The following is a 129,118-nucleotide window of genomic DNA, read 5'->3' as shown; positions in this document are numbered from 1 at the left end:
GTTAAATGAATGAATGAGCAAATTAACTACTATAGGAAAAGGTGGTGCTTTCCAATAAATTTTAAGGCAGGGACAGTGGGAGAGGTAGTAAAAAGGGAGAGTGTTAAGGAAGGAGAGAAGATCTGTCCACACTAGCACCTGCCAGGGCCTAATTATCCTCACTCTTTGTATCATTCAGGAAAATGAGGTACAAAACCAATCCCTCTCCCAACTCTGCATAACTTTGATCTATTACCTGAGGATTTTAAGTGAAGAACTAAATAAGCCTCCCTCAGCATCCCAACTGCTCCTCAGCTCTGAGGACAGCAGATAAGACTGCACCCACATGGGTGGGAAGAGCCCCGTCTCCTGGGGTCGTACACAAGCAGCAGCAGCACCCGCCCTACAGACTGCTGGGTGGTCTTCCTCACAGGAAGAGGAAGGATTTTTTCCTTCTCCTTGTCTCTCCCCCATTCCTTCCTAGAATATTTAAGAATACACACTGACATACAGAAAAATTAGAGACCTGGCATAGTCTGATATGGAAATGGTTGGGTGAAAAATGTGTGTGCATATCCAAAGGGGTAGGAGTGGGAGGAGACTAATTTCTGATGTTTTTACAATATTATGTACTACAATTGCACGGCAGTAGAACAATATATACAGAGTTCTGAAGGAGTAAAGTGTGAACCACAAATTTTCTACTCAGCTAAATAGTGATTTACATATGAAGGCAAAATGAAGAGATTTAGTTCACATTTTATGAAAATTTGAATTATGCCTATTTAAAACAGTATGTCATGGAATATCAAGCCCTAGTTTATGCATAAAATTTTTAAAAAGATTACTAGCAAAATGTAAAACTATGTATTTCTTTCAAAACACACAAGAAAAATGGTAAAGAAAATATATTTAACATTAGGAAGAAACCAAAGGAAACATAAAGACAGAAAGGAAATAGCAAAAAAGCATTTTAAAATCTTTCAGATTACCAATTACACAGTAAATACATTTTACCCATTAAAAAATCCCTTGGGTATTATTTTTTAAGTGTCTATAAGTGACACACTTAAAACAAAGATTTAGAAAGCTTAAAAGAAAAAGATAAAGATAAAAACAAAACAGGGGTTACAACAAAATACAACCCAAGACACAAAACATTTTATCAGAAAAGGGGGTCGTTTTTTAAAAATTCACAACTCATACAACTTTATATGTTAAATAACAGTGCTACTATATATAAAATAAAAACTGTTAAATATGCAAAAAGAAATAGATATAAATTCAAAGTATACAGGATGATTTTTTTAGATATCAAAGTATAGTTGGCAAAAATATAAATAAGATTAAATAAATGTCATTTGATGTCAAATAACAAAGGACTTATATAAATGATAAAAATTTGGACTTAAAAGCAAAAGTAACATGATAGAAATTGGGTTTCTTAAAAATGTTCTTTTGTATAGTTATGTGATGGATAGAGGATGAAAGGACTGCAAATAGGCAGACAATCTTCCTGAATGAAAGAATGAATGGTAATCAGAATTCTACTGCCCAGAAATATATTTCTAGGAAATACTATCTTAAGAAAGGTCAGTTTCTACTTTGGTGTATGGCTGTTTACTTTTTACAGTACAAAGTGCTTTCACATCAGTATTACTTTTGACACTGTAATACAAACAAAGGGAAAAAGCCAAACTGTTGGAAGAAGACAGGAACATGACTCAAGGAGGGAAATTCCTGGTTCATTAGAGTGTTTCTGGTGTATAAAATGCCCTACTATATGCCACCTACGAATTTGCTACCATGCTCAGCATTTCTACTCCCTCCCAGAAGAGTATCAAAGCTGAAGCAGCAACAAACATGAATGTGAACGGTGTGGCTATAGTCTTGGCGGTGATATTCTGTGCTACAGCTGTGCAAGGTATATGGTACTTTTTACTTCTCAGCCTATAAATTGCTTTTCTAATTCTTCAAGTGTATTTTCTTCCACTACATTTTTACTTAACTTTACACATTAGAAGTTACTACAGCTTTGTAGAGAATGTAAGAAATGTCTGAGGCACTAGAGATAATTATTAAAACTAGAGATGACAAACATCATGGAGTTTTGTTTTTTTTAATTTTGCTACAAAATCTGGCAAGAGCCTTTAGCAATAGTTTTAAATGTCTGTTAAAGAGATTTTTGTGAGATTATGTTACTAGCTCCCTGGAAAAGTTCTTGAGCATAAAAGCAAGACAAATAAGCTTGATCTCCAATATGTTGGGGGAAAAAATGTGAATATCTGGCAATCATCTTTACTTTCTGTGATTTTTTTCTTAGTAAAATACATAATCTAATCTTTTAAAGTCATGCCTATAATACACAATTTAGGAATATCTAAGATAGTTTCTTTCATGCTGTCCTCTATTCCTTAATGGTTTGCTTACAAATTTAAGGAGAAAATCATTAACGTCTTAAGCTCCGCTCCCAGCGAGAGCAGTGTCAAGTGCTATTTGACAAATTACCACCTTGTCCTTAGTAAAAACTTGGCTTACATTCATCATCAGGATTATAAACCATAGTCACCTGCTGCAATCAGATTCTTCAGTAACTGATGCTATGATCTATTTTAGGTTTCCCAATGTTCAAAGGAGGACGTTGTCTTTGCACAGGCCCTGGAGTAAAAGCAGTAAAAGTGGCAAATATTGAGAAAGTCTCTATAATTTACCCAAGTAACAACTGTGACAAAACAGAAGTGATGTAAGTAATGGACTTGCTAATGATGACAATGGTGGAGGCATTTGGGGGTCTTTTTGTTTATGTTTTTCCATCCAGAATTTAAGGCTGTTTGGACCTTCCCTTAACAGTATCACCCTGAAAGCACATAAAGGACAGCGATGCCTAAATCCCAAAGAGAAGCAAGCAAGTATTATCATAAAGGTAGGTTACCAGATTACTTGCATTTTATAATTTTTAATGCAAGACAGATCTTTTGAAAAAATAGACAACTGCAGAAAGATTCTTAGATCTTGTGTGAACTGTTTTTACAAGGGGTCTTTGGTTATAATTAGTTTTTTCTTTCTTGCTTAATGTTTTTACATGTCAGCTCTTAATCACTGGGAAACAAGAACAGCACAGATTTATAAAACTCTCATTTTCTCATTACAGAAAGCTCGAGAGATGAAATTTTTAAGACATCAAAACATCTGATGTCCTGGAAAAAAAGGATATGAAAATTCAGAACAAATTTAACTGTTATGCTGAAATGATAAGGATTCTGTAATAGAGAAATGTCTTTCTGTTGTCTATTGCAATGTATGTTCATGCATTTATAGGTTAGGGAAACTTCTAGAAGATTTGATTTTATAACTATTCTGCTGTGACAATGAAAACATTTCTAAGTTATCCGTCTGTACTTGACTTATATTCCATATTAAAATCTGCAGTTATAATGGAGATTTTACCATTATTCTGAAGTTATTATCTTATGAGTCAAAAGCATCTATGTATATAATGAACATTCCCCCAAAAGTTTAATGCAAATCTTACAGCACATATATATCCAGGAAAAAAGTTCTTATATTTCATCTTGTTTTATAAAAAGGCTGTCATTCATGAAATGTACTATGAAAAAAATGATAAGCTAAGGGAAACTGGTAAGAATGCATATACTTCATAACTGAATTAGCAGTTCTGGTATCAATTTGATTTTAACAACTTTGTTTCTCATTGAGATGTTCTGAAGCAATTAGGATATGTGTGTTTACTGTGCATTTTGGTTTCATCTATTCTTGTAAATTGTAGCCATATTTTGGACAAATTTTAAATATAAAATGTTTCTGTCTACCAAACAATATGTTGAAAAAAAAATATTATGTGAATATCTGGCAATCATCTTTACTTTGTGATTTTTTCTTAGGAAAATACATAATCTTATCTTTTTAAGTCATGCCTATATGATACGATTTAGGAATATCTAAGATAGTTTTACTTTAAAAAGAATCAAACTCATTTTTCTCTAAAAAAAATACCACAACCTTTTTGTTGACGTTAGGAATGTCCAAACCTATAGAGAATTGTTATGAGTTTATTTAAGCAAAACTGATGATAACTGCGAGGAAGCCAAATCTCAATGACTGAGAAAATGCTCTAGAGAATGGCAGTTTCACCGCTTATTTTATGCAGTACAATCCGAAGAGGAGATGTAAGGAGGGTTACATGAAATCCACTGGTGGTAGGTTAGGGAGGCAGGAGAAAACAAAGAGGGGAAACCTCTGAGGTTGGATAAAGAGTAGAATGAAGAGACAAATACTTATTTTATATTGGTGTGTACAAGATAATTAACAATTAATATTTATGGCACACAGAGACGATATTGGACAACAAGCTAGCAAGACAAGCCCTATGGTCTTGGTGCTCTGGTAGGAGATTGTGCTCTGAGGGGTCCGAAAAAGGAAATTACTCTGAAATTCCAAAGGCATGTTGTCTTAGATGCAAAAAGACAACAGGCAGGTTAAATAAGTTAAAGTAAAATTGACTTTTGTCAAAGGAAGATACAGGCCTAGGACATGACTACCCACCATGACTCACTTTTCATTAGAAAGTTTTAATTTTGGACCATCCTATGGGGTTACTTCAGGTCTCTGAGTTTATAAGGCCCACTATGCAGACCTTCTCTGAGAGTTTGTCAGGTTTAGTATGTGGTCCCTTCTTTTGTCCACACTTTGAAAAACAGAAACAATCATATGTCTTCCAAAATTTTGATATGTCTTTAACAATTTCACCGTGTATTTCGAGAAGCATACAACTATCTGTGATCACAGAGAATTGCTTAGAAATATATTTTAATGAGTACTTGTGAAGGAAAAATTGCCTTTCTTTTTAAGGGGCCTTCCTAAGTCAAACCCCCTTCTTATTTGGGGCGAATCCCTTATAATGATAGTCTTGGTGAGAGACCAAAAAGGGGAAGCCAAAGGAAGATCTTTCCTGGCAGCCAGAACAAGGCCTCAGCCAGGCCACCCCTAGACTTTGAACTCCAGCTGGCCCCTCAGACATACGTAAGAAAATTATTTAAACTAGTAGCTGTGTAAATCCTAACACATGTTCGCGAAGCATGCCTGGCTAGATTTTCTCGTCACCTGGCTCCCTTAGATTTTTGTCCATTTTCCAAGCCTGATTCTTCAGTATTCTTTGGATTCTTTAACTACCAATTAAATTCCTTTTCTGCTGAAGTTGATTTCTCTGCTATAACCAAAAACCTTAGCTTATACAGCACTCTTTATATAGACACCTATATGTTTGAAAAACAAAAAATATTTGTTACAGAATTACCGAAAAAGGATACTTCTGTTTATTTGAAAAAAAAAGAACAATTTTTTATCCTTACTTGAAAACATTTTTTTCATTGCTTTTAGAGAAAGAGGAAGGGAGAAAGGAAGGGAGTGAGAGAAACACTGATGCGAGAGAGAAGCATAAGCATATGCTCCCAGACTGGGGATTGAACCCACAACCTAGGAATGTGCCCTGACTGGGAATCAAATCCACAATCTTTCAGTTACAGGACAACACTCCAACCAACTCAGCCACACTAGTCAGGGCTAAAAAAGAAAGACCAATTTTAATGTATCTTGTGTATATCTTTCCCACTGATATCAAAGAGCCAACATAATATGGATCAGAGAATTGACAGAGAAGTAAACAGCAGAGGAGGATGCCTGGAACCTAACAGGCCCTCTTACTGATGAGTGCCTGCACATAGTGATGAGAAGACAAAATGTTATCCAGGAGATTTGTATATAAATCTGTGTAACCTGTATCATGTACTTATACAATGACATAGAATATAGATATATAGTATAAACACATGATAGATAATAAACAGTATAAATTTGTAACATATAGCATAAATATACAAATATATATTAAATATAGGTATGGTGTAGAAACACATAATATATATTATATATCATAAATCTACATAAATTTTTATATAGAAACAGGACTTCTATATAAATTCCCAAGATAGTTTGAAGATGTAGATCTAATATTTGACTATTTACAGTGATTTTTTTCGAGAGTTTTAAAAATAAAAATTCATTGAGTTAGGGCTACATGATAAATTTTTTGGGGGGGAGACATGAATTTATTTTATTTTATTACCCACTAGAGTAGCACAAAGTTTATTTTTTATTGTATTTTTTCCATTACCATTTAGTCTCCTTACACCCCTCCACACCACAATCACCACACTGTTGCCCATGTCTATGAGTCCTTTTTCCTTTTTGCTCAATCCCTCCCCTGAAAGAACATAAGCACCCCTATGTTCATTGCAGCGTTTTTACAATCGCCAAGATATGGGAGCAGCCCAAGTGTCCATCAACAGATGAGTGGATAAAACAACTATGGGACACACTGACACAATGGAATACCACTCAGCCATAAAAAAGAAGAAAATTTTACCATTTGTGCTTTTAGAGAAACATTGTGCTTAGTGAATAAGCCAGTCAGAGAAAAACAAATACCATATGATTTCACTCATATGTGGAATGTAATGAATAAACTGAACTAACAAGCAAAAGAGAGACAGACTCATAGGAAGAGAGCAGCATAAATTTTTTAAAGTAATGTAGTATAGACCAGTACATTATTATTGAAAAGATACTGTATACTTAACTTTCTTCATGGCAAAATAAACATATGAAAGAACATAGTACTTGAGCCATGATCCTTCCCATCTCACGTACTACTCCCTCTGTCTACTCCTTCACTAAGCTAATGCCTATTAGTCACTTAGAATATGTACTGCTGAAGTGGCACTGCCTACAAGTTACTTAGATCTCAGCTTAAATGATGTTTTCAACAAGAGGTTGTCTTTGAAAGCACCCCTTAAATCTCAGCTACATTACTTGTCTTATCTGTTTCCATAACACTCTACTTTACCATCACCCTATTTATCACAACTGTCACTAAAGAATTATCCCTGTGATTAATATTTGCTCTTTCACAAGTATAAGTCAATAGGAAAGCCACGGTAGTCCTAGCCCAGGGTACAGTGCCTGTCACGTATCAGAACCTTAATAAATATTTGCAAATGAAATGACTAAATGACAACATAAACTAAGGGGAAAGGAACTTACAGCAATGACATGAAAATGTACAGTAGTAGGGAATATTAAGTGAGTTTAAAAATAATAATTCAGTTGGTTCTGTTGGAGTAAAGAATGAGAGATATCAAATGTCTAGCTAAACAACCTTGAATTTTACTCTGTAAAATGGGAATTAAATGTTTATGAATAAAAGAATGACACCATCCAAGTTATTCTACATTATTCTGGGAATGGCATAGAAGGGTGATTGGAAATGGGAAAGGCTGAGAAGGGATATGTTGTCCTGGCTCAGGTCTCTATTTCCCAAACTTCAAGTCATTCTCATATCATCTCTACAAATTTTTACCATATTTCTAATCAATCTTCATTATATTTTGCAAATTCTGCGTATCATTTTATTTTCACTATTGTTCATGTGAAATAAGTATCACTTGCTACAGAAAAAAATGTAACAATGAAAGGAAATACAATAAAAATACTAAATTTCAGCTAGATACTATTGCATGCCAAAAGATTTGAAGCATCAGGCCTGCTCTGTATTTGTTAAAAGGGAAATTAACACAGCTGTTGGGAAGCCATATTAATACAAAATTGAGATTCTCTGTGATTTAATCAGAGGTACTGGAAGGTAAGCAGAAAATAACTGGCATTCAATGTTGTTATCAGTGAGCCCCCAGCACCGCCCCACAGTTTGGGAAATACTGGGCTGAAAAGTAATAAGGACAGTATGTTAAAAGAATTACCATATGATCTAGCAATTCCACTCCTAAAAATAAATACTCCAAAGAATTGAAAAAGTTGTCCAAACAAAAATTTGTACACAAATGTTCATAAAGCACTATTCATAATAGCCAAAAGGCAGGAACACCCAAATGCCCAATAGACAAATGGATAAAGAAAATGTGGCATATACACGCCATGGAATATTAGTCAGCCTTAAAAAGGAATGAAATACCGAAACGTACTACAATATGGATGAATCCTGAAAACATTATGCAAATAAAAGAAGTCAGACACAAAAGGCAACATATTGTTATGATTCCATTTATATGAAATATCTAAAATAGGAAAACCCATAGAAACAGAAAGCAGATTAGTAGTTGTCAATGGCTTGGGAGAGGAGGTAAAGAAGAGTGACTGCTTAATGGTTACAAAGTTTCTGTTTAGGGTGATGAGCAAGTTCTGGAACTAGATAATGAAGACAATTATACAGTACTTGGTGCTACTGAATTGTACACTTTTACATGGTTAAAATAGTAACTTTTCTGTTATGTGTATTTTACCACAATTTAAAAGTAATAAGGGCTAAACAGAAATGGTGAAAACAGAAATCTAACAAGATTAAGCTGCAAAAAGAAAATCAGTAATACTTAGTGACAGCTTATATGTGAAGGTTGAAGCTGAGGAAAGGAATCAAGCAAAATGCTAAGGATTTAAATCTGAAGTGGAGGCCAAGAAGGGAATCAAAAAAAGAAAGCAATGTTTTGACAAGAACAGTACTGCCACTAACAGGAATAGGGATATGGGGAAGATGTGGTTTGACAGAAAAAAAAGAATGGGAGGCTGGGTTTTAAACATACGGAACCTCAGATGTCAAATATTCACAGTGACTTAGAAATCCTGAACTGTTTCCTTTAATTAACCAAGAGTAGCTTTCAAACAGATGAGTAGTTTTGGCTAATACTACTAGAAAAGAAAAGATTTAAATATTTAATTATGTGTGGCTATTGAGTATGGTACTTAATATACTCATATAGAATTAACATAGCTCTTACGTACATTTCTTGAAGATTTCCAAAGCCAACAAATATAAACCTTTTCATGCAGTCAACTCATTTTGTGGATTATAAATAGTACATTCTCAGACACAACTGTTTGGATTATTGGGAGGTGGAGTCAAGGAAGGGGTGTCTGAGCCAATGTTAGTGGCTCCTCCTGACCTTGTCTGCAAATTTGATCAGAGACTAAGATAATGATGTATACTGGAACTGTAGTTTCACTTAAGTGCTACGTAAGGGTAACTACACTTTCTGGAAATCCAGCAAACTGCTGTACATAGAAAATACCCTGCGGAGAACTACTATAGGCTTCACTTAATTTCCTATAAATTCTAATTTACATTCTTCCTTAAATTGTTCACAAAGACAAATTATCAATAAGAGTTTGAACAAAACTAAATAATGATCTAAAACATGGAATAACATGTACTATTGAACTACAGCATACTGAACTACATGCTTAAGATTCGTCCTCCCCCAAAAAAGGCAACTAACAATGAATCGATTAAAACTAGACTTTATCTAATGCTTTTGATTAAAAATGAAACAAAATAGTCATAACAGTCATATTTATTTTATTTAAGTCTGATTTATGGGAGGGAGGGGGGAATGTACCATACCAAAATGCACTCTTTTACACTGCTTTTTTCCCCAAATGATTAAGTCAGTCGTATTTGTAAAAGTCCTCCCTAATGCATGAGTTCAGAAACACAACATTCTATTTCAGGGTATGTTCATCTATTCATCTTTGTTACCTATAGCAATTACAAAATAAGACCAGGGCTGTCCCTACCTCTGCCTCTACTTGGACGCTGGGCCTCCCTTTCACAAAGCCCCGTATATGCTTATGCCTTACCTGCTCTGGTTCACCACACCCCAAGTTGTCACAAGATTCAGAAAATAAACCCATCTAAACTGCTTTTAATATGTATGTCAATACAACAACAAACATATTTATACATGCACATACATGCACACACACATATATTCCATTCAGCCCATTAAAAAGTAGGAAGCAAAGCAAGGACTAGAAACCGCTTGCCATTCACATTCAGCATACAATCCATATCACATTCAATTTTTTCAATTCATCCCTTTTTTTCCTATCTCTATGGTCAAAGTTTTAGTTCAGGTCCTAGGTGGCTCTTAGCCAGACTACTGTTAAGAGCCACCTTAGTCTCCTTGCCTCAGCCTCTCACCCTCCAACAGTGCTCCAAAGGAAACTCTGATGAAGCCTCTCCTCGATCAAGCTTTAGCTTGCTCTTCTGAACCCTATTCTCAAAAAGGCCTTTACCTTTGGGCTCCTGTGGTTTATGTTTGCAGAATCCAGTTTTAGCGAGAATTCTGCTGAGTCAGGTTAGTAAGAATTCCCCCACCCCTGATATCTGATCATTCTTTGTATCTAGTCAAATTCCTCATCTCCCACCATCCTCCAGTGAAATCTGATTACTTGGGCCTGCCTTGGCAAGAATCCTGTTACATCAGTTTAGCAAAAATTACCCTACCCCTTAATAAGTTTCTATCCACTAACACACACACACCCCTCTCCCCTCCCACCCCCCCCACTATAAATCTCTGCTGTATTCGGAATGAGCCCAGTTCTATACTGAGGTTTCTTTGCTGTTGTTGCAATGGTTCCTGAACAAAATCTGTTTTTACTGCTTTAACTATTTCAGAGCTATGGTTTTCCTCAACAGATTCGAAAATGCAAATCTGATATTACTCTCCTTTTAAAATCTTTAATACCTTCTCATTGCCTTCAGAATAAAGTCCATACTGCCTATCTCTCTGAATGCTGCCGTTAATTGTGATCTCCTTGAACTCTCCACTCCAGTCATATTCAATTATTTGCCATTTCCATGCTATTTTCTATCTAAATGCCCTTGTCCTTTACCCATTTGTCCAATACCTACTCATCTTTTAAGATTCTGTTTAAGAGTTACCTTTCATAATCCTTTCCTGAGGCATCGCACACATAGACACTTTAGAGTGGATCACCCCACCTTACTATCTCCACTAAAACACAGCCTTCTTATCTGCTTACAATGTCTTCTTCTCCTAGGAGATTCCAAGACTCTTTTCAGCAATCATGTGATCTCTCTGATGGTTTCTGAGCTTCTGTGGCTGGTAGTCAGCCAATGGTTATCTTGCAATACTAGCCCTTTCATCTTGAGACCATGTCCTACTTACTGGTACTCCTGTAGCACCCCTGGAAAAATACCCTGCAGGTGCTCAACACTTATTAGTAAACTTAGGATTCTTGGTGCCTAAAGCCCCAGAAACCAAAAGGTTTACACAAGATTCTGCACAAAGTGGTCTTCTAGTTATATAGTAAGTGATCTTCATATTTGTATAGTTGGCCTGTGTTGTGCTGAAAAATGCTCTTAGAACACTTGTACGTACTTCAAATACTTGCTGTTTTCTTTCTTTTTTCTTTAAAGAAGGTTTTATTTATTTATTTTTAGAGAGGGTATGAGAGGGAGAAGGAGAATGAGAGAAACATCAATGTGTGGTTGCCTCTCACACGTCCTCTACTGGGGACCTGGACTGGGAAGTGAACCAGAGACCCTTTGGTTTGCAGGCTGACACTCAATCCACTGAGCCACACCAGCTGGGGCTGGCTTTCTAATTTATAGTAGTGATAGCCTTGTGAATCATTTATGTATTTTCATTAATTTCTTTGGTTATTACTGTTTTTGAAGGTTCTAATAAAATATTCATTGAATATCACACATGTGCTTTGTGGTGGTAATCTTAAGTGTTCAGTGTGTAACAAGTATGAAAGCATTGAATGTGCACAGATTATTCTATACTATATTATATTATAGAGCAGCAGTTCTCAAAGTGTGACAGTCCTCCCCACTCAGGCCAAGTGTCCTGAGACACTTTCAAGAAGTCCATAAAGTCAAAACTATTTTCATAATATTAAGATGTTAGTGGTCTTTTTTATTTTCATTCTCTCACAAGTTTCATAGAGCCCACATGACACATAATAGCAAGAAATTACATGAAATAGTAGATACAAATGTAGCTGTTTTCTATTAAGCCTGCTACTACTCTTCACTAAATTTTTTGTAGAATACAATTATTTTACATAAAAAGTGTATTTAATATGTAATGGGCTTATCACTTGGTTCCAATAACACCATTTCCTCACCTTGCCTCTTTCTAAGAAATTACAATAGCTTCCCACTGGATATCCTCAACACCCCCTGTTAGTTCCTTTCATCTTGTCCACACTTTTGCACATAGAACTGTCATTAAATTCTTTTCAGTACTGGCCAGCGTGGATCAGTTGGTTGGAGCATCATCCCGTAAGCCAAAAGGTTACGGGTTTGATTCCTGGTCAGAGCACATGCCTGCATTGTGGGTTCAGTCCTCAGTACAGGGCGTGTACAAGAAGCAACCGATCGATGTCTCTTTCCTGCACTGATGTTTCTCTCACTCTCTCTCTTCCTCCCTTCCCCTCTCTCTCAAGTTAATAAACATGTCCTGAGGTTAGGACAAAAAAAGACTCTTCAAAATTCCAGCTGAATATACCTGCTGTTTCCTGCCAGGTCCCTATCTGATATACACTGCTCTTGATCCTGATCAGGAAGATTCAGCAAGAGAATCTGCTTCTTCCTGAGGGTCAACTGATGCTACAAATTTAAGATGACCAGGTGCCCTGATTTGTTGATTGGTGCCATACATTTTGTCAATTAAGGCTGATATGAAAAGCAACTTGGAGAGGTAGAGTGGTTAAGAGGCTCTGAATATGAATCTTGCTATGGAATCCCATTTTAGCTTATTAAAAAATAGGTACACATTATAGAGTGGTTGTAAAATTAAAAGTGATTTTTAAAAAAGCACAGCCGAGCACAAAAAGCATATAGTAACTTTAATATATTATTTTTAATAAAATAAATTCTAATACTAAGCAGTTTATGAAGTTAATATGGAAAGTACCTATCCTCCAGACTCTTTGTATCAAGAACCGTGCATAACTTGAGACTCCCTTTACTGGGATTTGTCAACATATCTTAATCCATGGTCACCCTGTCCTACTGGGGACTTGAAGAGAAGAGACACAGAGAAGGGAGAGGGAGGGAGGGAGAGAGAGAGAGAGAGGGAGGGAAGGGGGAGGAAAAGGAAAGGAAACCAATTCCCACCTCCTTTTCTCTGCCTATCCTCTGATTTTATCACTTACTACCCACCTAATCTATTCAATTTAATTTACTGACCATAATCTTTCCATCTCTCTCCTTTCAGTTCTTTGATCTCTGGATTAACAATTTAGTGACCCTCTCTGAATAGCAGACTGATTTAAACTCATTCATCATTCTGTTAAGCCAAAATATTGTTACAATTTAATAAAGATTCTTGGAAACATCCAATATTTCTTATTGAAATAAGAAGTGACTCAGAAAAGTAGTGGCATAATTATGCCACATCTCTTTGGCACCTCTCCAAATGAGGAATCAGGAAGCTAAAATTTACTTGTACTATTTCTATGAAATGAGGATTTTATATGAAATTAATTTTAATGAAACTCTGGTGTACAGATTTGGATTAATAATCATTTTAGTTGATGATACACATACACTGTCATCTCTGATCTATGCATGCGTATATTATTTGTAATACAATATAATGAAGACCTATGAACTCGCCACCCCAAAATCAAGAATTAAAACATTAACAATAACTTAAAATATAGCTGTGTTCCTTTTCTATCCCATTCCCTTGCTCCTCCAACCTCACAATAATTGTTACCCTAAATTCTGTGTTTATTATTTCCTTACTTATATAAAGTACACTAACCTAACATTTTACTATCTTAACCATCTTTTTAATTGATTGACTTCGGAGAGAGGGAGGAAGGAGGAGAGAGAAACACTGATTTGTTGCTCCACTTATTTGTGCATTCATTGACTGACTGTTGTATGTGCTCTGACCAGGGATTGAACCTGCAACCTTGGCATACTGGGAAAACACTCTGTCACCAAACAGCAAGTGGGTTTCTGCTGCCTGCCAGCACCCTCTATGCAAAATTCCAGTGACAAAGGTTTGGTGATAAAGGAAAGGAGTCTTTATTCAAAAGCTACACAACTTTGGAATAAGAGCTTTCCACGTGCATCAGTCACTTAAGCCTATCAATTAAGGCTGAACTCTAACGCCTGAGTTCCCCCATCATTCCCTGTTGGTTTTTAATTATCTTATTTCTATAGGCTTAATTTACAAGCTAAAACAACATAATATACAAAAGGTGCACAATTTTGGAAGGACGGCAGGGTTGTGCCTCAGAAGCCCATCCCCTCCAGAACACCTAAAGAAGAACAACCCTGCTGCCCTCTGCCAGGCCAGGCTGCTCCTAAGCTGCACCCAGAGTTCCTTCTCCCATCCTAAACACCGTCCTTTGGGAAATGCAGGCAGCTGCAGCGTGATCATCCAGGCAGCCTCTAGGAAGAGAGAGTGCAAGAGCGAGTCTTTGCCCTCCGTTTATTTAAATCTTCTGGCCTGTAATTCCCTGCACTTCAGAGGTGTTCAATTTCTGAACCAATCCCATCCTAGACTGTTTACCATCGCCTCAGGCAACCTCCCCGTACTCTTCCCCAGGGGTCTGATCGGATCCCTCTGTATCCTAACCAACTGTGCTACCTGACCAGGGCCTATCTTAACCATTTTTAAGTGTACAGTTCAGTGGCATTAAGTACATTCACATTGTTGTGCAAACATCACTACCTTGCTTTTTAAAAAGTCTTATTTACATACACATATCTAAACAAAATATTTAGCTTTGCTGAGCCAAATGGGTAATCATTCTGTATTTAATCTCAACATTATTTTACTTGATATTATTTTAGAAAAGTTCATCTACATTTTCTGTTTCTAAGTATTTATTGTTGCTATTGTAAAGATAATTTATATTTGTTACTGATGTAGAAAGTGCAGCACATTGACCTTCTATCCATCCACTTTAATAAATTCTGCTATTATTTCTAAAACTTGGTAAATTCTTTTGGGTTTTCTATGCAACCTTTTCTGCAAAATTTTATTTCTTCCCTTCCAATTCTTATGGCTTTGAATTTCTCTTTTTGCTTTATTTTTCAGGCTAGGACTTACAGTACAATGAAAAGAAGTAAAAAATGGGTATTCTTGTTTTGTAAATTCACAGTGTACTTCTATTTATCATAGATAAGCTAGGTTACCTAAATAAGTCCTTTCCTAAGAGTAAATGCTGCTTTCAATATTATTTTGTATTAGTTTCAGGTGTACAGCATAGCTTCACATAAAGTATGTGAATTAGACAATCACATACTTTACAAAGTGTTCCCCCAGATATTTCATCTACCCACCTGGCACCATCCATAGCTATTACAGTATTACTAACCACATTCCTTAGGCTGTACTTTATATCCCCGTGACTGTTTTGTAACTACCAATTTGTACTTCTTTATCCCTTCATCTTTTTCATCTAGCCTCTCAATCCCTTCCCCTCTGGCAACCACCATCAGTCTGTTTTCTGTATCTATGAGTATTCCTAAATATGAGTATTTGTTTGTTTACTTTGTTCTTTAGACTCCACTGCAACTGAAAATTAATTTTCAAAAAAATTAAAAAAATGTTTTTAAAGTAAATGCTGCATGATTCAACCCTCAGTTCCACTAGGGAAGTCCTGCTAGCTAGTGACTGCTCTAAACTAACAGGTATATCCTACTACATGAATACATGCATCATCTAGAGAGAAAATATTATTTGTTGCACCTAGGAGATAAGCTGAAACCTGACCAGAGAGCTGGCTCTATTTGTGAAATGTTAGCTAAGTGAAAACTTCACTTAGATTTGTTCAAATACATTTGTAACCTCCTGTCATCTTTACAGCAACCAGGAAGGTGGATGGGTTAGCTCTAAGGCTCACTTGAAGATAAGAAAACTGAAGCATAAACAGACCACAGAATTTACCTAAGATTACAGTGCAAGTGAGAAACACAACTACATACTGTATCTCTAGATTCCCAGCCCATCTCATCAAGTGTGAAGAAAACAAAGCACTGCATCATCTAAAATGCATCCAAACAGAAGCTACTCTCAGCTCTCCCAAGAATTATGACTGTTAAACGTCCACTACCCACTTTGGCCTTTGCTCAGACTGGCTATGAAGGGTTAATTCAAAGGTATGTAACCAGTATTATTACTAGGCACTGTAAGCTAAGTGAATCTTGTGGAAGCTCAATTTAAACTATGAGAGAGAAAACTCCGTCCTCTTCTCCCATTCATTCCAAAGAGCATTATTATACATCTGCTTAGGAAATTCCCAGTCTACAGAAATTACTGAACTCCTCCTATCACTTTTTAGGAAATTTCTTCTAAGCACATTAGCTTCTCAGAAAACACTTTTTTCCCCTGGGTCTGTAACAAGTCTCTCTGGGCACATTCTTTCTCATGGTCTGGCACCAAGTTTAGAGGCTTAAAGATTAACCAACAGCATTGGAAACTGAAACTAAAGATGGGATACTTCCTAGTCTCCTGTTAGCTTCCAAAACTAGACTCAAATCAGTGAATACTAAGAAACCAAGTATGTCAAAAGCCTTGCAAAAATTGAGAAAAATATCACTTTGAAAAGAGTTATAATTAGACTTTTATTTAAATGATTCATGTTAGGGTTGGCTGTGTATGTAACATGTAATAGTTGGCTTGCTACTGTCTCTAAAAATTTGATTTTTTTTCCTGAATTCTTCTCCACATTGATCACATTTATACAGTTTCTCCCTGAGCAGATCCCCATTCCAAACAAGAAGAGAAGACTCCTTTGTTTTAATTCTATGCTCACCAGGCAATATTCTAATTACTAATCCAACTTCCCAGGTACCCAGACTGGTTACCACCATGGTTCCCAACATTTTTGGCACCAGGGACCTCTTTCATGGAAGACAATTCGTTCATGCACAGAAGGGGGATGGAGACAGGAGGCGAAGCTCAGGCAGTAAAGCCAGTGAAGTTTCGCTTGCCTGCCTGCCAATTGCTTCCTGCTGTGCAGCAAGGTTCCTAACAGGCCATGGACCTGTACTGGTCCGTGGTCCAGCGGTTGGGGACCCCTGGAATAGATACGTGACCCAATCATCCCAGCCACTGAGATATGCTCATTATAAATGAATAAATTATCTTTTTAGTTTGCATCTTTGTCTCCTGTAGATTTGGTTAGCAGAATTAACTCTTTGAGAACATGTTTACTCTGTGTTAGGAAAAAGGGGAGTTTTTCTGGACCTGTAAAACTGAGGCCCAGATCCTATCCGTAAGAGACTCTACCAGTCTGCCTGACTGGTTTGCTGACATTCCTTTATACCACTTTTTTGTGATATTTCTCTAATTGCTTTCCCTTTCTGTCCACTTGTTTAAGTACAATTCACACTTTGAAGTGCACCCCTGGTTTTCATGAGTACACTCTCCTATGAAGCCAATATTATTGTCTATAAGTCATTCACACAGCACTGACCACACAGTTTATCTTATTGATATTTATTATTTCATATTTGTTGGTCTTTACAATTAGAATGAAAGCCCATCAAAGACAGACATGGTATCTTATGCCTCCTAGTATCCTGTGAAATTAGCTTGGTCCCATACACGAAGTACACAGACACTGATGAGAATAAGTACAACTCTCCTACTCTCCTTATTCCTCTCCGTACAACACCATCCACGGCCATATATGTAATATGCACTGAAGAGATCTGCATCCTTCATTCATTCAAAGCATAATTACAGAGACCCTCCAGTAAGTAATTAAGAAGCTTTGTATATTTATCCCTAGAGTTGGGGAGGCGGGGGGCAGGGAGTGTGGGGAATTGAATGTGGGAGGTGGGGTGCACAGGGTGGGGGACACTAAAGAGGGGGACAGGGGACAACTGTAATTGAACAATAAAAAAGAAACTCCCCCCCCAAAAAAATTAAGTAAATAAATGTGTATCTAAGTGATCATTGGCTGGCTAACATGTATATATCTCTATACATATGTGTATAACATATATATATACCACAGCATTTTTGTTTTAGTATGAAGTTCAGTGTAAGATCCATTTTAGACCTTTTCTAGGGGTTTATCAACAATGCACCAAAATAATCTCAAAGATGGCTTCAGCCAATTAAGACAGATAGAATGAAAATCAGAAATCCAAATCAAGAACAATGTTTTCTCTGGAGCGACAGTATAACAAAGTTGTTGAGAACATGGACTCTAGAGTTACTGGGATAAATGAATCATTATTTAAGATTTAAATAAGTCAATATTCATAAAGCCCTTCAAATACTTCCTCACCCACAGTTAATGCTCTGCACTATTTAGTAAAAATCAAATAAATGAGTAAAAAATTTCTCTCAATAATAGGTTAATATCTAAATAGTCCACTTAGCAGGTATCTGCCTCAACTCTCCTATTTACTTTGCTTATACAGACAACATCTTAGCTGAGAATTTAGATACTAACAAAAGCAAAATTATCACCTTGTATCTTTTTTATTGTTTAATGTTGAACTATTCAGAGCCTCTTCCATCCATGATGTCAGACATTTCTCTGAAAATTTTTGGCATTTTTACTAATAGTCCAATTTTTTTTAATGATATATTTTTAAAGATTTTATTGATTTATTTTTAGAGAGAGGGGAAAAGAGGGAGAAAGGGGGGAGAGAAACATCAGTTGGTTGCCTTTTGTATGTGCCCCAAGTGGGGACCAAAGCTGCAACCCAGGCATCTGCCCTGACCAGGAATCAAACAAGAGACTTTTCACTTTGTGGAACAAAACTCAATTATCATACTTGTCAGGGTTCATAGTCCAGTTTTGTTTTTGTTTTTCAATATTTTTTAAAATATATTTTTAGAGAGAGGGGAAGGGAAAGAGAAAGACAGGGGGAGAAACATTAATGTGTGGTTGCCTCTCATGCACCCTGTACTGGGGACCTGGCCTGCAACCCAGGCATGTGCCCTGACGGGGAACCAAACCGGCAACCCTTTGGTTCACAGGCCAACACTCAATCCACTGTGTCACACCAGCCAGGGCTCATAGTCCAGTGTTTATTCTGCACTAACAGTGACTGGGAGGGCTCCTCCATGTCACTTGCTCATAGCCTTTCCCTCATCAGAAGAAAGACTCTGTTGGTGCAAGTCTTCTGCGTTCTCTCAATCCCTGACTCATTTCCCTTCCTTTTGTGTTTCCAGTTTCCCACAGCTAAGTCCACTGACTCACCTATTTGAAAGCTTAGCTCTGTTCCAGTCCTTGGACCAAACTGATGGGAATGGAGCACTCCAGCAATTTCTGCCTGCCCCAAGCAATAACTCATTCACTGTTGTGATGACGGTCCTGCGTTTGAGGTTCCAAGTCTTATGTGTGCCCCATCTGTGGATATAGGCTTGGCCTCTTTGCTGAGTTTTGGGTCAGAATCTGACAGATACAGTGGCCTACTCCTACACTAGCCTAAAATCTTGCCTTTCCCTGGCCTATCTCTACATTGTTGTGGCCTACCTAATTATGAAAAGACCTCCCAGATATTTCCCTAGATTCCAAGTATCACCTGCATCAGATTTCCCATTGCAGGCAGATGCCTGCATTTAGAACAGTATTTCATTTTGGATCCCCTATTACCAATCCCTTGCAAAGAACACAATTAAACTTAGATACTGGTGAAAGTCACTATTAGGCCCAACACATTATATTATATGGGTACCGCCGCCTTCCTACTGAAATCGTCTGCTGTGAATCATCAGCCCAGTATCAATGCTAAGACAAGACACCAAGTTTTGTTACTGTCATCCAGTTGCGATTGTGCTAATTTCAGTTACCACTGTTACCAGTTCAATGACTAATACTTTTTTTCCTTCTCCTTTTGCACTTGGGAGCTGGATCCACATTAAATCCACCTCTCTTTCCATCCTGTTCTCCCAGGGTCTGTCTCTACTCATGCACCATTTTTAGATTTACTTCTTCAAAAAACATCCTTTGTTTTTGCAATAACCCTTTTATAGCTATGAATCCCTTTCTCACTCCATTCTCGATGTTAATGATGTTTTTGTTCAAGGGCTGACAGCAATACATAACCTTTTTGGTTAACACACCAGAAATTAAATATCCAAATGAGTACTGTGTTCCCTCCAAATGGTTATGTTGGAGACTATTCACTTATTCTAATGATACTAAGAGTGGCCAAAACATTTCTGGAATTCTTTGAATCTTGACAGTTCCATATCTTTGACCTTCCCCAAGAAGACCAAACCTATTAGTTTATAGTATTTCATTAAAGGACAACACCTGGCTAAACTACTATTTCCAAAAATTAGACTTACTTACAAAAGATTTTAAAAATTGAAATTACTGAGGAATTTTTAAAAACTGCTTAAAGAAATTTTTTAAAATTACCTGGTGATTGCCAGGGGGAGTATAAGAGGACTAAATGATAATGGAAAAAATACAATATGGATTAAATAAAAAATAAAGTTAGTAAAAAAATTATTTAGCCTCTGACAATAATTAGAGAAGTTTAAAATAAATGTTGAGAAAAAACATCAGGGGTAGAATAAATGTATGGCAATTTCTGTATGATATAACACACTTACCTAACCTCTAAGATTATTTTTCTATATATGAAATGAAATTAACTTCTTACAAGGCTTTGACAGGGATAAAATGAGAAAGTAAATGACAACCCTTAAACCCAAAAAGTTAATAAAAGATATTCCTAATAATGCCTTAGTACTGCAAATTAAGATGAACTCAAAACACAATATTAAGATATATTCATTTAAAAACTATATTTAGCGCTTTGACTTGAGGAGTAAGTTGATATTTTTATTTTGCAGGAGGTTAAATATGAGAATCAAAGATCTATTTTAAAATATAATTTCTATATGCAATGGAGTTCTGATTTTCAAGAAACAGTTCATGATTTGGAAAGTGAAACTTACTTTCTCCTATAAATAAAAAAGGGGGAGAGAGGGAAATTCCATAGCTCACCCACAATAAAAATAAATGATACTTTCACGTCTGCAGCATGGGACTTCCCCAAAGAACAGACAGCAGGTTTTGCTGAGTAAACTGTAATGTTATCCAATCGGAGTTAGGGAGGAAGTGCCCTTACAAATAAATACTGCATCCTAGCCCCATGTTTTCTCAGACATCCCTCAACTGCTTAGGCATTCCTAACCTACTGCAAAGGAACCTCCAGTCACAGCACCATGAACCAAAGTGCTCTTCTTATTTTCTGCCTTATCCTTCTGACTCTGGGTGGAGCTCAAGGTAAGGAGCATCAAGGGATATTTAATTTGTAAGTTCAGAAATAGAACTGGGTATAAATTCTACAAATACAGAAATAGGGTATTTGCAAAAGTTTTACAGCCTGCCTATGAATGAATGGTAAGTGAGCAGAGATTCCATCTCGTCAGAGTTTAGAGTAAGAGAAGCAAGTGGAATAAATGAGAGGAGGAGGTGGGAGCAGAAGAGGAAAGGGAAAAGGGAGGACAGACAGAAAATGTGAAGGAATGAGAAGAGAGAAGATGACACAGACACCCCCTTAATTAACTTATCTTAATTAGCCATATGAACTGTGACTTTAGGTATGACCATACAATCAATGAGGTGTAATTACGTTCTTTCAGATAATCAACTAAATAATCCCTAAGAACTGTTTTATAATGGCATCATCAGATGATGTGATGACAGGGGGATATAGGTTCCGCTAAGCACCACCTAATCCACATGAAACGCCGGAAAAGACCACTGAGCTCACCTGCCCTGCTGTGCCCACCTCTCTTCTGCAGGAATCTCTCTCTCTAGAACTACACGCTGTACCTGCATCAGTGTTAGTGATAAACGTGTTCCTCTAAGTTCCTTAGAAAAACTTGAAGTGTTTCCTGCAAGTCAATCTTGTCCACGTGTTGAGATTATGTGAGTATAATACCATCTGCTGATTATCTCCCTGGCTGTAATCATAAGAATACTTATTGATCATAAAAGATCAGTAAAGTGTTTGGGAGGATTCTAAGACTTCTATATAGCAAATATAGCAAGGGGAAACATGTAGAGTGAAACTTAAGTGTCTGACTTAGAAACTGTATATGCCATCAGTTTATTGGTCCAACATTATTTTAAATGTTTTCATTCCTTCTTACTTCTATAGTGTCACAATGAAAAATGGGGAAAAAAGATGTATGAATCCAGAGTCTAAGATCATGCAGAATATACTGAAAGTACTTCGCAATAAAAGGTAGGTTTGCTGTTGCCTGCAGAAAAATTGCTCTTGAAGAAATGTCATTCTTGGCAAGTTAGAAATAGTTGCATTGCGCTTTGCTATGGGATCCCTGCTTAGAAGTGTGTTAGCACCATGCCCTCTCCTCTAGCTTCAGTTATTTATACACTAGGGTGCCATCACTGTATTATCAAAAGTTACTCTGACTACATGTCTGAAAGTGTCAGTAAGTTATTTTATCCTTGAGGCAGAGATATAACTATTCAAGCAAAGCTGCCAAACTTGCCCCAAGCCTTTCCTGGCCTTAAAAAAGCAGCACCTGTAATCCACAGCGATTGTATAGCAGCAGGCAAGCTTACCACACACTTCCCCTGAGGGCTTGGGGTTATCAATGAATTCAGTAAATTTCAAGTAGAACCAAGACAGAAGCCCGAGTTGAGTGTTTCACATTTTTACACCTTCTTTCTCTTCTTACAGGTCTAATAGACCTTGAACCCAGAGAAAAGCATCACCACTGCACTACTGATAAGGATGGACCATCGTTTTCTTATGCAGAGTATATGTTAAGTCAAATTGTCTCTGGATTGTAGTTCTCCTAAAAGGTGACCAACCACAGTCACCAAATCAGCTGCTATAACTCCTGCAAGGAAGTGGGTGGTTCATCACCCTGAGGGGTTCAGTAGTAACTCTGCCCCGGTACTATACCATAAGCTATGCTCAGGTCCTTAGTGAAAGTGCCACGTCCTAGCCCTGCTTTACTCACCTTTCCTACCTTCTAAAGCTTACTGAGAGATCTTTTCACCTCTGGGTTTACCAGAGTTCTTAGAATCTCAAATAACTAAAAGGAATGCAATCAAAATGATAATACAATCTGCTTTTTAAAGACAGATCTTTCCTGCACACTCCTACCTGCCATCCTCCCCAGGGGCTCAGATTCTTCTAGTGGTTATATTATATAGTCAAAATACACAGAAGCTAGAAATGCCTGAAAATGTATGTGAAAATAGTACCATTTAATGAAAAACTATACAAAGCAGAATTCTTAAATGTATGTTTCTTACATTGTTTTCAGTGTTTATGAAATAACTTGTGTAATTAAGTACTACACATGAATGAGCATGGCAAAAAATTTTAAAATCTAGGTATTTTCTTTGCATGTCATATAAGACAAATATGCTGTATGTTTTTCAAAATAAAAATGGTGTGCTCTCCTGGAAATATTAAGAAAGGTTATTTAACTGTTGAGAAACCAAGAAAGTAATAAAGTAATTAAAACTATGATGAAGTTTCTGGTGGGTCATTTGACTGGGATATTTATTTCATAAGAAGCTTCAATTGGAGGATTCATAGCCTAGAGAGGCTGGGGTGGGTAAAGAACAAATGCGTTTGAAAATTACATTCCTTCTAACCATACTCCCCTGAAAGGCCCATCATACAAATTCCTTCAGGACTGATTTGGTGTAACTGATGTGTCCTGAGCTTCAGACTCTGACGGTCAACTTTCTATGAGATATCTCCACCTGGATATACCATAGGAACATCAAACTCCAAAATAAATTAATTCCCCTCTCTCCCAGATCTACTTCTCCTCCTCCATTGTATGTCCTAATTTAATGACACGATTATCTACTCTCGCCCAAACCAGACACCTGGGAATAATTTTCTATACTCCTTCCCCCTCACCTTGAATATACAATTAGTCATTAGGAAGATATTTAAAGTGCATTTAGTTGGCAAATTATTAGTATCAGGAATATATTTTTAAAACTCCTGTGAATAAAAAAGGAAAAGTTGACAACTACTTGAAAGCTGAAGATCAGAAGTAAACAGTAATTTCACAGAAGGAACAAAAGCATACAACCTTAACATATGAAAAGATCCAACCTCACTAGAAATTAGGGACATGTCCATTCAAATCTATAGGGAGTACCATTTCTCACCACCAGACTGGGCAAAATCGATTTTTTAAGTTGAATAATACCAAGTGTGAGGGAGGACTCAGAGCAGTGAGGAATGCCCCGCTCTGCCGGTGGGAGAAAATACAGCTATGATTACTTTGGAGAACAGTTGGTATTACCTTATAAAATTTAACATGAGCACATTCTATGTCCTAGCAATTCTACTACTATGTAGATACCACAGATAAATTCTTGCATAGGACATGTATGAGAAACGTTATAGCAGCACTGTTTATAATAGCAAAACTCTTGACACAAGCCAAATGTTCATAAATAGAATAAGTACATTAGAGTATGTTAATTCAATACGCTATTATAATAGCAGTGGAAATAAATGAAGTATTACTATATACATCAACATGGATGAATCTCAAAAATCATCTTGCACAAAAAAGATCATGACACAGAAAAGTACATGTGGTATGACTCCATTTACTATAAAGTTTTAAAACAGGCAAACTTAACATTGTATTTTGGAGTTAAGGTATATATGATGAAAACAAGAAAAAAGCAAAAAAATGATTTCTATAAAATTCAGGATGGTGATTATTTCAGATGAGAAGGAAATGTCATCAGGGAGGGGTACATAAGGGGCTTCTGGACTATGATAATGTTCTATTTTTGACCTAGGTAGTGGGTACGTGAGAATTTGATCTTTAATCTGTACCTACACATTTTAATTTTTAACACGTGCTCTATTTTACATTGAAAAGCAGAACAAACTAACAAAGAAACAAAAAAAACCTCTTGAATATTACCAACTCTGAGGTGTATTCATAATATCAAGCAATGTCGGATAGCAAAATGGAGGACTAAGAGAACTATCACTGGAGGTGTAATGTATAGCACGGTGACTACAGTTAATGATGCTGAATTGCATATTTAAAAGTTTCTAAGAAAGTAGATCTTTTTTTCACATGGAAAAAACTTGTAACTATACATGGTAATGGAAGTTAACTAGACTTACTGCGGTAATCATTACACACTATGTACAAATATCGAATCATTATATTGTATAACTAAAACTAATACAATGTTGTATATCAATTATATCTTGGGAGGGGCCAGAGAAAATCTAATGCAATATCTGGGGGAAAAAAAAAGAAAAAAGGGAAAGTGCAAACACATTCTGTTATATGACAAATGAACGCAGAATGTGACCATTACTATGGGAGCCTTGACTGGATCACAGCAAGACTTTAAGTGATGGAATTTCTTCTTCCTGCTCTCTCATTTTCTTTTTCTTCCTAATGCCCCAAATATATACAAAAGGTCACCTATCATATTCTCAGCTGACTGTCAACTAATTTTCAGGACAGTATTAACCCATAAAGATTTAAACTGCTCTCTGTTTAAAAGTAGGGCATTCATTTAACACGTATTTATTTATGTCCCCTTTATACGTTATAAGAAATGACTATATTGCAAGTTTATAATTTACTATTAATGACAGAGATGAAGGTAAATAAATTTGAAATGAAAAACTCCAAAAGTATAAAGACAATGGAGAAAATCAGGGAAGCCTTTCCTGGGAAAGTGACTGCGATCTGGAATATGAAAATGCATATATATCTGATAAGTAGGAGAAAAGTGAATTCTAGTAGAGAAAACAGTGTGTGCAAAGACATTGGTGTGAGGCAGTGTATTGTGGTTCATCTGGAAAAAATATGAGTATAAATTTAGATGTATGAATATTGTGAGAAATAATGTTGGAGATAGGAATTAGATCATGGAAGTTTTTCTATGCTATGCTAAGTATGCCATCATCACCACTATATAGTTATAAGCTATATACATGTTAACATACATTAAAAATAATATAGAAGATTGCTAGGCAATGCTGTAGTAACAAAGCTCCCAAAATATTAAAGACCTAACACAATAAAAGATCACTTCTTGCTCACACAAAGTTCCATGTAAGTTGGCAGGGCCTCTATGCTAACTCAGGATATAGTCTCCCTCTCTCTCAACTGATGGCTGCCATGACAGGGAAGAGAAGGACAGAAGGAGCATTCTGGCTCTTAAATGCTTCTGTCCACATTACCTTGTCCAGAACAAAATATTGTCTTATTTAATCGTAATGAGGGATATACACTGTAAAGGAAAGTATACTTGTCTCTGTCACAGATATAAAATTATAAAATGAGATCTTAAAAAATTAAAATAAAGCCAGAAAACAAAACTCATACAAAAATCTAGCTCAGAAAGAGAAGTGTAGACAGAGGCTTAAAACAACAAAAGATTATCTTATTAGGAAAGTTAGATTAGAGGTGAATTATTCTTTTTCTGGTAGAAAGTTCACAGTGTTCTATGCAAATAAAATTTGATACACACAGTGAACAAATGGACACTTCTACCTAGTAAGGTTTGTTATAAATCTCATGGGGGAAATTTCTTTTCCTAGGGAAATATATGGCCCACAGTGATCAAATGTTGCAATCTGATCTAAGAACACTGGCCTACAAAGAATAGAAAGGGGAAAATGATTGTAGTTTTGTCTATTAATTTTCCTTATCAGGCTATACTTACCTCACTGTTCCACATCTTGATAATTGGCTAACGCCGTTCTCCCTCTATTCAGGGGCTGCCTGAGAACCTCAACTGAGCAGTAAGAATCTGACAATAACTACTTTGGTGATTCTGAAAAAGTCATTAAAGCCCGTGTGGGCTTCTATGTTCTCATTTATAAAAGAGAAGTAGAAATAGCAATCTTCCAGAAATGTAAAGATAATTAACTATCAAGAGTTCATTTTAAAAGTATTTCTAGGTCATAAGATTACAAATGATTTGTTTTCCTTTTCTTTAATTTCTAAAATTTCTATACAGAACATTTTTACCAGTTTTAATCAGGAGGAAAATTTTTAAGCAAATGGAAACCAACTTTGAAAGACACTAAATTATGTTAATCCTAATGGGCTAGGATTTACGTTCTCAGTGACCTTCATTAAATTACTCATCTCTGAGAAAGACCGGAACTGAAAACAGAGTCATATACATACCAGAACCTCTCCATTCTTGGTTTAAAATTAGTGAGTGACTTGTGTTAAAAATTATTAAAGTATTACTGGATATATTTCAAGTAACCAGATGATAGTGTTTGTCATTATTCAGTCTTCCTGCTTACTCTCTTGCCTGAAAACTGTTTATTCTGTACAAAACAGCCAAAATAATACTTCTAAAACATAAATGAGATTATAGCTCCCCCCAGTCTCATCTTTCCAATAGTATATCATCACACTTTAAATGAAATCCAAAACCCTTCTTCATAGTCTGCATAACTCTCTCTTACCTCATTCCTTCTGCTCTCCCCCTTCACCTTTCTACTCTAGCCAGACTATACTTCCATTGCTTCTCAAGCACAGCAAAAAAATACTGCCATCAATTCTACATTTCGCTCCACTTTATTCATGTCTCTGCTCAATATTACCTTCTCAGAGAAGGCTGTTCTCACCCATCTATTGAAAATAGCACCATTTCTTTTACTCTCAATCTCTTTACCCTCCGTTAATTTTATTTATAGCCTTTATCACTATATGTAAATATATATTATGTTGTTCCTTCTTTATCCAAGTAAGTTCTACCTCCACAAAGTTCTATGAGAGCAGGGACCACTTGTTTTATTTACCACCGTACTCTTGGTACCTACAAGAATACTGGGTGTACAGTAATGCTCAATAAATACTTGTTGACTAAATCAAAAAATGAGTTACTGACATTTGCCATAATTGAAATCCTTCAGAAATTGGTTTTCCCCCCCAAGGACAGACCTTAGATAAGTTCTTAAACCTTAAAAGAATGTAAACTTGGAAATAAAGAAAAGCTTACTAATTTTGCTATTTTTTTTTGAATCACCAAATAGGTAACAGAAGGAACGGCAAACTTCTCCTATTACAATATCCAGTATGTGCATTGGCAAACAGTTTACTAGATAATGAGATCCCCTAGGTGGGAAGAGAATTAAGGTTTTAGGCAAGGGCTTATATGATTTGCAAAAATAAAACAATTTCAAAGTGAAGTTTAATGCTTTCATAGCAGCAGCTGTTAAGAGGAGGGGAAATTCATATCCCCCAGGGTTTTGTCCTAAGAGATACTTTATTAAATAAATAAATAAATAAATAAAAATCTGTCTTGCTTTCACTTGTGAGAGAGACAAGAACATTGTTTATACATTATGCAACATTTTCCCAGGACACACAAATTTAATTAAGGACAGAATTATTTGGCCATCTCATTTCCCAGGCTCAGATGTGAGAAAGAAACTCCCTAGTTAACTTTAAAATGGGAGAGGGAGGAAAAGGAAATTGAAAAAAGCTAAAAACAACCTAAAGACTGAGAGTTAAAGAGTCTCTGCAATACCATCATCACTAGAGCAGAGGATTTTTTATCTTGGCATCTGTGGTCTTTAGGGTTCAATAACTTCCCTAAGATTACCACAAGCAAAATAAATAAATGTCAGCTTTTACCAGATTCTCAGAGAGCTGCATAACCTCCAATGGTTAAAAATTATGAGTAACTCTGTCCTAATTCATTGACCTTGAAAAGACCATGTCAGTTTGCATAGCATTCATTTCAGGCTATAAGGACACCAACACGCATGCCTCATGTCTGGGTGATCTTTCTTGAAAATGAAACTGAAAATAAATACCTGGCTAGTTTGAGGATTTATTTAAGAAACCAAGGGTGACCTCAACAATCAGGGCCTTAAAGGAGACATTACTGGTTATTTTCAAGGTATTTCTATAATTTCAATGACTGCCTGTACTACTTTATTAACCATGATAACACAGGTTTTTTTTTTAACCTTTAGAATGACTGAGGTACGAACTTGCTCTGTTGTTAGAAATTAAAGAGCTCCTTCAAATTATTAAGTGAGATGAAAGAGAAAGATTCCTGAAATATTCTCAATTCAATCAAATTCAACTTAATAAATATTTACTGTACATCTACTATCTCTAAGATCCAATAGGGCAAACAAATACAATCAAGACACGATACCTGACCTCAAAATTATAGTAATCTAGCTGAGGAAACAAAACATATATATAAAGCAAATGTCACCAACAACAAAAGGAAGGGAATACTAATATTCAGATAACTTGTATTTGTAAGTAACCTGATTAAAAAAGAAATCTATTATTTTGAAAGTGATAGATGTCTTAGATACATTTAGTAGAAATATAATGTGTTAAATCAAGGAAATATGTAAATGTCACTAAAATGCTGTAGAAATACAAGGTAAAATTTTTAAGTATAAAATTAAAGAATGCTTATATTCTTGCAATTGCAAGAGTGAGAAGGACAAAGATCAAAGTTATAATTTGTCTAAATGGACTAAAGGGTAAATTGAAACTAAACCATGAATGTGTTACTTTAAATTGTGTGGTAATAGGTCTTTTCATCTTAATGATGCTTTATTAAGAAAAGCCCATGTAGCCTGGGTCAGTATGGCTCAGTTGGTTGGAGCATTGGTTAGAGCATCAGCCAGTAACAGAAAGGTGGCAAGTTGGATTCCCAGTCAAAGCATATACCTAGGAGGTGGGTTCAGTCCCCGTCGGGTGCGTACAATCCCCAGTCCGGGCACATGTGGGAAGCAACCAATTTATGCTTCTCTTTCGCCATCAACATTCAGGTCTCAAAGGTAACTTCCAGAAATTTACTTTTAATAAAATGTACCCTAACACACACAAATAGGCTTTGTGTGCCATTCTACTTCTAATGACCTTTATTTATGGAAATAGCGGTACCAGAAACTTCAGTGACCACATATAACAAGGAATACCCACTTTGCAATATATTTGGAAAAATAACAAAGAGATGGCTCCAGACATCAACAAGTAAAATCAACAATCCCTGAGGAGTGGGAGATTCAGATTTCCAGAGTGACATTATAATATTCAGAATGTCTAGTTTTCAACAATAACTAATAACAAAGAATACAAAATAAAAAAACAAGAATATATGGCCAATTCAAAGGGAAAGAATAAACTGATAGAGAACCATTCATGATGAAGCCAAGACACTCACTGGACTTACCAGACAAAAATATTAAATCAACTATCATAAACATATGCTCAATAATCTAAAGGAAACCATGTAGAAAGAATAAAAGGAAGAAGAAAGAAAAAATAAAGAGAGAGAGAAAGAGGAATATAGGTATAAAGAATAAAATGGCAATAAATAAGTACCTATCAATAATAACTTTTGCCTTGGCTGGTGTGGCTCAGTGGATTGAGTGCTGGCCTGAGAACCAAAGGATCGCCAGTTCGCTTCCCAGTCAGGGCACATGCCTGGGTTGCGGGCCAGGTCCCCAGTTGGGGGCACATGAGAGGCAACAACACATTGATGTTTCTCTCCCTTTCTTGCTCCCTCCTTCTTCTCTCTCAAAAAATAAATAAATAAAATTTAAAAAATGACAAGTTTAAATGTAGATGGATTAAATGCTTCAATCAAAAGACATAGAGTAGCTGAATGGATAAAACAAGACCCATATATATGGTGACTCCAAGACACCCGTCTTAGAACAAAACACACACAGGATAAAAGGGATGGAAAAAAGGTATTTCATGCAAATGGAAATGAAAAAAAGAAAAGCCAGGGTAGCAATACTTTTATCAGACAAAATACACTTCAAAACATAGATCATACAAGAGATAAAGAAGGACATTACATAATGCTAACGGGATCAATCCAACAAGAGGATATAATGCTTATAAATACATATGTACTCAACATAAAATCACCTAAATATATAAATAAAATATTGATAAACATAAAGGGAAAGACTGACAGTAATACAGTCATAATAGGGGATTTTAACACCCCACTGACATCAATAGATAGGTCTTCCAGACAAAAAAAAAAAAAATCAAGGAAGCAGCAGCTTTAAATGACGCATTAGACCAGATGGATTTAATCAATATTTACAGAGCATTCATCCCAAAACAGCAGAATACATATTCTTTTCAAGTGCACATAGATCATTCTTCAGGACAGACCACATTACAAAACAAATCTTAATAAATTCAAGAAGATTGGAATCATATGAAAAATCTTCTCCAACCACAGTGGTATGAAACTAGAAATTGATGACAATCAAAAAAAAAACTGCAAAACGAACACATGAGGCTAAACAACACCCTTACTAAACAATGAAAGGGTGAACAATGAGATAAAAGAAGAAATCAAAAGTTACCTTGAGACAAATAAAAATGAACACACAACAATGTAAAACCTCTGGGACACAGAGAAAGCAATCCAAAGAGGGAAATTCATAGCATTACAGGCCTAACTCAAGAAACAAGAAAAATCTCAAATAAAAAAAGTCTAAACTTCCACCTAAAAAGAACTAGAAAAGAAACGATGACCAAAGACCAGAGAAAGCAGAAGGAAACAATAAGATCAGAGAAGAAATAAATAAGCTAGAGTCTAAAAAGCAATAAAAAAGACCAATGGATCTAAGAGCTGGATCTTTGAAAAGATAAACCATATTGATAAACCTTGAACCAGACTCATCAGGAAAAAGAGACAGAGGACCCAAATAAATAAAATCAGAAATGAAAGAGAAGTAACAACTGACACTAAAAAAAATACAAAGGATAGTACAAAAATATAAAGAACAACTATATGCCAACAAATGGGACAACGTGAGTAAATCCAAGAAACATACAATCTATCAAAAGTTAATAAGGAAGAATCAGAGAATCTGAATAGACAGATTAAGCCAGTGAAATTGAAGCAATAATCAAAAAGCTACCAACAACCAAAGCCCTGAACTAGATGGCTTCACAGGTAAATTTTACCAAACATTCAAAGAAGAACTAACACCTCTCCTTCTCAAACTATTCCAAAAAATTCAAGAGGCGGGAAGACTCCCAAGCTCACTTTACAAGGCCAGGATTATCCTAACTCCAAAACCGGATAAAGACACTACAAAGAAAGAAAATTATAGGCCAGTACCACTGATGAAAATAGATGCTAAAATCCTCAACAAAATATTACCAAACCAATACAGCAATGAATCAAAAATATCATACACCAGGATCAAGTGGGATTTATTTTTCCCAGGGATGGAACTTTGGTATGATATTCACAAGTCAACAAACGTGACACACCACATAAACAAAATGAAGGATAAAAACCACATGATCATACCAATAGATGCAGAAAAAGCATTTGATAAAATCCAGCACTGATGTATGATTAAAAATGAAAAAACCTCTCAGTAAAGTGGGAAGAGCGGGAACATGTCTAAACATAATAAAGACAATATATAGCAAACCCACAGCCAGCATCACATTCAATGGGCAAAAACTACAAGTGTTCCCTTTAGATGGGGAACAGGACAGGGATATCTGCTTTCACCATTCTTATTCAACATAATAGTGGAAGTCCCAGCCACAACAATCAGATAGGAAGAAGAAATGAAAGGAATCCAAATTGGAAAGGAAGAAGTAAAACTGTCATTATTTGCAGATGATAGAATACTCTACATAAAGAACCCTAAAGATTCCATCAGGAAACTACCAGAACTGATAAATGAATTCAGTAAGGTAACAGGATGCAAATATCCAGAAATCAGTAGCATTTTTTATAACAAAATGAACTATAAGAAAGGAAAATTAAGAAAACAAGTCCATTCACAATTACTTCAAGAGAGGCAATAAAATATCTAGGAATAAATTTAACAAAGACTGTATAAGACCCATGCTTGAAAAATTAGAAAACACTGAAGAAAGAAACTGAAGAAGATACAAATAAGTGGAAGCATATGCCATGTTCATGGATAGCAAAAATTAAACATCTTTAAAATGCCCATACTACCTAGAGCAATCTATAGATTCAATGCAATGCCTATCAAGATTCCAATGATGTATTTCACAGAACTACAACCATTATTCCAAAACTTTAAATGGGACCAGAAAAGGCCCCACAAGCAACAGTGATATTAGAAAGGAGAATAAAGTTGGAGGAATCATACTACCTAATATCAAACTATACTATAAGGCCACAGTAATCAAAACAGCATGATACTGGCATAAAATCAGATGCATAGATCAGTGGAACAGAATAGAGAACTCAGAAATAAACCCACACCTTTATAGCCAATTAACATTTGACAGAGGAGGCAAAAACATAAAATGGGTTAACGATAGTTTATGCGATAAATGATGTGGAGAAAATTGGACAGATACATGCAGAAAAATGAAACCAGATCATCTTTTTACACCACACATAAGAATAAATTCAGAATGGATTAAAGACTTAAGTGTTAGACTCAAAAACAAGAAAATCCTAGAAGAAAATATAGGCAGTAAAATTTCAGACATTGATCATAGCAATATTTTTTCTGATATATCTCCTCAGGCAAAGGAAACAACACAAAAATAAGCAAATGGGACTACATCAAACTGACAAGTTTTTGCACAGCAAAGGAAACCATCAACAAAATGAAAAGAAAACCCACTGAATGGGAGAACATACTTGTCGATATATCTGATAAGGGGTTAATACCCAAAATTCATAAAGAACTTATAAACTCAACACCAAAAAAACCCAATCCTATTAAAAAATGGACAAAGGATCTGAACAGACACTTCTCCGAAGAGAACATACAGATGGTCAATAGACTAAAAAAAGATGCTCAATGTCACTAACCATCAGAGAAATGCAAATTAAAACCACAATAAGAGATCACCTTACACCTGACAGAATGGCTATCATCAATAAATCAACAAACAGCAAGTGTTGGCAAGGATGTGGAGAAAAGGAACCCCTTGTTCTCTATTGGTGGGAATGCAGATTCACGCAGCCATTGTGGAGAATAGTATGGAGTTTCCTCAAAAAATTAAAAATGGAACTGTCTTATGACTCAGCAATTCTACTTCTGGAAACTTATGTGAAGGCGGCCAAGACACTGATTTGAAAGAATATATGCATCCCTGTGTTCCTTACAGTGCTATTTACAATAACCAAGATTTAAAAGTAGCCCAGGTACCCTTTGGTGGACAAGTGGATAAAAAAGCTGGTACATTTACACAGTGGAATACTACTTGGTCATCAAAAAGAAGGAAATCTTATCATTTGTGACAGCGGGGATGAACCTGGAGAGTGTTGTGATAAATGAAATGAGCCAGTCAGAGAAAGACATACGCCATATAATTTTACTTATATGTGGATTCTAATAAACAAAATAAGCAAAAAAAAAAAAGAATAGGAACAGACTCGTAGATACAGAAAATAGACTGGGTGAAATTAGTGAATGTATTAAGCAAAACAAACAAACGAACAAAAAACTCATAGACCCAGACATCAGTATGGTGCTTACCAGAGGGAAAGCAAGTGGAAGCAGGTAGAAGAGGTTATAAAGGGGGGTAAATGGTGACAAAGACTAGACTTTGGGTGGTGAACACACAATACAATATACAGATGAGGTATCATAAAATTACACACTTGAAATCTATATAATTTTATTAATCAAGGTAACCTTAATAATTTCAATTTTTAAAAGGTAACTGGGAAAATGATATGCAAACAAAATAAAAATATCATAAAAATTATTAAAAGGAGCTAAACAGAAATTCTGGAGCTGAAGAGTAAAAAACTGAAATGAAAAATTCACTAGAGGGGTTTACTAGTAGTTTTGGGCCAAGAGAAGAAAAGAATCACCAAATTTGAAGATAAGATGATTGAAATTATTGGGTCTGAGGAGCAGAAAGAAATAAAGAATGAAGAAAAGTGAACAGAGCCTAAGGGACTTATCAGATAGCTCTAATTAATAGTGATCGTAATGTGAGCCCCAGAAAGAGAGTAAGAGAAAGGGGCAGAAAGAACATTCACAAAAATAATGGCCCCAGCCCTAGCTGGGAGGCTCACCTGGTTGGAGCATTGTCCCGTACACCAAAAATGTTGTGGGTTTGATTCCCTATAAGGGCACATACCTACCTTGAGGGTTCAATCCCCAGTCATAACACATATGGGAGGCTACCGATTAATGTTCTCTCTCACACTGATATTTCTCTCTTTCTCTCTCTCCCCCTCACTCTAAAAAATCGATAAATATATCCTGAGGTGATGATTAAAATAATAATAATAATAATAATAATGCCCCTAAACTTCCCAAATCTGATGGTATGTATGTATCTATACATCCAATAAGTTCAATAAACTCCAAGCAGGATAAACTCAAAAAGATCTACACAGAGATACATAATAGTCAAATCATCAGAACTCCAGGACAAAACAAAAATCTTGAAAGCATCAAGAGAAAAGTGTCTCATCACATACAAGGTATCAGTAAGATTAACAGTCTATTTCTCATCAGAAACCATGGAGACAATAAGGCAGTAGGATGACATGTTTAAGATGCTAAGTGAAAAAAAACTGTCAACCAAGAATTCTAATATCTGGCAAAACTATCCTTCAAGAATATGGAAAAAATTAAGACATTTCCAGATAAACAGAAGCAAAGGGCATTCATTACCATTATAAATGCCCTACAAGAATTGTTAAAGAGAGTCCTTCAGACTAAAATGAAAAAACACTGGACAGTAAGAACCAGACAACTTAAAATGAAAGACTAGAAGCTGTATGAAGAAACAGAGAGCACTGGTAAAGATAACTACACAGTAAAGGAGAGATGGGAGAAAAGGAGAAAGAATGACGGAGAGGAGGGAAGTGAAAGAAGTGGAGGAGGAGGAGGAGCAGGAATAGCAGTGGTGGCAGCAGCTATAGACTGTATTGGTAAAGAAAAAGGCCACATCGAGTAGTGTTTAGGTGCCATTTAATAACCTGGGCTACAATGCTGGCGAAAGAAACCACAGGAAGAGGCCTGTGATGACATTTTGGGCATCAGGTTGACTCAAGTCCCAGCCACTATCTGATGGTAACTGGAGAAAAATCACTATATAACAAACTTTGGTTGGGACAGTTAGATACTAATTTGGAGTTCAAATAACTAAAATCCACATGTTATACCATATCAGGCAACAGGTCATAGTTTAAAATAATCAACTAGCATTATCTACATCAAATAGAAGTAAACAGAAATGACTATTATGTATAGAAATAAATAGAAGTCAGTATATTTAAAAATGAGATACTTCTAAGCAATTAAAATCTAAATATTAAGATAAAAATAAGGCAATAAGCCTGATGCTATTAAATATAATTGAGTCTGTAGGGTTAATAAAACTCTTACTCACTCCTGGTGGGAGCATACAAGGCACATCTTCTTAAGCTGAGTATACACACACTCTATGAACCAGTAACTCCACTCCTAGTAATACACTGAACAGAAATGCACGTGTGTGTGTGTGTGTGTGTGTAGAAAATGACATGCACAAGAATACTCATAACAGCAATGTTCATTTTAGCCCAAACTGAGAAACAATCAAAATGTCCATCAATTGGATATATACCTTCTGGTATAGTCATTGAATGGAATACTTTAGAGCAATTAAAATAAACAAATCACTTCTCTAGGCACAACATGGATGACTCTCACAAATATAGTGAAAGGAATGAGACACTAAATTGGACAGACTGTAAAATGACATTTATATAGTTCAAAAATAGGTAAAACTCATCTATGACACGAGTTACGTTTGGGGAAGAAGGGAAGGGTGCTGTTGTGCCACCAACACTTGGTGAAAAGTCAATGAGCCATACTGGTGCACTTTTCTATGTGCAAACATTTTTTCTGTAGATTGTATTAATGAGTTAGGGCTGTCATAACAAAATACCACAGATTGGGTGGCTTAAGCAACAGAAATAATAATTTCTTAATAATTATGAGAAATAATCTCATAATTTGGGAGTTAAAGAAAGATCAACAAATTGGCAATTTTGGTTTCTTTGGAGACATCTCTTCTTGCCTACTGACGGCCACCTTTTCCCTGTGTCTTCACAAGGTCTTCCCTATAGAAGTCTGTGTCCTCATGCCTTCTTATAAGGACTCTCATCAGAATGGATTAGAGCCTGCCCTAATGACCTCATTTTAACTTAAACACCTCTTTAAAGACCCTATTTCTAAATATAATACCATTCTGAAAGTATTAGCAGCAGTTAGAACTTCACCATAAAAATTAGGTCTGGGTAGACACAGTTCAGTCTATAACATGTGTAAGAAATTAAGGCAACAAAATAGAAACAGTAGATCCTTAAACTGAGAAGAGATTTAAAAATTCCTATTCAAAATATGTAAAGAATTGACACACATTTATAACATCAATACTGACTCCATGTGACAAGTGATCTTGAAAAAGTAGAAGATGTAGATATAAAGAAACAGGAATAAAAACTATCAGTAAGAAATTGAAATAAACACTGATCTCAGGTGCCATGTTTCACATCATAAATAAACAAAAGTAAAATACAAATGACAAGAGAATTGGGAAACTGGTATATCTACTTAATGATGGGGCATTACAAAACCAGTCTAATCTTTCTAGTGAGTAATCTGTTAAAATATTACAAAAGTTATACAAAATGTTTTTAATGTTTGTCTTTTTATTCCCCAAAAGAGGAAAATATCCCAAGAAAGTAAAATCTTTGAAAAAAATAATAAGTGTTTCCTGTATTACTGAAATTATAAAAACAACTCAATGTCTAGCACTCAGAATAAACAAACTAAAAAAATAAAGAACTATATTTAAAATATATGAACTATGAGGATACAAAGAAATGTTTATATAAAATACGATTGATTAAAAGATACTATTCAGTGACAAGGGTCAGATATGGGGGGGTGTGTGTGTGTGTGTGTGTGTGTGTGTGTGTGTGTGTGTGTATCTCCTCATACCACTCCTTTTGATTAAAATCCTTCAGTGTCTCCTTACCATGTAGAGATTTACAACCATCCTCTGGTTCTTGCTCCATTTCTCTCTACCCTTCGTCTTCGCCAAAAATCTTGTCTGAAATTTGGCATACTTTCTCATGCCTCCTCATCAGAATGCCTCCCCGCAAACCTTCTTCTAGTAACAAATTCCAGCCAACTCTTCCTTCCAGAAATAGTTCAAACACCTGCATTTGAACTCATCAGCCGGAGTTCCGTGCCCCTCTCTGCACTTCCAATAACTGTGCACAATCCTTTATCGTATCACTTCAATTGCTAATGTACAGCTTTCCCCCACTAAACTATGGGAGCAGAGATTGTTCATGCATGTGTCCTCACAGTCTGGAATTACAATAGAAGCTTAATGAATGAAATAAAATGGTAAACAGTAACTGGTTTCAAGATGGATTTTTTCCCCATAAAGTTACTTAGATAAGTGATTTTAATGTAAATCACTTTAAATAAATATAGATATTTCAAACAAAAGTATTTCCCCCCTCTTCAGAATAATTTCCTTCAAATTAGGCAGCAGCTCCTTAATGACTATGGTTACATGTCATCAGACCATAAGCTGACTTGCCAAAAGTCACAGAGCAAAAAATGTTATTGCTAGCATTTAGCAACAGCTGTCCTCTAAATGATGTCCTGACATTCCCTTTCAGGATAGTTTATTCACAGATTTAATCCAGTCCTTCAACTTCAGATAAAAAGCATCAACCAGCCAGGCCAGATACTAAGATCAGTGAAGGAAGAACTTGTTCCCTTCTCTTTGTTACCTGAGATGCACACAGAATATGAAGCCGCACAGTTATGACTTGTTTGCCATCCTACAATATTTTGGAAGAAAGGAATAACTCCCTGAATGGGGAGAAAAGAGGAAGACAGAAAAATCATAATGCTAATAGGGCTCCTGAGACTTTCAAGAAATAACCCCTTTTCCAATCAGCATCCTACAGTGTGAGCCACAGCTGCTGACAGGAGGGGAAGTTCACTCTGTGAGAAATTCTAGCGGCCCTGGGATTTCAGTACGAAAAAGCTTCTCCTTTCACAAGTAAAAGGAAGACTCTTACTTTCACTATAACAGGGGTTCATACTAGGCACAGAACTAAACAGACACGTTGCCAGCAAACCGAAAAAGGAAGTGGAGGCCAAGGAGCTCACATGAAAGACAGCCTCCTACTCTGCCTGGCCTTTGAGGTTACATCAGCACCCCATCTTCCAGAGCAGGAACTGGAATGGTTCCAGAGTCAAGACTCTGTCCAAAGACAAATTGGTGATTAACTGATTTCAACATCGCTGACAATCGTTGGCTCCTTTCCCACGGCTGTGAGAAATGCCTGCAAAATCTCACTGGGTTTCTGTTTCTTCTAAAAGCCCTGTCTAGCCATAAAAGCCAGATTTGTGGGACTTCCTCTATCTTTCTGCACAAACACGTGTTTTCTCTGAGTTTTCAAGGACGACTTCCAAAAGGAGGCCTGGTAAACAAGGGTCAGAACCGGCCGTGGCGGAAGGCCGCGGCCTGGGCCTCCAGATGCTTCACGGAGAGCAGCGCCACCCTTCGGCTGCGCACCCGGAGGTGCCCTCCCAGCCGGCTTGTCACCACAGAAAACCAGCCCCTCCGGCTTACGCCTAACTGACCCCAACAGCTCTTTTCTCTTGTCCAAAAGGCCTCTGCCCCATTCGCCACAGCCTGTTGCCGCAGAACCCCACTAACCCTCGCCTGGCAGCCTCCACCCCAGGCCCTTCGAAGGTCATCCTGCCCTTCGGCCTCAACACAAGCTTGGCGGGGAACCTGCCCATTGGGCCCCACTCCCAACGCTCCCTAAGGAAGCGAGGCCTCCCTGCATCGGGGGACTGTGGGGCTGGCAGGAGACAGGGTGGAGGGACCCCAACAATACAACCACTACCAGTCTGACGATGCGCTTCTGCCGGAAGCAGGGACACCAGAGGTTTGCAAGCTGCGGCGGTAGCTTCCCCACTGAAGGTTCTGGAAGTTGGCTGTCAGGGCATTGGCAGTGCGTCTCTTAACCCCCCCAGGGAGTCAGGCAGCACTTCGCAGATGCCAGGCGAAGCCAGGCTGGGAGCCTTTATTCGTTGACTACTTCTTTCACCTCTGTGTGCATATCTACTGAGCACCTACTGTGTGCCAGGCTCAGTGCTGAGCCCCGGGCTCTGGTGCATATTTTCACACACCTTCCTTGATAATGCATTGTTGCCATTAATTTTAACAATCTCTGAGGTCAGTAATAGTTTTCCCAGCTGGGGGAACTAAGGCTTGCAGAAGTTACTTTGCACTGTCATTAAGTAGCAAAGCTAGGCCTGAACCCACCCCACAGTCACTACCAAAAATAAGCATAACCAAATGAATAAGCTGTATCACCATAAGTTTTCTTCAAAAAGATTTCTGTAATGTTGTATTTAAGCATTAATAATCAATCCATCTAGAAACCAATTCAAAAATATGCACCATGTAACAGAAAATGCTAATAATATCTGCTTCTCCCTTAATTTACAGCATGCATTCTCATTTGGGAAGATGGGGAGTGTTGTCCTCAAGGGGAAAAAATTGGTTCTTAGGGGGACTAAAAAAATTTTTAGATATTAACAATGATTAGTGGCACACCCAAGTTTGACCCGACTCAACAAAATCTTACTTATTTCCTAATACCGTCATATGTTCCTTAACAACTGGGATACATTCTGAGAAATGTGTTATTAGACGATTTCATCATTGTGCAAACATCATAGAGCAGTTACACAAACCTAGTTGGTACAGCCATATATACACATAGGCTACAGGAGTACTTGGGAGATATTGCATTATGATTGCAGACCACCACAATAAAGCAAGTAATGCAATTAAGCAGGTCATAATCTTTTTGCTAGCAAGGGGCTTGAATTTTTTTACAACAAATGTAAAAATTTACATTTGTTGTAAAAAAATGCAACACCTATGAAGCACAATAAAGCAAAGCACAATAAATTAAAGTATACCTGTCTATGGTATAGCCTTTTGCTCCTAGGTACAAACCTGTACAGTATGTTACTATACTGAGTACAGTGGCAGTTATAATGCAATAGTAAATATTTGTGTATCTGAACATATCTAAACATAGAAAGGGTACAGTAAAAATACCATATAAAAGATTTAAATAGTGGATTAGTATAGGACACCTATGAATGGAACTTGCAGGACTAGAAGTTCTTCTGGGAGAGTGGGTGAGTAAGTGGTTAGTGAATATGAAGGCCTGGGACATTACTATATACTACTGTAGATGTTACAAACACTGTACACTTAGACTGCACTAAATTAATTTTTAAAACTTTTTTAATAATGAATTAACCTTGACTTACTTTTAACTTTCTAACTTTATAAGCCTCTTAATTTTTTTAACTTTTGACTCTTTTATAACACATTAAAAGACAAATACATTGTATGGCTGTGCAAAGATATTTTCTTTCTTTATATCACCATTCTATAAGATTTTTCCTACTAAAAAGTTTTTTTTTAACTTCTTTGTGAGAAATGAAGATACAAACATACCCATTAGCGTAGGTCTACACAGGGTCAGGAGATAAGTATCAGTATCTTTCACTTTTACACCTTGTGCCACTGGAAGGGGAGGTCTTCAGGAGCAATTAACATGCATGGCGCTGCCATCTCCTATGATAACAACGCCTTTTTCTAGAATACCTCCCGAAGGGCCTACCTGTGGCTCTTGAGAAGGTGTCACTCTTTTCAGAAATATGTCCGTGGTGGTTTGGTTGGTTTGTTTCTTTTTTTTTTTTTTAAATCACAAATTTGCTTGCAAGAAGATACTGTACCATGAACATTCCTCTTATCCACAAAAAGAAGATTTGAACCTTTGTAGATTTTTAAAAAAGAGTTTATTTGTTTTAATTTGGGCCCATTTGAGGACATGCCCAAGAGTAGACTTCCAAGAAGCCATGAAACAATGCTCCAACGTTAGGCAAGTGAGGGGATGCTTATATATGTAGGAGAAAAAAGAGAAATACAGCTATGCATCAGCAGTTTCAGTTAAATACATTCAAGGATTAGAAGTTTTATATCAGGTGAAGAGAATATACAAATAAGCCAGGGTCATGGAACACCTGGAGTAGGGAGTTATGGGAAAAAGTATGGAAGCAATTATTTCTACATTTTTATCAGGATATAGAAAGAATAGCCACTGCCTTCTATAATCATTTATCTTCTTAATTGTAACTGTTGGGAGGTGTACATGGATGGTCTCTCAGGTGGCTTTGGTTAGGAATTTACTGTATCCCTTGGTTACTGATCAAGTTGGAGCAGCAGCTTAGACACCCTTTCCTTTCTCTCTCTATTAATGAAAACCTTTTGGTGTTGAGGTCCACGTTTTCAAACTTTTTAAGGGGTGTGCTAAGGTCTGCAAAAGCTTCTGCTATACCCTTCACTGTGAATTTTCTTGAGGTTTCTTCTTTTTCTTATTCAGCAGTTTCCTTTTCTTTTGTGTCTTTTTCAGCTATGGTTTCCTGCTCCAGTTCCAACAACTTGTAATTTGTCAGTTCCTCAGGAACAACTTCTACCAGCTCCTCAGTGTCATCCTCATCCACACTCAGGTTAAAGTTGTTTACCATCTCAGCCACAGCCTTGTTGATTTCTGCAACTTTTCCCTATGAGGTTACAACAGCTACATCACTAGGTTATAGGAATTTTTCAGCTGCATTATAATCTTATGGATCTGCTGTCATATATGCAGTTTATTGTTGACTGAAACATCATTATGCAGTGCATGACTATTTAATTATTTTCTTTAGGGGGAAATTAAATTTAAATTTAAGTTAATTTAAATTAATTCATCTCAGAAGAGGCACTAATGAAAAAAAGGTTGAGAAATATTGTTCTACAGTAATGGAATCTACAAATTTTAGTGGATCAGCCAGAATAAAGGTCACATTTCTTAAATTCCCTTGCAGCTAAGTGTGGCCATGTGGGTAAGTTCTGGTTCATGGGAGGTAATAGAAAGTGCTAAGTACAACTTCCTGGATGGGTCTAAAAATGAGGGACAGCTCTGGCCAGGTGGCTCAGTTGGCTGGAGCATCATCCCATACACTAAAATGTTGTGGGTTCGATTTCTGGTCAGGGCATATACCTAGCTTGTGGGTTCAATTCCCAGTCAGGGCACCTATGTGTGGCAACAGATCAATGTCTCTCTCTTGCTCTGTCTTACCCTCCCTTCCTTTCTCCCTCTTTGGCTCTTCCTCTCTCTCTAAAAATTGATAAACATATCCACAGTGAGGATTTTTAAAATTGTAAAAATAAATACATAAATAAAAATGAAGGACAAGCCCTTTTCTGTCTTCACACCATTCTGTACTTGGAAAGCAGACATGGCGGCAAAGCCCCCTTGGGCCACGTGTAGGAGGGCCACAACCTAGAGATGTCAGTGAATCCACCTGCCTCTGTCAAGGAGAAATGCACTTTTATCTTAATTAGCCACTATTAATTTGGGTCTCCATTACATGGAACTAATCCCTTACTCTTTATTATTATTATTACATTATTTATAATAATAATAATATTTATTATTATTGTAAAAAATAACTTCAAATCTACCATCTTAGCCATTTCCTTTTTTTAATTATATTTTATTGATTATGCTCTTACAGTTGTTTTCATTTTCCCCATTAAGCCCCCTCCACTCAGCACCCCCCTCTCCCTCAGGCAATCCCCACACCCTTGTTCATGTCCACGGGTCACATGTGTAGATTTTTTGGCTACTCCCTTTTCTATACTGTACTTTACATTCCCATGGCTATTCTGTAACTACCTATTTCTATTTCTTAATCCCCTTACCTCTCACCCATTCTCCCATACCCACCCTCCCATCTTCTTATCTTAAACCTTTGGCATTTTAATTATGATCTGTATTGGGTGGGCCTCTTTGTGTCCATCTTGTTTGGGACTGTGTGCTTCCTGGACTTGCATGTCTATTTCCTTCATTAAATTAGGGAAGATTTCTTTCATTATTTTTTTAAATAGATTTCCAATTTCTTGCTCTTTCTCTTCTTCTCTGGCACCCCTATGAAGCAAATGGTGGATTGCTTAAAGTTGTCCCATAGGGACAAAAAATGAGTATCCTCATTTTTTATGGATTCTCTTTTCTTCTTATTGTTCTGATTGGTTGTTCCTTTTCCTTCCTTATGTTTCAAATCATTGATTTGATTCTTGGCTTCATCCATTCTACTGTTGTTTCCCTTATACATTGTTCTTTATTTCAATTAATGTATCCTTCATTTCTGACTGGATATTTTTTATGCTGGTGAGGTCCTCACTAAGTTCCTTGAGCATCCTTTTAACCAGTGTTTTGAACTCTGCATCTGATAGATTGCTTATCTCCATTTCATTTAGTTCTTTTTCTGGAGTTTTGATCTGTTTTTTCATTTGGGCCATGCTTCTTTGTCTCCTTGTTTTGGCAGCCTCTCTGTGTGTGTTTCTATGTTTTAGGTAGAGCTCCTTTGATTCCATGTCTTAGTAGTGTGGCCTAATGTAGGAGGTGTCCTATAGGGTCCAGTGGCACAGCCTCCCCTATCACGCAAGCTGGGTATGCGAGGCACATCCTTTGTGGGGGCTCTGAGTACACCCTCCTCTTGTAGTTGAACCTTGGTTCCTGTTGGCAAATCAATGGGAGGGATTTATCCAGGCCAGTCAGCTGCAAGGGTTGGCTGTGGCCACTTACCACCAACCTCCACCATCCGTGGAGGGTCAGCTGTGCACAGGCCAGGTGGTGGTGCTCTGAAGTGATCTGTAGCTGTCCACTGGGTGTGCTGGCCCTGGGGTTTCCTAGGTGGTGCAGGCCAACGTCTGCCCAACCTGTGTTTTTCCCGGGGCCACCCTGCCTGAGTTATAAAGCAATCTGAGATGGCTGCTACTTGGGCTGGGCTTGGACATTTCCAGGTGAAGCCAAGCTGTGAACCTAGGCTGCTATTTCCAAGTGTGGGGCTCACTGAGGCCAGATGCTGCTTGTTTGAGAGGATTTAGGAAGTTGTGTAGTAGGAGCCAAGACCATTCATATGGAAAAGCAGCTTTGGTGGGCCTGTAAGTTGGGTGGGGCTGAGCCTCTGGGAATCTCCAAGGCTAGTTAAACAGTGCTAGCCAGGTGGATGGAATCTCAGATATAGCACCAGTTTGCTGGCTCTGTAGGGGGAGACCCTGAAAAGGGACAAAGGCTTCTGCTTGCCTTGATGCCAGACACCTCAGCCCTACCCTGTACACCACTAGTGCCCCTCAAGCCACCTCCCCGTTGCTAGAGTCCAGAGGTAGTGAGTCTGAGTTGGTGAGTCCAAGTGTGGGTTCTTTAAGAACTGCTTGGACCTCTAGCAGTTTTCTCTGACTCAATCCCCACTGCTTTTTGCAGCCAGCAGTTGTGGGGACTTACCTTCCTGCTACTGGAACCCTGGGCTTGGGGAGCCTGCTGTGGGGCTGGGGCTCCTTGCTCCAAAGACATCCCTCCCAAACTTTCATCTGCCACACATGGATGTGGGACCAGCCGGTTCCACATCTGCACCCCTCCTACCATTGTGGATGGATGTGGTTTCTCTAATTCCATAGTTGTAAGGCTTCCATCCAACTTGATATTTGTTGGTTCTGAGCGATAGCCTCTCTACATTGCAGCTGCAATTTAGTTGTGGTTGTGCAAAGAGGTGAGCCATGTATGCCTGCCCCACCATCTTGACCAGTAGTTAACCATTTCTAAGTGTACAGTTCAGTCATCTTAAGTATATTCATGTCGTTGTACCACAGATCTCTAGAACTTTTTCATTTTGCAGCACTAAAACTCTATGCCCACTAAAGACTAATTTTTCCTCACCCTTTCCCACAGCACTAGGCTACCACCTTTCTACTTTCTGTTCCAAAATTTGATTTTAGATATTTCAGATGAATATTTGCGCTTTTGTGACTGGCTTATTTCACTTAGCATAATCTCCTCAGAGTTCATCCATTTTGTAGAATGGAACAAGATTTCCTTCTTTTTAAAGGCTGCATAAAATTCCACTGCATGTATCTTCTTCATCCATTGGACAGTCAATGGACATTTGGGTCACTTCACCTTTGTAAATAAGACTGTTGTGAATAATGTGCTACCATGAACATGGGTGTGCAAATATATCTGAGATCCTTCTTTGAATTATTTTGTACCTATTCGCAGACGTGGAATTGCTGGGTCATATGGTTGTTTTATTTTTTAATGTTTTGAGGAGCCTCCATGTTCTTTTCCATAATGGTAGCACTATTTTACATTACTACTAATAGTGCACAAGGGTTCCAACTCCTCCACATCTTCACCGACAGTTGTTATTTTCTATTTTTGATAGTGGCATCCTAATGAGTATGAGGTGATGTATCACTGTTGATTTTATTTAAACTTCCTAGTCTTTTATGATTGTGATGTTGAGCATCTTTTCATGTGCTTATTGGCCATGTGTATATCTTCTGTAGAGAAATGTCTGTTCAAGCCTTTGCCCACTTTTTAATTATTTGTTTGGGTTTTTTTTTTTTTTTTTTGCTGTGTTCTAGAATTTCATTTTATATTCTGGATTTTAACTCCTTATTAAATATATGTTTTGCAATTATTTGCTCCCATTCCAGAGGCTGTTTTTCACTCTGTTGATTGTTTTCTTCGATCCAAAGTGGTCTTTAAGTTTGATGTAGTTCCACTTGTCAATTTTCAACTAATCCCTTGTTCTAACTGATCTAACCATTAAAAATAATAATAAAATATACTTCTAGCCAAGATGAAGGTATAGGTAGAGATGCTTTGCTTCCTCACATAACCAAAAGAAGGACAACAACCAATTTAAAGAAATAAAACAACCAGAAGTGCCAAAAAATTGAATTGTATGGAAGTCCGACAAACAAGGACTTAAAGAAGAATGATTCATCCAGATTGGTAGGAGGGAGGAGACGGGTAGCCAGGGTGTGGAGGCCATTGTCAAGGCAGCAGCTGGTGGACTGGGTTGTCCCATATTTGAGTACAGATAAGCCAGGAGGAACAACAGGGGAGCAAGACAGACCACGCAACCTAGGGTTCCAGTGTGGGAAAATAAAGCCTCAAAACCTCTGGCTGTAAAAATCTGTAGGGGGTTCGGTGGCAGGAGAAACTCTGAGTCTCACAGGACAGTCTGCTGGAGGGACCCATGGGGTCCTAGAATGTACACAAACCCACCCGCCCAAGAATCAACACCAGAAGAGCCCAATTTGCTTGTGGATAGTAGGAGAAGTGACTGAAAGAGGGCCAAGAGCTGAGCAAGCAGCATTGTTTCCTTTCTGACCCTTCCGCCACATACAGTACCGCAACGCTGTGAAGTGGGTTGCCCCGCCCTGGTGAGTATCTAAGGCCCCGCCCCTCATAACATAACAGGTGCTTAAAGACAAAGAAATATGACCCAAATGAAAGAATAGATTAAAACTCCAGAAAAAGAAGTGAGCGATGAGAACATAGTCAACATATCAGATGCAGAGTTCAAAAGACTGGTCATCAGAATGCTCACAGAAATAATTGAGTATGAACACAAAATTAAAGAAGAAGTAAAGGCTATGAAAAGTGAAACAAAGAAAAATATACAGGGAACCAAAAGTGAAGGGAAGGAAACTGGGATTCAAATCAAAGATTTGGTACAGAAGGAAGAAAGCACCATTCAACCAGAACAGAATGAAGAAACAGGAATTCAGAAAAATGAGGAGAGGCTTTAAACATTTCAACATTTGAATCATAGGGAAGCCAGAAGGAGAAGAGGATGGACAAGAAATGGAAAACTTATTTGAAAAAATAATGAAGGAAAACGTCCCCTATCTGGTGAAGGAAATAGACATGCAAGTCCAGCAAGCTCAGAGAGTCCCAAAGAAGTTGGACCCGAGGAAACACACACCAAGACACATCATAGTCACATTACCCAATATTAAAGATAAGGAGGGAATCTTAAAAGCAACAAGAGAAAAGGAGACAGTTACTTACAAAGGAGTTCCCATAAGACTGTCAACTGATTTCTCAGAAGAAACCTTGCAGGTAAGAAGGGACTGGAAAGAAGTATTCAAAGTCATGAAAGGCAAGGACCTACATCCAAGGTTTCTCTATCCAGCAAAGCTCTCATTGAGAATGTAAGGGCAGATAAAGTGCTTCCCAGATAAGGTCAAGTTCAAGGAGTTCATCATCACCAAGCCCTTATTATATGAAATGTTAAAGGGACTTATCTAAGAAAAAGAAGATCAAAACTATGAACAGTAAAATGACAACAAACTTACAACTATCAACAACTGAACCTAAAAAACAAAAAACAAAAATGAACTAAGCAAACAACTAGAACAAGAACAGAAATAGAATCACAGAAATGGAGATCACATGGAGAGTTATTAGCAGGGAGAGGAAGGGGAGAGAATGGGGAAAGAGGTACAGAGAATAAGAAACATAATTGGTAGGTACAAAATCAACAGGGGGAGGTTAAGGATAGTATAGGAAATGGAGAAGCGAAAGAAAGTATATGTACAACTCATGGACATGAACTAAGGGGCTGGAGGGTGGGGGCATGCAATGCAGAGGGGGATAAAGGGGAGAAAAAATGGGGTAACTGTAATGGCATAATCAATACAATGTACTACTACTAATAATAGTAAGAATAATAAAAGAGCATCAATGGCATAAATAACAAAATGAGCTTACCACAGTAAAAAATGATCAGTCCTGAAAGAAATTAAGATGACTTTTATTTTATCATAGTAGATTAAGAAAAGATGACTATAGTCTTACATAAATAGTAAGGAAATTTTAGAAGTGCATTACTTATCTGGACTTTAATATTTCTCATCTGGAAAACACATCTCCAACTCTTGTTGTATGATATTATTATAGTCATTATATAACCTATCCTTCATCCAGGTGAGCAGCTGTGAGTATGCTAAAGGCTGCCAGTGATGGTGGTTTCACATCCCTTACTATAAGCTATCCATTTATGTGAAATGGAAATAAAGCATGCAGAAATTCCCTTGGATCTGAAAGCAGGGTTTCCCCCAGCAGCATTGTTTGATGAGCTTAGATAAACTAACAATACCAGCCAATCAGAGTTTAGGAGGGAAAAGGAATTCCTAAATAAATATGTCTCCCAAAAGTGTGTTCTCTAAAGAATTTCTCAGGCTTGAAATACAATAGAGGTCTGACCCAGCAGAACTTCCTTCTAGCACTATGAAGAAAAGTGGTGCTCCTCTCCTTTTGGGTATAATCTTCCTGATTCTCATTGGAGTTCAAGGTAAGGTGTTCTGAGTTACATTAGGTTAGTAAAGTCAGAAATTTTAATTGCTGTAAAAGCCTCTTGATTTGCCCAGTAAAGGTAATTGCTTTTCATGCATCAGAAAGTAATTCAATGAGTCACTCATAAAAGCTTCTCGGTGATGTGGTTGATTATACAAAATTCATATCTTAGACTTTCCAAATTAAAAAAAGTCTCCTCAGTCTTAGTGTGTGAATTCCTGGCATGTTGTAAGTGTCTGTACTTAACCAATTAAAGATTCAATAATCAGAAAAAATTTTCTAATCTCTTTACTATCTCTTTGTTACCTTGAGCAAACTAGTGAATTTTTCTAGATTTAAACTTCCTCAGCTATAAAATGGAGATTTTATAGTTATGCTTTTTCTACCTATCTCATGATGTATGGCATATAATAAGCACTGAGTGAGAGAGAGAGAGAGAGAGAGAGAGAGAGAGAGAGAGTGTGTGTGTGTGTGTGTGTGTGTGTGTGTAATGAACGAAAGAATTAAGAGATGAAGCCCTTGCTGGTGTGGCTCAGTTGGTAAGAGCATCACCAAAAGGAAGGGGGATTTATTACTGGTGAGGGCACATACATAGACTGTGGGTTCAATCCCCAGTCATGGTGCCAGTCAGGGCTCTGGGTGGGGTGTGTATAAGAGACAACCAATCAATGTTTCTCTCTCATATCAGTGTTTCTTTCTTTAGTGCTCTCTCTCTCTGTCAAATCAATATACGTATTTTTTTTAATTGAAAAAAAGAATTAAGAAATGAAGATAGCCCATCTGGGTAGCTCACTTGGTTAGATCATTGTCCAAGTAAGCCAAGGTTGCAGGATTGATCCCTGGTCAGGGGACATACGAGAATCAACCAATGAATGCATAAATAAGTGGAACAAAAATCAATCTCTCTCTCTCTCTCTCTTTCTTTCTCTCTCTCTTACTCTCTCTAAAATCAATTTTTAAAAAAGGAATAAAAATAATGTATTTTAAAGAATTTCCAAAAGTTTAAAGCGTTATTGAAAAGTGAGGCAGTGAGGAGGATGAGGATGATGGTGATAACTGGTTATTATATTTATGTAGAGCTTTCTGTCCAAACCAACACCAACTGCATTCTACTAAGATCATATAGTAAATGGCTTTGGAATTTGCTTAGGAAACTGTGGTCCACATAGCACACATGAATTAGGTATCTGTGTGTCTGACCTGTAAGAAGCATTTCTTAAATATTGTGAACATCTTTTTCCTAAGGTTGTATAATATGGTAGTTAAGAGCAAGGCCTTTGGACTCAAAGTCTGTATCAGCCTCCTAAAAGCTGAGTGACTTGTTCTTTACTTAACTTCTCTAAACTTTAGCTTCTTTGTCTATCAAATGGAGGTAATATCTATCTGAAAAGTTTGTGGTATTGTTTATTAGACACTCAGTAAGTGATAATAATAACCATGGTCAAAGACAAATATATCATTTTTATGAATCGCCTAAATTGAGACATTGCCCTAAACCAGTGTGTCCTACCCATTCTCTTTCCCTTAGGATCTCCAATGATGAGGAGTGGACGCTGTTCCTGCATCGACACCAACCAAAGGATGATCCACTTAAGATCCTTAAAGGACCTTCAACAGTTTCCCCCCAGCCCTTCTTGCAAAAACACTGAAATCATGTAAGTAAAATCTCATCCAACATGCATTAGTCATATTGGCAGAAACATTAAATGTATTGTGATTATTACCCTCAGAATGCTCACCCATATAGACATTTAAAACTCAGATTGTTTCTTCTCTCTAAATCTGGCCTACTTTCTTTTCTTAAAAAACAAAAACAAAAAAACAAAAAAACAACAACCAAGTAAGTTCTGATAGAGATTAGGAACAAAGGATTACATACTACAAAAATAATACTTGTTCATTGTAGAAAATGTTTAAAGCAGATAACCCAAAAGAAGAAAATAAGTATTTATAATCCTTTCATCCAGAGACAAGTATTGTTAACTCCTTGATATGTAGTTTTCCAGATCTCCCTCATTTACTTTGTGTGTGCGTATATAAACACAAAATATATATACATATATTTATAAATATATATACACACAAATAAAATAATACACTACTGTTTTGTAATCTGCTTTTTCATTAACCCTATATCATGAAGATTTCTTCATGTCAGTAAATCTCCTGTAATAATATCATCTTTTTCTAATAATGTCATTTCAAATGACCAAATTATAGTCCAGCATATGGATGTACCATAATCTGTATGATCAATGCCCAAATGTAAGTTACTTCCAATTTTTGTTATTAAAATTAAACTCATTATGGCAATATTGTGTCTTAAATTCTTCCCTATTAATAATACATTTCTAGAGATTAGAATTTCTAGGTTAAAGTATGTGCATACTTTAAGTCTTTTGAAGCCCAAATCAAGGATAATATGTAGAATGGCTACCCTTATTCTCCGAGTGTACTGAAAAATTAGAGAAAAATCTTTAAATTATTTCTGGAGAGTCTGCTGTGTAATTTAAAAAGTTCAACCAGTCTGTTAATCTAGTTTTAGGATAACATTTTATTATCTTTTAAGTAGTTTCATTAGAAAATATGGCAAAATTCATGCTGATTTTTAATGTTTTTGCAAAAAAGTAGGTCTATTGGTAACTTTCTTATTTTGCTTCTTCAGTTAAGCATAAAGAGCTTTTCCACAACAAAAGAACCAATATCATCTTTAGATATAAGTTTCTCCTATTGCATATACCTGTTATATTTTTTAAATTTATGGTTATGTGCTATCCTAGAAACTTATCTACGTCTCCTCACTCATTGAGAAAATGAAAAGGCAGGTAAAGAGATTAGTCAAAGAATATATATGCATAGCTCACTGACAGAGACAATAGTGTGGTGAAATCCATGGGGAGGTAAGGGCAGGGGCTGGGTGGAGGTGGGGGAAACAGGGAACGTCTGTAATAATGTCAACAACAACAAGAAGAAAAGGCAGGAAAAAGGCTGGAATTCTCAGGTGCTCACAGTAAAGACATAAGTACACTCTGGGGAAGCACTTAAATTATTCAAAGTTTTAAAAAATGTCTTGTTGCTATTTCTTTGGCAGTGCTACAATGAAGAATGGGGATCAAACATGTCTAAACCCAAATTCAAGATACGTGAAAAAATTGATTAAAGAGTGGAAGAAACAGGTTGGTGAAAGGAAGGAACAAAATGTCCTTTCTCTTAAAAATTAACTGGAAGACAAAGAATCTATGTAGTCCTTTTAAAGATACATTTTTAAAATTTACATTATTATGCTCCTAATTTGTTCCTAGAATGATGTCCTCACTTGAGGTATAGTTATATTCCTGCAGCGTGTATCACTTGTCTATCAAACCAATAGACTGTAGGTTCTACAAGTGTAGGGAGCTTATCTTTCTTATTCAACACAATAAGTAAGTATTGAATTAAGAGTAGAGTACTGAGGATAGAAAGGAAATAAGATATACTACTTTCCTGCTGTAGCAAATATTCTAATGATAAATTAAAGTACAATGTGGCCCTGGCCAGGTATCTCGGTTGACTGAAGCATCATCCCTATATGCTGAGGTTGTGAGTTTGATCCCCAGTCAGGACACAACCAAGAATCAACCAATGAATGCATAACTAAGTGGAAGAGCAAATTTCTCTCTCTCTCTCTCAATAAAAAAAATTAAAATGAAAAATTAAAGTACAATATGAAATATAAAATAAAAATATACACAAGAATCTTGAAGATTATAGAAAAAAGAGTAATTAATTTTGCTGGAGAAAGGGACAGCTAGAAACTATTAAGGAAGAGCTTTCAGGTGACATTTGTTTTGGGTCTTGAAGGTTAAGTACTTCACCAGAAGGGTAAAGATATCATGAAAGAAAGAATAAAATCATGAGAGAGCTTTCCATGTTCAGGGAGCTTCATTTAATGTGTATGGAGTTTGTAGGGAAGAAATTAAGAGATTGAGGTTAAAAGGTAGAACAGGACAAAGTGGGAAGAATACTGTATGACACCCTGAGGTGTTATGTTTGAAGAGGGCCACAGAATATGTAGTTGGGAGTGTGGCTGTTGGAGTCTCACAGACTAGTGGTTCTTCCAAATACTAGCTATGCAACTTTGGTCGAGTCACCCTCTCCAAGCCTCAGTCTCCCCAGAAGAGAATAGTGGATGATAATAGTACCAACCTCAGAAGGTTGTACTTGGGACAATTAGGTTGTAAGCAAGGTTGGAGTGAGGGTAGTAATAAACTAGGAGAGTGGACAAAAGAAGACCAGTTAGAGAACTTCACCCCGTCCTCAAAGTGGGAGAAGAGGAGAGAATCAAAAGGAGCCCCTCCTAAAGTGAAGCAACTTTAAACAAGTTCTGAGGATAAAGAAGGACCACAGTCTGGAGAGTTCAAATATAATATAAGAAAGGAAAAATGATAAGATAAAGAAACATTGCTCTTTTTTCCCCCATCTCCTTGCAGGTCAGCCAAAAGAAAAACCAAAAGAAAGGAGGAAACATCAAAAAAAGCAGGAAATTTCAACCTCCTCAAAAGAAGGCTACATAAGCAACCACTTTACCAACAAGTATATTGTGTTAAAAGTGTTCTTTTTAATTTTGCTGAAATAATTTCAGAACAGGACGGCCCCTTAATCCATCAGCTTGTTTACCTGACTAGAAATTTTAAAGCATTGTTATAAAATTGTAATTAAATATAGAAAGTGGCTGTTAAAACCCAAATGTTAAGAATTGTTAGAGACGGTAGTTTGTCTTTAGTCTTCCACCGACAACCAGCTGAATTTCATCATGCTTAAGAGCATGATCTTAGTAACACCCACATGTGGACAATGCCCACACAAACACATCCAACACACAGCAGCCGCTTGGGAAAGCAACCAAGATCACAGCCTGCAGTCTCCAGAGAGTATTCTGAGGCACATCAGTAAGCCCCAGCTTGGCAGCATGCTGATGAGCCTAGCAGTTGGGAATGGAGCTGGATCTCGCCAAGCTGCCGTGGCCATCAGCACTGTATTTGCACCAGCCTACAGGCCTCTTGTGCAATGTACCTGAGAGATAAATGCTGTTTATTTCTGGGGACCGCCACTGGAGAACACTAGCACTCACCTTTCAGAATTTTTTCTCTTGCTCTTGAGGCCATGTGACTCTATCTTGCCTGCTCAGGTGACCGCTTTAGTTCTGTTGTGCCCTTTTTGCCTCAGTCAACCCAGTTCCTCACTGTTCTACACAATTCAGTGCCTCCCTCCTCTACTACGCAGGTCATAATCTTGCTGACCTGGATCTACTCTTTTCTCATTCTTTCCCCAGCACCTCTCCGGCATGCCGCCTTCTCCCCACTCATCTTCCCTTGACATAGGCGTCAAGATTCTGTTCAACCCTGACTCTTCAATAAAGCCTCCGGGACACCTGGATTATGTTAAAACTCTTATTTCACTTGTGCTCCACACCACTCAAATGAACACTTAATTATTTCTAATTATTTTTTGTGTTAATGTATCTCTCTAACCAGATTGTCAGCTTCTTAAGGATAGGGGCCATGCTTTATTTCCCTAAAACCACCACTGTGCCTCATATACTGTGGAACCAGGTTTTGGATGATTTCTTAGTTGCAGTTTTTATAGGTAGGAGGGCAACCAGACCATCTCCTCAGAGCAGGAGCTGGTTATCTATTGGCTACTCAATATTAAGTAATCCCTGGTAACTTCTTTTAGTCATTATCTTCAGGGCCATTGTCTCTGCAGCCACCAGGATGATGCAATATCCTTCTCTTATTATGACAAGGTGTTAACTTGGCCTATTCAGCAGATAAGAAGGAAATGTTTAAATATTTGTGGATATTCTTAACTGTTTTCATAAAATATACAGGGAAGCTAGAATGATAGAATCTTAGAATGGGACTCTTCCAATGGGCTTTAGAAATCAACCAGTGTCTGACCTTTCCCCACCCCCTACAAAAAATCCTTCAGTACCATTCCTGACAAGCCTCAGTTTTCTATGATCTGACAAAGCCACCAACATCCTTTTGAAAACTCATTTTAGGTAATTATGGATGTCATTGTCATTACATATCTTTAAATTTTTTTCAGAGCTTGTAAAATATAGTGATTATTGATTACCTCACCAGGTCTCATGAAGAAAGGAGGTATTAAGGTACCAAGAGCTAGAGGGAGCAGCAAATCCTGTTAGTGGAGACTGGCTGGTAGCCACTTCACCTCCATAGGCCTCCAAAACTCTCTTAAAGAAGATGTTCAGTGAATCGTATAGGGCAGGATGTCTTTAGCCAGAATTTGAACATATACCTACTTTCCCAAGTTTTATTACATACTACAGATGATTTTCAGTGCTGGCCAGTGGTGATCTCGCCCAAACAGTATCTTAGTTAACCCTGAAAATCTAGCACCTTTCATGTAACTTCCCTGAAAAATCTAAATGTTCCCAATTTGAGTCTGTGACCCAGTTACCATGCATCTCACAGGTAAAGTGGACAGCATAAAACTAATAATCAGAAATCACATGTTATGACATCTATGTACATGATAACCATTCACCACCTATATATACATCTATACTCTCTAAGCAAACAATTAAGTTCAAAGCAGGAGTACCATATATACTTTATACTCTGAAATAATTTCTTTAAGACAGTGGTATCAATAAATGAATCATTAAGCAGAAAACAAATCTTGATTTTTTTTTATTGCCTTGAACATACACCTCAACTATTGCATGCTTAACAGTAATTCTCACGTGTCTTTCTTCCTTTGTTTTCATCTCAAATAAGGTGTAATTAAGATAAGGACTTGGAAGCCCTTCATAGGGCTCTTTGGGGACAGAAAAAAAAGTCTATGGAAAATGTGACAACAATACCTTATAACATTGACTTATAAGAGTTTATATGGAATGAAATTTATTTTCTAATCCAGAAGGATAATTCTATTCCAATGAGATATACACCCAGGAAACAAAAAAAAGTCCTCTTTTCATATTCTAAAAGTATATATGTTCAAATATTATAAAACCTTAAATAGTTATGGTGGAGATCTAAGCATAGCAGTGCAGAAAATTTGGGATGGAGGTATTCAGCAAGGACTCTTTAAGGAGGCTGCAAGTGGACAAAGAATATAAGCCTGGTATGTTTGAAGCCAGACGTTTGGGCAGGCGACAGCTGCTAATTGTGGACGTGACTACACACAGGGTCTTAACCTGAAAAGCAGCAGAATGCTGTGGAAAGAGCTAAGACTCTGGATTCTGAGATATCTGGGTTAGGAGCAAAAGCCCACCACTTATTAGCTATGTGAACTTGGTTCACATATACTGTTTAACCTCCCTGTGCGTCAGTTTCCTTATCAGGGTTGTGAGAAACAGGCCCAGCATAGATCTTGATGCACAGAAAGTACTGAGTGTCAGTTCCACCCTTGACTATCTACCTCTGCTGCACCTTCCTCACTTCTTCCACATCAAATACACAGAACAATGTTTCCGGGACTGAAAAGAAAAATATTAAAAGCCTGACTGACCAGTTCTCCATATCTATATTTTTATACTCAAAGTCCAGGCCATCTTTTTCTCTTTCTGAGGCTATTTTTCCCTGCTGCCCCCTTTCTTCAACTTTAATCTCCCTGCCTTACCATTCACGTCAGAATGATTCTTTCAGAGAATAACTCGCAGAATACCACCACCCTGTTTAAAATCCAGTAATTTATCCCTGACTGGTGTGGCTAGGTTTGTTGGGCAGCATCCTGCAAAGCAAAAGGCAGCCAGTGTGATTCCTGGTCAGGGCACATGCCTTGGCTGTGGGTTTAGTCCCTGGTCAGGGCACAACTGATCGATATTTCTCACATTGATGTTTCTCATCCTTCCTTTCTCCCTCTTTTCCTCTCTCTCTCTATGAAAATAAATACATACATACATAAAATATTTTAAGTAATTCAGAATTAAATCAACCATTCCATGGCCTACCAAGCCATATGTGAGTTAAGCTATGCCTGCTTGTCTGACCATGCTCCCTTTCTTCTCCCCCTTACTTATTGAGCCCCAGCCTCACCTCCTTTCTGTCTCTGAAGCACACTGAATTTGTTTCCTTCTCAGGGCCTTTGCACATGCTGTTCCCTGATGTGCCGGGTTGTGCTCTATCAACTTGGTTAAGCTGGGATCTCTTTCCCAGAATCCCCTTTCCTGTGTGATTCTAGATTAGATTTAGCCAAAGAGATACTTGTGTGAAATTTATAAAAGAGAAGTGAAAGAGTGGTCATTACTCTTGATTAGACATAATGACAGGCACCTTGGTATCCACCGATCCCAGCTTTTTCTTGCTCTCCTCTGTGTTCCCCTTGTCTTCATGACTCGGCCTCATGACCAACAATGGTCCCAGGCCCTCCACTAGATCTTGGAAGTGTATCCACTGAGGCCATAGTTACAGAGAAGCAATGGCTTCCCACAGGCCCCTAGCTGTCCCAGCCTCTTGGTTTCTGTCATAAGTGCTTACTTATCCAGCTGCACCAGTGTCTCTGATAGCTTTGTCAGTGAACCTTTCTCCAACCCTTGACTGTCCTCCCAGATTTCCCCTTCTTGAGATCCCCCCTTACCTGTTGTAAGATCTGATTCCTGCAGTAAATCCTTTATTTCCATAATATTCACAGTGGCTCTGCTTCCCTGATACACATGTACCTGAAATATTCTTCTTTGCATGGCTGTTCCCACCTCATCCTTTTGTGTTTCAGCTCTAACGGCATTTCACAGTCTCCTTCCTCACCACCCTTAGTGAAAGAGCCATCCTCCCCCAGACTCTCCTTAGTGTAGCGCTTCCCAAAGCAGGGTGTGTGCACCCTGTGGGTGGATAAAATTAGGGTGTTTATAACATTTGATATATTAAAACATATATTTGAACATAATATACGTAACGTGTAACCTTTTAACAAATAAAAAAAGAACCGAAGATGTACTATAAATCTGAACCCAGCAATTGATACTGGCATCTTCAGTCAATGCATTTGTCTGGTGGTGCTCTGCCACACGCCGGTTTCCTACCGTGAAGCGAGAATTCCACAACTGGGAGGGATTGACAAGTGCCCACATCCAGTCACTCACTTTCTGCACATTGAAACAATGAGTTGCTACAAATGTGGGCACAGTCTTTTTTGGCTAATTCTAAACTAGAACCAGAATTATGACGATAATAACACAGATTGTTAACTAAACCAAACTTCACGAAACGGGCCAGTGGCTTTAAGATATTCCTACTCAGAAAGCCATATGGAAGGTAATACTATGTAAACTAATAAAAGAATAAATGTACTTGTAGGGGATGCCTGTTCTAATTTTACCTAAAACAACCTTATGTCTGTAGTCTGTTTCATTCTCTTTGATCACAATCAGATAAATCAATCAAACTTCATCACAATCTGAAATTATCTTTCACAGTATTTATATCGCTATTTTCTGTTCCCCCTCACATCATAAACATGAAGTTTCTTGACTGCAGAAAACTTTGTCCTCTTCGCCACTGCATCCATAGTGCCTAGAGCAGTGCCTGGCACTTAGGAAGCACTTAATATATGTTTTTTAGTTGATCGATACATGCTTCCCCCCCAATTTTTTCCCAGGCCTTTTCCAAATCAATCTCAACTGTTTTTACTATGATCACCCAAACTTACGTGCCCCCTCTGCCCTCAGCTTTGCTCATGCTCCTTTATTCATCGGCTCCCCTCAACAACCCCTGCTCCCTACCATCAGTCTGACTCACCTATGCATATTCAAGTCTTGCTTGTCTGTGACTCCATCCCGGAATGCTCCCGATCACACTGAAATCCTCCTCCTGTGACTTTAATTATTAAAAATGGTTCTCTGATATAAAATCTAAATTATTTTGCTATAGCAGAAAGCAGTGTGTATCTAAACAAAGTTTATGTATTAGAGCAATTGGTAAAGAAATCAGTAAAAATATTTCATCTGTAAACTGTACTTTTAAATTTAAATGCCAGTGTTATCTCAGTCAATTAAGAGAGAGGTATTTCTTTATCCCTCCTGGGAAAATGCCAATTTGCTTTTTTATTAAAAAGGAATATAAAGATAGAGATTGCAAACACATGTGCTTTAGGGTACTGTCACTTTCCTTTGTGGTGTGTCTAGAGACAGAATGAAATTAAGTGAGAAAGACAAACAGGTAAACTTCCTGTACTGGTAAGGAGTCAATTATCTCCTAGTTTAAGAGAACACCTAAGGCATTTTGACGCCAAGTTAGTTGGAAGTTCAAAGGAAGGTTTTTGACCCTACATTTTAAGAAAGTAAGTAAGTCTCAATGGAGCAATCAAACTGATATGAATAAGATTACGAACTGGGGTACATTGAAAAAAGATCAAAGGGAGAAGTGTCAAATTATACATAAATATGTGCGTTCTTTAACAGTCTGCTACACACATAAACCCCATTCCTTAAACATAGTACTTCATTACACAGTTGTAAATTGACTGTTTTAATAAAGAATTTGTTTTTTTACAAAGGAACTGCACTCTCCCTCTCAGGAGCACGCCCAAATCTTTCCTGTCCTCCTCCTTTTCCCCACCCCCAGGCAAGTAAAAAAAAGAAAGAAAGAAAGAAAGAAAGAAAGAAAGAAAGAAAGAAAGAAAGAAAGAAAGAAAGAAAGAAAGAAAGAAAAAAGAAAAAGGTAAAAGTTGCTGGTATCTCCTTTCCCAGGGAAGCAGGCCTTGGCCCCCGCCTCTGTGCAGAGGCGTCCTCCCTCTCAGGAAGCATATGCCAGGCCTCCCTCTTCCCCCTCTTGTTCCCCTGGGGCACAGTGCCTCTGCCTCTCTCACTCAGAAACTCCAAGGGCCCTTCTTCTGCCTCTGCAATTTATTTCCCGAGCCCACACAGCCCAGCTGGCTCACTACTACTACCTCTGTACATTTCTAAATCAACTTCCTCTTATAATTAAAAATAAATGAATGAATAAATAAATAAATAAATAATAAAAAGAATGAGAGGCTATGATCTCTAAGTTTTCTTCCAAAACATTATCTCTTCTCATGGTCTGTCCAGGACACCGTAGTTTTTGCTTTATAGATACCTCATGGCTTAATTTGGCAACCTTTTCTAATGATGCTCCCTGTACTCCTTTAAATAGGTTTATATTTTAAAATAACTAGTTTAGGACTGCCAGAATGTAAGGCCACTTCTCTGGGATTAAGTTATTTTGATAATGATGACAGGGAAATCAGAAGATTCCAAAAGGTCTTTATTCTCTGTTATATGCAATGCCAAATAATGTCCAGGTAGTTCCCACAATGCTCCGTTTCTCCGCTTGAAAGTGGGATTCTCTAATCGTCCAATTACCCCTTTGGGGTCTCACAGGTAGGGGACAGACAACAGAGGGGAGGCTGTTCCTTTTGTGGCTAAGTCCCTGAGAATAGTATAACCAGGGGACAGAGAGAGGTATTTGCACGACTTTCAATTATTTCTTGAAGTAAAAAGGATCTTTGAGGTTGTGGATCCTTGAAGACATCTCACCACAATTCTCATATCATTTGAGTTACAGAAGAACCAGTTTCTTCCTAATAATTTCTAGAAATAAAAAAGCAAGCAAGCATGATTTGTAAGCAAAGAAAGAAATTGGGAATTTATACACATTACATGTTCTCTGCTCGTGTTGTAACTTGTGTTCTGAAAAGGGGACAGGAAAGATGTGGGTGCCCTCCCGAGAGGGAGAGTGCAGTTACTTTGTAAAACAAACAAACAAACAAATTCTTTATTAAAATGTCTTAGAAATAAAATTTAAAAATACTAGCCATCAACTATTACACTTTCCGTGAGATGGAAACATTATAGAATGGTATTAGAAGATCTTGGGTCCCAAGATGGGAATTTTTCTAATAGGTTTCTGTAACAGTGAAAATCAGGAACACCCAAAGTCAATTGCATTTATAGTCTTTTAATAATCTAAATTAATTCTGTAGTAAGAGCAGAACAAAGCAGTGAATAGCCCCAGGTTCACCTGGCACACCCAAGAAACCTGGCAAAAGGATTAGGGCAAGCCTTTGTTTCTGTTACCCATTGATGAGATTAAATAATGACATACTGCACAGTATGTCACAAAATTATTAAAGATCTTTCAAAGCAAACTAAAATGTTATCATGCTTTGAGGTTTTAAGTGTAAAGATAGAAAATAACACCATAAAATGGTACTTGAGGAAAATTTTGACTTTAAGAATTTGTCTACAATCATTTAAGAGAAAAAAAATGAATGAAAGATGATGGAATTAGTCCCTGTTGAGCTTGGGTTGATAGGTTTGTCCAAAGGCAGACCCATAGTTCTCATAAAGAGGAAAGATGGATGAACTGTGGGCAAAACTCACAAGAAGCTGGAAAGAGAGGGGGTCAAAGGAAGAAAGAACAATAAAAAATTGAACCAGCCTTGAAAGTAACAAAAATTTCTTCTAATATCAGTTTTCTGTCAAGTTTGTATGTGGTGGGCATTTTGTAAAATTGTGTAAATTTTCTTGTTGAAAGGAAAAGTATGAGCTCCCTCTAGTGGGAGCACTAACAGTTTTTAAAAACATTTTTATTAGAAAAGTACTGACATGCCTGGTTTTTCTGAACATAGTTCTAGTGAGAGAGACAATAACAAGAATTCACGTTAGTTACTTACTGATTTTGAGGTAAACTTTGTGGATGCTTAAGATATTTTAATTTCTAACTTTAATAAGGCATACGATTGAATGATTAGAAGAAATTAGAGAATGTTAATTCCTTCATTGAGCAAATATTAACTGATTATCTACTATTTGCATTGCTCCAGATGCAAAGGATAGGGCAGTGAACAAAACAAAATCCTCTCTAAACTCACAAATTAAAGCAGAAAGACAGACGATAAACAATTAAGCCCTCTAGTCTAGGCTCTCTCAATAAAGATATTTTTAATCCACTTGAATTCAGATATTATGATTCATTCTACAATTATAATAGAGTCTCTTCTGCAAAGGTATAAAGGATATTTTCTGTTCTAGAATAATTTACTTCAGCTTAAAAATAGTTTTGGGATAAAAAAAGATGGAGATTTCCTTTTTCAATTCAAGACTAAATATAGAAATGAACATGGCATTGTTCTGGCTACTATACATTAAACATATGTACATCACATTACATATAATATAGCCATTATTATCATTTTAAAAATGCATATTCAGTTAGTCAACCAATATATAGATTTGTCCCTCAGGATCTGTAGGGGATTGGTTCCAGGACCTCTTGCAGATACCAAAATCCACAGGTGCTCAAATCCCTTATTTAAAATGGCATAATATTTGCAAATAACCTACATGCATCTTCCTGTATACTTTATATCATTTCTGTAGTACTTATAATACCTAATAAAATGTAAATGCTATGTAAATTGTTGTTATACTGTATTGCTTAAGGGATAGTGACAAGAAAAAAGCATGTACGTGTCAGTACAGATGAAACCACCATATGTAATTAGCTACATAGTACATGTCAGCAACAATGCAACTCTTTTTGCAAATATTTTCCATTTTCAGTTGATTGACTCCAAGGATAAGGAACCCATGGACATAGAGGGCTGATTGTATTGTTAGCCACCCTCAGCCTTAATTTTTTTTTTATCCTCACTGGAGGCCTTTTTTTTTCTTTGCTTTTAGAGAAAAACGAAGGAGGGGAGAAAGGGAGAGAGAAACATCTTTGGGAGAAAGAAGCTTTAATTGGTTGCCCCCTGTACACTCCCAGAGTGGAGATGAAACGCACGTCTGGGTGGGGGGGTGCAGGCACTCACACCGGGATGAAGTATGGAACCTACCACCTGGGAATGTGCTCTGACTGAGAACCGAACTGCAACCTTTTAGTCATGGCATGACTCTGTAACCAACCGAGCCACGCTGGCCAGGGTTGCCTTAATTTTTTTAACTATCAAAAACAAAAGAATACTGTCATCAGGGTGTTTTGGGGTAAAATGAGCTGACCTACATGCCTTCCCTGGATTAGTGTGCAAAGAGTTTTATTACCTGCTGCATCATCTCATCCAACTTATTTTTCTCATCTCCTTTTCTGATGCACACTTCCCTTCCAAACTTCAGTCACACCAAACCTCTGGCCATCCCTTAAATCCACGAGACTTTTTCAAGCCTTTTTCAAGCCATCGTACCTTTATATAGGCTATTTTCTCTTTTTTTGATGTGTTAATTTTTATTTATAAAATAACTTAAATAGAAAATTTTATTTATTCTCTGATTCCAAATACATTTTACAAAAATGGGAATCAATAAAGGTCTTTCTTTCTTTCTTTCTTTTATTGTTCAAATACATTTGTCTTCACCCTCCCGCCACCACTTTCCCCTGTCCCCCTCCTCCACCTCCCTCTCTCAATCCTTTCCCACTTAGGCTTTGTCCATGGGTCCTTTATACATGCCCCTTGCCTTGACTCTTCCCTTCCCTTACCCACCCCCATATCTTTATATGGGCTACTTTATTTAGAAAGCCTTTCTTCCCCTCCTGCAGAACAACTCCTAATCTTTCAGAATTTCAATTGAATGCTGCCAAAAACTGTGAAACATTCTGATTCCTCTAGGTTAGTTTGTCCTCTTTATTGGTTCCACTGATCTATTGTAAGAACATTTTTATTCACTTTAAACGTGTTTATCTCTTTGTCTCCCTTATTGATCTGTGAGTTTCTTGAGGGCAAATACCTGTGCCTTGCTTATTTTTGTATTTCTAGCACTCCCCCTAGTGCCTGACATATAGTTTGTGAATAAAAGTTTGTGACATACCCTGAGGGCTTTATTCATGTGTTGCAGCCTCCCTAGTCTGGGCAGGTCCACTGGAGACTCAGGTAGACATAGAAAGATGCGTGGAGCTGAGGGGATGCTTGACATGCCTTTATTCAGGAGAGTCACACAGGCCACAAGCCCATGCCTATGTTGGCACCCCGTGTGTGTCTCTCTCTCTCTCTCTCTCCCCCCCCACCTCCTTAAGTGCTTGCACAAACAAAGCTGGCTTCAGGCCAAAAAGTGAGGTAACCTAGCATGAGCTGCGCATGTGAGCCTCCTCAAGGCTAAAGGGTAGTTTATTGGACTCAGACTCAAGGCTGTGGGAACACTGCTTTATCAGACTCCTTCAAGGTTGTGAGAAGCTGCTCCCCCTACTTACCCAAGCACCTGGGCGAGGAAGCCAGACTGCCTCCACTTACCCTACAATTCACAAGTCACATTTTGGTGACTCAAGATGAATATTCATAGTACTTAAACTTATAATTTTGACAGGAATTATATTAAATAATGTTAACATATCTTGCTTTGGGAATGCCTTTTCCCTCCCTAATATAACCTAACCAAAATTTTTTTTTTAATTTAAGTCTATGAATGGGTTATTTTAAAAAAAGATTTATTGCTTACATTTCTTAATAACTACACAAGTAGTTGGTTCAATGATTAATAAAAAATGTCATTTTCCAAATGCGGCTAAAAACTAATGATGCTTTTGCACTGTGTTCTTGATTTTGTGTGTGCTCAGATGTAATTAGAGTTGTACTGTGTTTGGCTCGGTCACAGATGACCTTGACTGCAGTTGGTGTTCTGTGGAATTGTTTATTGAAAGCAGCAAAACACCACTGCCCAATGACTAATGCCAAATTAGTTGTCAGCTGACGGCCGTTAGGCTACGTTTTTCTTACCTAGAGGTAATCAAGACTGCCTGGATTGAAATCTCAGCTTCCTCACCAGCTAAGCGTTTAGGCAGTCAACTTGTCTGAGATTGTTTCCTCATCTCTAACGTGCAGATAATTACAGTACCTACGTTAGAGGGCTGTTCTAAGGATTAAATGAGTTGGTACACATGAAGTGCTTGGAACTGTGCCTGGCATAGGGTGAGTGATCAAATGTATTTTTGTATTAACACCCTATCTCATACATTCATTCACCACATATTTATTTTTGCACTGTAAGACTGTATAAATGTATTCTCTTCAGACTACCAGGATCTGAATTTAAAACTCTTGCTGAAGAGTACTTACAAAGGTTATAACAATAGTTGATATTTAAGTACGAATTAACTTGCATTTTTTATTTTTTTAAAAGATTTTATTTATTTACTTTTAGAAAGAGAGGCAGGGAAGGAGAAAGTGAGGGAAACATCAATGTGTGGTTGCCTCTGGTGCACCTCCTACTTGGGACCTGGGTGCAACCTAGGCACGTGCCCTGACTGGGAACCGAACAGATGGCCCTTTGGTTCTTAGGCCAGCGCTCAATCCACTGAACCACACCCACCAGGCCTAATTTGCATTTTATGCCAATCCATATACCACTTTCTATCCATTCCACTCTCTGGGTCATGTTGAGTTGAAACAACACAACACAAAACAAAAAAAGGCACTTAAAATTATACCAAAGGGGGGAAAAAAACTAATTCACGCCTCTTGTGCTTCCCGACCCCGCCTCCCCTTCATAAATGTTGGATAACACTATCTGCCCCCCAGGGATATTTTTAGCTTTTAACTTTAGTCTGTGGGATTAAAAAAAACAAACGAGTAATATTCATCTGTTTCACAGATTTATCGGGATGATAAAATAAACTAATTTGCGTGAAAAAACTTTCCGTTTCATTAGGTCTTGGGAGGACACCCTGTAGCAGCGGTGGACCGCGCCGTAAAAAGCAATACAGAGCATTTCTTCTGTGAAAGTAAGTTTGATATGCTGAGGCTCCCGTAGTCTAGTTCGTTGTAAGAACCAAGATGGCGCCGCCCGTTGAACGTCCCATGTGCTGTTTCCGGTCGTACTCGGAAGCACGATTCGCGGCCGTAGCTGGGACGGTTAGTCGTTCCCTGCGGTGTAGGTTTTCTTAAAACGGCTCGTCGCGGAGCCATTCAGCAGCCAATATGTCCAACAGAAATAACAACAAGCTGCCCAGCAACCTTCCGCAGTTACAGAATCTGATCAAGAGGGATCCGCCGGCCTACGTGGAGGAGGTGGGACTGCGGCGCGGCGACACCAGAGGCCGAGGCGCGACTGATTGAGACACCCTAGGGTTTGGGGAGGCGTGGAGTGGAGATCCTGGCTGGCCTTGTGTTCTACTTTTGGGAAGAGGGAAAGGACTGGGGAAGGGACGTGCTTTAGGGCTCGTTCCCCACCTCTTGGAAATACGCTGCCCTTTTGAGTTTTCCTACCTGCTCTGTAGACTCTGCTGCCACGGAACTTTAAAGGTCTCATTTTGCTTTAGGGTTTATCTCTCGACTTAACAAAGGTGGAGAGACGTAACCCGCTCCCCAATACAACTTCCACGTATATTTCTTTTCAGAAATTCCTAACTTGAATTAATTGGTAACACTTGATGAGTCGTCTCTTAGGAGGCTCTCGACCGACGTCTGTTTCCGAGAACCTGCGCTTTCCGGTGGGCTGTGTTGGGAAGGAGGTGATACTCTCAAGTATAAGGAACGGACCCAGAGCTTAGTATATTTCGTTAAGCGAGGATTCAGTCTCCATTGGATTCTTGCATGAGCTGGATGTGAGAATTTGCTTCGGGACAAGATGAGATTGAAAATTAGATTAGGTCCAGCTTGTGAGGGACTTTGTATACTGACCTCATACAAATAGTGAACATTAAGGGTGTTTGAGCCGAGAAGTGACAAAATGAAAGTGGTGATTTTGATACACTAATTTGGCAGGTGTGTACTTCAGACACCCATTTGTCTGACAGGCATCAAGGAGGTGTTTGCCAGGCTTTTGCTGCAACGGTTTGTACCTCCTCCTCACTAGACTGTGATTTGTTCAGTGGCTAACACAGTTACTCATCTTTTGATTGCCCTTCTCATTTCCCTCTTTCCCCAGCTTTTCACTTAGAAATATTTAATTGAATGCTTTTTAACAAATAGCAGTTTCATTGGTTTAGGTCACCACTACATAGAGAAATTTTTCAAGGAAAATAAAGAGTAAGGAACAAATACAAGAAACTAGTAATATAGGTAAGACTCTAAGATATGTAAAGCACTATATACAACCATTGACAAAGTAATAGTTGAGAGTCTGTGTAGTGCTGTATTTAAGAGCATTGATTTTAAAAATAACTCTAAATCCTAACCCTGCTGTTAACTAGTTGTGTTACTAGGGAACATTAACCCCTGAGGCTGTTTTAATATGTAAGAGATAATTCTTATCACAGAGAATTGATCTTTTATTCACTTAAATACATATGCAAATCCACACGTTTTATATGCTATTTGTCAGTATAATTCTAGGCATAGAGGATACAGTGATAGAGAGATATGACAGACTTCCTCTATTGGACTTATGTTGTAGTGAAGGTAAACATAGCAGTAAGGACTATAAAGAAAGTAAAACTGGATGCAAATATGCCCTCATCATTTCAAAGCAGATAGTGGCTGGGTGGCGTGGGATTGGGAAGGAAATGGAGTAAGGATATTGCCAGAAGCACACTGAGTTCTGAGGTGTTCTTCTCACTCCTGTCAACGCGAGTAGGGAGTTAAGAGAGGTAGGGTCTTACCTGAAGCATGTAGGGGCTGCACGCAGGTCTCTGTCTTAAGCTCTTCTCTTGGAGAAAGCTGAAGACCTACCAATTTTGTTGGAGAGATCGAGTTACATTTTAAAATACCTGGTAAACACCCAAACAGAGATATCGGACAAGTAATTGGATATATTAATTTGGAACTTACTAGACTATTTAGGACTTAAAATATTAAGAAATATTCATTCTTATAGTGTCAATATGTCTCTTGCTCTCCCTTACTCTCTCATACACATACACACTCCCTAAAGCTGGAGAGCGGATACGTGGAACCGGTTGATGGCTGGTGTTTCAACATTAGATTGTTGAGTTATTGTTAGGATTAAACATAATTAAATGAGATAATGTACACAATGAGCTTGGCAGATAGTAAGTGCTGAATAAAAGGAAGTTATTATCATTATTTCTGTGTGTCTGGTACTTTTGGCTGTTAACTCCGAACACTCACAAGGTTTTATCCTATAACTCCTGAATAAAACCTTAATCAGTATTTGAAAGAAGGGAATTTTGACTGGAACACTTTATGTACTTGAGAAATAATTTGCATTTTCTGACACTGTATTTTTCGGAGCACAGATAGGAGTGCTCTGTGTACAGTGACAATATAGTAGAGGTCATTTGGATAGTGAATGCCAGCATAGGGCCAGATTCTGAGTGTTTGACTTTTGGCTTCACTATTCATTACACTACATAACCTAAATTTCTAACAATAAAAGAAAGGATCTTTAGATTTTCTATGATGTGCATAAAGTTTTGAGAACCTCAGCATGGATGGAACTGGAGAGCATTATGCTAAGTGAAATAAGCCAGGCAGTGAAAGACCAATACCATGTGATTGCACCTGTAAGTGGAACCTAAACCACAAAACAAACAAGCAAGCAGAATTTAAACAGAGACAGGGAAATAAAGAACAGACTGACAGTAACCAGAGGGAAGCGGGGGTAATGGGGAAAAGAAGGGGAAAGGTCATCAAGGAGGATGTATAAAGGACCCATGGACAAAGACAAGCGGGGGGGATGGGGGCAACTGTAATTGAACAACAATTTAAAAAATGTTTTCAGAACTTATTTTGAAGAATGAAGGCAAGGAAAGGGTAGTGTTTCTGCATACATTTGCCATTTCTTTTTCTCCATGCCACTATCAAAGACTTTTACTAAGTAATTTTTCATTCTGTATTGAGCAAGTTATATAAGAAAAGGTGACCAACTTAAATTTTATTCTTCTACAGTTTCTGCAGCAATATAATCACTACAAGTCCAATGTGGAGATTTTCAAGTTACAACCAAATAAACCCAGCAAAGAACTGGCAGCACTGGTGATGTTTATGGCACAGGTAAGAAGATAATTTTTGTATAAAACAAAGACCAGTTGTTATACCATTTACAAGATTACTTTTCCATTATACTCCACCTCATTCCACTCAAGAATGGAAGCTTTATTTTAAAAAAGAAAATTTAACTTTCCCTTTTTGCAAATTTTATTTTCTCTATATGGTGAATTAGAAGATTTTGCTAGAGTTTTTCGCAGAACCACCCAGAGCAAAACTTTCAAACTATTTGTTTTCTTCAAATTCATTATAAAATAGATTCTAAATCATGTAACACATATTTTAATACTAGAAGAAATATGAAGGGGGTCACAGAAATTGGCATGTTGTAGAAAAACACATGATTTGGATGATTTGGAACCATCTACCTCTATGAAATAGCCTTTACTCTCCTTTTGCAGAATGTCCAGAATATGTGCATATGAATTATAGGAGAGAAAGAGAGACTTCAGAAGAGTCTTTGCTTTGTTACAGATTGGTCACTGCTACCCAGAACATTTAAGTAACTTTCCTCAAGAGTTGAAAGATCTTCTCTCCTACAACCACACTGTCTTGGACCCAGATCTTCGAATGGTAGGGCCACTATTTATATTGATAACTTGTGCTGTGTTTGTATGTATGTATGTAATATATGTTTAAATGAAAATAGCCTCTCACCTAAACATCGTTTTAAAATTTAAAACAAAATGTGTCACCCCTTCCTTAAGTCCCTTCATGATCTGCGTCCAGCCTGCTTTTTATCTTACCGTCTTCTCTGCTACATTCCTCTGATCTTCCGTTCTTCCAGCCTGCTAACCCTCCCAGGATGGTTTTTCATTCAGATCTCATGTGCGTGAAGAACCTTAATTGTAACTCGTGGTTTGTATAATGCTTATTTGAATAAATCTATCCATTAAATAGCCAGTTTGAACATTTAAACAGTGTCACTTTAGTGGTTGACATTGGGTCATAGCCAAGATCCCCTTACCAAGCCAGGGCACCCATTTTCCCTACCCAGCGGCCTCCAGCTGCCCTTTCCCTGGAGGATTGTCCTCAGCTAAATGAGAGACCTACCACCTGGGAGGTTACCCCTGCAACTCATAGCTAGTACCTGACCCACGTGGAGGTATGAAAGCCCAGCCCCTTCCCTCACGCTGGGTCCCACTTTGTGTTACAGTTTATGCTCCAGGACTTTGTGTTCAGACTAAAGCGTGCCTCCAGCCAGGGACACATCCTTGCTCAGCTTTTCTCTGCTCTCTCCTGCTCCCCTACTTTCTGCGTAGAAAAGAAAACACCCCAGACAAACCACTGTAATGAATTGGGCTGTGCTTCTAGAAACCCACTCTCTGGCATTTTAAAATTTTATACACCAGCTTTTCAAATACCTTTAAAGCAAGTAGAACTTAGGTAAATATTATGATCACAAAACTTATTGATATCCTATGCAAAAACTTATGAAAATGCTAAGTCCATGTAATTCAGCTTTGTTTATACTTGTCTAAGATTTTATTAACTTGATTAGGCTGAAAAGGAAAAGAATGCCATCTTAGAAAAATGAAGGTTGCAGGCTTAGAATTGTCAACTGGTTAACTCTCTGGGTCATAGCACCTGGCAGCCCAGCCCAGGAGGCTTCAGACTCAAACCGTTAGTCAGGGGATTTACTTGTGTCATGGAAGTTTTCAAGTTCCTCTAGGTTGTACAGATTTGAGATTTTGAGTATGGAGACTTAGTGCCTTTCAAAGCAGTAGGTTTTGTTTAAGTTGTGTGTGGCAGGCATTATTAAATAAATAAATATGTGTGCATGTTTCTTTTATTTTTTTATGATAATTAGTAGGTTTTTAAAACGATGATTAGTAGAAATTTTCTTTGCTAGGAAACAAAGAATTGACTCTAATTAGTATTCCTCTTTAGAGGAATCATTTAGAACACAATGGTGGATCCTTTTTTTAATTGGCTATTGTGATTGGCTATCAATCCTATCAGCTGTTGGACTTTCTACCTGGTGTATATACTGTTTTTCCAGGACTTTTTGAATCATTCTCAAGTTTTTTCTTCATTGATTACACAGATAGAAACAGACTGTATTGCTCAGTGGAAGAAACAAAATATCCATGTATATTAACAAATTACTTAATAAAATCAGTAAAATGAACTTTTTATATTACTCTTTCTTTGACAATGTAACTACCTTTTAATATACTTTTTATTAGTTTCTTTTTAAAGCGTTACTGTTTTTACTCTTTTACAGTCAAGCTGTCATCACCTAACCAGTGGGAGCTTCTTTTTTCAGCAGTGCCCCTGATGTTTTTGAAAGCATCCTTGCATTCTGGCAGAAATAGTTCCAAACTCTTTTTTTTTTTTTTGTACTTGCCGCAAGACTTGGAATGAACTATTCTCCAAGAATTATTTGTTCCATCTAATGGAGAAGAGAAGTAGAGGAAAAATTTGGGTTATAAGAGTGCTACAACTGTTGTTGGGCCATTCTTAGTACTCACAGTACTTCAGAAGAATGCCTTGTAAGGTCACAAGCTCAGATTGATCATTTCATTTTAGTGTATTATTGTTACCAAACCTTTCTTTGATTCCTGGGGTTTTGTTATATGCTGACCTCTTTGTGTAAAGTAGCCACAATGTATCAATTATAGGACCTTGTTTCACTGCCTTTGTGACACTTACTATCTGAGATAACTGCTGTTTATGTGCTTGCTTGTCTGCCCTCTCTTCTGCTGCATCCCCAGTGTGTAAGGTCCATGAGGACAGAGGTTATCTGTTCTCTTTTGATGCCTAGAATAATGTCTGATTAGTAGGAGACATTATGTTTCATTTTCTTACCTTAACCTTATAATATGTTTTCTTTTCCTTCCCAAGACATTTTGTAAAGCTTTGATCTTGCTGAGAAATAAGAATCTCATCAATCCAACAAGTTTGCTAGAACTTTTCTTTGAACTTCTGCGCTGCCATGATAAGCTGCTGCGAAAGGTAAAGAGCAAAATCACTTTTTTTCCCATATACCTCCTTTTTCCTTGCAGTAACATAAAACTTATAGAGTGAACTCTTGATGCTTCAAATTATTGAATCCAGGTAAGAATAATTTTAATGGGAAAAAAATAGACCATTGTGTGCATGCAATATGGTGGTAATAGCTAAACGTTTATTGAATGCTTACTTTTTGAATTCTCAGAGCTTTGTAAGTGTTTATTTGTTTACTCACAAAATTATGTAGAGTTTATTGGTAGTGGTGGTGGCGGTGGTAGTGGCAGTAGTAGTACCCTGCAGATGAAAAGGCCGAGGTAGAGGGACATGCCCAGACTCACATGGATTCTGAGTGGTGGGACAGGAAAATACTCGTAAAGCCAGGCAGTCTGGCTCCAGAATGCAGGCGCTTTTCCACTGCACTTCACTGACTAGCTAATCAGAGCATGGACCAGACACTCATAGCTATAACCGCCCCAACCGTAGCCCCCAACAAACTAACTTTTTTTGTTATTACTGTTTCCCTGTGAGTTTGTGTTTGCTTATGTAATTAAGATCAGAAGCTGAAGGTTTATGAAAGAAATTTAAGGAAATTTAAGGAAATTCCTTAAGGAATTGAGTTCACACTTTATTAACTTAATAAAACTTTTTCAAAGTGTTTAGAGACTGCCACTGCTTGGTTTTAGTAGTTGTACTCCTTGGTCTAACTTGTGGGATAAAAGTTGTCCGTGGGAGCCTATTTTGGACACCAAAAATAAATGAAGCAACTTTCCTTTTTATCCTCACCTGAGGACATTTTTTCATTGCTTTTAGAGGGAGAGGAAGAAAGAGAGAAACACCAGTTGGTTGCTTCCCTTGTGTGCCTGGATAGGGGAGTGAATGCACAACCTAGGAATGTACCCTGATTGGGAATCGAACCTGAAACCTTTCAGTTACGGGCTGATATTCCAACTGAGCCACAACAACCAGGGCACAACTTTCCTCTTTTTTTTTTTTTTTTTTTTAATTTTAAATATTTTATTTATTTATTTTTAGAGAGGCAAGAAGGGAGGGAGAGAGGGAGAGAAACACTGATGTGAGAGAGGAACATCGATTGGTTGCCCCTCACATGTCCCCCACTGGGGACCTGACCCGCAGCCCAGGCATGTGCTCTGACTGGGAATTAAACCAGTGACCTTTTGGTTCTCAGCCCAGTGTTCAATCTGCTGAGCCACACCAGCCAAGGCTCCTTTTTTAAAAAGAACAATTTAATTGAGATATAATCCACATGCAATTCATCCATTTAAAGTGTGCAGTTCAGTGGTTTTTAGTATATTCAGAGTTTGCAATTATGCAGATTTTTGTGTCTGGCTTCTGAGCATAATGTTTTCAAGGTTTATCCATGTTGTAGCATCTATCAGTATTTCATTCCTTTTTGTTCCCAAATACTATTCCATACTATGTATGGTTATTCTGCATTTTGTTTATTCATTCATCAGCTAATAGACATTTTGGTTGTTTTCACTTTTTGGCTATTATGAGTAATGCCGCTATGAATATTTATATGAATATTGGTATAGAAATATATTTTTATTTCTCTTGGGTATATGAGGTCTGTCCGGAAGGTATCCAACCGTGTAATAAGAAAAATAGAGACATTTATTGGAGAAGACACAAGATACAAGAAACATTGCGTGTAGGACAATGACACCTCAGTCCCCTTCAAAGTAGGCACCTTGGCGCCTCACACAGTTCTTCCAGTTGCCGTCAGCTGCCTTGTCATATTTTCCTGAATCTCATTGACAGTCTGAAATCTCTTCCCTTTCAAAGGTGATCTTAGTTTGGGGAAAAGCCAGAAGTTGCAGGGTGACAATCTGGGCTGTAGTGGGGCAGAGTCACCTGGGTGATTTGATGTTTTGCCAAAAAACTGCACGAGATGTGATATGTGAGCGGGCATGTTGTTGTGATGAAGCCACCAATCACCATTTGCCCATAGCTGTAGTCTTCTGGATCATCTTATTCGTTTTCATGGAGGAATATTCAAGCTTAACACAAAATTTGTTGCATATTCATTGCTCTACTCAGTCATTTCGAATGAGATGGCCACACAGTGCACATGCTCACTGAGCAGCATCTACCGCCCCCACTGACCAGTACAGTGAACGCGTCATTTTTCATGCATGCACATTCTAGTACACTATGGCTGCCAGGTTACATGGATGTCACAGAAACCATTCTCGTTATATTAACAATGGCTGGACTTTTTCCAGACAGATTTCATATAACTAAGCGTAGAATCATTGAGTTACATGGTAACTCCATGTTTAACCTTTTGTGGGCGGTTTTCCTCTTGCATTTTAGCTGCTGCTTTTTGTTTTGCTTTTGGTCTCTTTTGTGATAAAATGAAAAGTAGATAATATTAAATCCTCCTGGACATTTTGTACTTTTCTCCAAATTAAGCAAAGTTTGAAATGTTGGTTAATATGTATATGTTTTTATTTCTTTTTCTTAGACTTTATACACACATATCGTGACTGATATCAAAAATATAAATGCAAAACACAAGAACAATAAAGTGAATGTAGTAAGTACCCTTTTCTTTTCCATGTTTGCTGCATGGCACCAACAGTGAGTGTATTAAGGCTTCTTTCTCCTTTCCTTTAGGTGTTGCAAAATTTCATGTACACCATGTTAAGAGACAGCAATGCAACTGCGGCCAAGATGTCCTTGGATGTGATGATTGAACTTTACCGAAGAAACATCTGGTAATATATATATATATATTTGTCTCTTGAGAAATAGAATCCTTTGTTCATTTGGAATTACTACAGAGCATATACACAAATATTCTTCTTGATCTTGAGCTGTTTAATATACTTCTGTCATAGATTAAGTCCGAAGTAAAAATAGAGACAATCCAAATAACTAACAATAACATGGGCCACCATTTGCAGAGCACATACACTTTATATTACCTTGTTCACCCTTCAGGACAAAGTAATGCAGCTTATCTGGAATTCTTCTCATTTGATAGGTGATGAAACTGAAGTTCAGAGAGTTTAAGTTGAGATAATGAGGGCAGAGCTGAAATTCAAACCCAGACCTGCTTGACTATGAAATCTGTTCTCTTTCTACTTTGTCACTCTGAAGATTTTCAAGTCAGTTTATCCTACTTTTGTAAAATATCATGTTTTATGAACTTTGGTTTGTTGGTACAGTGTCTCCATCTCATATCTTTTGCTTTTCTAATTTTTTTTAAATTACAAAAGTAGTCGTATTCATTGCAACAGAAAATTTGGAGAAGCTGGAAACATTTTTTAAAAATAGTATTGATGGTCCTACCACCAGAGACAATCATTTTTAATAGTTTATGATAATTCCTTCTATCTTTAGGATGAATTTTTACTGTTAGAATATTGCCATCTTAGTAGTTTTTTATTCTGTGCTTTTTGTTTCACTTCTCTTCAGTAGGTTCCTATGTCATTAAAACACTCATTTGTCTTCCCCAGGAACGATGCCAAAACTGTCAATGTGATCACAACTGCGTGCTTCTCTAAGGTCACCAAGGTGAGTGCCTGTAGGGCTGCGGGAAGGCACTGCCTGCCCGTGGTCTGCTCTCCAGATAAAGGCTGAAGGAGGCTGTAGGTGAGGAACGGGGGTGTGCAAATAAGCAGTTAATGTTACCAGTGCTCTCTGTTTTTTAGGCCACTTCCCTGGTTCATCAGTATGTGCTTTAGAGGAGTCAAACCAAATTATCACGGGTTTTTTAAATTCTGTGTGTCAAACAGTAGCTTCAGCATTTATATTTGTCCTGTAATTCTTGATTATTTTATTGGGCTCAGACACAGCTGAAAGAAGTTCAAGGATATGTTTACTTTCTATTAAAAGGGCTGTAATATCACTTTTTTGTGTTTAGAGGATGTGGAAATTCTTGACAGCTTGTAGGAAGAATAACTGTAGAGCCTAGAAGTTTTTATCTAAAGATGTTTTTACTTATATATTTTTTAGGACAAGTAATGTTATAAAATCATTATGTTCTAATCAACAAAAATGAGCCCAAATCCCATCAGTTTTTGATTTTTTTTTCTTCAGATTCTAGTGTGTATTCATGTATAAAGTGCAGACAGAAGTATTTTATTCTTCACTGCAAGGTGGAATGAGTAATTAACTTTGTTCTGATTGGCCTTTAGATCTTAGTTGCTGCTTTGACATTCTTCCTTGGGAAAGATGATGAGGAGAAACAGGAGAGTGACTCGGAATCTGAGGTTAGTTTAACCACAGATGCTTCTGAATTTTACATTTAATCAGATTTCATTGTTGCTCTCATTGTAAAATCTGTGACTGTTTAAGTTAGAAACTTACATGTTACCTTTATCCTTTATTGAGTTCTGCAGTGCCAAGATTTTATTGTTTAGAATCTGTCACTTACATTCAGTAAGATTGGTTAAGTCACTAATAAAACTTAGATTCACTCAGCCTTGTTCTGAGTTCTAAAATAATACCTATATCTCACTATATAAACTTCGAATGAGAATTGCTGCTAACATATTTTTGAGGTAAGTGTCGACATCATAGAAATTCATAGGGGTAACGGAGAGGAATAATATCATGGCATCTTTAAAGGGAAAATCAAGATATAAAATGTTATTAAATTTCCTTTATTATAAATATTTTTAATTAACATTTAAAAGGATAAAAACAATTTTTCTTCCCATGCATTTTGATAACAAGAATACTGGAATATGTAATAATATCTTGTAATTTATTTTGTTATTATCTTACTACATTTTTATTGTAAAAAATTTCAGGTAAATAGAAGTTTCCTTGACTGTCTTACCTCCATTTTCCAGGTCCTGCTTCACAGAGAGCCATTTTGTTTCCCCTTGCATTTGATATGTACATATATATATTGTCTCATAGGTGTAGTAGATTTTTTAAATATATGTAAATATGTGATTATTCTGCAGCTTGCTTTCTTTGTGTTGATATATATAGATGTACCAATGCATTTAGATCTTAGTCTATTAGTGCATATAAATCTCTTATGCTTTTAACCTTTACAGATTTCTGAAATTAATGTATTATAGTTTAAGCATTTTCCTGTGATATTTGTTTCCAGTTTTTTAAAATAAAAAACATTTGCATTTTGTCAACATACTTCAGTAAAAATTAAAAGGAAAGTACAAAAATAATAATCGGTGCTGCAGTGAAAAATCTTCGTATGTGCTTGTTTGTGTCCACGAGGAAATATTTTTATTGAATTTTAGAAGTTATGTTTATTTTTAGTGGCTGTGTGCACAGAGTATAAGTACAATGAAGTGGTTGAAAGGATTACCCTTTATTTCTATGCATATTTTGTTTATTTACAGTTTTACAAAGTAGTTTTTCTTTAGGATGAAGGACCAACAGCAAGAGACCTGCTAGTGCAGTATGCCACCGGGAAGAAAAGCTCCAAACACAAGAAAAGGTTGGAAAAGGCTATGAAAGTGCTCAAGGTGAGGCTTGTACCAGGGAAGTGAGGGTAGGAATCACTAGAATGTAGAAAAGGTTTTTAACAGAAGCTTTTAAGAATTTGAAATAAATCACATTTTTGAAAGTCTTATAAATGTTTAATGAATTTTTAAGCACTAATTTTTAGATAAATATTTTTAGCTCTAGCAAATCTGTGACTTGAATAAATTAATTTGATTAAATTTACTTGTCACTTGTTCTGATTGAGATGACCTGTATTAGGGTATCAGTGGTAGGCATGTCTTCTCAGAAGAGTACACGAAAAAAGTACATTTTATATTTTGTAATGATTATTCTGAAAATCATTAATTTGGTTTTTAATGTTTATATTTCCAAATTTGTTTAAGTCTTACAGGTGCTAATAGGTGAATCTTAAAAGACAAAAACCATCTATACTTTTCTAGTTAAAAGAAAGGTTTTGGGAACAAAGATTTTATTTTTAAATTCATGTGGACTTGATAACAACTTTTAGTACATTAGCACGTTTAACCCCAAAGGCCTCATTACCGTAAGTCAGAAGGTAAATATTTTTCCTCTCCCTTTCTTTCAGAAACAAAAGAAGAAGAAAAAGCCAGAGGTGTTTAACTTTTCAGCTATTCACTTGATCCATGATCCCCAAGGTACTATAAGTATGACTTCCCAGGTTCCTTGTTGGTCTGATCCCTGCCTATTTAGTTTCCTACCTTCATAGCTACCTGGGAATACAAGATCCCTGATGCGTAATAGACAGTCAGTCAATAATCAGTTGTAGCCTGGAGAATTAATGTTCTGAAGCAGCGATTCTCAGTCCACAGCAATATAAGAAAAATGTGGAAGAAATTTTTATCTTTAACATACACAGTAGTGGTAGGACATTGTCCTTGACCAAATGAAAAACTGACAATTTTTTGTTGGTCCTTTTTTTTTGTTTTGTTTTAATCTGATCTGTGGAAACCAAATTTGGGAAACCATGTTCTAGAATACTAGTTCGCAAACTGGAATGCAAATTGGAATCACTTAGAGAACATATAAACTAACTGGTGCTTGAGTCCTGGTATCCTCAGAGACGGATTAGTTGGTACTGGGTGCAGCTGGGCATTGGGGCTTTTAAGTGCTCTGTGTACCCTAATATACAGTAGTGTTTGCTATCCCTTCCTTCATCAGGGTGTCCAACCTTTCGGCATCTCTGGGCCACACTGGAAAAAGAAGAGTTGTTGTAGGTCACACATCAAATGCACAAACACTAATGAAAACTGATAAGCAAAAAAAAAGTTTTTAAGTAAATTTACAGTTTTGTGTTGGGCCACATTCATGGCCATCCTGGGCCACATGCGGCCAGTGGGCCAAGGGCTGGACACCCCTAGGCCATTGTTTCTCAAACTTTAAGGTACATATGAATCAGCTTGGGACCCTGTTAAAGTACAGATTGATTCAGTAGGTCTGGAGTGGAGCCTGAGGTTCTTAATTTCTAATAATCTGCTGTGTGGACCAGCTGCTGGTGGCTTGTGGACCACACGTTGAAAAGCTGAATTTGTAAAAGAACTGTTAAATGGAGCACCTGTTAAACAGTTCCTCATCATGTTGATGCTAAAAGTCTTGGGCATCCTTAAAACTTAACTTTGGGCATTGTTGAAGGTATATTGATCTGTGTGTCAATCTTTTCACCTTTTGTCATACTGCTGTTCTTATCATCCTGATTCAGCAGTGATTTCAGCCATGTCAGGAGTCGCTTATCGTAACTACTGCCTTTCTCTACGTATGTTAAATAATGTTGCACAGACTGTGGACCCACAGTGTACTTCTCTGATACTCTCTTTCTAGATTTTGCAGAAAAACTACTAAAGCAGCTAGAGAGCTCTAAGGAGAGGTTTGAAGTGAAGATGATGCTCATGAACCTCATTTCTAGATTGGTGGGAATTCACGAGGTTTGAATTACATTATATTTCTCTTGGTGGATATTAGAAATAGAATTCATTTTTAAAAAACAAGATTTTATTTATTTTTAGACAGAGGGGAAGGGAGGGGGAGGGGGAGAGAGGGAGAGAAACAGTGATGTGTATGAAAGAAATATTGATTGGTTGCTTCTTGCCCCCAACGGGGGACCACCCGCAACCCGGGCATGTACCCTGACCAGGGATCTAACTGGTAACCTTTCAGTTTGCGGGATGATGCCCAAACCACTGAGCCACACCAGTCAGGAGAGAAGTAGAATTATTCTTGATAAAAAGAAAGCTGCTCAGGTAGAGGAGTGACTTAATTTTATCTATCCACAACATATAAATCCAATTTAGAGGAAGAATAAAATCTTCTACTCTGAAAATACCTGTTTTTATCATTTTGTTATTAATAAGTACGGATGTTAAATTGTATATATATTTAGTTTATGGACAGACTATTTTGTGTTCTGTTTTTCTGCTTTCTCTGTTCAACTTGGTTCCACATACTCATTTTTCAGAGCCAACATAAAGCCTACATATTTTTATTGGCTGTTACTACATTTTGTAGTTGGTTTATTCCTTCCCAGCTTTCCTGACTTTCAGACCACTGGAGTGGGGGATTGTCATGTGTGCAAAGCTGAATTCTGGGCTCATTTATTTTATATTAGATTGCAAGAGCTCTTTGGTGGTACAGTGTGTGTGTGTGTTTGTGTGTGAGATGTATACATATGGAAACCTCACACATACTTTTGGACTAAATGCCATTGTGGGAGAGATTGTCAAATACTTAGGCCATAAAGGAATGACCGTTGAGGTTGTGCTCTATCATTTTGCTCTTTTGACTAGTGCTGTTCTGAAAATCATTGAGTATGTTGCTTTTTTTGAAAAAAATTTTTAATGAAAAAAGTAAAACGGGCTTGGCTTGTTTATTGAAAATCAGAACAGTATAGACATCAACTTAAAAATGAAAGTACATATGAGTGCAAGTATTCATTCCCTTTCTCTAAGGAAAAAACAACATTTTGGTGAATAAAATGCTTTTTTTCCATGGTCTACAGACCTAAAGCAAGATTACTAAGTCAATTTTTGATATATTTGTAAGGCGATTTTATGTTTGACTAGAATTTGAGTTTTATAAGAAAGCAAAAGTGAGTTGCAAGCTAAGCATAGTTTGATGGAAATTATACCAGTCTTTTATAGCTGCAGTTGAACGGCCATCCTTATATTGAACCCAAGCCTTCCTTATTACTTCTTTGGCCATGGTTTTACTCTGTGGCTAAAATAAAAAAATTTATTCTCACATGATGAACTTTGCAAAAAGACCAGTCCATCTCCAAAGTTTCTCTTCTTGAAGTTAGAAATTGCAGTTGCTTTAATAATTGGACCCATGTCACCTTTAATAGGTAGACTCGAGTGGCAGTGCTTTTTTCTCTGAAGTAGAGCTCAGAGTAATTCTGCCGAAGTGGTTGGTCTGGTATCTAATAACAGAACCAGAATTGTGGGTGGTTTGTGTGATCAGAACACAGTCATACCTCAGTACTCGTCAGCTTCAGAACTCATCAAACCCTGTACTTGTTGCATTTTGATGAGGAAAAAATGTTTCAGAACTCAGCTCTTGCTTGGGATTGGCTGCGCTTGCTAGAACTTGTATGAGTCACAACGCTGCCCTGCAAGAGAACGTGCTTTATCATTTGGTACTTGTCAGTTTCAGCACTTGTCCTGCGTTCTGGAATGAATTAACGACGAGTACCACTGTATACTAGATGCTATCAGATTTGAAGTGCTATTTTGTCCCTTGCTTTGGAGACTTAAAGTGAATGCAATTCCTTCCTATAATCCTCTTTATCTTTGAAGACTTAAAAAATTACTTATGCAGCTATACCAATTTTAAAAGTAGAATGTTAAGTTTTGGTTGCCTTTTTTCTTCCTGGCTTATTTTGCATACAGTATAAAGTTCTTTCGTCTTCCTTGACACAATAAGGATAGCAGCATAGCCTTCTTTTCCTTGGTTAATGTAGCACTTTGAATTATCCTGGGGTATGAATGCTTGTTGAGAAAAAAAGTAAACAGTGATTCCCAGTTAGTTGAACTTGGTGATAAAATTGTTTTAGCTACATAAATATTAAAGTTGGTGCATTTTTTCCCCTGCAGCTTTTTCTCTTCAACTTTTATCCCTTCGTGCAAAGGTTTCTGCAGCCCCACCAAAGAGGTAAGCCTTCCACTTGCCATGTTCTTTGGGGCCTTGGGGTTAAAGTAACCATCCAGAATTTTTTGTTCTGGAATTAGTAAAGACAAAGAGGGGTGAAGTGTGTTCTGTTTCAGAGAAGGGGAGAGGAACCCTATGTTTTCTTTCCAAAATCTTTCCAGAACCATGTGTTAATTGTTCTGCTAATCAACTTTAAAAAATAATTATTAGGGGTGGGAGGGGATGGACCAATAAATTGCTTTTTCAAAGCAAGTCTTTTTTTTAATACAGTAGCCCTCCACTATCTGCAGTTTTGCTTTTCATTGCTTTAGTTACCCAAGGTCCAAAAATATTAAATGGAAAATTCCCGAAATAAATGATTCATAAGTTGAAATTGCACACCATTCTGAGTCGCATCTTGTGTTGTCCTGCTCTGTCCTGTCTGCGATGTGACTTATCTCTTTGTCCAGCACAGCCACACTCTATATGCTACCTGCTTATTAGTCACTTGGTAGCTCTCAGTTATCAGATTGATTGTGAGGGTATCACAATGCTTGTGTTCAGGTAACCCTTATTTTAACTACTGATGGTCCATAGCACAAGAGTAGTGATGCTGAGAAGTGCTGTAAAGTACTTCCTTTAAGTGAAAAGGTGAGCACAGTGCAATAAGATATTTTGAGAGAAAAGAAATTGCCTTCACATAACTTTATTGTGGTATAATGTAATTGTCCTATTTTATCATTAGTTACTGTTGTTAATCTTTTACTGTGCCTGATTTATAAGTTAAACTTTATCATAGGTATGTATACAGTTGACCTTTGAATAATGTTGGGATTAGAGGCACCAACCCCTTCACACAGTTGAAAACCTCTGTATAATTTTGACTCCACAATTACCCTGTTAACCAGAAGCCTTACCAATAACATAAACAGCCAATTAACGCATTTTATGTGTTATATCTATTACATACTGTATTCTTACATAGAGTAGGCTAGAGAAAAGACAGTGTTGGTAAGAAAAGTATAAGAGCTCTGACTGGTGTGGCTCAGTGGATTGGGCATCATCCAAAAAATTGAAAGGTCACCAGTTTGATTCCCAGTCAGGGAACGTGCTTAGTTGTGGGCTCTGCAAGAGGCAACCTATTGACGTTTCTCTCACACAGTGATGTGTCTCTCCCTCTTTCTCCCTTCCCCTCTCTAAAAATACATAAATTTTTTTTAAAAAGAAAAGTATAAGGAAGGTGGAGGAGGTGGCTTTCCCTTGTCCTTCACCTGTGTGGGTGGGGCTTTGGCCGAGGTCCCTTACAGAGTGGAGAGATTCTTCTCTTTTTATTCACATTATCTCCAGTCTCCCTCTACCTGGCATGTAAGAAAATCCACAATATCTACTAAACATAGGATGTCCCTGAAGCTGCCAACTTAAACCCCATGGCAATGGAACATGGCCAGGTGATACTTGAGGACACAGATGGAAATGTTAAAAAAAGGAGCGAGGAGGAAAGGAAAGGGCAGGAAAGACAGAAAAGTCACATATGTTCTCCTAGGTCCTGAAGAAAAGGGTTTAAAGACATCAAATAGAAATGTTATATTTGTTGTACTTGCATGTCTTTATCTTTTTGACTTACAAATAAGATAAAAAATACATTGAAAAACGGAAAAAAGCCTTTGCTGGTGTGGCTCAGTGGATTGAGTGCTGGCCTGTGAACCAAAGGGTCGCTGGTTTGATTCCCAGTCAGGGCACATGCCTGGGTTGCGGGCCAGGCCCCCAGTAAGGGCACGAAAGAGGAGCTACACATGATAAGTCTGTCCCTCTTCCCTCCCTTCCCCTCTCTCTAAAAATAAATAAAATCTTAAAATAAAAAAAGAGAGAAAAATCAAAGTTCCTATGCCAATAAAGAGTCTGAGAAAAACTGAAAAAAGAAAAAAAAATCATAAGGAAAATACATTTACTGTATTTATTGAAAAAAATCCACATGTAAGTGTACCCATAAAGTTCAAAACCATGTTTTTCAAGGGTCAGATACTGTATGCGGTTTAAGACATCCACTAGGGGCTCTTGAAATGTATCTCCTGCAGATAAGACAGGACTGCTATAATACCATAAATAATCATGTGGAAAATTCTTAAAAAGAAGCTTGAACTTTGCTGTAGTTTTGTAATAGATATTAGGATTTTTATCCTACTGTTCTATTGTCTTCTTTTGTAGTCTCAATTAAAAACAATGTGGAAGCAGGAAAAAATGAGATATTTGCTTTTGCCTTTGAACTTGAACCAAGGTAGAAAGGAACTGAACATTTCTTGACTATCTTATGTGAGCCAAGCACTGTGCTAAGTGCTTTACATACATAATTTCATCTAATTCTCTTTCCAGTCTTGCGAAGTATGGGGGGGAAAAGGCCAAGGTCGCTCAGCAAATAAATGGCAAATTAGGATTCACCTCACTTTCTTTTGCCAAAGGCCATGTTCTTATATATACTGCTCCTTTGTAGGGACTGTGTGTGTATGTATGTATGTTTATATTTATTCAGTTATTTAGTGATTTCTAGGCTAGGCATTGCATTAGACACTAAGAATCTCCCAGTGAACATCCCTACCTTCCTATAGCTTACATTCTAGAGGGAGATCCAGAGAGTGCTGTGTATATATCCAGGTGAAGATAAGTGTTTTGAGGAAAGCGGAAGCAGAATACAGGCAATAGGAAGTGCTGGGGCAGGTTCTATTTAGATTATGTTCTTAAGAAAGACTTTTCATAAGGCAGTAATTTAGGAGGGACTTGAAGGAAGCCAGGGAGCCACGCAGGCATCAGAGGGTTGAGTGTTCCTTGTGGAGTAAGCAGCACTAGCATTAAGGCCAGAATGTCCATGCCATGTTTGCTATAGTCCGGAGAGCAGAGCAATAAACTGACTATGACCTTTCTGACCTTTTACATTTTTAGAAGTAACAAAGATCCTTCTGTTTGCTGCACAGGCGTCTCATCACTTAGTACCCCCAGAGGTGAGAACTTCTAAGCCTTACTTCTGTCTGGATGTAGAGGATGATGCATAGCAGTATTGCTATGAAGTGTATCATGGTGGCTTTTCCCACAGGGATTACTGTCTTCCCCCAACCCCTCTTATTTTTAAGTGAGTAGAAGAAGTAATGACTCTTAAGGAGATATGCACAGTTTATAGAAGTTGAAAAAAAATACTGTAGAAGGTAAATTGTGTTTTGAACAGATTGTTGTGAATTCTGATATTAATTTCCAAATTTTATGATAGGAGGTCAAAAATATCAGTAAATTTATAGTGATTATTTTTCAAAGCTGGATTAATTCCTTTTTTTGATTAAAATAGTACTTAGATTGGATTGACCAGGATCAAAGCAATTTCTTTAATCTATACTGAAAACTAACATTAAAGGAGAGCAAAATTTCATCTGAAGTTAGCCAAGAAAACTAAAACCCAAAGTAGAGTATTTTTATCCGTCTTCCTCAGTGTTAAGTCTTTCCAATTCCCAAACAAGGTGAAATGCTGTTTTCCTTCTCTGAATAATATATTGTTCTGTATCCTCAAATATTTGAGTAGGTACAGATATTTTACCATCACTCTTCTTTTATTCCCAATTCAGATCATTCATTCATTGCTCATGACCGTGGCCAACAACTTTGTCACCAACAAGAACTCTGGGGAAGTCATGACAGTAGGGTATGTAGAATGTGGCTAGAGACACCGGGTATGTTTTTAAAGTGCTAGGTTTGCTTTATATGTCCAAGATTTCAGCTGTCAGTGTGGCCTCTAGGAAAGCAGTTTAAAACACACTTCAGTTTTCTCAGGAAGCTTCACATTTTTATTAGTCAGAATTTGAGGAGGGAGCCCTGTCTGGCATGGCTCAGTTGGTTGAGCACCATACAACAGACTGAAAGGTTGCTGGTTTGATTCCCATTCAGGGCACATGCCTGGGTTGCAGGCTGGGTCCCCCAGTTGGGGTGTGTGCGAGAGGCAACCCATCAGTGTTTCTCCCACATGTCAATATTTCTCTCCTCTTTCTCCCTCCCTTACCCTGTGTCTAAAAATGAACAAAACCTTTAAAAAAAAATTATTTTTTTTTGAGGAGGGAGTCGGAGAAAAGATATTTGTCTTTTTATTCAACATTTTGTTTTTCACTAGCTTTACTTTTTCAAATGAGTGATTGTTTGGCAATCTAAGTGTTTTTCTCCTGTCTCTATTCTGAATTCGTATCTTCTCCTGGGACAAATGATATGTTATTGAATCACTACTAATACATTTTTTTTCTTTCTTTATTAAGTCTTTTTTAAAAATTATTATTCTTGCCCTGGCTGGTGTGGCTCAGTGGATTGAGTGCCAGGCTGTGAACCAAAGGGTTGCTGGTTCAATTCCCAGTCAGGGCACATGCCTGGGTTGCGGGCCAGGTCCCTGGTTGGGGGTGTGTGTGAAGCAACCTGTCAGTGTATCTCTCACGCATTGATGTTTCTCTCCCTCTCTTTCTCCCTTCCTTCCCATCTCTCTAAAAATAAATAAATCATTTTTTAAAAAGTTATTCTTTTTTATTCTATTAGAGTTGGCCCAGCACAAGAGACGGGCAGGGAGGAGGGGAATAGTGGAAAGAAGGGGAAGGGATTAGTCAAAGAACATGTATGAATCACTCTTTAATTCCTAGACAGTTCAGTAGCCCTTTTGATTCATTCAGAAACGCTTAATGAGTGTGAGTACTGGTTTAACAGTTATCTAATCTGTCCTGGTAACTAAGCAATATGTTAGCTGCTTTTTATGGGATTCTTGCTGGGGTAACAGTCCTAAAGACCTTTAGCTTTTCTTATTTGATCTAGCCCCATATCCCCTTAGAGTTGGTGAATAAGTGCTGCCATTATTTACTTTACAAGGAGGAAATGGCAGTAAACTGGAACAAAAGCCCTCCACGGTTGCCCCCACCCTCACATTCTTTACCATGCTGCAGTTTTAGAGACCTAATCTCTATAAAACCCAGCTTCTTTACCATGCTGCAGTTTTAGAGACCTAATCTCTATAAAACCCAGCTTCTGTACCTTTTTAGTCTTTCTTAGGAAACCTTCTGAAGTTGGACCATATAAAATTGCTGTTCATGTTTTTTAATTCATTTTTCCTTGTCTAGAATCAATGCTATAAAAGAGATAACAGCCCGATGTCCTCTAGCTATGACTGAAGAACTTCTCCAAGACCTGGCTCAGTATAAAACTCACAAAGATAAGAGTAAGTTGCATGTTAGTTTCTGTAGACCAAAGAATATAGAGTGATTCATTTATCTCAGGAGACTCTGCTCTGGAGTTTCTAAATTAAAGGTATTACTTTACAGATGTAACGATGTCTGCTAGAACTTTGATTCAGCTCTTCCGAACACTGAATCCTCAGATGTTACAGAAGAAATTCCGGGTAGGTGAAGCATGCATATGTTGATCTAAAGATTATAGTCTCAGAAAGTGAGAGTAACATCCTACAGCCTGAATTTTAGTATTTGTGATGCTTATGTTATGTGTATTGGTCATATACGTAGATTTATTTAAGCTCAGGATACAGTTAATTGAGTACCATTGCCTTGAACATTCTGTAGTTGACATGTACTGTTTGATGATGACTGAGTCTTATAGGCCAGTCAGGCTATTTTATCTTGAAAGCTTTTGACATCATTAACAGATTGGAGTCTCAAAGATCAGTCAGTAGCTGATGCCAGTATTGAAAGGGCTGTCTCCAGCCAGATACCACCTCTTGGGAGTTGGGAAGGAAGAGAGATGCGTATGTTACAGAAAGAGAGATGGTGATCTCAAGACTTAAGACTTAAGACTTAAGAATGGGAACAGTTTTTCTCCAATAACTTCGTTTCCTGAGCTTGATCAGAAGAAAGCAGGAAAATAGTAAACAGAGTTCTGGCTGGGGGATTTACTTGGACCCAAAGCATAAGTAGACTGCTTCTTGTCATTAAATTACTTCATTTTTTTGTGATTCTCTCTTCTAAATTCATAATCCTAGAGAATCCTTTTCATGAGTAGTGTTTTACAATCTCAGGACCATAATAAAAACAATTCCTTTCCTTTAGGGTAAGCCTACAGAGGCCTCCACAGAAGCAAGAATACAAGAATATGGAGAATTAGATGCTAAAGATTATATCCCGGGAGCAGAAATTCTGGAAGTTGAAAAGGAAGAAGAGAATGCTGAAAACGATGAAGGTTCATCTTTATTTCACTATTATTCAGGATATAATCTCTCCAGTATCTGTACTGACCTTGAAATCTTTATTCTGTTGGAACATTCATTCAGCAGATGTTTATTGAGCAGTGAATACATGCCAGGCACTGTTGCAAGCCTAGGGGATAAAAGGGGCATGGTTCCTGCCCTCACGGAACTTACATTCTAGTGTAGGAGGTGTCTCTTCCTGCCCTTCATGGTGGCTGCCCCTTATCAAGGGTATGCTGGTCAGTTGGGAAAGATAACAGTGTTTTGTTTGTTGCCTGGAAAAAAAAATGGTGAGGATTAGTCCTTAGCAATCCTTCAACGTTCTCTTCTTGAAAGAAAATTCTTGTTGAATTTGTTGAAGAGTGCTTGAGGAACTCCATTCTGATTTCTAGGGTTAGTCTTTATTACATTGGTTGCTCAGGGCTTGTTTTCTTCCTGTTCATTCATTCATGATTTCATCAAAGCTTTCTTAAGCATTAGCTGTGGGCCGGCCACTGTCAGCACAAAGAAGAATGATCGGTTCCTGCCTGGAGGGCCTTTCATAAACAGCTGAGAATTAAGTGTTAATAGGATTTATGGCTGGAGTGGGGCATAAGGACAGGAGAGAGGTCAGGTCCACTGCAAAGGTTCAAAAACGGCCCCAGCGAGATGCTGACTCATGAACTGTATTTTGAATTGTAAGTGAGGAAATGGTAGAACAATGGAGACTTCCCAGGGCAACTGTGAGCAGAGTCCTGAAGGATTTAGGAAACTAATGTAGTATAGAATACAAGGTAGAACAGAGCCAAATAGCTGACTGGAGACTGAGTTGGAGCCTTATCATGAGTGGTTGTATATCTCATACCAAAGGACTGGGACACTGTTATGGAACATGGGAAACCACTGATATTGCAAGTATCTGTGATTTTGAAAACTTCCTGTGGTGGCTCCATTAATAACTCTAATACCCCTTCATTGTGGTATCTACAAGACATCCAAAGTATCCTACCTCAGTTTCTGAATGACTGTTTCTAACTAGTTTCTAAAACTAGTTCTATTGTTTCTAACTAGTGGGTGCTTTCTAGGTAGCCAAAATAACTGTACAAGTGCAGTTTTGATGTACATGGTTTGGTGGGAAGAACTTGGCCTCTAGAGTCACATGATTTTCATGAGTTCAGTGTAGGCTGCATTTTATAACTGTCTTAGCACCGGTTACTTAACTCAAGAAGCTGTTCCTCTTCTGTGGAGTTGTAAGGTTTTGGCTCAGGGTAGATATTTGGTCAGTGCAGTCCTTACTCCCTATTTCTTAAATTAAGTAAATTGATGTGGCGTATTTAACAGTAAATGTTCAGTTTTTGGTTTGTAGAGCCAAGTAAGTTTATGAGGTTAATAACCTTACTCTCCTTTCACTTGATACCTCTCCATTTGCCAGGAGTACTCCTGTGGTAGCCTAACAGTGTGCTCTTTCCCACACAGACGGGTGGGAGAGTGCCAGTCTCAGTGAGGAGGCAGATGACGATGGTGAGTGGGTTGACGTGCACCACTCTTCCGATGAAGAGCAGCAAGAAATTGTGAGTTTCAAAATTTCCTTCTATAAGTGCATCACTCTGATGTTTGTTAAGACTTAATTTACGCTGGGCCTTGTTGGGGAACTAAGCCCTTGCTTGAGTTAGCAGCCATGTAATCGTTTGCTGTGTGCTCTCAAGTCCAAGAAGCTGAACAGCATGCCCACGGAGGAGCGGAAAGCCAAAGCTGCCGCTGTCAGCACCAGCCGAGTTTTAACACAGGAAGACTTCCAAAAAATCCGCCTGGCCCAAATGAGGAAAGAACTCGACTCTGCCCCTGGGAAAGCCCAAAAGAGGAAATACATCGAAATAGACAGTGATGAAGAGCCCAGGTACAACAGCACATATCCCGGGTCTTCAGTCAGCTCACGTGGTAATGAAGGTGTCAGGGAAAGGAATTCTACCTTTGTTTCATGTTTTATTTTTTCCTTCATCCCAGGGGCGAGTTACTTTCTCTTCGGGACATTGAACACCTTCATAAAAAGCCAAAGTCTGACAAGGAGACAAGACTAGCAACTGCGATGGTGAGTGAGGCATAGTGTTCCCTAGTTCTTTAAACAAAAAACAAGGAAATGAAATGTGACTCAGAACTAGTATAGGCACAGAATATTAGGTGGTATTTTATTTTAATGTTCTAAATAAAGATATGCTGAACATAGAATAAAATGCACAAGTATGAGTTGTTCAGTTAGATGAGTTTAACAACTAGAAAGCGACCATCCAAACATGTTGTAAAGCACAGAAAGTGCTATTAGCTGTGTGGTATTAGGGAGTCTCAGTGCATTTATAGAAGCTGTTAGAAAGCAGGGGGATGTTTACAGTCGTTAATGAAAGGCCAGACAGTGGGGTCCCGCCCCTGGCAGTTGCACACTGCCTGCCTTTCCATCTTCATCTCTGTGCCTTTCCTCTTTTTAGGCATCAGGCCGTACTGGCTCCACATAACCTGTTTAAAAACCCATGTTCTTTCCCCTGACTGGTGTCGCTCAGTAGGTTGGGCGTCATCCCACATACTGAAAGGTCACCTGCTTGATTCCTGGTCAGGGCACGTGCCTGGGTTGCCGGCCAGGTTGCCTGCTGGGGGCATGTGAGAGGCAACCAACTGATGTTTCTCTTCCTCTCTTTTCTCCCTCCCTTCCCTTCTCTTTAAAAATAAATAAATAAAAATCTTTTTAAAAGATGTTCCTTCTCTTCCATACCTTTGCATATACTATTACCACTACTTTCTGAAATGCTCCACCCCTTCCTCTCCTTCTCCCCACCATGAATGCCTTCAATCTGCAAGAAACAGCTCACAGGTTTCCCCTCCTAGGAAGTCCCTCAGACCCCACCAGGCTGAATATGATCTTTTCTTCCACTGAGCTCCCCTTGCCCCATCCCAGTACATCATGGTCCATTTCCCCTGGATCGAGTCCCTGGACAGCAAGACTGTGTTCGCTCATCTCTGTGTCCTTGGCATCAGGTCGAGCCCCCGGCACAGAGGAGATGTGTATATTGATTAGAGAGTTCCTGAAGTGTTTTTTATGTGTGTGTGCTGGTAGGCTGGAAGGACAGACCGAAAAGAGTTTGTGAAGAAGAAAACCAAAATGAATCCATTTTCCAGTTCTACAAACAAAGAGAAGAAAAAAAATAAAAACTTTATGATGATGCGGTATAGCCATAATGTCCGCTCAAAAAATAAGCGTTCCTTCCGAGAAAAGCAGGTGAGTTCAACTTCAAGCTTGACTGGCTAGAATAGTATTGTCATTCTCAGATACCTTTACATTTGGGGTGGACTTAGGCCTCCTGAAGACCTTGCATCATGTGTGTCTTAGGATTAATGGGGAGTGTTTTTGGAGAGGTGAAGGTAGTGCATGTAAATCCTAGACTTGACTTGCTTGAGATTCATCCATGTGACCAAAGGGGAGTCTATTTTTCTTCATAAGTAAAGAGGTACAGATCATTTGTTGTTAAAATTCTCTGATATTTATGTGAAATATCAAAATTAACTGAATAGGAATTTTTGAGTGCTTATAAGTCTGATAAATTTCTTAAAAGCAACAATTAATGTGTGGACTATGTCAGAAACAGTAAAGCAGTGCAAACTAAATAGTTCTGTTGTTAGTATATGCCCTTTTGCAAAGCCTTTATGTTTACAGGTTTTTGGGATTTAATTTCATCCATTTTCCGTCTTTCATGGTTAGTCTTGGGCTGGCTTATTTCAGTAATTCACTATATTAAAACAAATTTATATTTTAAAGTCTTTTGTTACGGGGTTGTACCAGAGTGTTTCTAACTGTATTCTGAAGAATCTCCAGGGAACCTGGTCATGGGTAAACTAGTCCCACATTCTGCACCAGTCTTCCGGAGTGCTGGCCCAGGACAAGGCTTCCGGTCCCGACTGTCATAACCAGCTCTCCGGGCAGTGCTCTGTCTGTGTGGGAACCAAGTCAGTATTAACTGACTTAAGGTGCCATTTTAAAGTCTGCTGTCTATTTAATATTTCTAGTTGTAAACTGTTTAACAATATTATATAAACAAAGTGACAGCATTTGGATAGAAGTTGTTGAAATTGAGTTAAAATGAAAGGTGCCATTTAAGATTGAAAATTTCTCAATTCAATTTAAATTCATAGTTGAGTTTATTAATTCCATTATTTTATCCTTCATCAGCCCTTTGTAAGAGTTTATGGTTGAGGGAATAGTAATAGTTGTTAGGCCTTGCTTCTTTATGAGGCTCTTGCGACCTTGCTACATTTTAGCCAAGGGTGTTCCTGCATTCCCTACTTCCTTGGTTTCTTAGCATGCCCTTTTTGGCATGATGGAGATGCCTGGCTTTGTTCCTTGTCAGCATGTTAACTTAATCAGCATACATCAGTGAGTAGGTACTGTGAGTTTTTGCTTCTTTTTTTAATGAATTTATTGGGTGACACTAGTTAGCAAATTTATACAGGTGTCAGGTGCACGATTCTACAACATATTATCTCTACTCTGTGTTTACTACCCCAAGCGAAGTCCCCGTCCATCACCATTTATTCCCCTATACCCTTTTCCAGCTCCTCCCAACCCCTCCCCACCAGCAGTCACCACATTGTTGTCTGTGTCCATGAGTTTTTTTTCTCTCTCCCTCTTTTTTTTTTTTTTTTTCCCCCTATTTTGCTCAATTCCTCTACCCACCCACCCCAGCCAGGTACTGTGACTAAACCAATTTTACAGATGAGAAGGACAGACACACATAAATGAGTCTAAGAACTACCTCCTTAGCCATGCAAATTAGGTTAAAATGAGCTTGTTAATTTTTTCTACCTTAAGTGTGCTAGAAAGTCTATATACAAAGAAACACCAAGACCCAGATATGAGCCAAAGGCAAAGAGTCAATAACCTAAAATCATAAAATATTAAAACTTTGAACATTTACATGGCAACCTTGAACTCTGGCCCCTGGACCCCCCCCCCCGCAAAAAAAAACGAACACCTTCATCTTGTTAAAATTCAAAAGCTAGCCCTGGCTGGTGTGGCTCAGTGGACTGAGCACCAGCCTGCGAACCAAAGGGTTGCTGGTTCAATTCCCAGTCAGGGCACATGCCTAGGCTGCGGGCCAAGCCCCGTACTTGGGGACATGTGATAGGCAGCCAACTGACATGATCTCTCGTACATCAATGTTTCTCTCCCTCTCTTTCTCCCTTCCCCCTCTCTAAAAATAAATTAAAACTTTTTTAAAAAATTCAAAAGCTGGAGATCTTTAAGAGTTTCTAGGAATCAAGGAGTGGGTGCTTGGGAATTAATGGGATAGTGTTCATTACATACTTAAGATGTGTACATTGACTTTGGTTATCTTTTTTTAACTTTGAGTTTATTCTTAATAATGTTTTACTTCATATTCTGTTTACTTTCTTCTGGGAAATGTAAAACCTTGTAAGGGCTTTCATAGGTTCACTTCGAACATTGGTCCTGCAGTCTTTTTCTTCAGATCTTAACACTCTTCATTTTTAAGTTTAAGAACCCAGCTTTTGTGGTTATAATTACTACTTTCATTTCATCTTACTTGTATCTGTCAGCTGATGGTTGTTGGTGCCAAGCCAACACCTGCAGGAATCTCCAGTTTGGGATGCAGTGAAGAAGGAAACTTTATTCAGTGCAAAACAGCTCAATTGTGATGCAGCTCTGGGGCTGGGTGTCCCTAGGGCCAGGCCCCTGTCTAGCTCAACAGCTCTGCTATGATCCTGAGCGGTCTACTCAGCTACAGCTGGTCTGCTCTAGCGAAATACCTTCAGTGATTCAGTTCAGCCAGGGAGACTCAGTCTCCAAACTCCAGTCTTCAGTGGAAAGGGAAAGAGCAGTCCCAGAGCCAGAGGGGAGCTGGCTTATCTGGACCGAAATTTCCCTCTCCCTCACCTTGTCCCTGATTGGTCTGTTCTTATGCGAATGAGGCCTCCAAGGCCTGGAGGTTTGGTTCAACAGGCCTTGGTTAGAATAGAGCTGTTCTGGTTGGTCAGAGTTGCACAGTTCCAGTTGAGTGGGGAAAGCCTCAGTCCTTTTGGTTGAAATAGGATTCCAGGATCTCCTTCATAAAGACTCGCTCAGATGGCAGAAACGCAGGGCAGGCGGGCGGTCTCAGCAGAGGCAAGCAGTTCACTGCAGGCCTCTTCCCGAAGCGCAATTTGTGTGAGAGACCCCTGTGCAGAAACGGCTGCTAGGCTCTGTTTTTGTTGTTGATTAATTTGAGCTCAGTTAGACACAAGGAGCCCTTCTTAGTAGGTACCTTCCCTCTCAGGGTTCATGCATCCAACACAAAATAATTAAACAACTTAAAAATTAGCCCATAGTAACTAAATACTTTTGTCTTAAAAGACAATTTGCAGAGTTTTGAGTCTTGAGTTAATTTCTTCATATTTGAATCATTATAAAGATTGTTAGTAATTAGTTACTATAAAATTTTATTTACTGCATTAAATAAACCCATTTGAAAATCTGCAAATAAGGGAATGTTTTTCTGTGTTCTAAGCTATATATTACAGAATTATGTACATGGTCTTTATATGGCATATTTAGTGAAATGTATGTGCTCTTGGAAAAGGTGATTGTGAAAAAAAAAATCTCTTTTACTGTTGGCTTTAATTCAGATAATCTATTGCATCCACAACTCTAGAATATAAGAGCTCTGCAGATCAGGGAAGTGCTGTGTGTTGTTCCTGGAGACAGGTAATGCTCCATCTCTGTATTCTGTAGCTGCTTCTGTTCTGAGCTTTTGTCACATGAGGTGGGAACAGCATTCAACAGCTTTGCCAGTTTCCTAGCAATAAGGAGGCACCGGCCTGGTTACAGACCTGATCTTTTGTGGAATATTTCACTATTTGTAGTTTCTGAGGATGGTTTATTGACTTAAGTGATTCAGTTTTGGTGTACACTTTCATATAACCATATTAGTATAATTGGGTACTCATGAGGTGTCATGTTTAGATGTTTCTTTTTTTTTTTTTTTTTCCAGCTGGCACTACGAGATGCACTTTTGAAAAAGAAAAAAAGAATGAAGTAACCTGGACAAGCAAGTTTCCATTCCAAGGAAAATGCTAAATTTGTGTCATTACTCTGAGAATTAATAAATCAAGAATGTTTACATTAAAAAGTCCAGAAACGCTATATGGTGAAGATGAAAATAAATTTGGTAGCAGTTTGGTGTTTTATTTTGGAGATGGATAATGGCGGTAATGTTTGAAATGTAAATAGCAGTAATGTTGTAAAAGCATTTTCATTTAACATTGATGCGAAGAATAAATTATTAAGTGCCTATAAATTATCACCATAGATGTAAAAATGACCATAATCCCTCATTCAAGGCATTTACAGCCCATTTGGAGGATGTAGGGGGCAGGTGTATATGTGTATTTTCAGTGCAATGTAAATAGTTCTCTAGTAGAGATAGGTCTATATTTCTGTGGGGTCACAAAGGCCTTATAGACTAACCCTGCAAGGGACTGGAGTTACATATTCTCTAAAAATAAAACAGGACAATGTTACAAGAGTAAGAGGTTCTTACTTGTAAATAGGCTTACCTGCTGAAAACAGGTCCCTGCTGTACAGATTTTGGGTAGACAATTTAGCTTTTTTAGTCCATCCAAAAATTTAATATTTTTTTTTAATGCCAGGTAAAAACCTCGCTTTTTATATTGCCTTAAGTATAAATAGTAATCTTGGAGTGCTGTTATCATTTGGACTACTCGCTCTGCCATAGAGGAAAAAGAAATGAAATTGGTTTCCTTCTTTTTTCATCCTGTAATATTTTCAGTCTTGTGTTCATAAAAAGGTTTCTAATATTGAATAGTACTCGTGTGTGTTGAGCAGCCATGCCGGTATCCCCGCCACAGGCGTGCTTGAGTGGACTTAGGGGACATGAAAGCGTGGTCAATCTCTGTTTGCAGGTTGTTGCATTTGGAAAGTTTAGATTAAAGTAAAAAGCAGTTTTCTGCCTACTCTGAATTAGAAAGCAGCTTCTAAAACTATTTTTTTCCCTTTCTAGTATCTGTTACTCACTTTGTAAGTTCAACTTTAGATTTATCTGAATGAAACTGTGTGACTGGGGATTAGTTTTGAAGACCTTGAGGTTTAATGATTAAATTACACTGGCCTAGTGCAGAGAGCTGTCAGAGTTAACCTCAGCAACTGCAGTGTTTCACAGAATGTGTCTGATGCAAATTTGAATGATCCAGACTGGAAACTTCCCTCTTTTTTTTTTTTTTGCACTTTTGAACTGAGTGTCTCATGTGTCTAGCTTCAGAGTAGGGTAAATAAAATCAAAATGGCATAGCAGTGAGGTCCACAGCTTTGCTGCATGAATTGTGATGGTGCCTGAAATCTCATCCTTCACTAGACTTTCCCACCACACTTAGATGCCAAGAGACAAAGTCCAGTCTGTGTTCTAATTTGCGTTCTACTGTGGCTTCACCCTGCTCTTCACTGAACTTTATACGCGTATAAAGCAAGAGAGAAAAGTATCTGGCTTACAAAGGTGCAGTCTTAACTGTGTTTTATTTCTTTAATCCCATGGTACCTTATTTCTGTATGGTCCCTTTTACTATTTTATAAATCTCTTGGGAATATTTTCTGTTTACTATAAATTTGAAGATCACATTCTCACAAGGTCGGATGCTGCCAGCAAAGGCAGAGGGAGTGACCTTTCAGGGTGACTTACCTTGTGGAAGTCACCAGAGTCTCAGCTTCAGCTTTTCAGTCTCAAATTTCTGTCAGCACTGAGAATGGTTCCATTTCTGGGATGAACTCTCATTGTCCAAGTTCATAATATAAATTAAGTGATGTATAATCTGGAATGCTGACGTATTATGTATGTGATTTTAGCATGTTCCATTTGAAAATAAGCACAAAAGGCAGAGTGTTACCTACCATATCTCCAATGCTTTGAAACATGACCTACCTCATTGATTGTTTTTGAAAGTTTTGAGAACTAGTATTTATAGGAACCTACCATAGTATTTGCCTCAAAGTAAGCATCAAGTAAATTTCTCACCAAAGGTTAGATATCAATTAAGTTTTTATTTTATCTTTTGCTTAATTTACTTGAAATGACAATTGCAGTTGCTACAAATATTTTTTTTACTCCACATCCATTGTGGGCGACCTAATTTGAAATACAAAAATGTGTATTGAATGCTTACTAGATGCAAAGCGCCCTGCTAGATGCTGTGTGGGTTGCAAACACAATGTTTGTGCCATTTAGAAACGTTGACTCCAGTGAAAGGAATAGACTTACAAAATGACTGTCTAATACAAAGCCACTTGTAGAGAGCTATCAGAAAGGCACAGAGTCTAGGACGTGGGCATCCTGAAGAAGGGAGAGTTCAGCTGGCAGGATGGTGGAATGCCTGTTCGCTAACAGACTGATGCTTAGGATGAACAGGGCAGCATAGGAAATACATTCCTGAATCATAAAAGAAAAAGTTATGGTTTAAAAACTGGTACAACTTTTTAAAGGTTATGGTTAATACAAATTTTGTTTTCATTCATATTGTAATTCTTTGAAAATGTATGATCTGTAGAATGTTGTATGGCAACTATTAATCAATACAGTTTAATCAGTTGGAATATTTTGTTTTTCAAACTATTTTATGTAAGCATTTTTTTAAAAACTGTTCTGCTAAGTGACATCCTTCCATTGTATATAAATAAAACTAAAAATTAACTTGTTTACATATTTTTTTAAAATATTGAATATGAATAGAAAGGTAAGTTACTGACATGGATCCTTTTCTCTTTTAAAAGGAAATAACTTTCAGTACAGTTTTTGGTCTGTACTTGTTTAAAATGAAAAAAAAAATAGCACAGTTAACCCTGTGCTATTTAAATACCATATATTTGTATAGGGCACACCTTATGTGGTAATTTTATTTCCTTCTGCAAATTCTGCTTTCATTGTTTTGTCAATTTGATCTCAATATGGAAGTGGTTTATGGTTTATCCATCTGGTGGAATATTATGTAGCCATTAAAATGTTTATAATAGACAGTGCTTGTAAGTGAACAAAACAGTATTTATAGTATAATTTAATTTACACATGGGAGAACAGGGAACAATAAAAGTCCCAGAAATATGCCAGATATTAAACATGGTTTTCTTAGGTGTTGGAATCATGTGAGCGGTTTTTTTTCTTTCTACTTTTTGAATCTTTTACAGTGTACATATTTTTTACTTATGTCATTGTATAAGAAACAACTTTATTTGAGGCTGAAGAATAAAGGTGCCTTGAGACTCACTCTTGTGAATTATTTTTTTTTTAATCAGAGAGGAGTGCACTTAAACCAGGACAGAGATTGATGTGCAAATGTGCAGAGGAGTTGCGGTCTCACCCTCCTAACCACCCTCTCCCACTCATGTACTGACGGGGTGCTAGACGCAACCCTTTGCCCTCTGCCCAGCAATACCCAATGGGAGCGGAAGTGCTACATCAGTGTAATTAGGGAAAGTAATTTGTAGTATGTGCCAAGAGCCTAAAAAATATCAGTCTTTGATTCAAACCCACTTCTGAGAGACTCATCAAAGAAGATGGTCGAAATAGGGTGAGAGGCGTTTGGGGCTGCTGTGCTGCAAGTAACAGAACACACATCTAAAAATAGCCTCCTGAGTCAGGAGTCTCAGGAGAAACCCGGAGGTAGACAGCTGCTGAAGTCTGAGCTCAGTGGCGCCCTCAGGGCTTTGGGCTCCTTTCCTGTTTCGTCATTCTCGGTGTGCTGAAGCCAGATTCTGGATGCCGATGCTGACTCTGTCGTGGCTGCGCGGCCACGAGCAACATTTCTGTGGCGCAGTCTCATCTGTAAAAATGGAGATGATGATAATACCCTTACCTTCCTAAATACTTCTGTGTTTAAGGCAACAGAGAGGAGCATTGTCACATCTATTCCCTTTACTAGGAAAGCAAAAGCTTTCACAGTATCCCTGCAGCAGCCTTTCCTTCAGTCTCATTAGGCAGAACTGGGTTACATGGCTACCCTGCCAACGAGGGAAGCCAAGAAAGCAAGAAATAGGACTGTTGGCCTCTCAGCTTAGATACACCATAACCATCCCAACAAAGCTGAGCTTCTGTTGACAAGGAAGCGAAGAAAGTGGATTTTGGATAGACAACTAGTGTCTATAACAAGCTATCTGTAGGAACATAATTTATAGTGGGAGAAATGGGTGCAAGATAACAAATATGGGGATAGTTAAGCAACTTGGGGTATTGCTACTAAATGGAATATTCAACCATTAATCACTGACAAAAAGTTACTTTAAGGTAAACACTAGTGTGAAAAATACGCTATTTTTGAAAGTATAGAGTAATTTTAAGATATTTTTCACATTTTTAGTGGATGGAATGTATCGAAATTTTTGCAACTAAATGATAGTCTCTCTTTTTTGTACACCATAGTATGTTTTTTGCCTCCTTTGTCAAATATTAATTGATTATAAAGGTGTGGGTTTGTTTCTAGGCTCTCTATTGTGTTCCATTAATCTGCATGTCTGTCTTTATACCATTACCAGTCTGTTTTGATTGCTATGGCTTTGTATAGTTTGATATTAGGAAGCATGATTCCTCCTACTTTTGTCTTCTCAGAATTGCTGTGGCTATTCAGGATCTTTTGTGGCTGCATATACATTTTTGAAATATTTGTTCTAGTTCTGTGAAATACACCACTGGTATCAATAAGAATTGCATTGAATCTGTAGATTGCTTCGGATAGCATGGACGTTTTAATGATGTTAATCCTTCCTATCCATGGACAGTGTATGTGCTTCCACTTGTATCTTCTTCAATTTCTTTCTTCAGTATCTTACAATTTTTTGAGTACAGGTCTTTTACCTCCTTGGTTAGGTTTATTCCTAGGGTTTTGTTTGATTTTTTTTTTATTAATTGTAAATGGGATTGTTTTCTTAATTTCCCTTTCTGATAGTTCATTATTGGTGTATAAATAGCAACTGATTTCTGGATATTTATTTTCTAGTAGAAGTATGTATTCTACTTTACTAAATTTATCAGTTCTAGTAGTTTTTGGTGCATCTTTAGGGTTCTCTATATACACTATCATGCCATCTGCAAATGTTTATAAGGGTTATATCCTCTTGTTGGATTGCTCCCTTAATCATTATGTAGTGTCTTCTTTTTCTCTTACTATAGCCTTTGTTTCACAGTCTACTTGAAAAAATGAAAAAAGCAGCCCCAGCTTTTTTTTTCATTTCCATTTGCATGAAATATCTTTTTCCATTCCTTTATTTTTAGTCTATGTGTATCTTTTTGTTCTGAGATGGGTCTCTTGTAGGCAGCATATATATGAGTCTTGTTTTTTTATCCATTCAGTTACCCTGTATCTTTTGATTGGAGCATTTAAGTCATTTACATTTCAAGTGCTTATTAATGCCCTGGCTGATGTAGCTCAGGGCATTGAGCCCAGGCCTGTGAACTAAAGGGTTGCTGGTTCGATTCCTGGTCGGGGCACATGCTTGGGTTGCAGGCTGGGTCCCCAGTAGGGGGTGCTCAAGAGGCACCCACACATTGATGTTGCCCTCTCTCCTCCTCCCCTCTCTCAAAAAATAAATAAAAATTTTTTTAAAAACTTACTAGTTCTAACAATTATTTTTAAAAAATAAAGTGCTTATTGATACGTGTGGATTTATTGCCATTTTATTCTTTTAACTATGTTCCCCTTTTTATTCTTTAAGAAGGGCTTTTAACATTTCTTGTAATACTTGTTTGGTGGTAACAAACTCCTCCAGCTTTTTCTAGCTGGGAAGCTCTTCGTTTCTCCTTCAGTTTTAAATGGTAGCCTTGCTGGGTAAAGTAGCAAATGATAGTCTTGACAAAATTTCATGGCCTGCACATTAATGAACTGGGTCTAAAACACCTAAGATAAAACAAGAACCAGCATCAAAATTTGCAGATGGAGGAGTCAGTAGCTTGTAAGAAAATTCTAGGAAAAAAATAGTGAAATTTTTTAAATTTTTAAATTGTATATGGATGTATAATATATGCATTTAAAAGAGTACAAGTGCCATCAAATTTACTTAAGCTCAATGCATTCTCACTAGATAAATACATCCCTGTTATCAGCACCCAGATCAAGAGACAGAACATTACCAACACCTTGGAAGCTCCCCTTTTGAGTGGAGGACTCAAGAAATGCTGCAACACACAGATTCTTAATAGCATAGAGAGCGATGTGGGGAGAAACTTGGGCATCTGTGATGCCAAATCAAGCAGGATGATTCAGAAGAGTCTAATTTTGAATGCAAAGACACTTACGTGATAGCTTAACCAATTTGTTTCACTTTTTAAAACACATACAAGAATAAATATGTGACTTACATATCTGTGATAATAGAATTAAAGTTTTTAATACAGATTTTAAATTCTAGTAAGAATGGATTGTTGTAGTTTAAATGGCAGCAAGTTTTTCTTTGAGATACATAACATAATGGTTCTAATGGCTCTTCTTACAACTTAACAAGTTTATGGTATCCATCCACATGAGAATAGCTGCTCTTTGTGTGCTGAGACTATAGCTGATTTGAGTTTTCTTTTTCTGTACATATTAAACATGTACAATATTACAGTTCTCCAGAGAAACAGAACCAGTAGGATAGAGATAGTTGGGTGGACGGATGGATAGAAAGAAAGAAAGCAAGGAAGGAAGAAGGAAGGAAGGAAGGAAGGAAGGAAGGAAAGAAGGAAGGAAGGAAGGAAGGAAGGAAGGAAGGGAGAGAAAGAAAAAAAGGAAGAAAGGAAGGAAGGAAGAAAAGAAAGAAAAGAGAGAGAAAGAAAAGAAAGAAAGAAAGGAAAGAAAGAGAAAATGGGAACTGACTGATGAGATCATGGAGGCTGAGAAGTCCCATGATATGCTGTCACAAGCTGGGGAAGCGGAAGTGTAATTCAGCCTGCACCTGAATGTCTGGGAACCAGAACTGCCAGTGTCCCAGGGCAGGAGAAGATGGATGTTCCATCTCAAGTAAAAAGAGCAAATTTGCCCTTCCACTGCCTTTTTGTTCTATTAAGGCCCTCAAAGGATTGGATGATGCCCATCCCTATTAGTGAGAGTGATCCTTACTCAGTCTATGGATTCAAATGCTGTCTCTTCTGGAAAGACCCTCACAGACACACAGAAATAATGTCTATTTATTTAGCTGGACATTTCTTAGCCCAGTCACTTTGACACACAAAATTAACCATCACAAAATAATTTGTAATGTTGCTATAAAATGTTTATGCTAAACATTTTTAAAAAATAATCTCAAACATTACTTCCAGTTCCAATCTTAGTAAGATCCAATTTTGTAATACCTGTCTTTCCTAATATCTAAGTAACATTAGATTTTGGAATGCTTGAAAAGGGGGTTTGACCAAGTGGCAAGATAAATTATGGACAAAATGGGAACCTAATTCTAGAAAATGTTAACCAAAAGGAGAAGTTGAAAATAATTACATGGAAACTAAACTAAGAAGTATATTTCATGACTTCTTATTTTAAGGATACTTGGATCTTTCCCTGTTGAAAAATTTTATATTTTACCATTTTAATTGTGATATTTTTGAATACACAGAAACACAGAAAATAATGAAACATATCAATCTCCCAGATGTATTTCTTTTTAATTTTTACCTTTTTTTTTTTTTTTTTACTTTAAAGAACAAGAGTACTAAGAGCACAGCTAAAGCCCCACTCAGCCATGTTCCTCCTTTCTCAGGGATAATCACTGACTTACCCTTGCCCATCTTTCCTTTTGTTATTTTTACTACATTTGTGCTTGTGTACGCATATAGTAGACAGTATCATTTAGTATTTTTTTAAATTTAACATAAACGGTACCATTGTATATATCCGTTTGCCGACTAAGTGACTCAACATTAGATTCTTGATAAATGAAGATTCTTTCATTTTAACTGTTGTAGAGTTTTCCGTTGTTTATTCAAAAATCCACAATTTACCCTCCTGCAGAACAATTAGATTGTGTCCACATATTCACTTTTTAAAAATCTTGCCCCAATACATGTCCTTGCACGTCCCCTTGGGCATATGTCTTAGAGCCTTCTCTATCCAGAGTGTTCATGGAAACCTCGATATGGAATTCCGGGCCGTAGGACCCATCAGTCTTCAGCTCTGCTAGGCAACGCTGCATTTCCCATTCCTACCAGCAACTCAGTGTCAGTCCACGTCACATCCATGTCAATGCTGGTGTCATTAGACTCTAAAACTCTAGACAATCTGTTGATCAAATAGTATTATTTACATGGATTTTTATCATTTGATTTTTTCCTGGGGGGTTTTTTGTATTGTCTTGTTTTGAGAGTATGTTTATTAAAGATAAGGGACAGTGAAACAAGGAAGGACTTAGGAAGAAGCAGCATCGGGGGGAGACTATGAGGGGCTGCTGTTGCCTCACTGGGAAGTAAAAGTCACAGTGACAGAAGTGAGCCAAGGCAGGGCTGCTGTTGGCTCACTGAAAAGTCAAAGTGGGCCCTGGGGACAGATTCAGGGCGTTAGCCTGGGACAAGCTCCTGTTGCCCATTGCTCCCCTGGTTGAAAGTATCCATGGGACCCTTCGAGTTCAGGAGTGAAAGAAAAGATGCACTCTGAGAGGGAAGAAAGGTGTGGACTTGTTCCCGAGAAGGGAAGCTTCAATCTCCCTGTTTTTATATCCATTTGTTTTTCTTTTATTGATTTATAGGGTCTTTATATCGGGATACCAGTTCTTTGTCAACTACTTGTGTTGCAAGTATCTCCGCAGATAGGCAACACCATCTCTGGGATAAACTAAGTTCCCAAGTATACTTTGGACCTGGGAACTTTCAAAACCAGTTCTAGATCCTTTTGAAACTACAGGCTTTTTTAGAGCAGTTTCAGATTCACAGCAGAATGCAGGGAGAGTTCCGATATATAGTATCCCTTGCTCTACCCACGTTTGTGTAGCCTCCTCTATTATCAGTATCTCCTACCAGAGTATTAAATTTGTTACAATTGATGAGCCTACACTGACACATCATTATCACCACCAGTTCATAGTTTACACTGGAGTTTACTCTTGGTTCTGCATATTCTGTGGGTCTGGACACATGTATAGTGGCATGTATCTACCATTGTAGTATCATACAGGGAGTTTCACTGCCCTAAAGATCATCTTTGCTCTGCCTATTCTTCCTTCTCTTACCCCTGACAACCACTGATATGTTTACTTTTTAAAAAACTTTACCTTTTCAGAATATCATAGACTTGGAATCATAACAGTATGTAGCCTTTTCAGATTAGCTTTTTTCACTTCTATGCACTTAAGTTTCCTCCATGTCTTTTCATGGTGGGACCACTCATTTCTTCTTAGTGCTGAATAGTATTCCATTGTCTGCACAAAATCATCTAACTCATTTCTCAAAATGTGTCCCCAGTGTTAAACCATGCATGATTATATTAGTAAGAAGACTCAATTCCTCTCTGGCTATTGGTAAAGGTCTCAGTTCCTCAAGTTAGGGGCTTTTTCATAAGATTTCTTCAGTGTGCTCAGAATATGACAGGTATTCAGTTTAAGCAATCCAAGAGAACGAAAGGAGGAAGCTGCGATGTCCTGTGTCTCCTAGTCTTGGAAGTTAGGTACCACTTCAGCTTTATTCATAAGAAGCAAGCTGCTAAATTAAGCCCATGGGTGGGGGGGAGGGGTGATTTTTTAAACTACCACACTACTTTTACACTGAACAAAATGAGATGCCAACTATTAAAAAAAAAAGTGTTTCTGATACTTCTTTCGTTCCCCCACAAAAGTATTTTTTAAATTGGAGGCTCTGGCCCACAGTAAGCCTGAACTCAGAGGTGCACAGCATCTCTGCAGTCTGCACAGCGTGGCAACAGCAGGAAGGGGAAGGCAGAGAGTTCTGCAATTTCAGATCTCCCTTTTCACCTTTGTTTTAAATTGTCCTATAACATGTCTATAACTTTGCAATAGTAGAGGAATAGATTATGTAAAATCATATTTAGCTCAGCCTAATTGTGAATAATGCCTATTTTACCACAGTATAGATTTGTTCACACAATACATTTTATCATGGTTGTTTTAAAACACTTGTATTTGTTTTTAGTTTTTCTCTTTTTAGTATCAATCTCTAAGTGACTAGAGTCACTTTATTATTATTTTTTTTAATGTAAGCTCACCTCTTTAATCTGTTTGTTCCCTTGGTGATTCTCTCAATACACCTATGGCTTAAGCAGGCAACTGCTGTTACCCAGGCTTTGCAAATAAACAAATTAAGACCTGGAACTTGACTTAGATTTTAAGCAATGACCAGGAAGAATCAGGAACAAAGATGTGAAACTTTAACCCAGTGACATGCGGGCCATAAAGACAGGAAAAAGAAAAATCAGAGATAGTGATGGTGCCTTCCATTTGACAAAGGGAGAAAAACCCTGGGGAAAAAAAAAAAAAGAACTTTCCAAGTTTTCTCTACACATTTACTCTATTTTACCCACAGACGACCCTGCTAACCATTAAAAATTCTCCTGCTTACTTAAGTCAATGGATTTTCCCAAGACACGTGTTCTGTCTCCCGGATATTGGAGACTCAAAAAGTTGGCCAGGACCCTTCAGGTGAAAGTCTGTGTAGGGAGATTCTGAACGCCTAGCAAAGACTCGCCAGCTGTGTGACCTTCGGCAACCTAACTTTTACAAGCTTCACATTCCGCACCAGAAAAACAGGGATGAATTAGTTGAGCCTGCCTTTGGACTTTCTTTGATGGTTAAAAAACAATTGGCAAAAAAACCCGGCACGTGAATGTAACTTTTTAGCTTTTTTTTTTTTTAACATAAAGGAGGTGGGCCTGGTGAACAAAATAAAGCTCTCCTTCCTCTTATAAAATCCACATAAACCTTTTCAGAATTTAAATATAAGCAAATGAGGAGGAGAGGTAGGGACTGGTTCCCCTCTACTAGTTTAGGACTCTCTTGCTGCCTCTTCGCTACTGAAAATCATTTCCTTAACCCCCTCGAGGCCAGAGTTTACACTCTCCTGGCCCACGTCCGTGAGATGGGGTAGGGAGTAGGGGTGAGTAGCCTCGGCCCGCAAAATGTAGCGCCCCCGCAGGAGGGAGAGCGCGGCGGGACTCCGGCTGCGGCCCAGGCGGGAGCGATGGACGCACCGGGGAAGCGCGGCGGGAACAGCTAATCTGGCCGTTCCGGGTCGCGGGTGACCAGGCAGGTCAGGCCGCGAGCGGGCTCCGCCTCCAGCCCTCCCACCACCGCCCCGGCTCCTCCTCCTCCTCCTTCTGCGCTTCGCCGGGCGCCGGCCGGGGCCGAAGCGGTTTTAAGTGTGGCCGCTTAACCCGAGCTATGCAAACTGCGGGCTCGGGGGCGCGCCTGCCGCTGGCAATGCTGCTGCTGCTTTCGGCCGGGGCCCGGGTGGCTGCCGCCGCCGTGCCCCCAGCCCCGCCGCTCTTCAACGTGAGCCTGGACACGGCCCCCGAGCTGCGCTGGCTGCCGGCGTTGCAGCACTTCGACCTGGACTTCGTGCGTGCCACGATGGCCCACATCCTCGGGTGAGCGCGGGACGGGGTCTATTGGGACAGTCTGCCCCGGCTCGAGCACGGGAAAGCGCAGACGCGCGCGCACGCGGCACAGTGTGCTTGAACCGAGACTGGTCCCCCTTTCCCTCCCTCCGCGACAGCCTTGCCCTCCACCCCACCCCCCTCCTCCCGGCCTCTGGGGCGTGGAGGGGTTGGCGGGGACCAGAACTGGTATTTGCTGCTGCTCTAAGGCAGCGTCAAGGTTGGAGATGATCCGGGGCGACGGGTTTGGCCTTCAAGTTCGGTGGCACTAGTGGCACGCCCTCCCTCGAGACATTCCAGGTCAGGGTGGCGCGCGAGATGTTGCCCCGGCCGCCCAGCTGCTGAGCAGGGGACCCAGCCCACTCCCTCCTTGTGGGCCTCGCGGGCCCTCCAAGCCCGCCCCTTTGGGGGCACTCCCTCTCTCTGCTTTGAAAGTTTTCTTTTTCTCTCCTGGAGACTGCGGATCGGGTAATGCGGGACCTGAGCTGTCAGGCCTCTGGGGAAGGAAGGCACAGAGCACTCACCCCTAAAGATGAGAGCCTTAGATACCCCCAGTCCCCCAGACACACGCACTCGCGCCCCTCCAACATCGGAGCTCAAACACCCTCGTGGCTTTTTGTTTCTAGGGATTCGGTCCCCAAGTGGGTCCACGCAGTAATGCGAAAGGCGGTCAGGGAGCTGGAAGGCTCCCTGCCCCAGCCCTTCACCGACGAGATCCGCGGCATGTGCGACGTCCTCAACTTCAGCCTGGCCGACTGCCTCCTCATTAACCTGGCCTACGAGTTCACCGCGTGAGTGAGTGCCCCACGCAGCGTGATTAACGTGGGCTTGCCAGGATCACCTGCCACATCTGAGTGGCAGCAGACGCGTTTTCAGTGTGAGAAAGCAGAGTGGCAGCTGGACTGCCCAGAAACCCCCAACACTTCCTCTTTGCCTCCCTGGCTAAATCATGGGCTTCGGGCAGCTTCTCTGACCTCAACACTGAACTTTTCCTCTACCTGAAGCCCCCTTTTCTCCCTCCACTAACCCAGGTGGCATCCCACTTTCGAAACTCTGCTCAATGGATACTTTCCAGGAAGTTTTTGAAGACCGTTCTGGCGAGTAAGACCCCCCGATATTTGGTTCACTGAGTGGGCATTGTAAAAAGTGGCGCACCAACGTGAAAGCAGTACCAAATGCCTGGCTGATTCCGGGCGGAGTGCAGGGGGAGCCTGAAGTCTCCATGGACTCATTAACAGGTCCCAGAATTAAGAGATTGGACTTGGTTTCTGCCTTCAGGATTTAACTGTTTTGCAAACAGACCAGCCTCATCTAGTAACATCTTGCAGATAATAGCTTCTGGCTGCCAAAGGATCATGACAAAAGTTCTTGGGATAATGAAACTTTACTACCCCCCTCCTCTGGCACCTTCCCAAAACTAGGCAGGGTAGGTTCAGATCTACTGTGACCGGCATTCTTTCTAGGAAAATGTTTTCAAGACACAGGACGCAAACTTGTTAAAGTGCTTTTCAATGGGACTAAGTTAATGTTGCCATTCTTCATCCCCCACCCCCATCTTTTCCCTGCTCTGACATGTGGCTTTCTCAGTGGGGGGGAAAAAAATCAATTTTCATGTTCCCTTTCACCTTCTTTTGTTGGAGTCACTGACTGAAGCAGAAGTTCTAGGAAGAACATTCCAACTTTGGAATGTGATATTAAGGTATATATTGAATTGCCTGACAATATAAAACATAGTCAGACTCCGCTAGCATTAATGAAGGAAATGTTTCGTTCTCATTTCTGATGTAAGGCTTTTTGAATCAGGATAAGACTGGACAGCATGTGTGTCTCCAGTGCGCTGCAGAGCCTCTCCCGAAGCGGAGCCCAGCCCCCATTGTCGCCGGTGCCTGTGGGCTGCCTCCTGCGAAACATTTGGGCAGGACCTGGAAGTACTATTGTCTTTCCAGTTTTGAAAAATCATCTTTGGGAAAGATTCCACAAACTTTGCTTTATTTTAGCCACTTCCAGTGTTTTATCAGTCCCCACCTTGACATGAACTCTTTGAAATTAAGATCAGAAACCTTGAAAAAAATTTAAACCTGACCAAGCTTCCTTCTTTAAACCAACAAATTAAATAACATTTGTTTTCTCCTAATTATGTAGGTGATATGTAATCGTTCTAGAAGATTAGTATATACAGAAAAGTGAAATTAACCACATGCTATTACTCAGAAATGACCATCAGTTCTTCAAGGTGTTTCCTCTAGGTTTTGTGAGGATATACATCTCCCCCCAAACCCCCATGGCTGGGTGTGCTGTATGTAAATATTTTTTCACATATATCTTCAGAGAATACAAACATTTAGATATCTTACCACATTTCCTTTTTTCCTCAAACTACTTCTCTCTGGCTGAGACTTTTAAAAGGATCCTTTCCTCTAAAGGGGACAGGAAAAGTACCAAGTCCCTAAGAGGTGACCGGTCTACTTGCTTTTAGAAATTCGTAGAATAGAGTGATGATCTTGAGCAAGCTTTGACCGATGTGTTAAACAGGCTGCACTCCGCCTTGCAGAGGTGTAAGCAAAGCTCAGTCCTAGCTGAGCCCAGAATAGGTCAATTTCAGATTTAGATTTAGAACGAAATCCTCCTTCAGTATGTTTTCAATGCTGTGTGTGCCAAGGACAAAGGTCTAGTAGCACTAAACACTGATGAGCTGTGTCTAGTTGGATTTTCATTATGAATTGTGAATACATAGTCTTGTACAAGAATTATATAGTTTATGTGTCCATTGTAAGGAGTAACAATTGTGTTTGACTCTAAGGACTTATCTTGAAACCGAAAAACTCATTTTCCTTTTTCTTATTTTTCGCACTCATTCCTGTTGGGCTTCCCCCTTTTCTCAGATTCTGCACAAGTATTGTGGCTCAAGACTCCAAAGGCCACATTTACCATGGCCGGAATCTGGATTATCCGTTTGGAGATTTCTTACGCAAGATGACCATGAATGTGCAGTTCGTAAAGAATGGGCAGGTACAGTCTGCGCAGCCTAAGATTCTGAAACCGGAGACTTGCTAACCCAAGTTAGCAATCATTAGGGTGGCCTACTACTTAAATATGTGACCTGTTTAAGATACAAAAAACATCAAACTCCTGGAAAAACATACCAGAAGAGAGGTTTACATCCATTATGCTTATGGAAAGAAGTGTCATCTATTATTATTAAGCATCTAGTTAGAGAGGTCAGTCCATATTCCTTAGGGAAATCTCTATGAAGGGATGGTCTGTTGTCCACTTACGATGCCTAGTCATCTCTTTCTTCTGCTCTCCCATGTTCGGGCTGCTCCTGGCATAGGGACGGGGGTGGCTGTGTGGTGCAATGGCTAGACATACCCAACTCTGGGGTCTCAGCCCTGACTTTGAATCCTGCTTCTGTTGCTTACTTCTTTTGTGAACATGGGAAATCACTTAAACCCATTTTGCAGACTACAGCTCAGAGAGGTTGATAATTACTTTATGGAGATAGTTCTCAAGTTTGAGTGAAGTAAAAATCTATGCAAAACATGTGGTAGATGCTTGATAAATGTGGCCAAATAACAAAGGGCCCTTTTTATTATTATGATTGACCCACACCACTCTTTTATTTATGATCTTTAAGAAATTATACTGAAATCATTTTATTTTCATCATAATAAGGACTAGTGACACCCAACAAACACTGGTGAGTTGTATCCAAGTTCTGTTACTTATTTAAATGTATAATCTAATACACATTTCCGTGTAAACTTTTCGGGAGACAGCATTCATCAACGGTCATTGAGCACATGTAGCATGCTATTGCTATGAAACAGAATGGAGCATTCCAGAGCCAGATTTTGGCTTTGGGGGACATTCTTTAAGGACAAGAACTGTATTCTATTTATCCTTTTAAAAACATTTTTTAATTTAAGATTTTATTTATTTATTTAGAGAGATGGGAAGGGAGAGAGAAAGAGGGAGAGAAACAGAAGAACATCTATCGGTTGCCTCTCATGTGCCCCCCGCAACCAGGGGCCTGGCCTGTAACCCAGCCGTATGCCCTGACTGGGAATTGAACCAGGGGCCTGGCCTGTAACCCAGACATATGCCCTGACTGGGAATCGAACTGGCAACGTTTTCATTTGCCAGAGGACACCCAGCCCACTGAACCATACTAGTCAGGGCTTGTTTATTCTTTGCATTTAGAGGCTGAGTCACAACTATGAAAAACTCATTTTCTAACTACTCATTTGGTCATCTGCTTTTACAAACAAAAAACTTTTTCTCATTAAAAGTTCAAACAGCGCTGGCTGGTGTGGCTCAGTGGATTGAGTGCTGGTCTATAAAACAGAGGGTTGCTGCTTTGATTCCCAGTCAGGGCACATGCCTGGGTTGCAGGCCAGGTCTCCAGTAGGAGAGGTACGTGTAGCAACCACACCATGCTTCTCTCTCCCTCCCTTCCCCTCTCTAAAAGTAAATAAATAAAATGTAAAAAAAAAAAAAAAGTTCAAACAACGCAGGGTTTCCCACGTATTCCTACTTCTAGGATGGAGGTTTTTAACCTTCTCCATGTGGGAACCCCTTTGGTGAAGCCTGCTGATCCCTTCTCAGAATTCTGGTTTATAATACAATATAAAATGCATGGGATTACAAAAAAAACCATTATGTTGAAATACAGCCACTTCAATATTATATTTTTTTAACACATTAAATAGTAAAATTTGGCAGTGGCTCTAATAACTACCATAATTTCAGGGTGGTGATAAGTGTGAATGATATTTCAAGACAATGTATGCGTAGTGCAGCAAAATAGATATGATACCATTATATGTGTGAAAATATTTGCAATTCTGCTGGTGATGGAATCACAGACACTGCTGTGGTGACATGGTTTGTTGCATGTATTTATTGCAGAACAAGGAAATTTCAGTTAGAGGTTAGAGCAAATAAAGAAGTACTTTTTTTTCTCCAATTCAAGGTCACAGGTCCTCTGAATTCTAGCCAAGGTTAAGCCTTCTAGAAGGCTCTTTCAGGGTTTTTATTCTATTATGTTAGAATCTTAGAAGGAGAAAAAAAATCTATGAAATGGTGGGGTGATTTCAAAGTATATTTGGTTGGAATGGTAAAATGATACCTTATTTCTTGATTTCAGATTGCATTCACAGGAACCACTTTCATTGGCTATGTGGGATTATGGACTGGTCAGAGTCCACACAAGTTTACAATTTCTGGCGACGAACGAGGTAATCAAACTGAACTCCCAAGCATTTTTAGCTACTTCCTTGTTCAGTTTTATCCAAGTACTTCATTGACTCACCCAACAGAACACACAGAAGAACACCTACTTCACTTGATGGTGGGGACTTGTGTCCTAATGGGGTCCCTGGGCAGTGTGCACGTAAGCAAGGAAGATGACGGCAGGTAGTTATAAGTGCTACCAAGAAAGTAAAACAGGACAGTGTGATAGAGCGAAGAGGTGGGGGGTAGGGAGGTTACTATAGCTGGAGGGTCAGGGAAGGCCTGACTCGGTTGATCCAGGAGCCAGGTCTATAGAGGCTGCACCTAGAGCATCCTGATGGATCCCAGTGGCATGGCTACGGCACGGAGTAAGGAGAGAGGGACATGAAAGGCGGAGAGGAAGGCTGAGGCCGTGGTGAGTGTCATGGGGAGGACTTTGGGTTTTAAGCCCGATGAAAGCTCTTAAGGATTTTAGGCCAGGGAGTGAACAGATCTGATTTGTATTTTTAGCTATCACTTTGGCTGCTCTGTAGAGACTGAACTGTGTTGGCTTCGGATGGAAGCAGAAGACTGTTAGGAAGCTATTGAAGTAACGTCGAGGCTATATGATGGCTTTCCACGGGCAACGTCTGTAAAGCACTTTACAGTTTACTGTGTACTTTCTCATACGTTTTCTCATTAGAGACTCACAACGGTCCTCTTACATAGGCAGGGCTGGTATTATTAAGCCCATTCACTTTGCAGAGGAGGAAAGTGAGGCTATGAGAAGAAACAACAGCTAGTAGATGGCAGGGGGGAGGGGGAGAGGTAATTCTCAAATCGATGTCATGGGTTCCTGGGCCAAAGCTCTTTTCGTCATACAGTCCCACTGCTGTTCTCTGAATCTCGGGGGACATCATTTAGTTCCACAACATGTGGGAAACCCAGAGACAGACAAACGCTTGTCTCTGACCTCAGGAACTTGCAGCTGAGTAAAAGAGAAATGCAGAAGGAATCTCTTAAAGTTTAGTGTTGGTCACTGATGAACCCAGCTGACCAACCTGGTTAGGTTTATTGGTTAGGTTTATTCTTATTTTAGACATAAAAAAAGCTTTATCAGGAAGATGCTGGTTGAGTATATATTAGTTAGTTCTCTATTCTAATGTACGTACTTCTCCAACATTTTCTCAAATGTCAGCTGTGAGTGAGACTGGTTCTCAAGCAGTACCCCAACCACAGCATGGTGGTTATCAAGATTTCACACAGAATGTCTGTAAACACATGTGTATTTAGTAAGAAGATGGGCTTTGTTTCCATCATTTTGCAACTCAAATTGTTTAACAAACTGATTAGCAGAGCCTAAGGTATGAGCAGTTTTTAAATAACTAAGTTATTTTATAACATACACATTTAATTAAACACTGTCAAACCGCTTTTTTAAAACTTTTTAAAATCTGATTTGAATGAAAACTCTATTTTACTCTGCTAAGACTGAGTTGAAATGCCTGAGCAATAAGGGAACGTCTCTTGGTTCTGGAGATACGGTGTTCAGTCAGTTCCTGGGCGTGATGGCGAGAGCCAGCAGCGCCCTGGGAGAGCGGGGAGGGCTGACGGACCGCACGGAGTCTGAGGAGCCCTGACTAACCCCCTGGCAGCTGAGATCTCCGACTCTGGAGCCAGCCTGCCTCGGTTTACATCTTGGTGCTGTCCCTTGCTTGCGGGGTGACCGTAACCAAGGTGCTTATAACCCTCTCTGTCCTTCAGTTACCCTTCTGGAAAGCAGGGATGATAATCGCTGTGGTGAGGATGAAAGGAGTTCACGTATGTAAAGTACCCAGAGCAGTGCCTGGCACAGAGTAAGGGCCATGGAAGCATGTGTTGTCATCGTCACCTGCCCAGGCCTGACCTTCCCTGACACCCAGATCGGAGTGCCCAACCACCATCTCAGCCTCTCCACTCCGCCGTCAATTAAGTCTCAAAACTAACATGCTTAAACAGATCTCTTGCCTTTTTCTTTCCTTCTTTTCTTTCCTCCACCCAAATCTGTTCCACGTCTTAGGAAATGGCACTTCTAATCAACTGATTGTACCGGGAGAATTCTTTGACCCTCCTCACTCCTCAAGTCTTGTCCCCTCTGCCACCAAAACTAGATTGTCCCTGCCCGTTCTGTCTCCCTTCACTGCAAGGCTCGCTGCCATCCCACCTGCACTGCTGCAGTCCCTGTTCCTCTGGTCTCCCTACTTCTCACTCTTCTGTAATTCCTTTATCTAGCAGCTAGCACGATCAGGCTGTTCCTCTGTTTAAAACCTACAGGCCCTGGCTGGTGTGGCTCACTGGATTGCGCGCCGGCCTGTGAACCAAAGGTCGCTGGTTTCAATTCCCGGTCAGGGCCCATGGCTGGGTTGCAGGTCAGGTGCTTGGTTGGGGGCATGTGAGAGGCAACCACACATTGATGTTTCTGTTCCTCACTTTCTCTCTCCTTTCCCCTTTCTCTAAAAATAAATAAATAAAATCTTTTTAAAAAACTCCAAACACCTGCAGTGACTGTCCATTTCACTTATGACCAATCCAGAGTCCTGACTCTGACCTCAGAACTCTGTACCTCGTTTTATGCCCATCCCCTTCTCCCTCCCCCCCCCCCCCCCGCACCTCACCATCTTTTCCTGACATCTGTCCACCTTGTTCCTGCCGTGGCTCCCTGACACCCATGCCCTCTGCCTGAAATGTTCATCCCATTTTAGCTCAAGTGTCCAAAACTCAGAGCGGCTTTCCTTACGTTCTTCTTGAAAGAAATCTTCACTTGTCACTCATGCTTACATTATTCTGTCTTATTTTCTTTGTTAGAGTTATTTAAAACTTGTTTGTTTAATGGTTCGGTCATTGGAGCACAAAGAATCAGGAGGCTTTTTTAGAAATAAATGGCAAAAATTGCCCTGGCTGGTGTTGCTCAGTGGTTTGAGTGCCAGCCCGTGAACCAAAATGTCGCAGGTTTGATTCCCAGTCAGGGCACATGCCTGTGTTGTGGGCCAGCTTCCCCAGTTGGGGGTGTGTGAGAGGCAACCAATTGATATATCTCTTGCACATTGATCTTTCTCTCCCTCTCATTCTTCCTTCCTTCCTCTCTTTGTAAGAAATAAATAAATAAAATCTTATAAAAGAAAGAAAGACAAAAAAAGGAAGGAAAGGAAGGAAGGAAGAAGGAAAGGAAGAAAGGAAGGGCAAAAATTTATTTAAGAGTGCAAACCAGATACACAGCTAGACAATACCCAGCGTGTTACAAAGAAGAAAGAAAAGAGTTTTTATAGTAAAAGTACACTCTTGAGAAGAATGAGTTGTGCATTCTTAGCCTCTAAATTGGTCAGAAATGGTAATCTTCTAAGTGTCAGGCTTCTGGATAATGAATGTCAGGCTGTCCAGACATGTGAACATTCTTTTTTAAGTTCTTCACAGAGCTATCTCTAGGATATATGTATATGCTATATCTATGTCTGTCTGTCTGTTTACCTGTGTATCTACCTACCTACCTATCTACATACCCCAGCATTGATACACTACTAAAAAGTTCAAAAGTTTAAGTTCCCTGTCTAGTTAAAGCAGGAACAGAATCATTTCTTCATGCCTCAGCCTACTTGGTTATAGTAATTCAGAAGTTTGACTGTAGTGACTCCATTTTATTTCTTCACTCTTTCCTCAGTACACTACTTTCCTCTGTCCCTGTTAAATTTAAGGGTCTCGACCAAGTCAGGGTATGGCACCGTTTCCTGAAAAGGACATATAAGCAATGTGGCCCCCAAATGATGAAGGAGCTGAGAGGCCAGAGGATACAGCAGACAAGCCCAGCTTGTTAGGTTAAAGAGTTTTAAAGGTAACTTACAGAAATGCTGTCCTGCGTGGCAGAGGGACAATGGGTTATCCCGCAGACTACCTGTTTTATATTCCCTAAGAAATGGACGTACATGCTCCAAAAGAATGTGGGGGTGATCTAGGGAAGCAGAGGGACCAGATAGTGGGCACCGTGGTGCCAGGGTGAGTTAAAAGATAGATAACATCAAGGACAACTTGCTCTTTGGGCACTTTGCCCCAGAGGAAGGACTGAATGGTTGAGAAAGGTTAAGGTCAGTCGTCAATAAACCAGAGCCTCTGTACACACTTCAGAGGCCCCCCAGGGAGAAGGGGACAGGGTAAGTGGAGTAGCTCTATCTGGACAGCCACATAGTAGATGTTCAAAGCTTATTTCCTGAATGAAAAATTAGTCTTTGAAAATAAATCCCCTATGGGTATCTTTAAAGATGTTAAAAAGTGGTTTTGTGAAATTATTGTAAATTTGTATTTTTTAAAAAATGTGAGCCCAAATCAAACTTAAAAGTTCTGAAAAATATATATTCTCTACAGTCTTCCTAATACATACTGAACCACTTCTTGTGGGAGCTCCATAATTTTATTTTTCCTGAGGTAATTGAGTGATTTCCTTTAACATAATTATCATTGTTTCCAGGCACCAGAAATTGGTGGTGATCAGAAATAGATGTGATACACAGAGAGAGAGACAGAGACAGAGACAGAGAGAATACAGACTCGTTGGTGCCCGGAGACAATGCTTTTAGCTTCATCTTTGAAAACGGGATGCGTGTAAAATCACTCTTCATCCACCAACCTTTCTCCCCCATCAGCTTATGCTATGGGAAAGAAACAAGAGTTACGGAATTTTTTAAAGTGGCAGCAACTTGGTATATATTTATTGTTCCTTCAACTTGACAGATAAAGGCTGGTGGTGGGAGAATGTGATCGCTGCCTTTTTTCAGAAACACTCTCCGATCAGCTGGCTTATCCGCACTGTGAGTATGTTGCCCATGGAGCCCATGCCACCCTAACTTCAGCTTCGCAACCATGTTCCTGCTGTGACAGCCTGTCATTTAACGATGTTGGTCTTAATGTATGAAACTCCTAAAATGGATGAGCATCTAAAAGTTTGCAAAGTGCATATCAACCATTTTGATCATAAGTATCAAAGGTAAACAAAGCTGGACACTAAAGTGGTAAGAACAGATTTTAGTCAGTAGTATAATACTGCAATAGGGAAAAGTGTCCAGTGTGAACTGAACTCAACTTTGATTTGTACAGAGGTGCCTGGGTGTTTTAAAGAGAATGAAGGAATAGGGAGGGGTGAGAGGGTGCATGGCACAGTTAGAGGAGCGACAGATTACAAAAGCTGAGGACAGAGTTTGTTCCTGTAAAACGTGTCTGAGTTTGCTAACTCTTAAGCTCCTTCCCTCCAGCAGACACTGGGGGCTGGGAGCCTGCATTCAGGTGCTGGCTGGAACAAACAGGAAAATCTTTAGGCAATGGCCAGGGAGGAAAGTTTTCATCTGCTCTTCCAAGTTCTAATCTAACCGGCTGATCTAATAACCAAATTGACATGAGACAGATTAGCAGGAAAAAATTAAAGTTTAGTAACTTCTATACCTAGTATATACATGGAAGACACCCAGGAAAACTGAGCAACTCTCACCAAAACGGTGGAAGCCATTACCTTAAATACCATGTTCAGCTAAAGACAAAAGGAAATGGTGGGTGTGGGGACTCAGGCACAGGAGGTAACCAGGAAAAGCACAGCAAAAAGAGGAAGATTTTTAACAGATTGGTAGTTACAAAACTGTTGTGGAGATGCAAAGTACAGCGTAGGAAATACAGTCAATAATATTATCATAACTGTGTGTGGCGCCAGGTGGGTACTGGAAATATCAGGGGGACGCTATGTAAACCATATGCGTGTCTAACCACTGTGCTGCACACCTGAAACTAATACACAATAATGTTGAATGTAAACTGCAATTGAAAATTTTTTTAAATTAAAAGAAGTAAGATTTTTATGCAGATTTAAGTCCAAGTCTTCTCCACTGAAAGCAGTTTCTAGCGGTTTAGAGATCCTCATCCTGGGAGACACCCCTTACAAATTGAGGGCTCCCTTACAAATGGAAATGTCTCTTACAAAAGGGTAACTTCTATCTGGTTTTCAGAGCTTCTGCTCTGTCTGTGGTTTCTTAAAATTAACCGTCTTAAAATAATCCTTATGCCAGAGACGTATTTTGGGGTGGCAGATTCTGCTCCCCTACAGCAGCCTTGAATTTTCTCAGGCAGTCACTATACGGGGGACTAGGGTCACCATAGGGCTGTGGCCTTGCGCTGTTAGAAACTACGTTAGGGTTTGTTCGTGTCTTTATAGGCCAAGGCGAAGGCCTAGTCAAGAGGAGGGCTCCGAGGAGGCTGGCTAAAGTTTGGTCAATGAAAGAATCTTTGTCATAGGCCAGACTTGTCCACAAGAGCTGATTGAGAGAAGAGATATTACGCTTTTCTGCAAATATAGATGTGCCCCCCACTCCTTAGACTCTCCATTGGCAAATATTTGACTTAGCAAAACAAATGCATTAGAAGGTAGCCCTGCACACATTAAAAAGGAACATCTGCTTTAGAGGATCTATTAGACAGCAGAGTTCCAGGCCACATATAAATTGCCATTTGACCACAGAGAGCTTATCTTCAAGAGCACGTCTCTGGTGCAATCTGGCTCTGCCTGGCTTAGCCTGTTTGGTCCTTCCTTGTGTTACCCTAAATGATCTAGCCCCTCTGGACTTGCTGTTCTCCTAAACTTTTTACTTGGGTCCTCCCTAAAGATGTTGACAAACTATGCATCCTTTACACATTCTTAAAATGACTTCAAAATTTTTTCATCAGAAGATTAAAAAGCTGCAAAAAATCCAATGTATTATAAATGTTGATATTTAAAAATAAAACTGTCATTTAAATCCATCCAGTGGAATCTGAACACCAAAATGATTCTGAAAAATTTTAGATATACTTTAAATAAAATGAAATGCACAGATATTCACAGTTTGGTTCTTGTTTTGACAGTGGTGCACATATAGCCACCCCTGTATCAACCAACAAAATGAGATTCAGAACATGTCCAAGTCCCTGGAGATTCCCCTCGCGTCCTCTCTAGGAATGCCCAACCTCCTCTGACACCCAGCTTCCTCCTGGGAAACCACTCTGGCTTCTTTCATTACAGAAAAGTTTTGCCTGTTCAAGAATTCATAGAAATGAAATCATAGTATGTGAATTCATTTTCCTTCACACAGAGTAATGTTTTTCAGGTTTATCCATGTTATTTGTGTCACGAGCTCATTCCTTTTATTGTTGAAGAATACTCAATTCTATGAATATACCAGTGTTTATCCATGTTCTTGTTGGTAGACATTGGGTTGTTTCCAGTTTGGGGTTATTATGAATAACTTATCATAGAAATTCCTGTAAAAGTCTTTTTTTTAAATTATATTTTATTGATTATGCTATTACAGTTGTAATTTTTCCCCCTTTGCCCCCCTCTACCCAGCACCCCACACTCTCTCAGGCAGTTGCCCAACCATTGTTCATGTCCATGGTCATGCGTATAAGTTCCTTGGCTGCTCCCTTTCCTACACTGTACTTTATATCCCCATGGCTGTTCTGTAACTACCTATTTGTACTTCTTAGTCCCCTCACTTCTTCACTCATCTCCTTGAGCTCCCTGCCCCCAGTCTAGCAACCATCAAAACGCTCTCTGTATCCATAATTCTGTCTCTGTTCTTCTTCTTTGCTTAATTTGTTTTTTAGATTCAATTGTTGATATGTATTTTTGCCATTTTATTGTTAATAATGTTGATCTTCTTTTTCTTACATAATTCCCTTTAATATTTCATATAATAATGGTTTGGTGATGATGAACTCCTTTAGTTTTTTCTTGTTGGGGAAGCTCTTTATTTGCCCTTTGATTCTAAATGATAGCTTTGCTGGGTAGAGCAATCTTGGCTGGAGGTCCCTGCTTTTCATGACTTTGAATATTTCTTGCCAATCCCTTCTTGCCTGCAAAGTTTCTTTTGAGAAATCAGCTGACAGCCTATGGGAACTCCCCTGTAGCTAACTAAGTGCTTTTTTCTTGCTGTTTTTTAGATTGTCTCTTTATCTTTAACCTTTGGCATTTTCATTATCATGTGTCTTGGAGTGGGCCTCTTTGCATCCCTCTTGGTTGAAACTCTCTGTACTTCCTGGAACTGCATGTCTATTTCCTTCACCAAATCAAGAAAGTTTTCTTTCATTATTTTTTCAAATAAAAATTTTCAATTTCTTGCTTTTTCTCTTTTCCTTCTGGAACCCCCATGAAGTGAATGTTGGAATACTTGGAGTTGTCCCAGAAGCTGCTTATACTATCCTCATTTTTTTGGATTCTTTTTGCTTCTTATTCTGACTGATTGTTTTTTGCTTCCTTATGTTCCAAATCATTGATTTGGTTCTTAGCTTCATCCATTCCACTGTTGTTTCCCTGTAAATGGTTCTTTGTTTCAATTAGTGTATCCTTTGTTTCTGATTGGATGTTTTTTATGCTGTCGAGGTCCTCACTAAGTTTGTTGAGCATCCTAATAATCAGTGTTTTGAACTCTGCATCTGATAGATTGCTTATCTCCATTTTGTTTAGCCCTTTTTCTGGAGTTTTGTTTTGTTTTTTCACTTGGGCCATGTTTCTGTGTCTCCTCATTTTGGCAGCCTCCCTCTGTTTGTTTCTACGTAGCTGCTTTGACTTCGTGTCTTGGTAGTATGGCCAAATGTAGTAGGTGTCCTGTAGGGTCCTGTGGGACAGCCTTCTCTATCACCCAAGCTGGATACTCGAGGTGCGCCCATTGTGCGGGCTGAGTACGCCCTCCTCTTGTAGTTGAGGCTTAGTTGCTGTTGGCAGATCAACAGGAAGGATTTAGCTAGGCCAGTCAGCTGCAAGGATTGGCTGTGACCACTAACCACCAACCTCCACTGTCCGTGGAGGGTCACCTGTTCAGGGACAAGGTGGTGGTCCTCTGAAGTGGTCTGTAGCTGTCCACTGGGTTCATTGGCCCTGTGGTTTTCCTGGTGGTGCAGGCCAAGGTCAGCCTCCTCCTGTGTTTTGCCCCAGGCCACCCTGCCTGAGTTATAAAGAAGTCTGAGATGGCTGCTACTTGTGCTGAGACTGGAGATTCCCAGGTGAAGTCAAGCTGTGAATCTAGGCTGGCTGCTGCTAGTGCCAGGCCTGGGGCTCACTGAGGCCAGCTGCTGCTTGTTTGAGAGGATTTAGGAAGGTGTGAAGCATGAGCCAAGACCCATCATTCATGTGGCAAAGCAGCTTGGGTGGGCCTGAAAGTTTGGTGGGCAGAGTCTCTTGGGATTTCCAAGGTGGGTCAAACAGTGTTAGGCAGGTTGATGGAGTCTCAGATATGGCACCAACTTGCTGGCTCTGTGGCTCTGTCGGGGGAGGGTTTAGAAAAGGGACAATGGCCTCTGCTTGCCTTGATGTCAGACACTTCAGTTTCTCCCACTATGCCACTGGTGCCTTTCAAGCCACTACCCCGATGCTGGAGTTTAGATGGAGTGAGTCTGAGTAGGTGAGTCCCTATGTGGGTTCTTTAAGAGGAATTGTTTGGGGCTCCAGCATTTTTCTTCCACCGACTCAATCCCCACTGATTCTTGCAGCCAGCAATTGTGGGGCCCTATCTTCCTGACACCGGAACCCTGGGCTGGGGGACCTGGTGTGGGGCTGGGACTCCTCACCTCTGAGATATCCCTCCCAAGTTTTTATCCACCACACATGGTTGTGGGACCAGCCTGTTCCGCCTCTTCAGCCCTCCTACCAGTCTGGTTGGATGTGGTTTCTTTAATTCTGTAGTTGTCAGACTTCCATTCAGCTAGATTTCTGATGGTTCCAAGTGATGGTTGTCCTATATTTTAGATGTAATTTTGATGTGGTTGAGTAAAGAGGTGACATGCCCGCCTGTGCTGCCATCTTGACTGGAAGTCTGTACAAGTCTTTTTGTAAACGTGTGCATTTCATTTGGGTCAGTACTTAAGAATGGAATTGATGGGTCATAAGGTAGATGCATAATTAATTGAAGTATCTAAGTAAATGCCATACAATTCATCTTTTTGAAGCATGCACCTTGCTGATTTTAATATATTCACATGTATGATGATGCTAATGCAGGTTTGTCTTTCTCTTCAGACTCTGAGCGAATCAGAAAACTTTGAAGCCGCTGTTTACAAATTGTCCACAACTCCCCTTATTGCTGATGTGTATTATATTGTTGGTGGCACATCCCCCCGGGAAGGAGTGGTCATTACAAGGAACAGAAATGGCCCGGTGGACATTTGGCCTCTGGATCCTTTAAGTGGAGCGTAAGTAAAATGAAAGGCTCTGGTCATTTTACATTAATAATCTTTTTTTATATAGGTGAAACTGGAGGTGTGTTCTATTTTTATGTATTCCTTCTTTAGTTATGTCTCCAATGGCCTTGGTAAGATAAGATGCTGTGTTCTGTTGTAGGTGGTTCCGAGTTGAGACAAATTACGACCACTGGAAGCCCGCACCTAAGGAAGATGACCGAAGGTAGGCCTCTGTCTGGTTTGCAGTATTTCCTTGTGGTCAGAAGAATGTACCACTCCTATTACAGGAGCCAAAGAAGAGTGCAGGTGCTGTTCCCTCCCAGAAAGTATACCTGGCTCCCCTTGCCCTTGTGGGTCGGAGTGGGAGAGCGTAGTGTATGGTGGGGGACACGGGAGAGAGCCGTTTGACAGTTGGTTGGGTTTGGAGAGGGGAAGGTTGGCCCTGGCCTCAGGGTCAGAAGCCCTAGATTCCACCACGAGCTCTGTGAATGGCTCACTGAGTGGCCTTTTGGGCCCCCCTTCACCCCTCTGTAAAAGGAGAAGATACACCAAGATTCCTGGTTTTCTCTGTAAGGCTTTTTTTTTTAAAGGAAAACATTTTCCACACTTAAAAAAATAAATAAACAAACCAGTTGGAGGATCTCATTGTCCCTTCTAATTTTGGAACTTCTATAATTGTAAGTCAGTGTGTCCCCAAAGAGTGTGTATTTCTCCTTGGCTTTACTGCCCCGCCCCCAACCCTGGGGTTTGGCGGCAACTATTCACTTTCACAGCGATATGTTTTTAGCAGCCCAGCCTCCTTGAGCAGATGGGGCTCGTGCACCCGCCTGTTGAATTAATCCCACCACAGTGGTCTGGGGCAAGGGAAGATGCAGCTTGGGGGCCAGATCTGTTTGGGGAAATGGAGATAATGAGACTGAGTTTCACACTGAGATTCCCAAAATGAGAACTGATGGGGTTCAGGGTTTCCTCAAGTGCCAAGTGACTTTTGACCACTGTCCTTACAGAACACCTGCCATCAAAGCCCTTAATGCCACAGGCCAAGCAAACCTCACCCTGGAGGCCCTCTTCCAGGTAACTTGTATTGGGATGTCCAGTTTTTGCTCAGATTATTTGCTGTTTTTGTTAAAAGTGATTGAATAAAATATTCTCTTCTGAAATCAAGCAAATGTGGAAGATGCAAATGCTAGAATATAAGTTTGACCTGGTGGAAAGCACTAAAAAAAAAAGTCAGATGACATTTTCTGAACTTGTTTCTGTATAGGTTAATCTATGTTTTTCTGCATAGGTTAGACAAATGTACAGATGCAATTTATATGGGTTCATTGTTTCAAAGAAGAAGGGATTCGGAAGTCTGTAACTCTGTCACTCTGAGATAAAGTGTTAACTTTATTCTTATCCATAGGTTTTTCTGAGGTAAAGAATATCCTATGGATATTCTACATGTATATCTTCTCCGTTTTAATAGTTTTCGTAATACTATTTTTTCCTACACAGGTTTTGTCCGTGTTTCCAGTTTATAACAAGTAAGTGACACCTGTTCACACGGCCCCCCGAAGGCGGACTCCCGGGCTCTTTGGCCTGGCCGGGGTGTGAGGGCTGCTGTGGAACAGGCCTTCTAGGGGCCGTGGGAACAGCAGTGAACAAAACAAAGTCTCTGCTCTCCTGGGACTAGAGTTCTACTGATCGGGAGGGGCAGAAAAACAGATATAAGTCAGGTGAGAAGTCCACGAAGAAAAACAAAGAGATGTTTTCAACCTACGTCAGTCTGGTGGCTGGGGACTGGTAGCTTTCACTGGTTGGGAGCTCCTTAATTTCACTGTTGGAACTAAATTGTAGACAGCTTTGGCTTTCCTCTTTCTTCTTGGGGAGGTTCTGCGACCCTGTGCTCATCCCACACATAGTTTAGTATCTACGTTCTTATGCTCTTGATAATCTACAGCCTGGGATTTTACCCACATACTTTTCTGAAGAGAACCACTAGGTGGTCGCTACCGTAGCCACAGGAAGCTCTTCATTAAATTTGAGAGGCAGCCAGCACCAAACTTGTACAGGAAACTGTGAAGGCCCATTGTCCCCATCATTGCAAGGCTGTAAAGCCCACCAGCCTGCTCGTCATTGTCCCCATCCAGGTGTTGCCTGATTGCCTTACTCACACCTGTGACCAGCTCCTTAGGAGTGCTGACACCTTTTGCTTATGAGGTGGGACTTAACTTACTAAAATAAAAGAGGGAGCAACTGCAAGTCAATACAGAATTTTAGCTCCTTCATTTCAGTAAATTCCCCAAACCAGCACTTCCTACTTACTCATCGTTCTCACTTCTGCTTTCTCTGAGATAGGAATATGAAAATAGTATTCTTCAAGCCCTGGCTGGTGTGGCTCAGTTGGTCAGAACTTGTCCCATAGATCGAAAGGTTACAGATTTGATTCCTGGCCAGGACACCTACCCTGGTTGTGAGTTCGATCCCTGGTAAGAGCATGTACAAGAAGGCAACCCACTGATGTGTGTGTGTCTCTCTCTCTCTTCCTCTCCCTCCCTCCCTTCATCTCTAAGAGCAATTTTAAAAAATGTCCTCAGGTAAGGATTTAAAAAAAAGTATTATTCAAGAAATAGCCTAATGCGGATAAAACCTGTAAAGTGATTTTTAGTTTCAAATACCCAATTGATTTTGTTTCTTTGAAACAATCCTCTTTTACACAAACACAAAATAGGAGTTTTCCTGATGGCCTCTAGAATAACCTGTATGTGGGTGCTTTAAGATTTATGTATAGTGACATTTTCAAAACTGGAGTTATTCTTTTTTACTTTGTACAGCAATAGGAATATATCTTCAAAATACCTCTTTGAAAGTTTTTTTAAATGGTCTGGTAAAACGATTAATGCTAAAAAGTTTATTCCATAGACAATATTCTAACAGCCAAATACAGAAAAACAAAATCACCTCGTCAGTCCATATTTTACCACTCCACCAAATGAAGTACTTGAGGAATAAGTTGTGCTCAGTGGTGTGCACGTAAACTAGCTGTTTGGTGGGGAGCAAAAAATAAACAAAAGACACCCCCTGATCTTAGCATTTACATTAATCCTGAACAGTTGTCTCTCGCCAACCTGTAAGAGCCAGCTCCAAACGTACCATTGACTGGACCCCTTCTGGTAGGGCACAACTTTGCCCTTTCAATATTCATTTGAAAAATAGAGGTTAAAATCCTGTTTTCGTATTCTTGTAGTTGTTAAAAAATTATGACTATATCCTTTAAAATTAGTATTGTAATAGAATACTTTTACTTATTTTAATAAAGCATTTCCATGCTGTGCATAACCCCTATAATTTTTTTAATCCTTACCTGAGGATATACTCATTGACTTGAGAGAGAGAAAGAGAGAGAGAGAGAGAGCGCGCGCGATCTGTCAGTTGCCTCTTTTATGTGCCCCGACTGGGGATCAAGCCCTTGAGCTTTCCATTTACAGGATGATGTGCCAACCAAATAAACCAAACCAGCCAGAGTAATAGCCCCTATAATATTAAATAGCTGCATAGCCAATTGAATGTCGTATAATTGAGGGAAGTGTTCTCCAATATTTAGTTTTTTTCTGTTAAAGCTCTGAAATAAACATATTTGTGCATTTCCCCCCTGCTTTTGAATATTTCCCTTGCCTGAATTTCCAGAAGTGGGGTTACTGAGTTAAAGGCTGTGAATGTTTAAATGACATCTGAAATGTTTTAATGAAATGGAATTATTAGAAATTATAAACAGCTTACAGACTAGCATTCTTCTCTATTATATAATTGAGAGCCCAAGAGAAATTGCATTTAAAGGATAATCACCACTGAGCCTGAATTAACACAGGCCCCGGACTCTAAGGCCCTTTATGAGTGAGGTTAATAGAAATGTTTGAACAGAAGTTCTCTCTCTACTGCCCCCTTGTGCTGCGCTACAGTTACGCTCGCATGCAATAGAATTCCATCTTCTGTTGTGACTCAAAGAGAAAAATTTCAAACTGTGATGGAAGATAGAATTATGACTAAGGCATAAATAAAAACCTAAGGCTTGGTGCCCAGCACAAGCCGTAGGTGAAGGGAGTGAAGGGAAGGAGCCCTTGTGTGTGTGCGAGTTCATGTTGTTCAGGTCTTCTGTTATACAGAATGCTGAGTAAAGGACAAGGTACTTTTCATCCCTTATCTTGATCCCTGAGCTTTAGAAACTCTGCTCTGGTCTTCCTTTGACCCTCCCTTGATGTGAGGATTCCTCTGGGTCAGGGGCATTTGCCCACCCAGTCTGGCTCAAGTACCCGGGACCCTGGAATTCTTTGCCTAAACAGCGCTAAGCCCATTTCCAGGGCCTTTGCAGTCCCTCTCTGTGGCTGCTGTGCAGCCATTGTGGACAGCCTGTGCCTGGTGGGTGGCCAAGGGGTGTTTGCTGGGGGTCATGCGTGAAGCCTGAATGCACAGGCGGAGGTGTCCATGGACGGGCCAGCTGTGGGGTAGGGCAGAGCGAGGGGCAAGGGCCGAGGCCTGCTCTTCCCCACTGCCTCAGCACGGAACTCTGGAGTGTGAGGGTTTTAAATTTCACCTTGGCCTTTCACAGTCTTGTCAAAATAGGAGGAAAGAACACCTTGAATGTGTGGTTGCTTGAATTACAACTTTTAAATATTCTAATACATGTGGGCCTCTATTTGTATTCTTGTCCTAGGTCCCAAGTGTTAGGGAAGGGCTTGGGTTTCTTCTTCTTCTTCGGATGTGTATGTAAAAATTTCTCTCATTATTTTCAGTGACACGGTTTATACTACAGTAATGAGCGCTGCCAACCCAGAAAAGTACATGACGAAGATCAGAAACCTGGGTTAAAAGGAAGTAAGCAGGAGAGTGAATTCACCTGCTATAAAAGGTTCACTAAAGTATATTTGAGGGGAAGGGGGTGTGTGTGTGCTGGTGTTTCTCACAAAAGATGGTAACATAACATATATACACAATATTTTTGGACAGGCGTCTGGCATATTATTGTCATTTGTGTCATGAGTGTCAGCATTAAGTATTTATTTTGAATTGTTTGTATGGTGCTCAGTGCCCTTTGCCACCTTATCAAAACCTATTTTTAGGGCAAAGTGTTATCGTTTCACCTACACAGAGAGGAAAATACTTAGTAAGACTTACGTGTCCCCAGAGTAACAGTGAGGTAGGCCCATCACCTTTGCAGCAAAAGACAGATACTGAGGGCAGAGGACACCAACAGAATTTATTTTAGGCATCAGTGAGCTTATCGATGATAGGAAGGACCTGAGAGAAAAGCCAGGATCCTTTTTGCTGTCCCTGGAAACTTCTGGGCGGCCACTTAGTGATAGGACACGTTTCCCTATTGCAAAGATCTTCTGGAGTTTGTAAACCTGGCCTGATAAACACGACCATTCACATATTATGGGAATATTAAAAAAAGTAAGTGCATTTATTCTTTTCTTTCCTCACAGGTGATTTTTAAAAAATGGAGTTCTTGAAGACCTGCACTTTAAAAAATAAAACAAAGTAAAAGATCTGTTTTATTTTATGAACAATATAGGCTCCTTCCTCATTAAACTTTTCAACCTTGTGAACTGAGGAGCATGATGATCACTTTGGAGCTTGTTTTGGTAAAATAGGTAACTGGTGTCTTGCATTCGCTTCCCTTTACTGCTCACCTTGCTCCTCCCCAAGCTTCATCCATCCTGGCTTGAACAACTAAATCAAAGATAATTGGTCTCAGAAATCAAACCATCTCCAAGCTTCTCACCATAACATAGCAATGTTGTCATACCTAAGCTTATAAAGAAATGATCTCCTCGTTCATTATGAAGTGTTTCTGGAAGAATCTGAGAAAAAAAAGATTCTACTCAGAGAAATGGAGAGCTCTCATCTGAAAAGAGCCTGTTCGAATATTTATTAACCTTTGATCATATATTTCCATGTGATGGGATTTTCATTTTTTATAATGTTTCTAACATATGTACCTCCTTTTTCTAAATAGCTACTTTCTTACTGCTTTTTGAAAGCAATATGCAGACAGATAATTTCTGATGGTCACTTATCACGAGTTAATAAAATGCTGAAAAAGATGTTGGTGAGGAAAATAAAAATTTCCAAATATATTTAGTGCTGTGTCCTCCCTATATTCTGAACAGCCGTCCTGAGGAAGCAGGTCTTGTAGATGTTAAGTGTCAGGATTCAAAGGTGCACACAGCTGCTTTGTAGAATTTGATTTTTTTTTTCACATGTATATGAAAGAAACTTCTTTGGGGATGAAGTCAGAAAAGCCCAAAAGTCTGAGCAGAGGAGCTGATAGGACCTTCTTGTTTAGTGCACCAGCAGAGGAGAGGAAATGGCGCTTCGGGAGGGAAGCGTCGGCCAGGCACAGATCGCCCCTGCTTTGTCGTGCCGCGCACCCCTCTGTTCGCCCAGAACATTCATGTTTCTTCTTGGACAGTGTTGGATTAACATTTAAATTTCCATCGTCCAATGCCCTTTTTAAAATCAAATATCAAGAGGAGTTTACTCTTGCCGGACACATCACACTGCCATTGACCAGAAATTTCTACTCATTAGTCACATTTCATTCTTGTTTTCTTGAAAATATACTGCGTTTTGGATGGAAATTTGGGGAATACCCTAAATTTAACCAGGTGAAGTGAAGCCCTTGAGAGCTCTGAAGCAGGACAGTCACTGAAGTAATCTAAACCTCTGGTTGCTTCTGAGGTCCTTTGTGCCATGTGGTTTCACTACAATGAGCCTAGATGTAGATTTCTGGGGTTTTTCACTCTCTCCAAATTTCAAATATATTTCTTTTATTTAATTTTGGAAAGTCCTCGATTCTCATCTAAGGATCACTCTCCTACTTTCTCCTGTATCTTCTCCTGAACCGAGTATGTATGTGACACCTTTTCTATCCTCTATGCCTCTTAACCCCTCTGGAATTTTGGGGGGCAGGGGAATGAGAGGAGTGGATTTCTCTCTCAACGATGTATTCTGGGTGTTTATTTAAAGATCCCCCCCAATAAATTAGAAATCTTCAGTGGATTTATTGATCTTTTTTAATACCAAGGATAATATTTTTATATTAGATGGATTATTTGGTACTTTTTGAAAACTGCCAGGACTTTTTTTTTTGATAGCATCTTGTTTTTTGCTTTGGTATCTTTTGTTAAGCTTCTTACTCCCATACTTATTTTATATATGGCTTCTAAATTCCATCAAGTGCTCAGGTATCTGATTTTGCTGTTTGTTTTTGCTGACTTTCACTTATTGAGGCTTCCATAGTATTTTGTTATTTTGGATTATGAATTTTTGGTTCTCTGGAAATCTTGAAGGCCTCGGTTGGCGGGGCACCGCCCAGAGATGATGTGTGTTTATTAATTTCTG

The 129,118-nt window shown here is 38.8% G+C and overlaps 5 protein-coding genes across 7 annotated transcripts; all 5 read left to right on the top strand.

Moving 5' to 3' along the window:
* Positions 1 to 1,842: 1,842 nt before the first annotated feature.
* On the top strand, positions 1,843 to 3,200 carry CXCL11 (C-X-C motif chemokine ligand 11). 2 transcript variants are annotated; one of them, XM_054590034.1, is made up of 4 exons: positions 1,843 to 1,903; positions 2,596 to 2,722; positions 2,830 to 2,902; positions 3,135 to 3,200. In XM_054590034.1, the coding sequence occupies exons 1-4, from the start codon at positions 1,843 to 1,845 to the stop codon at positions 3,144 to 3,146; spliced, it is 273 nt and encodes a 90-aa protein (XP_054446009.1). In that variant the 3' UTR covers positions 3,147 to 3,200. The 2 variants fall into 2 exon arrangements, with proteins under 2 accessions (XP_054446009.1, XP_054446007.1); XM_054590032.1 differs by lacking the exon at positions 3,135 to 3,200 and having other exon boundaries at positions 2,830 to 2,932.
* A 17,769-nt stretch (positions 3,201 to 20,969) lies between these two features.
* On the top strand, positions 20,970 to 22,631 carry CXCL10 (C-X-C motif chemokine ligand 10). Its single transcript, XM_054590031.1, has 4 exons — positions 20,970 to 21,111; positions 21,633 to 21,759; positions 21,992 to 22,078; positions 22,538 to 22,631. The coding sequence occupies exons 1-4, from the start codon at positions 21,051 to 21,053 to the stop codon at positions 22,551 to 22,553; spliced, it is 291 nt and encodes a 96-aa protein (XP_054446006.1). The 5' UTR covers positions 20,970 to 21,050; the 3' UTR covers positions 22,554 to 22,631.
* Positions 22,632 to 49,050: 26,419 nt separating this feature from the next.
* CXCL9 (C-X-C motif chemokine ligand 9) lies at positions 49,051 to 53,981 on the top strand. The gene is made up of 4 exons (XM_054590030.1): positions 49,051 to 49,129; positions 50,660 to 50,786; positions 52,223 to 52,307; positions 53,601 to 53,981. The coding sequence occupies exons 1-4, from the start codon at positions 49,066 to 49,068 to the stop codon at positions 53,682 to 53,684; spliced, it is 360 nt and encodes a 119-aa protein (XP_054446005.1). The 5' UTR covers positions 49,051 to 49,065; the 3' UTR covers positions 53,685 to 53,981.
* Positions 53,982 to 65,902: 11,921 nt separating this feature from the next.
* SDAD1 (SDA1 domain containing 1) lies at positions 65,903 to 97,913 on the top strand. The gene is made up of 22 exons (XM_054591734.1): positions 65,903 to 66,099; positions 68,881 to 68,985; positions 69,454 to 69,552; positions 71,827 to 71,937; positions 74,423 to 74,494; positions 74,575 to 74,675; positions 75,420 to 75,477; positions 76,101 to 76,175; positions 77,304 to 77,405; positions 77,972 to 78,041; positions 79,222 to 79,325; positions 81,489 to 81,546; positions 84,457 to 84,515; positions 85,128 to 85,204; positions 86,649 to 86,746; positions 86,850 to 86,926; positions 87,588 to 87,717; positions 89,180 to 89,274; positions 89,410 to 89,600; positions 89,708 to 89,792; positions 90,807 to 90,968; positions 94,732 to 97,913. The coding sequence occupies exons 1-22, from the start codon at positions 66,010 to 66,012 to the stop codon at positions 94,777 to 94,779; spliced, it is 2,067 nt and encodes a 688-aa protein (XP_054447709.1). The 5' UTR covers positions 65,903 to 66,009; the 3' UTR covers positions 94,780 to 97,913.
* Positions 97,914 to 106,026: 8,113 nt separating this feature from the next.
* On the top strand, positions 106,027 to 127,281 carry NAAA (N-acylethanolamine acid amidase). 2 transcript variants are annotated; one of them, XM_054591722.1, is made up of 11 exons: positions 106,027 to 106,294; positions 106,930 to 107,094; positions 109,186 to 109,312; positions 111,450 to 111,540; positions 116,273 to 116,349; positions 121,572 to 121,744; positions 121,893 to 121,955; positions 122,740 to 122,806; positions 123,230 to 123,258; positions 126,505 to 126,586; positions 127,198 to 127,281. In XM_054591722.1, exons 1-10 carry the CDS (start codon positions 106,089 to 106,091, stop codon positions 126,578 to 126,580), a joined length of 1,074 nt encoding a protein of 357 aa, XP_054447697.1. In that variant the 5' UTR covers positions 106,027 to 106,088; the 3' UTR covers positions 126,581 to 126,586; positions 127,198 to 127,281. The 2 variants fall into 2 exon arrangements, with proteins under 2 accessions (XP_054447697.1, XP_054447688.1); XM_054591713.1 differs by having other exon boundaries at positions 126,505 to 126,620.
* Positions 127,282 to 129,118: the final 1,837 nt, after the last annotated feature.

Source organism: Pteronotus mesoamericanus, unplaced genomic scaffold (assembly GCF_021234165.1).
Source record: "Pteronotus mesoamericanus isolate MK-2021 breed Mesoamerican mustached bat unplaced genomic scaffold, CSHL_Meso_final contig_130, whole genome shotgun sequence".
Lineage (NCBI taxonomy): Eukaryota > Metazoa > Chordata > Mammalia > Chiroptera > Mormoopidae > Pteronotus > Pteronotus mesoamericanus.
This window is presented reverse-complemented; position numbering and strand designations above follow the sequence as displayed.

Coding starts and splice junctions, on each gene's coding strand:
- NAAA (XM_054591722.1), top strand. CDS start 106,089: ATGCAAACTGCGGGCTCGGGGGCGCGCCTGCCGCTGGCAATGCTGCTG. Junction 109,313..111,449: donor AGTTCGTAAAGAATGGGCAG/GTACAGTCTGCG, acceptor TCTTGATTTCAG/ATTGCATTCACAGGAACCAC. Junction 116,350..121,571: donor TCAGCTGGCTTATCCGCACT/GTGAGTATGTTG, acceptor CTTTCTCTTCAG/ACTCTGAGCGAATCAGAAAA.
- CXCL9 (XM_054590030.1), top strand. CDS start 49,066: ATGAAGAAAAGTGGTGCTCCTCTCCTTTTGGGTATAATCTTCCTGATT. Junction 50,787..52,222: donor TGCAAAAACACTGAAATCAT/GTAAGTAAAATC, acceptor TTTCTTTGGCAG/TGCTACAATGAAGAATGGGG. Junction 52,308..53,600: donor TTAAAGAGTGGAAGAAACAG/GTTGGTGAAAGG, acceptor ATCTCCTTGCAG/GTCAGCCAAAAGAAAAACCA.
- CXCL10 (XM_054590031.1), top strand. CDS start 21,051: ATGAACCAAAGTGCTCTTCTTATTTTCTGCCTTATCCTTCTGACTCTG. Junction 21,112..21,632: donor GACTCTGGGTGGAGCTCAAG/GTAAGGAGCATC, acceptor TCTCTTCTGCAG/GAATCTCTCTCTCTAGAACT. Junction 21,760..21,991: donor TGTCCACGTGTTGAGATTAT/GTGAGTATAATA, acceptor TTACTTCTATAG/TGTCACAATGAAAAATGGGG.
- CXCL11 (XM_054590032.1), top strand. CDS start 1,843: ATGAATGTGAACGGTGTGGCTATAGTCTTGGCGGTGATATTCTGTGCT. Junction 1,904..2,595: donor CTGTGCTACAGCTGTGCAAG/GTATATGGTACT, acceptor GATCTATTTTAG/GTTTCCCAATGTTCAAAGGA. Junction 2,723..2,829: donor TGTGACAAAACAGAAGTGAT/GTAAGTAATGGA, acceptor TTCCCTTAACAG/TATCACCCTGAAAGCACATA.
- SDAD1 (XM_054591734.1), top strand. CDS start 66,010: ATGTCCAACAGAAATAACAACAAGCTGCCCAGCAACCTTCCGCAGTTA. Junction 66,100..68,880: donor CGCCGGCCTACGTGGAGGAG/GTGGGACTGCGG, acceptor ATTCTTCTACAG/TTTCTGCAGCAATATAATCA. Junction 68,986..69,453: donor TGGTGATGTTTATGGCACAG/GTAAGAAGATAA, acceptor GCTTTGTTACAG/ATTGGTCACTGCTACCCAGA.